The 144,179-nt window shown below is 43.2% G+C and overlaps 1 protein-coding gene across 3 annotated transcripts; it reads left to right on the plus strand.

The window, feature by feature from the left end:
* The first annotated feature begins 8,690 nt into the window (after positions 1-8,690).
* Positions 8,691-111,078, plus strand: PLAC1 (placenta specific 1). Of its 3 annotated transcripts, none has more exons than XM_027534213.1 (2): positions 8,691-8,973; positions 110,341-111,078. In XM_027534213.1, the coding sequence occupies exon 2, from the start codon at positions 110,399-110,401 to the stop codon at positions 110,936-110,938; it is 540 nt and encodes a 179-aa protein (XP_027390014.1). In that variant the 5' UTR covers positions 8,691-8,973; positions 110,341-110,398; the 3' UTR covers positions 110,939-111,078. The 3 variants fall into 3 exon arrangements, with proteins under 3 accessions (XP_027390014.1, XP_027390013.1, XP_027390015.1); XM_027534212.1 differs by lacking the exon at positions 8,691-8,973 and adding an exon at positions 33,071-33,265; XM_027534214.1 differs by lacking the exon at positions 8,691-8,973 and adding an exon at positions 74,397-74,499.
* Positions 111,079-144,179: the final 33,101 nt, after the last annotated feature.

The following is a 144,179-nucleotide window of genomic DNA, read 5'->3' on the forward strand; positions in this document are numbered from 1 at the left end:
AAGTGATGGAATTGGATGCCATGATCTTTGTTTTCTGAATGTTGAACTTTAAGCCAACTTTTTCACTCTCCTCTTTCACTTTCATCAAGAGGCTCTTTAGTTCTTCACTTTCTGCCATAAGGGTGGTATCACCTGCATATCTGAGGTTATTGATATTTCTCCCAGCAATCTTGATTCCAGCTTGTGCTTCCTCCAGCCCAACGTTTCTCATGATGTACTCTGCATATAAGTTAAATAAGCAGGGTGACAATATACAGCCTTGATATACTCCTTTTCCTATACGGAACCAGTCTCTTGTTCCATGTCCAGTTCTAACTGTTGCTTCCTGACCAGCATACAGATTTCTCAAGAGGCAGGTCAGGTGGTCTGGTGTTCCCATCTCTTTCAGAATTTTCCACAGTTTATTGTGATCCACACAGTCAAAGGCTTTGGCATAGTCAATAAAGCAGAAATAGATGTTTTTCTGGAACTCTCTTGCTTTTTTGATGATCCAATGGATGTTGGCAATTTGATCTCTGGTTCCTCTGCCTTTTCTAAATCCAGCTTGAACATCTGGAAGTTCATGGTTCATGCACTGTTGAAGCCTGGTTTGGAGAATTTTGAGTTTTACCTTGCTAGTGTGTGAGATGAGTGCAATTGTGCAGTAGTTTGAACATTCTTTAGCACTGCCTTTCTTTGGGATTGGAATGAAAACTGACCTTTTCCAGTCCTGTGGCCACTGCTGAGTTTTCCAAATTTGTTGACATATTGAGTGCAGCACTTTCACAGCATCATCTTTTAGGATTTGAAATAGCTCAACTGGAATTCCATCACCTCCACTAGCTTTGTTCATAGTGATGCTTCCTAAGGCCCACTTGACTTCAAATCCAGGATATCTGGCTCTAGGTGAGTGACCACACCATCATGATTATCTGGGTCATGAAGATCTTTTTTGTATAGTTCTTCTGTGTATTCTTGCCACCTCTTCTTAATATCCTCTGCTTCTGTTAGGTCCATACTCTTTCTGTCCTTTATTGAGCCCATCTTTCATGAAATGTTCCTATGGTATCTCTAATTTTCTTGAAGAGATCTCTAGTCTTTCTCATTCTATTGTTTTCCTCTACTTCTTTGCATTGATCACTGAGGAAGGCTTTCTGATCTCTCCTTGCTATTCTTTGGAACTCTGCATTCAAATGGGTATATCTTTCCTTTTCTCCTTTGCTTTTGGCTTCTCTTCTTTTCACAGCTATTTGTAAGGCTTCCTCAGACAGCCATTTTGCTTTTTTGCATTTCTTTTTCTTGGGGATGGTCTTGATCCCTGTCTCCTGTACAATGTCACAAACCTCTGTCCATAGTTCATCAGGCACTCTATCTATCAGATCTAGTCCCTTAAATCTATTTCTCACTTCCACTGTATAATTGTTAGGGATTCGATTTAGGTCATATCTGAATGGTCTAGTGGTTCTCCCTACTTTCTTCAATTTAAGTCTGAATTTGGCAATAAAGAATTCATGATCTGAGCCACAGTAAGCTCTCCTGGTCTTGTTTTTGCTGACTGTATAGAGCTTCTCCATCATTGGCTGCAAAGAATATAATCAATCTGATTTTGGTGTTGACCATCTGGCGATGTCCATGTGTAGAGTCTTCTCTTGTGTTGTTGGAAGAGGGTGTTTGCTATGACCAGTGCATTCTCTTGGCAAAACTCTATTAGCCTTTGCCCTGCTTCATTCTGTACTCCAAGGCCAAATTTGCCCGCTACTCCAGGTATTTCTTGACTTCTTACTTTTGCATTCCAGTCCCCTATAATGAAAAGGACATCTGGCTGTGGCAACCAAAAATTCCAATGTCCTCTGCTGGGGGACAGGGTAGAGGGACAAAATCACCTCAGATTGAGAAGCATTGTTGAATAGGAACAGCACTGTAAACATCACGGCCTCCTCACCCCTCTTCTCAACTCTCAACTGCACCATCACCAGTGGGATTAATGGCTCTCAGGTGGGGGAGGGGGTCTAGCTTCACCCTCTATCTGCCCACTGTCTCATATACCCACTGCCGTCTGTCTTCCACAGGTAACAGGCATCTCAGACAACGTGTCCAACAGCCAACTCCTGATTTTTGGCCCTGCCCTTCTCCCATCTTGCTCTTGCTTACATGTATTCATTTACCTTACAGGACATTGCACAGCTACTGCATTCGTTTCATATGGTGGCTGTAACAAATGATCACAGACTTGTGAGGCTTCAAACAGAAGCATGTTCTCTTACAGCTCTGGAGGCCAGAAGTCCCAAATCAAGGTCTAAGTAGAATCGTGCTCTCTCCAAAGGCTCTAGAAGAGAATCCTTCCTGGCCTCTTCCAGCTTCTGGTAGCCCCAGGGCTTCCTTGACTTGTGGCTACATGGCTCTAGCCTCTGCCTCCATCTTCACCTGGCCTTCTTTCCCCTCTCTGTCTCTCCTCTGTGTGTCTCTTATATGGACATTTGTCATTGGATTTAAGGCCCACGCACATAATCCATGTGATCTCATGTCAAGACTCTTAAATGACATCTACAAAGACCCTTTTTACAAATAAAGTCACACTCACAGGTTCTTGGGGTTAGGACATGGACATGTCTTTTTAGGGGCCATCATTCAACCCAGCACACCTACTATGCACCAGGGAGATTATAGGCACTGGAGATATAGTGGAGAACGAAGTCCTTGATTTCATGGAAATTATACTAGACTGCCTTGGACTGCAAGGAGATCCAACCAGTCCATCCTAAAGGAGATCAATCCTGGGTATTCATTGGAAGGACTGATGTTGAAGCTGAAACTCCAATACTTTGGCCAGCTGATGCAAAGAGCTGACTCGTTTGAAAAGACCCTGATGCTGGGAAAGACTGAGGGCAGGAGAAGAAGGGGACGACAGAGGATGAGATGGTTGGATGGCATCACTGACTCAATGGACATGGGTTTGGGTAGACCCCGGGAGTTGGTGATGGACAGGGAGGCCTGGCGTGCTGCAGTTCATGGGGTCGCAAAGAGTCAGATGTGACTGAGCGACTGAACTAAACTGATACTAGACTGTAGGGAGACTGAAAATAAATAGATAACTATAGAACATATAATGTCAGCATATAGTATGTAATGCCAGGATATAATTAATTATAATAGTACTAGGAAGAAAAATATAGCAGGGTAAGAAGAAAAGAAGATGGGAAATGACTGGGGCTGCTAGTTTTGATAGCATGCTTGGGGAAGGCCTCTCGGGAGAGGTAACACTCAAGTGGAGAAGTGAAACATGGGAGCCAGGAATGGGGAGGGCTGCGGAAGGTGCTAGAGGTAGAGGGAGCATCAAATGCCAAGGCCTTTAGAAAGGCCCCTCGTTGGCACGTTTGAGAAAAAACAAGGAGTCAGGCCAGCTCTTGCACTGAGAGTGACCAGAGGAGTGGCAGGAAATGATTTGGGAGCATTAGCAGGAACCAGAGCATGTAGGGAATTGTGGGCCATGGAAAGGACTTTGGGTTGTTATTTTTTTTTAATATGTATTTATTTATCTATTTGGCTGTTCCAGGTCTTAGTTGAGAATGCAGGATCTTTTAGTTGCGTGGCATGCAAGCTCTTTTGCTTTTATATTAAGTGAGATGGGAAACTATAGACCGAGGCTGGAGCTCGGGGGTGACATGGCCTGATGTGCATTTTGAGAAGATCGGTGTGGCTGTTCTGTGGAGAATGAAGGGCCAGCAGCAGGGCCAGCTAAGAAGGTACAGGTGGTGATTCCAGCCAGTGGAAAAGGGAGGGCTGGTGTCCCCATCCATCCAGCTGCTCAGTCCCCAAACCTGGGACTCATTTCGGATTACTCTCTTTGCCTATCGCCCACATCTACTCCACTGAAGTCTGTTGGTTTCATATTTAAAACACATACGCAGTCTGAGCATGTCTCACCACCTTCACCACAACCCTCCTTGTCCAAGCCACTGTCATCTCTTGCCTGGCCCATGATCACGGCCTCCCAAATGGCCCCCCTGCTACAACACTTGCCTCACACGGCAGCCAAACAATCTCTGAAAAGCATAAATCAGAACCTATCACCCACCTGGCTTAAGACCCTTAATGGCTTTCCAGTACATTTAAAATCCAAACACTGTACCATGTATATGTACATTATGTGGCTCCGACCCATTTCACCGACCCCACTTCCTGCCATTCTCACCACGACTTTCCACAGTCCAGTCACTCTGGTCTTGTTTTTGTTCCTTGAATCTTTTTAGTTTGTTCCTGGCTCGGGACCTTTGCGCTAGCTCTTCCCCCTGATAGTGATCTAGATGTTCTTAGCTGTTACCACTTCCTCTAAGAAACCTCCCTGATGACCCTGATGAAAGCAGGACCCTGACAGTCACTCTGTGTTCTTTAGTTTCCTTCAGAGCACTTACTCTCTAAAATTATGCTATATCGGGTACTTGTTTGGTTTATTCTGTCCTTTTCTGGTTCCTTAATTAATGTTTGTCTCTTTCTATTAGAAGGTAAGCTTCTTGAGGCAGAGTTCATGCCTGCCTTGTTCACTGCTGTATTGCCAGCCCCAAGCACAGTGCCTGGCACACAATACTCCCTCAGTGAACATTTGTTGAGTGAATAGACATCTTTTATGGTGCACAGCTAGATGGGAGCTTAAGGACCATCTAGTGCCTGGGGTTCAGAATCATCCAGAGGGCTTTTTTTTAATCCACACTGCCAAGGCCCATTCCAGACCCAGTAAGTCAAAATCTCCCAGGGCAGGGTCAAGAAGTCCACATTTTGAACAAGTTTACTTATGTGACAAACACTGTATCACCCTCACTTCTACTGTTCTCAGTACTTTATAAACATTGGCTCATTTAATCCTCATAATAATAATTTTAATAGTCCCATTTTACTAGTGAGTATGCTGAGGTACAGGGAAGTTTAGTAATTTGCCTGAAGTCACCCAAGTAGGAGGTAGTAGAGTCAGAATTCAAACCCAGGCAGTCCATACTTGTGTTTTTTTCTTCCAGTTTTATTGAGATCTAACTAGCATATAGCACTGCATAAGTTTAAGGTGTATAGCAGAATGATGTGATTTAATATATGTCATGAAATGATGACTCCAATAAGTTTATTCAACATCCATCACCTCAAGCAGATACAAAAATAAGGAAATAGAAAAAAATGTTTTTCCCTTATGATGAGAACTCTTAGGATTTACTCTCTCTTTTCTTAAGAGCTTTGACTTATTTATTTTTTTGGTCATGCTGTTTGGCATGTCAGATGTTAATTCCCCAACCAGGGGTCGAACCTGTGCGCCTGCAGTGGAAGCACAGTCTTAACTGCTGGACCACCAGAGAAGTCCCTGGATTAACTCTCTTAGTGACTTTCGTACAGAACACACAGCCATGTTAATTATATTGATCTTGTTGTACATTTCAAGCAGTTCATACTCTTAACCACTATTTTATGCTGCACAGTAGGTCCTGTGATGAATCTATTCTGTTTGGGACCCATGGATGAATTTTCTCCGAGGAGGACAGTGAAGCCCAGACAAGAGAAGGGACCTCTTGAAAGCCAGTCAGATGTAAAACACATTCTCTGTCTTCCCATCTAGTGAGTGCTCCATTCTCTTCAGTCATTCTGTCTTCTGTGAGGAGCAGGGCCTGGGATCACATTGCCCACATAAAAACCCAGGCACAAGGGGTTATCTAGAAATGTTTGTGCTATCAGTGCTGGCTATCAGGGAATGCAGAAACACTCCCTGGCATTGGGTTCTCTAACCATTTCTCTGGAAATACAAGTTTAGAGGCATAGGCCCTTTCCTCTCAGAAGGACAGTGGCATAGAAGCATGGGTCTGTGGGGTGAGTGCTAGTTGAGGATAGTATGCAGGAACAGCCCCCAGCAAGTCTGTGCAGGGAACAGCATGTGCACTAGAGCTTATCTGCTCCAGTCACACAAAGTGCACCAGGCCAAGGCAGCCTCCACTCCCCCGCCCACCGCAACCCCCACAGAAGGAACCATGAGATGGCTCAGCCAGATGACATGCATCAATTACTCTCCAAGGAGGCCCTGGGCCGAACAGGCTTTTCAATTTCCAGATGCTTTTTAATTAAAATAAAGGCCACTCTGTAACCTGGCTTTGAATGGACAAAGTTTCCTTAGTAGAATAAGTATACAAGTTCACCCTTTTGCCATTACTTTTCATTGAGCAACTGAAACGTTTGTAGCCAATAAATTACGACTTGAGTCACACAGCAGCAAGGGGCATGGAAGGGTTAAGTGACTTATGGAAGGTCACTCTGCCGAAGAAAGCCTCCTTTGTTCCCGAGTCCCCCTTTGCTCCTGCTCCGCTAGTGCGCATTCTACCTTTGGGGGAGATGGAAAGAGACTAGGCTGCCTCACTCAGAGCAGCAGAGGGTTGAGCAATGATGTGGTGACCTTGTCCATCTGGGAATTGAGGCTCTCCAACTCCACCCTGAAAGGAATCTTGTGAGCTCAGATTTTCTGTACTGGATGTCCACACTGAGTTCCAACTGTGCCTCATCCTTTGGGGACAGAGGCAGCAGGAGGGGAAAAGCTACTTTTATTTCTAACCAGGTCACAGTAGAGGAAAGGTTTGGGGAGGCTTATGGAGAGGCTAGCAAACCACACCAACTTTTATGTGGGACTTGCCTTTTCTCAAATTCCATCATAGTAAAAGAGGAAAGAGCCAGATGGCAACTGTGGGCTCTGCTAAGATGTGATAGCTCACTTTTTCTTCTGGATTATAAACCAGTTCAGCATTAACAGAGTTCAGGGACAGTGGCTATCTTTGGTCCCAGAGCAAGGCCTGCTGATCCTAGATTGCAGAGTTGGATGTGATCTCAAGTAATGACCAATTCAACTCCCCTACCTCGAACGACTTGACGTTATTGTTCGCTATGTATTATGAATCAGGCAACTGAGATCTAAGAGGTTGCATGATTTATCCAAAGACTCTCTGCTAAGAATTGAAGACAGTAAACAGTAGGTGTTTCCTTGATCCTGTTTTTCCTTACCAAACACCCCCACCAACTCCTATGCCATGGATCTTTTTCTGGGAGCAGAGCTTTTCCCAAGTTCTCTTTTCCCCATCTGCTGAAAGATTGGGTCTAGTCTGTATTGTTAACTATAGAGAGAGGAAAAGGAAAGAGTGAGAAGCCAATGAGGGAACCACTTTCAACTTTTCCTTGAATGACCCCATAACTTTCTTCCGTGACCTGGAAGTCCCACAGCATTTTGTGGGGTCTATCTTGGGCCATGTGTATATGAAACCAGTATAGCTGGTAGGAAAGTGAAGAAGCCAGTTAACCTCTGTTTGCGAGGGTGTTGATGTTTGTTTTTTACAACTCCAAATTACACATTTCAGCACACCAGACAAATTTAGGGTTCAGGGTACGTGCAATTGAGGTTGTGGGAAGAATGCTGTAGGAACCAAGTTTGTTTTGTCTTGGGTCCTTTCTCACTTTGGCCTTCCTTTGCTGAATGTTTGAGCTTCCCTTGTTTGGATCTGTTGAAGACACAGGAACTTCACTGCCTTCTACCCTCCTATTTCTTTCCTGATTGCCCTTTGGGATAGAGGCTCTCTTGATTTCGCAAAGACTGAAGGTATCTGCATGACTTCCCAAGAGACTTCAAGGCATGACGCCGAGAACATGAGTTTTAGGATTTAGAGCTTAGAATATTTTTTCACATGTCACCCTGAAGCTAGAATCATGGGGAAGATTCATGATAACAGGTCCTTGTGAACAACCTTGGTGTCACCCCATATCATTAAACTTGTGAAATATCACCAAAAGGCTGTATCATAAATGGCTCCAAAGTGGGCTGTTGGGCCGAGATTTTGGTGTCAAAGGCAAGCGTATTGCATTTCACCCCCGTGGGGATTGTTGTAATCATATCTAACAGATGTGTATCTTCAAAAAAAAGCAAAGGATGGTAGCCTTTAGAAATACCCATCTGTTGAACATTTTCCCTTTCATCTCCAGAATAGATAGAGACTGTGTGAACAGAGCTGCCCAGCCCTGCACTAGATTACAGGCACATCTTTTCTCATTAACAGAAGAGTAAAGACAAATGAGGAACATTTGGGGATCAGCCAACAGTACCTAAGTCACATTGTTCGAAGTTCTTTGGGCCCTCATTCTGGAATTAAGTTATGTAAGGGAACAAGGCAAGCCCCCTTCCTCCCTCTACAGATGGAGATCAAAAGGCAGTATCAGCCTAACCATCCACAAATCTCTCCAGTGTTTGACACTCACTATCAATAAGCACCATCTCCCTGCTAGCCAGGTAGTAATCTGGAACAGCCTCTTTCAGTCAGGCGGCTTGGGGACCAGGATGGGCTCTGCATCCTATACCACTCCTCATTCAGAATCATTCGGTGCAGTAAATCTCCCTGTTTATAGAATTTCATTTTTAGGACTATGATAAGGTTTTCACATGATAGGGTTTCTAGGCTGAAAGGAAATGGCCATGGAATAATGGGCCATTCCCTTTCTCACATCCTGTCAAATCCATTCAACTTTTTTTTTTTTTATCTTTCCCCTTCCTTCCTTCCTTCTTTCCTTCTTCTTTCTTTCCTTTTTCATTTCTTTTTTTAAAAAAAACAAACCTGCAGATGCTCACCCAGTGTAATTTCAGCAAGTTCACAAGCCTGGGATGTTTCTCTCCCTCTCACCTTTCCCCTGTCAGCACTGACTGGATTCTCATTTCAGCTTAAACATACACAGAGGGGGAAAATCCATCTTCTCATGACTTACACAGGGAGTTTGAGCCTCCCCACAGCCCCTAACAAGTCGCGAGTTTGCCTTTAATAGTATGGTCAAAGGAGCCTCTAAAATGACAAGATTTATAGGCATGCCTTGCAGCACATTCAATAAAGAGGAAAAACTCACCAGATCCAGTCTCTGAAATCCCGAGCCTGACCTCTCTCTTCACCCACCAGCCGGTCACCTATTAAAAGGCCTCGTTAGTGCAACAGAGTCTGCACAGTAAGTAATCACTCCATCATTGTTTACTTGTATGTTGTGAACTGGGGTTTCTTCCAATGAAGCTCCCCTTTGGGGTAGCACTCATGACTTCTGAAAGAGTTTCTTGCTCTGTTTCATCAGAATCATGAGTTTTTATTAAGGTTAACATTGAAAGATATTTTCTTCAGAGAGAGCATGGGGATGTGCCTCCAAGCAAGCTGGTTAGATTAACAGCACCAACATTCTCAGTCGCTGAGGAAGATAACCGAGGACTGCCTGATTTTAGTACAGCTACACTGCAAGATACTCCCTAGACACCACTTAACATCAGAGTAGAAGGGAGGACTTGGTGGCAGTATAAATTGGTGCAGCCACTATGGAAAATGGTATGAAGGCTCCTCAAAAAAATTATACCATGTGATCAAACAGTTCCACTTCTGGGTATTTATCTGAAAAAAAAAACTAATTAAAAAAGATATATGCCCCTGCATGTTCATTATGGCATTATTTACAATAGCCAAGACACGGAAACAATCTTAAGTGTTCATCCATGGATGAATGGATAAAGAAGATGTGGTTCATATACACCATGAAATATCACTCAGTCATAAAAAGTGATATCATTTTTTCAGCATGGATGGACCTTGAAGGTATTATGCTAAGTGAAATTAATCAGAGAAAGACAAATATGGATGCTCTCTCTCTTCTTTTAAAAAAGACTTTATTTATCTTTTTTATTTTTGGGTTTTTTTCATTTTTTGACTGTGGTGGGTCTTCATTGCTGCCTGATGGCTCTTTCTAGTTGTGGCGAGTGGAGGCTACTCTTCAGCGGGGTTCTCCGGCTTCGCATTGTGATTGTCGTGGAGCACGGTCTCTAGGCACACGGGCTTCAGTAGTTGCAGTGCATGAACTCAATAGCTGCAGCTCACGGGCTCTAGAGTGAGGGGGTCAGTAGTTGTGGCACACGGGCTTAGTTGCATCACAGCATGTGGGATCCTCCCAGACTAGGGACTGAACCTGTGACCCTTACACTGCATGGCAGATTCTTAACCATTGGACCACCAGGGGAGTCCATGATGATCTTTCCTATATGTGGAAACTAAAGGGAAAAAAAAGGCTCATATATAGAGAAGAGATTGATATTTGCCAGAGCCAGGGTGGGAGTCAGGGGGTAGGACTAAATGGGAAAAGGAGGTCAAAAGGTACAAACTTCCAGTCATAAAATAAGTAAGTCCTGGGGGCATAATATGTAGTAATGACGACTATAGTTAACAATACTGCACTGCATGTTTGAAAGTTGCTAAGAAAGTAAATCGTAAAAGTTCTCATCACAAGAAAAAAATCATAACTGTGTAGTGGTGGATGCTAACTGGACTTACTGTGGTGATCACTTCACAATATATACAAATATCAAATCATTGTGTTGCACACAGCCCTTCTCCAGGGGATCTTCCCAACCCAGGGATGGAACCTATGTCCCTTATGGCTCCTGCATTGGCAGCACTGCAACCCACTCCAGTATTCTTGCTTGGAGAATAGCATGGACAGAGGAGCCTGGTGGGCTGCAGTCCATGGGGTCGCAAAGAGTTGGACACGACTGAAGTGACTTAGCACGCATGCGTATTGTACACCTGAAACTAATACAATGTTAAATGTCAAGTGAGAAGACTCTTGAGAGTCCCTTGGACTGCAAGGAGATCCAACCAGTCCATTCTGAGGGAGATCAGCCCTGGGATTTCTTTGGAAGGAATGATGCTAAAGCTGAAACTCCAGTACTTTGGCCACCTCATGTGAAGAGTTGACTCATTGGAAAAGACTCTGATGCTGGGAGGGATTGGGGGCAGGAGGAGAAGGGGACGACAGAGGATGAGATGGCTGGATGGCATCACTGACTCGATGGACGTGAGTCTGAGTGAACTCCTGGAGTTGGTGATGGACAGGGAGGCCTGGCGTGCTGCGATTCATGGGGTCGCAAAGAGTCGGACACGACTGAGCGACTGATCTGATCTGATCTGAGACTCTTAGGAATACAACCTTAAGCCACCTTTTCTTTTTGCTTTACTGGCCACATTGCACATTGACTTACAGTGGACTGATTGTCACTAGAAACCCATAAGCCTGCTCCCCCTCCCTTTCAAAAAAGTCGTATTATATCGTTAAGCCAGTTTTCTCCTATCCTATATTTGTGAACTTGTTTTGGGAGGACCCAGTTATGGGACTCTTCATTGATTTCTGTTAAATTTTCTTTTCCTAAAATATCCTGTCATTCCTGTCTATTGAGCCAGTTTGGGATTCAGCAGGATAGGAAGTCCTTTGCAAAATTTACTCAGGGACCTGAACATGACACCGGTGTATCACAGGGAGAAACTGGTTCTTAGCCAGAAGTTGGAGGTTTGACAAAAACCAATACCAATGTGTTGTAGGAGTTTCACCCCATGGGGTTAAAAATGTTTGTAAACCCAGACACAAAGCAATCATATTCTGCTTTGACTCCATAAAATAGTGCACTAAACTCCAAAAGATAGCCTGGATCACAGTCTCCTCAGAGAAGTCCCCAACTGCTTATTGTGTGGTTGATACCGGATTGGGTCTGTGAACTCAAAATCCATCAATGCCTTTGTTTGGTGACAATGGGGAAGGGTGAGTTTCAGATGCCAAATCTTTAAGGCAATGGGACATTCTCAGAGAAAGTTCCTGTGAATGCTAGCTCTTAGTATGAGCTGCATGAGCGAGGGCATTACCTTGTGTCTCTTGCATGATGTTCTTTGGGTCAACAGAAAGACTAGCCAAGGACCCTGAGTTCTGTGGCAGCCAGTAGAGCAGGTTCTCTGGGTGGTGTGCTCGCTTGGATAGGTACATGCTTAGAGATTGGGATCCAGGAGCTTGCAAACCCCATTTAGTCAAACACCCCAAACCTCCACCACACTCACCCACCCCCAGCTCCACATTCTTGAGGTTTTCATTCCCCAGACCTGAGTGAAAGACTGGCAGCCTGACTGCTAATTATTCCTGGAAGTGGCATGCTACGAGGTCTACAAACATTTTCTGCAAACATTGGCCCACAAGAGGCGAGCTGTTGAGTTCTGGAAGCCAGGAGGCTGGAGGTGGGAGGGAGCCTGGGAGGCATTCCTCAAGCATGAGGCAGTAGGGTCCCTCTGCCTGCTGGATCTCTGCTATAAGGTCAGTGGGAAACAGATGCATTGAGGACAGTCCCCAAGGTGGGATGGGACCACCCAGGGGCGTGGGGCTTTTCAGACTTGTTTTTCAGGTGAATGGATGAGGCTGGCTGGGAGCTCTTATGTAGCTGGACTGTTGATGCCTTTCTGTTGTCAAAAAAAGTTTCATCTACCACCCAGCCAAGCTCTGCTTGCACACATGTTTTCCAGAGACAGAGACAAGAATGCGTTTGGGGGGGGAGGGGCGGGGGGAGACTGGAGTGACAGTTACATTAGCCGTATGCAGGGCCATCCTCATCACCTCGGCATTTCCTGGAGATGGTTACAGCCTCCTGTGAACCCCAGCCAAGGTTCTTTCGAGATCCAGGGCAAGTCCCCTGGCCAAGAGCAGGCTGGCCTGGCTCAGAGGGAGGAAAAGGAGACTTCAGGGAGAGCAGTCAGGCTTCTAAAGCTCTCTGCCATTGGCGCCCACCCCAGCAGCCTCTTCAGCCTGCACTAACACTGCTCTGGTCACACCAGGCTGTACCCTAGCACCCTGCTCATGCCAAGCAGTTTCCAGCTCTATGCCACCCCTCACACTCTTCCCTCTGTCCACCATGTTCTCTCCCCACTGCTTTGCCGTCCTAACTCCCACTCAGCTTTCCAGACTCACTTCCAGGGTCACCTTCCTTGGAAAGCTTTCCCTGATTCCCTTTGTGCTTCCACAGAATGCTGTGCTTTCTCTAATCCCAGGACTTCTCACACTGGATAATGACACTAGCTCACTCTTGTCTTAGATTAAGCAAGTCACTGTTTTACAGCTTTCCTGTGTGTTAACCTTTAATCTTCACAACTCTATAGTGTTATTGGTGTCCTCACTTGATTGATGAGGAAATTGGGAAACCAAAAAGTTAAGGAAGGCGCTCAGTGTCACACAGGGAGGGAGTGGTGAGGCCACAATTTGAACGCAAGCTGTCTGGCTCTGGAATCTGCCTCCCTGGAAACTGGGGACATATGAGTTAAGTCATATGAGGACATATGAGTCAAATCATACATGAATTCTCAAGAGTAGACCCTCCAGGGATTTTTGGATGAACTTAATTGAACCACATCTCACCATTAAGCCTATAGAGAAGATCCAGAAAAGGTGGGAAGGGGCAGAAGAAGAGACAGGCCCTCATGGCATGTTTCTCACCTGCCTCTGTGCACAGATTTCCAAGCCTAGCAGATCCCTCCTCCCAGCCCAGAGCACAAAGGCCAGAACCAGGCCCTAGGCCCCAGCTTGGGAGGTAGTTTCTGGGAGGCCATTTCCCAACACCAGATCCATTTCCACTGGGCCTACCTGCCTCACTGCCACGAGCATAATCATGACTTCTCATTTGGTTTCGGTTAAAGACAACAATGTACTTGTTTACTGGGAGGGTGGGTAGAGTGGGAGAGGGCTTTGCTTGGAGGATTCACACTTAGCCTAGCCTAGCCTGCTCCAATCCCAGGGAGATTTGGAGCAGCCAGGAGGAAATCTTTTCAAGTTCTAGAACTTTCTGTCATCAGCCTCAAAGCCTTTGTGTAAAAGCTTCACCTATGTGGAATTCCTACAGACAAGTACAACCTGACCTTTATGACTGGATTTAGACCTACCACCAGTCCTTTCCAGTACTATCAGAGGCCCTTTTGAGAAAATAAACAGATATCTCTGTAAAAAAACATTTTTTTTTTAAGTAGAACATGACACCCAGGATCCAGAGCACTGGGTCATGAATCTGGGCAGAGTGGCTATGGCTGTGGATGCTGGAGTAAGACAGCCTGGACTGGCATCTTGGCTCTACCGCCTGATAGCTGTATGGCCCTATGTGCCTCATCTATAAAATGGGCACAATAACGACACCCACCCACCTCACCACCTCACAGGGTTAATGCCAGCATTAAATCACTTAACTGAAAACAGCTCCTGGCAGGTAACAAGAATTCAAAGATGGTAAACCGTTGTTGTTTTTTTTTTTTATTATTCATTAAATGAAAGTTTATTGAGTGTTTTTTATACAACGTCCTGCTTGGTTTTGTGGATATGAAAAAACAGAACCAGGTCTTTCTCTTCAGAGACCTAACAATCTAATGGACAAAAAAGACTTAAAAACTAATAGTCATTATTTATAGATATCATACTAGTTAGTCTTACCCAGAGATACATAACAAAAACACATAGGCATTCTGTTCATACTTAGTCAAACAAGTGGAACCAAAATGTCATAAATTTTTAGCTAAGCAAAAATTCATAGGTTTTCTAAAATATATTTTTAAAATTAATTTATTTTAATTGGAGGCTAATTACCTTACAATATTGTATTGGTTTTGCCATACATTGACATGAATCAGCCATGGGTATACATGTGTTCCCCATCCTGAACCCCCCTCCCACCTTCCTCCCCATCCCATCCCTCTAGGTCATCCCAATGCACTGGGCCTGAGCGCCCTGTCTCATGCATCGAACCTGGACTGGTGATCTATTTCACATACGGTAATATACATATTTCAATGCTATTCTCTCAAATCATCCCACCCTCGCCTTCTCCCACAGAGTCCAAAAGTCGGTTCTTTACATCTGTGTCTCTTTTGCTGTCTCGCATATAGGGTCATCATTACCACCTTTCTAAATTCCATATATATGCATTAGTATACTGTATTGGTGTTTTTCTTTCTGACTTACTTCACTCTGTATAATAGGCTCCAGTTTCATCCACCTCATTAGAACTGATTCAAATGCATTCTTTTTAATAGCTGAGTAATATTCCATTGTGTATATGTACCACAGCTTTCTTATCCATTCGTCTGCTGATGGACATCTAGGTTGCTTCCATGTCCTGGCTATTGTAAACAGTGCTGCGATGAACATTGGGGTACACGTGTCTCTTTCAATTCTGGTTTCGCCCAGCAGTGGGATTGCTGGGTCGTATGGCAGTTCTATTTCTATTTTAAGGAATCTCCACACTGTTCTCCATAGTGGCTGTACTAGTTTGCATTCCCACCAACAGTGTAAGAGGGTTCCCTTTTCTCCACATCCTCTCCAGCATTTATTGCTTGTAGACTTTTTGATAGCAGTCATTCTGACCAGCATGAGATGGTACCTCATTGTGGTTTTGATTTGCATTTCTCTGATAATGAATGATGTTGAGCATCTTTTCATGTGTTTGTTAGCCAAAAGATGGTAAATTGTTATTATCAGTCTTTGGTTCTTATGCCAGTTAGCTCACGGCCTTGGAGAAATCATTAGTTTCTTTAGTTTCCTCAACTGTAAAAGAAGGATTTACCTAGGGCCCCTTCCAGGTCTCACGTTCTATAACAAAGTGTTTTTTATACCTTAGTTTATATCTTCTTTTTCTTGAGATGCAATTTACACTCAGTTAGGTGTCCAAACCTCATGGTACAGCTCCGTGAATTGTTACATACATATGTACCTGTGCATGCTTCTGATACACCACTCAGATTAAGTTCTGGAAGAATTCCAGCAAATCACAGGCTTCCTTCTGTTTCTCCCAGCCAACACTCTCCTCCAAAGGTAACCAGTATTCTGATCTTCATCACCATAGATTAGTTCTGTCATTTCTTATTGTTTCTGTTCAGTTGCTCAGTCATGTCCAACTCTTTGTGACCCCATGGATTGCAGCATGCCAGGCTTCCCCGTCCTTCACCATCTCCCAGATGTTCCTCAAACTTATGTCCATCGAGTCGGTGATACCATCCAACCATCTCATCCTCGGTCATCCCCTTCTCCTCCTGCCTTCAATCTTTCCCAGCATCAGGGTCTTTTCTAATGAGTCAGCTCTCTGCATCAGATGGCCAAAGTATTGGAGCTTCAGCTTCAGCATCAGTCCTTCCAAAGAATATTCAGGGTTGATTTCCTTTAGGATTGACTGGTTTGATCTCCTTGCCATCCAAGAGACTCTCAAGAGCCTTCTCCAACACCACAGTTCAAAAGCATCAGTTCTTCAGTGCTGAGCCTTCTTTATGGTCCAACTCTCACATCCATACATGACTACTGGAAAAACCATAGGTTTGACTAGATGGACCTTTGTCGGCAAAGTGATGGAACCATAGAATCGTGCTTGGTGTCTGATTTCTTTTACTCCATATTTCTGAGATGCATCTGTATTATTATATGTACCAGTAGGGTTTTTTTTAGGTGCTGAGCAGTATTCCATTGTATGGATATATCACAATTTATCCTTCATCCAGATGGATGTTTAAGTTGTTTCTAGTTTGAGGTTATTATGAATAGGGATAGTGTATCCATTCCTGTATGTGTCTTTTGGTGAACATACTTATGTGTTTCTACTGGGCGTATACACAGAAGGGGCTTCCCCAATGGCTCAGCGGTGAAGTATCCACCGGCAATGCAGGAGATGCAGGAGATTCAGGTTCCATCCCTGGGTTGGGAAGATCCCCTAGAGAAGGAAATGGCACCCGACTCCAGTATTCTTGCCTGGAGAATCCCATGGACAGAGGAGCCTGGTGGGTTATGGTCCATGGGGTTGCACAGAGTGAGACATGACTGAGCATGAGCATGACATACAGGAGGGGAATCGATGGGCCATAGGGCATACACCTATTTAGCTTTAGTAGGTATTGCCAAATCATTACAAAAGTGGTTTTACTAATATACAGATCCATCGCTAATGTACAAGAGTTCCATTAGCTATAAATCCTTGCCAACACTAAGTATTGTCAGTCATTTTATCTTACCCATTTTGATGTGTGTGTTCCTAACTATAGCTTTATCTATGTTGCTGATAGATGGTAACGCATGAATATCACTACAGTTTGGCTTTGACCAGCCAGATGTGGATCTTCAAGAAGAAAACCATCTCTAGCATAGCCTCTGAAGTAGGCACTCCATTCAGGGTAAAAAAATATCCAAGGGACATTTTGGCCCTCTGACAGTGGCTGCTTCAGAAGAAAGGCTGCTCTGTGCTAACATCATTTAGAAAAATGTTGCTTGGGAGCAAAAGACAAAGGCAGCTCCAACCTTAATTCCTAATTTTGGCTGTTTGTGCAAGCCCAGGAATTTAGAACTGAATAAAACTGACCACCCATCCAGGACATCTCAGAGGAATCTAAGGGTATGAGTGCCAGGTGATGAGGGATCCACAGCATTTTTTATTAGCAGCTTTATGGAGCTATAATTCACCTGGCATAGTACATTCACAGAGCTATGCCACCATCACCACTATTCTAGAATATTGTCATCACTCCAAAAAGAAACTCTGTCGCCCTTAGCAGTCACTCTGGTTCTTTCCTCCTTTTCAGCTCCTGGCAACTCCTAATCTACTTGGTGTCTCTATGGATTTATAAGTTCTGGACATCTCATATAAATGGAATCATACAATATGTGGTCCTTTGTAACTGGCTTCTTTCACTTAAGATAATGTTTTTAAGGCTCATCATGTCTTAGACTGGGTCAATATTTCATTTCTTTTTATAAGCAGAATTAAATTCCATTGTATCACTATATCACATCCGAGATGGACATTTGAGTTTCCTCTCTGGGGTATGTACAAATTTTTGTGTGCACATATGTTTTCAGTTCTCTTGGGTATATACCTGGGAGTAGAACCCCTGGGTCATAGGGCAACTAACTCCATGTTTAACTTTTTGAGGAACTGCCAAACTAATTTTTTTCAAAGTGACATCAGGATGTTATAATCCTACCAGCAATGTCTGACTGAGGGTTCCTATTTCTCCATATCCTCACACTCATTTTATCTTTTATTATAGCTATTCTGGTGGGTATGAAATGGTATCTCATTGTGGTTTTGATTTGCTTTTCCCTAATAACTAGTGATGTTGAGCATCTTTTCATGTGCTTATTGGCCATTTGTGTATCTTCTTTGGAGGCCTGTCTATTTAGATCCTTTGATCGTTTTTGAGTTATTTGTGTTTTTATGATGGAGTTGTAAGTGTTCTGTATATATTCTACAGACCCTTTTATCAGATATATAATTCACAAAAATTTTCTCCCATTCTGTGGGTGGTCTCTTCAGTTACTCGATTGTGTCCTTTGAAGCTCAAAAGCTCTTAATTTTGATGTAGTGCCATTTATCTGTTTCTTTTCCTTTAGTTGTTTGAGCTTTTTCTTTTAGTTGCTTGAGTGTCATAGCTAAGAAACCATTGCTTAATCCAGGGTCAGAAAGATTTACACCTATGTTTGTTTCTAAGAGTTTTATAGTTTTAGCTCTTCTATTTAGACCTTTGATCCATTTTGATTTAATTTTTGTATATGGTATAAGGTAAGAGTCCAACTCCATTCTTTTGCATGTGGATATCCACTTGTCACAGCAGCATTTATTTAAAAGACTATTCTTTCCCCCATTGAATGGTCTTGGCACCCTTGTTGAAAGTAAATTAACCATAAATGTGAGAGTTTGTTTCTGGTCCACAGCATTTTTAACTGACAGCAAAGAATGGTCAGATATGGAGGACTCACAATACTTCCAATGTTTCAGCCTAGCACACCCAGAGGCCTCTTACCCCTCCACTCTGCAGAGAGAGGGCACAACCCAGGGAAACAGTCACTGAAATTAGGTCTAATGACTCAACCTGGAAGCAAATCACGTTGGAAAGTTACACGAGTTTCCAGAGCCAACCTTCCTTTCTCCAGAAAGTTACACTTCAAGGTAGACCCCGTTTCTCTTTCTGTATATGCTGTCCTGAGTTTAAGAGAAGTCTTCCCTTCTGACTGAGGCCCTTTCCGCATTAGCTGGGCACTTCATCTAATGTTAACCCTTTCAAAGACTGCCCACTCTGAGTTTAAGCTGTGGTTAGAGCCCATAGTTTCAGAAAGCAGAGGGGCTTGGCTTCATTTTTCTTCCTCAAAGGAAAATGCTCTTGCCCCATTGCCTCATAGGCAGCCTCACACTCCGGGCAGCACTGCAGCAAGTGGCAGTGGGTTTATTCTGGAAGTGAACTTCCACTGCTGAGCACAGAAAGGGAACCTGAACTCCACCTAGCTTTGGCCCTGCCGAGCACCTGATGACCCTGGCTCATGTTTTGAAGAGATTCTTTACCTCTTGACCAGAAGAGTTCCTTGGCTGTGGGGAAGCAGTGTGCAAGAGTGGAAAGGAGCACAGATCTTGGCTCCAGAAAACCTGGGTGTGGAGCTTCACAGGTGGCTCAGTGGTAAAGAATTGTCTGCCAGTGCAGGAGATCTGGGTTCGATCTCTGGGTCAGGAAGATCCCCTGGAGAAGAAAATGGAAACCCACTCCAGTATTCTTGCCTGGAAAATTCCATTCACAGAGGAGCCTGAAGGGCGACAGTCTATGGGGCATCAAAGAGTCAGACAGGACTTAGCAACTAAACAACAACAACCTGGGTGTGAATCCGATTCTGAATGTATTTGCCATGGTAGACATGGAGGCACATTGCTCAGAACCCCTGTGGAGAGACCCCACTGCCCAACTGTGAGGAGTGCAGTCAGCTAACAGCTGGAGGCTGTTAGCTCCTTCAAGGTCTGCCTCAGCTTTGGAGCCAAGGTCATGCTGTTCCTGGGGTGGTCCCCAGCCAATGACTGATCCAGGACGTGATCCAAGGCCCTTTCCACCACGTAAAGGCCCCCCCTAGAGGGCAGTCTTTGCTCTGAAGCTCCCCTTTGAGCGCGTAGACTTTGACAGGCCGACACCGTGGGCTAATAGGCCCCTTGCCCAATCCTGCCTCCATCTCTCTGAAGTTCAATACTGAAGGCATGAAGGAGCTTTCTGGAAAGTTAGAAATGTTTTCTTCCTTGATTTAGATTTTAATAGCATGGGTACTCACACTCCCACTTTAAGTTCAGTGGAATTTATATGCTTAACTCTATATGTTATGCCTCAATTTTTAATTAGCATATGTACATGTTAAGTTTTTAATTTATAAAATACAGAGAAGTAGAAAGAACAAAATCACCTCTGGCCCCACCCCCAAAGATAACCACTGGAGACACTTGAGATACCGCATTACACCCTCTGCCTCTCTCATCACTCTGCCTCTGTATGTTGCCACTTTGGCTCTTAGAGAAAAGGAAGTTTAACCATGATTTCTACTTTCCTGGGACGTGGAAAGACTGGGAAGATTGTTTCCAGGCTCACTTTCTAGCCCCCCTTTCACTTCTTCCCTCAGATAGAACCTGAAGGTAAATAATGCCAAAATTTCAGTATCCTAACCTGCACATCACCCCTCACTGAAGCTGGGATCCTCTGGGCCTCTGGATCTCTTTCTGGAACAGCACAGATCAGGGGCCCACATTCACTGGGTCTTTTGCCTTCACAGGAGTTGAAACGCTAACTCAGGCCCTACAGGATTAGCTTGATGGGAATGGACCTGATTTTGTCCAAGGCTGAAATGGTTCTAGTTCAGAGCAGCCAAGCTTTTTGCCTTTTTGTGTGTGTGTGTGAATTGTGGGAGGAAGGCATTTTCCAGTTTGCTTAGATGAACACAAACTGTCAAAGTGACCCTGTAGGGAACATCTCAAGGTAGATTATAATCCAAACTAGGCAGCTGGAACACAATGTCTTTTTCCTTAGACATGCATGCATGCTAAGTCGTTCCAGTCATGTCTGACTCTTTGTGGCCCCATGGACTGTAGCCTGCCCAGGCTCCTCTGTTCATGGAATTCTCCAGGCAAGAATACTGGAGTGGGTTTCCATTTCCTTCTCCAGGGTATCTTCCCGACCCAGGGATCAAACCCGCATCTCTTATGTTTCCTGCATTGGCAGGTGGGTTCTTTACCACTAACACCACCTGGGAAGCCCTTTTCTTAGACAACCAGCTCTCAAAATGAGGTCCCAAACCTGCAGTGTCAGCATCACCATCACCTGGGAACTCGTTATAAATGCAAATTTGAGGGGCCCACTATAGACCTGGTAATTCAGAACCTTTTAGGGTAGGATAGCAAACACAGTCATCTGTGTTTCAGTAAGCCCTCCAGGTGGTCCTGATGCACACTCAAGTTTACGAACCTCTGTTCTAGAGGTTTTTAAATTCCACTGCCAGAGAAAGCAAAAATGTACTCACGCATCCTCTGTTCACCCTCATAACCTGTGCGCTGTGTCCTTAGCATGACTTAGGGGCACGTGCCAGGACTGTATAACTTCAAAGTTTCTTGTTCTTTATATCCTGAACCCATGGAAATGCATTCCTTTTGTCTTTGTTAGTTGACCAAAGATGAAATATAGCCCAATGTTCCCCCAACAAAAAGATTTATTAATTTGTACTAATGAGTGTTTAGAGAAAAACATACAAACCAATGTCCTTGTTGAGTGCTCCTTCTCAAAGGCAAAATGTGGATGTTATCTGTAAAATCAACAAATTTGTCACCAAAGTGAAATGTTGTCTTTTCCTGAGGATTTTCCCAGGCATCTCAAGGACTAGACAGCCTCCTCCCTCCCCATGCTCAGATGCACAGGGTTAAAGCTTACAGCTATAACTCACATGCTTTAAGAGAGCTCACATATAAGTTTGTTTTCAGGTTAGTAGCTTTGCTCAAACATAACTGAAGAAAGGAGACCACAAACCTATCCAAAGCCAAAGAATCCCCACAGACCTGTGCCTCCTTAAGATACGACCTGTGCAATGGTCTCTTGGATAAGAATACCAAAGACACAGGCAACAAAGGCAAAAAATAGACAAGTGGGACTACATCAAACTAAAAATCTTCTGTACAACAAAGGAAACAATCAACAGAGTGGAAAAAGCAACCTACAGAATGGAAGAAAATACTTGCAAATCATTTATTTGATCGGGGATAATATCTAAAATGTATAAGGAACTTCCATAGCTCAACAGCAAAAAAAAAAAACCAACCAGATAACCCAGATAAAATGGGCCAGATAAATGCCCAGATAAAAATGGGCAAAAGACCTGAGTAGACATTTTTCCAAAGAAAACATACAGATTGCCAACAGGCACATGAAAAGACATTCGACGGTGCTAATCATCAGGGAAATGCAAATCAAAACCACAACCAGATATCACCTCACACCTGTCAAAATGTCCACTATCAAAAAATCAAAAGATAACAAGTGTTGGCAGGACTGTGGAGAAATTAGAACCTTTGTACATTGTTCAAATGTAAATTGGTTTAGTCACTATGAAAAACAGTATGGAAGTTCCTCAGAAAAATTAAAACTAGAACTACAGTATGATCCAGCAAACACACTTCTGGGTATGCATTCAAAAGAATTGAAATTTAAAAAAAGAATTGAAATCAGGATTTCAAAGAGATATTTGCACTCCCATTTTCGTTGCAGCATCATTCACAATAGCCAACACGTGGAAATACCCTAAATATCTACTGACAGATGAATACATATCAAAAATGTGGTATATACATACAATGGAATATTTTTCAGCCTTAAAAAAGAAGGAAATCCTGCCATTTCTAACAGGAACGAACCTGGAGGACATTATGCTAAGTGAAATAATCCAGACACAGAAGTACAACTACTGTATGATTCCACTTATGTGAGATATCTAAAATAGTCAAACTCAAAGAAGCAGAGAATAGAATGCTGGTTGCTGGGGGCTGGTGGGAGGGGGAAATGAGGAGTTGCTAATCAGTAGGCATAAAGTTTCAGTTGTGCAAGATGAATAAGTTCTGGAGATCAACTGTACAGTATCATGCCTATGGTTAACAATACTGGATTATACACCTAAAACTTTGTTAGAAGAATAGATCTTGTGTTAAATGCTCTTATTTCAATTTTAAAAATTAACTAAATATGTTAACTATAAAATAGAACAGAGACCTGAAAAAAAACCACAGAGGTTTGACCAGTGGTATGCTGTTAAATGTTTAATAACCTTCTCTCCAACGGAAAAAAATACCCTATATATCTTGATTATAAACGTATAGCACACAATTTATAAATAATAATAAAATATATACATTCCTTATTATAGATTTCATATAGCCAGAGAACTCCCATAGAATGCTTTAGTCAATATTTTCCTAACTCTTGTGTCCATAACCAACCTAAGGTGGCAATTAACAATTAAATGTGGTTCCAACAGGATTATTGGTTGATGTGTTGATTTACATTAATAAGACAAAACTGAAACATCAGAATGTATGTTGAAATTTCCTAGTTTAGATAAGTGACATATATGACTTCTTCACTAAATCAGATAATAGTTTTTGAATACTGGAAGAATATTTCCTCAATTTTTCATGCTATATGAAATATAACAGTTACAGAGATGATGCACTTCTAAAGTTAATCTGCACTATTAACATTTCTCCATCACTTTCTTAAGTCTAGACCGAGGGTTGTCAAAAAATCTCAGTAAAGAGCCAGATACTAAATATTTTAGGTTTTGTGGCTACATAGGGTCTCTGTTGCAGATTCTTTTTCATTTTCTTACAACCCTTGAAAATGTAAAAACCATTATTGGCTTGTGAGCTGTATAGAAACAAGCTGTGGGTGGAGGTTCACTGACCCCTGGTCAAGACAATCAACAGAACAATAGATTAAGCAGTGATTTGTAGCAGTTGCTAATTTCCATGATGTAAATACTACTATGACTGATTTCAAACTACCAGTTTGACTTGACTAAATGTGGAGTTACAAAGAGATGAGCAGATAAGAAATAATACATAGTATTTTTACTCCACAGATACAAAGGACACAAATAACCTCAAGAGCATGAATAATAGTGAAGCATAGGAAAATAATTAGGAAGTGATGAGTTTTGAGTATTTATTACCTTTGTTTTTAATCTAATTTATTTAATGGTAAGTTTGTATAATTTAATTTTTAATGATGATTATATTTAACAACCAGCTCTCAACATTTCTGAAAATTCAATAATTGACTCTCGGGAGCCACTATGAGCAACCACTGTGACCAAACCAAATTTCAACCTGTTTGTTTTGGTTTTACTGGATAAAGAGAGAATCTTCACTCAATTTGGTCCGTTATTCCCTGTAACAAAAGAATTTACTACAGAGTTTCTTTGAAGCTGGCAGTTTCCTTGGCTCCTCTAAAATAGGAAATGATTTTAGATGTTATTTTTACATATTTTCAGAAAGGGATCTGTCTCTATTCTCAACAGCTTCCTGACTACCTTTTGCTTCCAAATAATGAGAACTATTTAAAGGAAAAAGGAACTACTGTAGTGTGGTTTTAAGAAAAGCACATACTTTGCTGTTTCAGAAGTAGTTACACAAGAGTTCTGCTCATAAACTGGGGAAGAATTAAAATAGCTTTCCAAGGTCCCTCCCAAGGCTGTGATTTTCCTTTCACCTACTCAGGTAATGCCACTTATGGTACTCATTCATTTATTCAGCTGTTTGAGCATCTGGAGAAGGGAATGGCAAACCACTTCAGTATTCTTGCCTTGAGAACCCCATAAACAGTATGAAAAGGCAAAAAGATAGGACACTGAAAGATGAACTCCCCAGGTCGGTAGGTGCCCAATATGCTACTGGAGATCAGTGGAAAAATAACTCCAGAAAGAATGAAGGGATGGAGCCAAAGCAAAAACAACACCCAGTTGTGGATGGGACTGGTGATAGAAGCAAGGATCGATGCTTTAAAGAGCAATATTGCATAGGAACCTGGAATGTTAGGTCCATGAATCAAGGCAAATTGGAAGTGGTCAAACAGGAAATGGCAAGAGTGAACGTCGACATTCTAGGAATCAGTAAACCAAGATGGACTGGAATGGGTGAATTTAACTCAGATGACCATTATATCTACTACTGTGGGCAGGAATCCCTTAGAAGAAATGGAGTAGCCATCCTGGTCAACAAAAGAGTCCGAAAGTCAGTACTTGGATACAATCTCAAAAACGACAGAATGATCTCTGTTTGTTTCCAAGGCAAAGCATTCAATATCACGATAATCCAAGTCTATGCCCCAAGCAGTAACACTGAAGAAGCTGAAGTTGAATGTTTCTATGAAGACCTATAAGACCATTAAGAACTAATACCCAAAAAAGATGTCCTTTTCATTATAGGGGACTGGAATGCAAAAGTAGGAAGTCAAGAAACACCTGGAGTAACAGGCAAATGTGGCCTTGGAGTACAGAATGAAGCAGGGCAAAGGCCAATAGAGTTCTGCCAAGAGAATGCACTGGTCATAGTAAACACCCTCTTCCAACAACACAAGAGAAGACTCTACACATGGACATCACCAGATGGTCAACACCAAAATCAGATTGATTATATTCTTTGCAGCCAACGATGGAGAAGCTCTATACAGTCAACAAAAACAAGACCGGGAGCTTACTGTGGCTCAGATCATGAATTCCTTATTGCCAAATTCAGACTGAAATTGAAAGTGGGGAAAACCACTAGACCATTCAGGTATGACCTAAATCAAATCCCTTATGACCATACAGTGGAAGTGAGAAATAAATTTAAGGGACTAGATTTGATAGAGTGCCTGATGAACTATGGATGGAGGTTCGTGACGTTGTATAAGAGACAGGAATCAAGATCATCCCCAAGAAAAAGAGATGCAAAAAAGCAAAATGTGTGTCTGAGGAAGCCTTACATATAGCTGTGAAAAGAAGAGAAGCCAAAAGCAAAGGAGAAAAGGAAAGATATAAACATCTGAATGCAGAGTTCCGAAGAATAGCAAGGAGAGATAAGAAAGCCTTCCTCAGCAATCAATGCAAAGAAGTAGAGGAAAACAATAGAATGAGAAAGACTAGAGATCTCTTCAAGAAAATTAGAGATACCAAAGGAACATTTCATGCAAAGATGGGCTCAATAAAGGACAGAAATGGTATGGACCTAACAGAAGCAGAAAATATTAAGAAGAGGTGGCAAGAATACACAGAAGAACTATACAAAAAAGATCTTCATGACCCAGATAATCATGATGGTGTGATCACTCACCTAGAGCCAGACATCCTGGAATGGGAAGTCAAGTGGGCCTGAGAAAGCATCACTACGAACAAAGCTGGTAGAGGTGATGGAATTCCAGTTGAGCTATTTCAAATCCTGGAAGATGATGCTGTGAAACTGTGCACTCAACATGCCAGCAAATTTGGAAAACTCAGCAGTGGCCACAGGACTGAAAAAGGTCAGTTCTCATTCCAATCCCAAAGAAAGGCAATGCCAAAGAATGTTCAAACTACTGCACAATTGCACTCATCTCACATGCTAGTAGAGTAATGTTCAAAATTCTCCAAGCCAGGCTTCAGCAATACGTGAACCGTGAACTTCCAGATGTTCAAGCTGGTTTTATAAAAGGCAGAGGAGCCAGAGATCAAATTGCCAACAGCTGCTGGATAATGGAAAAAGCAAGAGAGTTCCAGAAAAACATCTATTTCTGCTTTATTGACTATGCCAAAGCCTTTGACTGTGTGGATTACAATAAACTGTGGAAAATTCGGAAAGAGATGGGAATACCAGACCACCTGACCTGCCTCTTGAGAAACCTGTATGCGGGTCAGGAAGCAAAAGTTAGAACTGGACGTGGAACAACAGACTGGTCCAAATTGGGAAAGGAGTATGTCAAGGTTGTATATTGTCACCCTGTTTATTTAACTTCTATGCAGAATACATCATGAGGAACGCTGGGCTGGAGGAAGCACAAGCTGGAATCAAGATTGCCGGGAGAAATTTCACTAACCTCAGATATGCAGATGACACTACCCTTATGGCAGAAAGTGAACAAGAACTAAAGAGCCTCTTGATGAAAGTAAAAGGGGAGAGTGAAAAAATTGGCTTAAAGCTCAACATTCAGAAAACAAAGATCATGGCATCTGGTCCTATCACTTCATGGCAAATAGATGGGGAAACAGTGGAAACAGTGGCTGACTTTATTTTTCTGGGCTCCAAAATCACTGCAGATGGTGACTGCAGCCATGAAATTAAAAGACGCTTACTCCTTGGAAGGAAAGTTATGACCAACCTAGACAGCATATTAAAAAGCAGAGACATTACTTTGCCAACAGAGGTCCATCTAGTCAAGCCTATGGTTTTTCCAGTAGTCATGTATGGATGTGAGAGTTTGACTATAAAGAAATCTGAGCGCCAAAGAATTGATGCTTTTGAACTGTAGTGTTGGAGAAGGCTCTGGAGAGTCCCTTGGACTCCAAGGAGATCAAATCAGTCCATCCTAAAGGAGATCAGTCCTGGGTGTTCATTGGAGGGACTGATGTTGAAGCTGAAACTCCAATACTTTGGCCCCCTGATGCAAAGAGCTCACTCATTGGAAAAGACCCTGTGCTGGGAAAGATTGAGGGCAGGAGGAGAAGGGGATGACAGAGGATGAGATGGTTGGATGGCATCACGGACTCAATGGATATGGGTTTGGGTGGACTCCGGGAGTTGGTGATGGACAGGGAGGCCTGGCATGCTGCGGTTCATGGGGTCCCAAAGAGTCGGGCATGACTGAGCGATTGAACTGAACAGAACTTGAGCATCTACCATGTGGCAGCCACTGTGCTGAGCACTAGAAATACAGCAGAATACAAGATAGACATTAATCCTGCTGAATCAATAATTACACAGATTATTGTTCACTTAGACTTTTCATAAGTTCCTTAAATAAGATTATATAACAGGAGCCTGACCTACTGTAGAGGGGTTGAGGATGTGACATTTAATCTGATATGTGATGAACGCATAGGAAGTCAGGCAATGGAAGAGGGAGAGCAAAGTAGAATAGCCTTCATCTCAGGTGATGGGAACAGCCTATATCATGCTTGTATAAAGCACAAATGTCCATCCAGTACACAAACAGATATATATCTTTGGCATCAAATTTTCATGAGGGGAATATGATTAGGAAAAATTATTTTAAAAGTCTCCCAAGAGGAGGGAAGTGGTAACGGGGAAAAAAAAAAAAAAGGTTGGGAATATTGGTCTATATAAAGAATGTGGCACTTTTGAGCTATTACAGTAGCAGTGGTAGAGTTAAGATGCTGGCCTCTTCCCATAAGGACTGATGACCTACCTGCAGGTTACTGAGCTTGATATTAAGACAGGAAGTTAGAGGACTCCTGGTATTCAACAACTTGGAAATTTTCCTCTAGTATGTTTCAAATACTGCCTCTTCCTCATTCACTCTATTCTCTTACTGGACACTTGTTAGAAACTCTCCTTGTATCCTCCATGTAGTGTGTAACATCTTTCTAATACTTTCCATTTCTTTATTCTTCTGTCTTGCATCCTTGATGATTTCCTCAGATCTAGCTTCTAGTTCACTAATCCTCCTTTCAACTGCATCTGGTTTGCTGTTTATCTATATTTCTCCCATTTCAGTTTCATGTTTTTGTTCTTTTTCAAGTCTACCTGTATTTTTCAAACTATTCTATTTTGCTCTTATAATTCTTATTCCTTTAAAAAATTTTTTGAACATTCAAACCATACTTATTTTAAAGTCCCTTTCATATTTCTGTATTTGCTATAATTCTTAAGGTGTGAATTCTCCCCTTTGTCATGCTAGTCTCACAGTGGCTTATTTCCTTGGGGACTCAGCAAGTTTTGGCTATGAGTTCATCTTCAGAATCATAGTGACAGACACAGATCCATGTGCTATACTATCTGGATTTGAGTTCTGGCTCCGCCACATAGTAGCTGTGTGGCCTTAGGCCAGTTACTTAATCTTTCTGTTCTTTAGGTTCAGAATCTTTAAAAATAGGGCTATTCTAAGAATTTGTTAGTATAAGCAAAGCCCTTAGTACAGTACCCACACTTAATGAAGCACTTGATCAGCATATTACTGTTACATGGCAAGAATTGCTTTACCTGGGAGGCTTATTTGCATAACTCAGGTTAATGTGACTATCTCCCCACTCTCAGCTCAAAGTAGCCAGGACACTTCTGAATTGTTTTTATTCTTCTATACCTGTCCACATTTATGGGCCACCACTTCTAGCTGCCGGATTTCTGAAGTGAAGTGAAGTAGTTCAGTCGTGTCCGACTCTTTACGACCCTGTGGACTGTAGCCTACCAGGCTCCTCCCTCCATGGGATTCTCCAGGCAAGAGTACTGGAGTGGGTTACCATTTCCTTTTCCAGGGGATTTTCCTGACAGAGGGATTGAACCCGGGTCTCTTGCATTGCAGGCAGATGCTTCAACCTCTGAGCCACCAGGGAAGCCCTTTCTAGAGGAGTTCAAATCCCACCCCCATCCCCCACTCTGCCACTAAAACCCTGAACCTGGGACTCATGTCCACTTTGAATCCCTTTGTAGACTGTGGAGCGGTTATGGCTCTGAGCTACCTCTTCATTTCTGGTTCTAGAATTTGTTTGCTTGGTTTTCGTTTTTGATCTCTGCTGCATATTTAAATTTTCTAAAAACAATGCATTTGTAGTGGAAGAGGAGCTTCCTGCTACAACTCAGGCAACTGAAATGAACAGAAATCCCTGCATGTTCTTTCTAAAGAGGCTTAGCTGTCATTTGGCCATGAGATCCTTGAGAGAACCCAGTACACAAAAGGACATGTTTTATTTGCATTTGTATCCCCTAACCCTAGCACGGGGCCTGGTACACTTGACATATGCTTACTGAATTAAGAAATGAAACACCACATTGGCAACAAGCCTTCAGCTCACTGATTTCTCTAAGTCCTACAAGCCTTCAGCTCACTCGTTTCTCTTAGCTTTACCACCACCGCTGCCATGGTGTGGGCCCCCGCCCTCCTCGTTCCTGTGAATGAGCTCTGTCAAAAAGATACAGTTTCTAACAAACAAAAAGAGGTGTAATGCATTCAATCAGTGACTAGCTCAAGGACAAGCACCTGATCTGGGTTTCTTTTACTCTCAAAGCAAAATAGCCAAGTGGAAACACTTCAGAGGCCATAGATTATTCTGATTTTCAGACTGTTTTTGTTCAGCACCAGAGTAAAACGTTGAACAGGTAGCTGATGCAATCTGGCAAAGTAAGTATATAGCTCTATTTATATTAAGATACACACATATATCAGGCCATCAGCAGTATTTGTATAAACAGTGACTCTCCTATGAAGGTAAAGGCCACCCCCTTCAGTTCCAGTGACTGAGATATATTTTTCCAATCCTGGGGGCAAATACAGATGCAGCAAGTTCCTTCTTCCCCTTGGAAATTTGGCAGACTTGCCAGCTCTGACTCTGTTGCCACATTCCCTTGGGGTTTTATGACTCTGTGCATATGGCCTGTGTGAAGGCTTCACTTAGGTCACCTTATGCCTTTGGCAGTCAGCATGGTGGATGACGATTCAGGAAGACCCTGGTGTTTCCCAGATGGGTCCAGATCTGGCCATGCAATTACTGCCCTCCAGCTGGGAAATGTGACGCCGGGGTGATGAAGTAGCTGCTGAGAAGGAGGTAGTTTGACTCTGAATTTGGTCTGTTCTTTATTTAAATCCAAAGACTGAACCAACACACACACACATATGCACACATACATATATTGATAAAATCAATAGCATACACACACAAATACACCACTCCCCAATTACAGGGGGTGTTCTTTTGGATTTCCTGGTGGACTCCCCTAAACATGTATTTCCTAAGCTCATCTCCTATGCTGGCCCCTGTTTACTTGTCTCATCATTCTCTCTTCCTTTGCTCTCCTACTTATTTCCTTATCATCGCTTTTAACCCTCTTGGAGTTCCCATGAACCCAGTTTGAGGCCCTTTAAGGCACATAAAGGGATCCTAAATCCTTCTTCAATGTGAGCTGCTTTGCTTCATTCTGTCCCATGATCACAGAGAAGCCTGTCTCTGGTCTCAGTTCTGAAGGGAGGCAGCCTCCTCAGGGAAGCTGCCCCATCACTGGTAATATGACACTACCCTTGGGGTGGGCATTCTCACTTGTAAAGGAGAGAACTGGAATAAATTTGGTCCTAATCAGAGCATCTCAAATAAGTCATCCTTCCTTCCATCAACACAGTGTTCGTTCACTGTTACTCCAGAGGCAGCAGGGAAAGAATATGGAGTCTGTACTTAGGCAAACTTGGCTTCAAAATCCAAGTTCAGCTGTTAATAGCTGGGTGACCTTGGGTGAGTTTCTTCCCCTCTGAGTCTCTGTTTCTTTATCTAGTTGGAATCAAATAGAGCATATATGCAAAGTGCTGGACACATAATAGCCACTCTGTATATAGGAGCCATGACTACGATCATCTGGATGATGGTCGTAGGCCTTGGCCCTTCTCATCTCACCTGAGGCAGAAATTCTCAGAGCCCTATTTTCTCAGGGTTAAATGGAGGACTGTAAAGATCCACAAACATCTTCCCACATCCAGTGGTGTGATAAGCTCAGAGCTGCTGACGCTCAGCACAGCACTAGCTCTCTAAACTCTAGGACAAACAACAGACAGATCTCCTGCCCTCAAGGGGCCCCAGCGGTCCAAACTAGCAGATAAGAGGAAAATGTAAACATCAGGGATTAGGTTTCAACATATGAATTTTGAAGGGACACAAACATTCAGTCCATAGCAACTAGCATCTGCTAAAGTATTCCCCGTAGACCACAAGGGTTATGGAAATTCACAGGGTGGCTGCGGGTGGGGGTAGGGGGGCTGCTGTGGATAGGAAGTCTTCCTGGAAGCAGCAGGGCTTCAGCTGGGACTCCAAGAAAGGGCAAGATTTGAAGAGACCCTTACAAGGACGGGGAGCTCGGCAGACATATGCTGGACAAACTTGAGAATTAGGCACAGTTATTATTTCCATTTTACGAGTAAGAAAATGGAAGGGCAGAGAAGCCTAGTGACTTGTGCAGGGTCACTTAGCAAGTAATTGGCAGCACTGGAATTTAAGTGGGGCTCTGTCTCTGATGCTGGAGGCTGGTATTCAAAGGTGAAAAAAGATGGGCCTTTGCTGGGAAGTAGGAGCTAGGGAGCCACTGACATTTTCAAAGAGAGTGACACGATGAAGGCAATGTTTGTTTTATATACTTGGGGCACAGATGTTTAGGGGAAGATTCTGGCACCAGAGGGGTCAGTTAGAAAGCAGTGGCAGTAGTTTAAGGATGAGGATTAAAGGCCTGACCTGGGGGCAGAGGCGTAGTGGGACTGGAGAAGACATAAAAACATGAGGCATGTCAAAGGGCAAACTGACAGTCTTGGGAACTGACTGCATACAGAGAATACAGGGCAAGGGGATTAAAGTATCAGATCTGAGAACCAGAAGATTCATAATGCTGATACTGGAGATACTGGGAAGGTGAGCTAGTTTGAAGATTGATGTTTATATGAAGCAGGGTCTGATTTCCTTTATTACTATTGCTATTAATTGTACTAAAAAAAGAATGTATACTATGAGGAAACTAACAAATTCAGAATATGAGATATTCTACAACACCACTGACCTGAACTCTTCAAAAAGTCAATGTCACACACACAGACACAAAAATTAAGGCCACACACCACCGCAGAATCAATTACTCTAAAAAGACATGAGTTGGCACAATACATGAACCTTGATTTTGGATTTTTTTATTTAAAAGGACTCTATAAGACATAGGATATTGGGACAATTTGAATATGAATTGGAAACTACAAGATATTTTATTTAGTTTCTTAGCTGTAATAATGATTTGTGGTGAAGAAGGAGAATTTCCTTATTCTTAGGAGAGTCATTCTGAAGAATTTAGGGTAGTGTGGCATGATGCCTGTAAGTTACAATCAAGTAGCTCAACAAAGAAAAAAATATGTGTACGTATAACTAGATTGATCAATAGAAATATACAGCAAATATATCAACAAGTTAATTGTGGAATTTAATGGGTATAATGTGTATTCATTGTACTTCTTTTTTTAAAACTCTATGTGTGTTTGAAATTTTTCAAAATAAGATTTGGGTTAAAATAATTCCCAAAAATATGAACATAGTAAAAAGTTAACCCATACAAAAAAGGATATGTAGTGAACATTTCTACCCTACACACTCAGTACTCCCTTCCCAGAAGCAACCACTGTTCACGTGTCTTGAAATATTATCTGCATTTACGAGGCTGTATTTATGTTTGTAGATCCTTTTGTAAAATAGAGTTCATGCTATAAATCTTTTTGTTAGCTGCAATAGACTCTTTTATCTATGCAGTTGGGGGAGTAGTTGGTCAGTTAATTAAAAGTCCGTTAAAGAAGTGCCTGGATCTACCAGGGAGAGGTGTTCCTGGGCATCCAGTGTCGGTGCATTTTACAGAGGAAATGGAATGGAAACTCCTGAGAGTTGGCTCCACAGAGGCCTGGTAAGCAAGCTTCCGCTGCAATGCTGGCAGCTCACTTTTTGTATAAGTTTCCAGACTTCTCAGAGATCGTTCCATAGGACAATGTATAGACCTGCCTCATTCTTTCAGGCTAGTTTTGAGGATGAGTTGCTTCTAGGATGCGTATAGTTGTAATCATATTGTACTTGGGGTGATGCAAGGCAGGGGAGCATCTGGGTGGAAATTTCCTGGGCTTTCTGAACTTACCTGATCTGAAGAATACTTGGGTATTTTTTGAACAAGCTCCCGAGCTTGGGAAATGCTGCCATAAACAGTTGGAGAAACACGGCTGGGCCTCCGGTGACAAGATTACTCTGAGGGGTGGAACTCCCACTAATGGTGCTAGTTAATGCAGAGTAGACAGAGGAGGCAAGACGCCAGAGAAACGCGGAGGTCCAAGGACAGAGCTCACAAGCTCCCATGCGAGCTTCCGCCCTCTGCCCTTGCTCACCAGAGATGATTGCCTCCTGTTGCAATCTGGGGGGTCACATTTCCAAAGCATGTGCAACTTTGCATATGAAAACCCTCCCTAACTGCCAGCACCTGGGCAAATTCAAATCCTCTACTCCAACATCAGGGTCCTCCCTGCAAATGAGAAGGTTTGATTGGAAAAATGTGACTCCAGAAACCAGATCTGGGATTGAACTGAAATTGCCTGAAAAATGAAAGCATTGGCACTATTAACAAAAAGGGACTGGATTCCTTTCTTTTTTCTCTTTTTCTTTCTTTCTTTCTTTTCTTTTTTTTTTTTTTGCAGCTAAATCCTGAACAGCTTGCAAACCTTGGGAGGCAGCCATCCCATTATCATTCCTGATATGGACTTGAATTTCTAAGAAATGACTTTTTTTTAAGATCTGTGGAATTGAACCCCTACTAAAAGCAGTCCAAGGAGACTCAATCACAGTTTTTCAAGAACAATCCTGAGACAAGAGCCTGAGCTCTGTGGGGCCTGGAGGGCCCAGAGACCCAGATAGCCTGGTGCCGACCCCCAGTAAGTCCCTTCAGGAGTCCTGGAAACCCCAGACATTTATCTAAATCACCCCCTGAGGTGGGACTAGGTAGAGGAGGCAGCCAGGCCTCCACATCATGTAAGGGACCCAAAATGCCAGAGGGGCCCTTGATTTGTCACACTGCCAGAAAGGTTCAGATTTCAGTGTCAAGCACTGAAGTCACCCTGTCTTCTCTAAATCCAGTGTCTTGGAGGTACAGACAGGATCCTCAATCTTTTAAGATCAGTTTTTCACTTAAAGTAAAAAAAACAAATGCAAAAGGGAAGGTAGAACTGGGTCTGGTCTTGGGTGTGAGCCTGGACAGTGGGCTGCTGCTAAGTCACTTCAGTCGTGTCTGACTCTGTGTGACCCCATAGTCGGCAGCCCACCAGGCTCCCTTGTCCCTGGGATTCTCCAGGCAAGAACACTGGAGTGGGTTGCCATTTCCTTCTCCAATGCATGAAAGTGAAAAGTGAAAGTGAAGTTGCTGAGTCGTGTCCGACTCTTAGCGACCCCATGGACTGCAGCCCACCAGGCTCCTCCATCCATGGGATTTTCCAGGCAAGAGTACTGGAGTGGGGTGCCAGGAAAGGAAGCCTAGAGGGCCCAGGGCCAGCCCACCTGGTCCTAGTAGACCCTTTGGGAATGAGGGAAGTGAGGTGTGGGGCCCAGGGAGAGGCAAAGTCAGGAAGTGCATGAGGGACCTGGGCCAAGACGGTCTGCTGTGGCCCCACGGGCACACACGGGCCCTATTGACTGGGACACCGGGAAACCATCACACGGTCTCCAATCCCCTAACTGTGTGGTTACCATGACCATGCCAAGTGTGTATGCTTCCCACATCTTTTGTGAGCCTGCTAACCCCAGACGCTTCCTCGTGCCCCATGGTTCAGTGGCACAGACTCCAGTGGCGGGGGGCAGTGGCAGGAGCCTCATGGCTGAGGGAGCAGGCCTCAAGGACCTTACAAAACAATTTACTCCGACTCTGCTATGCCTCTTAAGAACTCCACAGCTCTGAATTTTTAAAAAAATTTTTCATTATCCTCCCACTACCCACACACTTTAAAAAAAAAAAAAAAATTGTCCAGGCTGGGTCTTCGTTGCTGCATCCAGGCTTTTTTCTCTAGCTGCAGCAAGCAGGAGCTACTCTCTAGCTCGGTGCATGGGTTGCTCATGGGTGAGCTCTCTTGCCATGGAGCACGGGTTCTAGGGTGCACAGGCTTCAGTGGTTGCAGCACGTGGGCTCAGTAGTTGTGGCGTGTGGGCGTGTAGGCCTACAGCGTGAGAGATCTTTCCAGACCAGGAATCAAACTTGTGACTCCTCCACTGGCAGGTGGATTCTTAAGCACTGGACCACCAGAGAAGTACCCCCCATCACACTTTTAAAGGCACATACTCTGTGCCAAGTGCTAGAGTAAGCATATTAGATGTATCGTTTAATTCATCCTCATCAAAACCCTGTGAGGTGGGTATTCTCATTGCCTTCATTTTACAGATGTGGAAACTGAGGCCCAGAGAGGTCAAGTCATGTGGCCAGCACAGCCCATCTATTCAGTAGCAGAGCTTCTAGAAGTCAGCTAGCATGCTAGAATCCATCAGATTACTTTTCTTAAACTTACCTTTAACTTGTCTCTCCCGATCAATTCAACTTGTCTGCACAGTGAGTTTTACCCAGCAGTTCCAGCCTAGGCTTCTTTTGGAGTCTGCCTAAGCTGGCTAGATGGTTGCATCTGGGTCACTGTAATCCAAAAAGGCTTAATTAAAATCGGGAAATACATTCAACCGTGTCTCCAGCAATGCTATGAACTCTAGATGTGGCAAATGAGGTTGTGAGGACATTAAAGGCATACAAGGTGCTTGGGGCACAGCAGAGGCACTTGGAAAATACACACCTGTGTGCCAGTATAAGTTGAGAAATGAGAAAAGGGAAGTGTTTGGCTCTAGATGACTGAGTTTCCTTTTGTAAAGACTGTGGACAAAGGGACTTTTCCACTAAAAGACACTTTGGGTCTGGGGGGAACCGTCTCCAGTCTGCAGGGCTTCAAGCAGGACTTTGCAAGATGGGTGTTTGGGTGGGTGAGGAGGGGAAAGTGGGTGACAACTGGCAGTCTGAGGGCATGAAGAGGACAGAGGAAGAGAGGGGACAGAGAAGAGGGGATGAAAGACTGGAAGTAAAGGGAGCAGGCCCAGAAGAGAGAGAAGAGGAAGGACAGAGATGATTGGGGGTGAGGGGCAGTAAAGGAGAAATTGTGGGAAAGAGACGAGGGATTGGCTTTGAAAAATCGGTTCCTTCTTTCAATAAATCATTATTAAGGGCCTTCTATGTGCCAAATACTGTGTTAGGTGCTCCGGACACTGGGAGACACCACAGACCTGGAGCTTCTTTGTGGGTTTGTTCTGCCTGTAATTTAGCCCCTTTAGAGAGAGTCATCGGAGAAGGCAATGGCACCCCACTCCAGTACTCTTGCCTGGAAAATCCCATGGACAGAGGAGCCTGGAAGGCTGCAGTCCATGGGGTTGCTAAAAGTTGGACACAACTGAGCAACTTCACTTTCACTTTTCATTTTCATGCATTGGAGAAGGAAATGGCAACCCACTCCAGTGTTCTTGCCTGGAGAATCCCAGGGACGGGGGAGCCTGGTGGGCTGCCGTCTATGGGGTCGCACAGAGTCGGACACAACTGAAGCAACTTAGCAGCAGCAGCAGAGAGAGTCATAGCAGAAGGCAATGGCACCCCCACTCCGGTACTCTTGCCTGGAAAATCCCATGGACGAAGGAGCCTGGAAGGCTACAGTCCATGGGGTCGTTGAGGGTCGGACATAACTGAGCGACTTCACTTTCACTTTTCACTTTCCTGCATTGGAAAAGGAAATGGCAACCCACTCCAGTGTTCTTGCCTGGAGGATCCCAGGGACGGTGGAGCCTGGTGGGTCGCACAGAGTCGGACATGACTGAAGTGACTTAGCAGCAGCAGCAGAGAGAGTCATAAGGATCAACAGGGCCACTTGCTGAACTGTGCTGGGCTGTGAGGCAGGGAAGGTCTTTGGAGTAAGGGTCTTTGATGGTCTTAGGAGAATCTTTGAAGGTCTTAGGAATAAGCTGGGTTGCATTTGCCCTTAAAGTATGACTCAAGATTGTGACATTGGGACTTCCCAGGGTCAGGTGTCCATCCATGCTGTTATCACCAGGTTGCTTCTCATCTGCCTCATTAAACACATATCTGCATGGACTGGAGCCGTGTAGTGGCTTGTCTCTTCCACAGAGTAAAGGGTCTATGTTTATGATACCGTCACTTGGCTACCTTTCCTCTTCCCTTCCTGAGTTCTGAAGCACACTCTTCATGACTGAGGTTGCTGTAAGGATAGTTTCTGGAGAAGTGAGGACTGACAGTATAGTCAGTGGTCCACTGGTAAAAAGTTTAACAATTGGCCCTCTCAGTTAGTGGAAGAGAAGGATGCTGATTTATAGCATTTGCAGATTTCCACACTTTCACATGGTGTAAACACTCCCACCAAGGCCAATTTCAGGCTCTCAGTATGTTGTCATGGAACAGTCATAAAGAGGGACTTCCCTAGCAGCCCAGTGGTTAGACTCTGAGCTTCCACTGCAGGGATCATGGGTTCGACCCCTGGTCAGGAAACTAAGATCCTGCATGAGGTGCAATGTGGCCCCAATTATTTTTTTAATTTTTAAAAAAGAGTTGGGATGAGATGTCCACCTGTGCACTATCATAGGGTGTTTCTACCACATAGGCATAACAGATGTAAATCAAGAGCATAGATAATAGTGAAGTGTAGCAAGATAATTTGGAAGTGATGAGTATTCAGTATGTATCAGCCTTATATCTTGAATATAATTTAATTGCCAATATACCTAATTTAATGTTTAACAATGACTTTATTCAACAAGTCAACTCCCCCAATCTTTGTTGAACAATCAGTTTTCACTATCCAACAGGGTGTGGTTCTATGTCCCTTTTCTCTTAGCTTCAGCGAGAGAAAGAGAAGCTGAGGAAACAGAGCCTCGGGGCCCTCACCCCACTTTAACCAGAGCAGCCCCACTTGTATTCATTTTTTGGTTCTGTGTTTGAACGAAGGATTCCAATGTTTAAAAAAAAATTTTTTTTGAACACACTCGTGTAGATGGGCTATGATGCCCTTTCTATCTGCGATATCCAGAGTGAGCCATGCCCCATCTCCCCTTTCCTTGCCTGGACCCATTTTTGTCACTCAGGCTTCCTCCTCCTGCTACTCCCAGCAATCCTCTGTCCCATCCCAAGGATTCTCAACTCCACTGAAGGGACAACTGTTATCGTTGGATCTGGTTTCGACTGGGATTCCTTCTGGGCATACTTTACTCTTCAGCATGTGACTCCAGAAGCTTCTTCTAAAGGTCTTTCAGATACAAAGGGATGGATGTACAAAGGGCAGAATTCCAAGAAGGAGGGGTACTCCCATAATCGACCTAATTTATATCTTGCATTCTCCGTCCAAAAGCTCTACGTGTCAGTGGACTACTGGGTTACCAATTGCTGCCCGATCATGGATCTCTATTTTTCTTTACACAACACAGTTTTCTTTATGTAAAAGCTAAAAACTGTTCTTAGCAGATGTTTGGGTTGCTCTCCCACTGAATGCAAGTTTTTCAGCCATGGAAATGCATGAGGGGGCCGCAGGGGTTATGGATGTGACACAATTCTTTTCTGAAGGCAAATTCACCCTCCTGAGCTTGCCAGAGAAATTATTTTTCCAGGAAAACTAAACAGTAAGCACATACTTGGATGTTCCTTGCAGGCAAGAGAGGAGCCCTTTCTATCCCATTAAGGTCAGGCAATTGCCCAAATGATTTGCTTCACTGCCTATCATAACGGGGAGTGTGGGACAGAACCAGCGGGAGCCTACTCTCATCTCTCTCCCTCCAGCAGTCACAGTCGAGCAAAGTTCACAGGCACAGGCACCCTCTGAAGCCTGCAGTCAGAGAAGCTGAGGCTGGGGCCACTTGGAAACCCCTCAACACACACGCGCGCACACACGCACACACACAGTGTTCCCCTAGCTCAGTGCCACAGCTCAGCTCATATGGATCAGTGTTCTAGAACCAAACATGGAGAGATGGCATTTGGTACGTGGAAGCTGGGACCTAGGAGCTCACAGGATGGGATACAGTGCTGAGCTTCCTGGTCAGCTGCCAAGTCTGCCGGGTGTGCGCTGTTCAAATCCGATAGGGTAGCCAGTGGCCCAGGAGCTTGGGAGGGAGTGGAGGCTGCTATTTCCTGCCTGTAAGGCTGCCTTCAGAGGCTTAGGGGTACGTTCGCAGCTTGGTTTCTCAGGTTCTGTCCCCACTCTTGACAAACTCCCCTTGTCCCCATTTCCCTGAGAGTGATGGCTCTATATCTGAAGGCTCTTACAGGAGGGAGGGATGAATGCATGCCCAACACATAAAACAGACTCAAAGCCAAGCTCTGTCCAGTCTAGGCCAACTTAGGTGATAAATCTTGCTCAATTCCCTGGTCAGAATACCTTTGGCTACCTCTGCAAGCCAGGTCTATTCTCCATCCAGAGCCCTTTGGCTACAGTCCCTGCACAGTCGGCACTTTCTCCTCTTCTCTGGCCAAGCTGAGCTCACTCTCCCCTGGCTCCCCCAAAGCCCTTCACTTTCAGAATCAGAATCCTTTGAACCCAAACTTTGTCTCTTACAAAAGTCTCTTCTTTTACCTCCAACTTTATTCCAACCTAGACTCCTAAATTCTCTTGAGGCTTCCAACACTTGAATTCGGGGGAATTTGGTCTTTCCAGGGGAAACAGAAGTGTTCCTTATTTATTTATTAACATCCAGGGGCTGCTATCATATATAGATGATCCACAGGAGATAGCAACCTGAGTGTGTTTTTCCCTCATCACTTGCTCTTGACCTTGGAGAGAGGTTTGAAAGCTAAATGTAAACCATTAGCAAAATACTGTCTTTTCAATGCACCAAAAGGAGGGAAAGTTAGCTTATCTTTCAGAAGCCCCCAGAGTATTGTGGACTAGCTGAGTAAGTGTAATTAGAAAAAGGAAAAGGGAAGTCAAGGATAAATTCACATGGAGCTGAAGGAGCCTCATGATAAAGTGGATTTTCCCAAGAATTGCCGGAAAGCAAAGCTGTTCAGCCTTTGGGAAATGGTGAGTCCAAGAATTTCTGAAGCGCTCCCACCCTTCACCTGGCCATGGCCTTGATATCACCAAAGAGTTCTGCTTGCTCTGCTCCAGGCTCAAGCAGCAAGCTGTTTTCATTGCTACTTTCCAAACTGTGCTCATATCCATTATCTCACTTGATTCTTGCCAGGACCCTGTGAGGTAGGTAGGACAACTATTAGTTTTCCCTGGGCTCACTTTTGGAAGATGCCCAGGACTCAGATTTTGCACAATTGTAACTTGACAGATTTGGCTCCATTTTCACATGCTAACAAAACCTGGCCCAGCCTAATCCTTATGTAAAGGGGAGATTTTTCCTGCAACATTGAACTAAACTAGGCAGAGAGATTCCTGACCATCAGGGGTGACATGATGGGGTGGGGGGCAATCTCAAAAAAATTTAGTAATTCTACCCCTCCCCTCCCTTTCTAGAGCACAGGCTTTTGAATGGGGAGGGCTTGTGTTATCCTCAAGCTACTCAAACCTTCTTTCTTGAAGACTCGATGCTAGCTATATTTGATCAAACAATTGATCAAGTGCCGATTGTGGAGGCACAGAGAAGTATGAGATGTGGACCCCGACTTCCAGGAACTTACAGTTTGCTGGGAGCTAAACTTGTACACTGGAGAAGGCAATGGCACCCCACTCCAGTACTCTTGCCTGGAAAGCCCCATGGACCGAGGAGCCTGGTAGGCTGCAGCCCATGGGGTCGCTAAGAGTCGGACACGACTGAGCGACTTCACTTTCACTTTTCACTTTCATGCATTGGAGAAGGAAGTGGCAACCCACTCCAGTGTTCTTGCCTGGAGAATCGCAGGGACGAGGGAGCCTGGTGGGCTGTCATCTCTGGGGTCGCACAGAGTCAGACATGACTGAAGCAACTTAGCAGCAGCAGCAAACTTGTACACACGAGACAACAGTACATATCAGGCAAAACAGTGAATGTCAGGGAGAGTTGATGCAGCCAGGGGAGGCATCTCAGAGAGTCAGAACACAGGAGGGTGGTTAAAAGCATGAGCTCTGGGGTTGTGCAATGAACATGGCTTTGCAGTCCAGATCCACCATTACTAATGGAAACTTTGAACAAATCACTATACCCTATCTGTAAAATGGGATGAAAATTAATAAACAGCTATCACATTAAGTTGCTGAGATTAAATGAACACAGTACCCAGCACATAGTTAAGTGTTTAACAAATGGCATCATTCAGGCACTATTTAAGCTGATCACTGAAGAATGGGTGGTTTGGAGACACTCATAGAGAGAGTCAGAACAATACAAGGCATGGAATTAAACAAAGTCACTGAATTTAAAAATAAAGGAGGTGTGTGAGGATGCTGAGGATAATGGTCTTACCAAAGCAGAGGATACACGTTAAAGGACTAGGAAAAAAATACACTTTGTTAAGTTAGGTGCAGCTAGATGGTGAAAAGCCTTGACAACCAAGCAGAGGAGATAGACTGGATATAACAGGAAGTGAGAAGCCAGCAGAGACTCTGAAGCAAGAGGATGATTTGGGGATAGTGGTCTTAGAGTAAGATTGGCCTGGAGGTGTGTTTAGTGACTTAGGCAGGGACTGAGGGATATCTACTATATCAGGTGTGTGTTCATATGGACTTGAACTAGAGACTTGAGAGTGAGATTACAAAGCATTTTAAAATATTGGGAGGGGGTTAACTGGATAGAATTGGCAATTGGATATGGGAAATGAAAGAGAAGGAAAAGACCAAAAGAGTTCCAAAGTTTTGAGTCTAGATGACTTGGAAAGCGGTGGTGCAATTGACAGAAAAACGGGAGTCAAAAGGAAAAGCAGGCATGGAGGAAAGGAAATGGATTCAATGTTCAATGTTCAATTTGAGATGATGGTAACACTTGCAAATAGAAATGTCTAGCAGAAAATAGTGACTGATGCAAAGAGCCAACTCATTAGAAAAGACCCTGATGCTGGGAAAGATTGAAGGCAGGAGGAGGGGGGATGGCAAAGGATGAGATGGTTGCATGGCATCACCAACTCAATGGACATGAGTTTGTGCAAACTCTGGCAGATAGTGAAGGACAGGGAAGCCTGGCACGCTGTCCATGGGGTTTCAAATAGTCAGACATGACTGAGCAACTGAACTGAACTGAGCAAAGTTATGAGATAGGTATTATTATTATTTCCCTTTTATAGATGAGGAAACTGAAGCGCAAAGAAGGTAAATAGCTTACCCCAGGCCACACAGTTAGTAAGTGGCAGAACGGAGAGTCAAACCTCCACTCTAGCTTCAGAGACTGTTTTGAATAACTCTGCTATGTTTGTTACCTCTTTAAGAAAGGAATTTTCTGTAGGTTTCTGGTAGATAGCCTTCATCAAATTAAAGTTTCCTTTTATTTCTAGTTTTCTTAGAGCTTTCTAAGAGCAAATGAGTGCTGTGTTTGTCAAATATTCTAGCTGTATCTATTGAAATGATCATATCATTTTTTCATTTAACATGCAAATATAATGAATTACATTGATATTATTTCTAATGTGAAACAACCTTGCATTTCTGGGATTAAACCCTAATTGATTCTATTATATTCTTCTTTTTCAAAAGTGCAGGATTTGATTTGCTAATAATTTATTTAGGGCTTTTGTATAGTGTCATTTTTCTGTCTTCGTACAGTTTGGTATTTGTATAATGATAGTTGGGCTTCCCTGATAGCTCAGTTGGTGAAAAATCCACCTGCAATGCAGGAGACCCTGGTTCAATTCCTGTGTCAGGAAAATCCACTGGAGAAGGGACAGGCTACCCACTCCAGTATTCTTGAGCTTCCCTTGTGGCTCAGCTGGTAAAGAATCCACCTGCAATGTGGGAGACCTGGGTTTGTTCGATCCCTGGGTTGGGGAGATCCCCTGGAGAAGGGAAAGGTTACCCACTCCAGTTTCCTGGCCTGGAGACTTCCATGCACTGTATAGACCATGGGGTCACAAAGAGTCAGACACAGCTAAGCGAGCCACTTACTATAATGATAGTTTGGGGAAATAAATTGGAAGCTTTCCATCTTTTTCAATGTTCTGAAGCAGTTTGTTTATTGATAAGAGGATGTCCCGTCAAAGTTTGGTACAATTTACCTTTAAAATCTTTATGTGTCAAGAAGGTTGACGTGTATGCTTTTTTTTTTTTTTTTTTTTTGGCATTTTTTATTCTATTTCAATTTCTTCTCTAGTTTATTGGCACAGTCTGATTTTCATCTTCTCAAACCAAGTTTGGTCATTTATATTCCCCTAGAAAACAATCCATTTCATCTAGGTTCCACATTTATTGCCATAAATATTAATACAAAATGCCAATTATTTATAACTTTATACATATACCAAGACTGACACAATTACTAAGAATATTTAAGTTTTCCTACAGTTTTTAATGCATTTGAAATGTAGTTCTCTTTTTTGTTTCCCCGTCTTTTTTTCTTTCCCTCTCCCTCTATCTCTTTTTTACTCCTGAGTGGTTTATTTTTATTTTAACAAACTTGCTAACGTTGCCTATTTTAATGGTGTTTTCAAAGAGCCAGCTTTTGTTTGTATAGATCAACTTTCCATTTTTTGTGATTGTGTATTTTGTAAATTTTTAGTTTAATCTCTATTAACAAGCCTTATTCCTGTCAAGCCCATCTGTCTGGACTATCTTTCCTCCTTCCCTTCACTTGGCTGACTCCTACTCATTCTTCAGTTTATGCATCATTTCTTTCAAGAAACCTTCCCTGACCCTCCAGCATGATTTAAATGCTCATCCTCTGTCCTCCCCCAGAAACTTCCAGCGCTCATCATTCTACATTATAATTAGCTGTCTGCTTATGTCTCTCCCCTATTAGATTGCAAATTCCTTGAGGGCAGGGACCGTATCTGGTTCATAATTGTACCTCCAAGTGCTTAACACAGTACTTGGCTTCCCTGGTAGGAATTCAAATGGAAGGTTTATTGGAGGTACCACTCCATGAGTCGGCAGGCAGATCTAACAGAGAGGTTCCCCCCAGTCTGGTACATGAGGTCTGGGATCTTTGTTTGTTTTGATTGAAATATAATTGATGTACAATGTCCTGTTAGTTTCAGATGTACTGCATAGTGATTTGGCATTTGCATGCATTATTAAATGATCACCACAATAAGTCTACTAACTCTCAGCCCCATACAAAGTTATTAGAATGCTATTGACTATATTCCTTATGCTGATGATATATATTGCCTCCCCATGGCTTATTTATTTTATAACTAGAGGTTTGTACATCTTCATCCCCTGCACCTTCTTCACCTACCCTCTCAGGTATTAAAAAAAGGAAAAACAATTAATTTTGATAGAACTTCCTTTCCTGATTTTTGAAGAATCAAAACCCTTCAAATGTGTAATTCCAATGGTCATCACCTAGGAAGGAGTCTTCCCCCCAACCTGCCCTCCCCTTTCAGCCCTGCATTCCAGCATGGATATAGAAGGTTTAACCCCAAAGGAGACAAGGCCAAGAGTTACCCATTAAAGGAGCTGAGGCTAACTGAAGTTAAAGGTCTACAGGCTGCCCCAGGGCTTTTCCATTTAAAAGCAGCTTTCCTGCACAGGGTCCCTTTCCTTCTCCGCAGTGAGTATGGGTGGGGGGGACCTCATCCCACACTTCCATTTTCTTGTTTCCAATCTGGTTTGAAATACCTTTCCCTCTTTTTCTTCTTTCCCCTCGATTCCCTCCTTTTATTTACCATTGATCTTGCAGTTTTTTAATTACTTGTGTCCAGGAGGTGTTTCGAGAATATGCACTGAAGTAGTAGTTTATGAAATTGGCAACATCCATGCATTGCTGCCCTAGGTTTTCTTCTGGAAACTTCTGTGGTTAGCAGTCAGATCCAAAGAAAGCAGAACATAAGCCGAACTGAAAGAGATGCATACCAAAATTATGGAATACCGTGAACGTGAGAGCCAGCTCTTGCCCACCTCTCAGCCCCCACTTCCACCCTAAGCTATAGTCTGATAGAAGACGATTTCTAGAAACAAAAATCAGAGTGGTGATAGAGCGTGTTCCTGCTCACCGTGAATTTACTCCCTGAGAAAGATGGTCTCACTTCCTTGCATAATCTGGGTTCCTCTTCGAAGAAGGGATCATGAAGCTAAAAATATACAGACATTTTTGAAACAGAACTCATTCTGAAATTGAAGGGAAGTCAGAGGAAGCAGGACTCAAAGTACACCCACTCTGTGCCACCTATCAAAGATAGAACTCAATGAAGAGAGATATCCCACAGGGCACAATGTGGGACCTGGGCTGCTGAGAAAAGGTTGCCAGGCAGGCTACTTCAGACCTTTCTGAGGTTGCTTTGCTGACAGCACATGTGTTACAGGCACCATGTTAGGCTCTAGGAATGTAGCAAAGAACAGGACACAGCTCTGCCCTTGAGGAGCTTCTAGGCTGATGTCTATATGGGACACTCTGTCTGCATTTGGAACTCTCCTGGCTATGACACATGGCACCTTGACCTGAACATGCCCCATCTCCTCAGCATTTTCAGTGGCCTCAAAGACAGGAACTGCATGTCTTTTATCTCTGTACCCCCAATATCTAGAACACTACTTCAAAGATGGTAGGCATTCAAGTAATATTTGTTAAATGAATGAATGAATGAAGGAAGGAGAGGAGGAATGATGAAAGAAAAGAGGATTAGGTGTCAACATTAGTAACAGTACTTTAGAATCCTGAGGCAGCCCCCAGAATCATGGGCCAAAAACCCAGAGATCCTTAGGTCAGCTTCACAGATGCTGGTGACTTTGAATTGGTCGCTTTTATTGTTGTGTTTACTCATCCTTGAAGGTATTAAAATAATAGAGCAGGAAAACAGTTTGGTGGCTCCTCAAAAAGTTAAACATTACCTTTTTAGTAACAAAGTTACCATATGACCCCACAACTCCATTCCTAGATATACACTGAAAAGAACTGGAAACAAGGATTCAAACTAGTACATGTACACACATATTCAGAGGCTTTGGCCTCACTACTCATGATCGCTAGAAGGTGAAAACAACCCAAAGTCCATCGATCGATGAATGAATTTTAAAAGTGTGATGTACCCATACAATAGAATGTCATTCAACCATAAAAAGGAATGAGGTATTGATACACGCTACAACTTGGATGAATCTTGAAAACATTGTGCTAGGTGAAAGAAGACATAGGTCAGTTTAAGAAGATGGCCTTTTGAAGAAAGTCTTGAGAAAATGTTGGTGTAGCTAAGGAGATGGGTGAGCACAAAGTGTTGGGTACCTGGGTGGGGCAGTGCTAGGAAATGCTTATTGACTGATTTCTTGATTGAATAAAAAAAAAGATATTTACATAAAGGATCTCACTTCAGGGATGCCCTATCTTGGGTCTTGTCTTCAGGCCACATTTTGTGTCAATGCTCTCATTCCTCCATTCTTTCACTCAACAAACATCTATTGAGCACTTCCTGTGCTCTAGGAAGCACAGTGCTAGGGATTCATAATCATACACATGGACAAGAAAAATTCACATACAATTGCAAACATTATTTTTAAACCGAGTTTCAACCTTTTACTTCTCCAAACTTTGAGCTTGATTAAACAGATTGGCAAGAGCAGGACAAGTTATGGTGACAGTGATGGTGTTTCCACAACTGGACTATGTGGTGCAAGAAGCATGGTTAAGGAGCAGAGTACTTGAAAATGAGGCCAGCTCAGGAAATGGCCCTGTGACAAAGGAAGTAGAAGAGACTGTCTTCCCGTGTGTCCTGTCCTCTCTATCCCCTGCCTGGACCACCTGGAGACAGTGGATTGAAGCAGTGTTCTCACCCTGTGTGCAGCAAACGTTTCTCTCACCCCCAGCATAACTCACGAGGGGCCGTGTGTGAGCACTAGGTCGCCCAAAATTGAGGGGAGGCAATCTGATCAGAATGAAGAAGGGTCTGCTTCTTGCTGCCTATGCTACAGTTAATCCATTGCCATCTGTCTTTATTTTGCTGACTCACTGCTTTCATTTGGGTTGGCAGTTCTTTTGCTGTTGGCTGCAGTCTTTAACTGTTTACAGAGGGCTGAGATGGATGGAGAATTAGGGGCTTTGCATTCATTCCCTGGATGAAATCCTACCCAGGTACTGTGGGCCTCTTGTCGAGGGCTGAGGCCAAGGCCTCTGGATTTTGATGGATGGTGGAGATTAAGTGTAGGGTAACACATCATTTAGTCTGATTGCAAGGCCAGATTTCTCCCAAGTGCTGCCAAATGAGCTGGGAGGTCATGTGAATTGTCTGCCCAAGCACAAGGGAGCACGGCGCCTTTTAATTAGAACAAGGATGAAGGCTATTCGGGACCTTGGTCTGTCAGGGAACTTGGAGCACCCACATCCTATACCTCATTCAAGGTTCTCTTTAAGCTTCACCTCATCCATGGACACCTCCGCTGTATTAACTTCCATCCCCACCAAACATCCCACCCCTCCTCCAAAATGCACTTTTCTACACTTTGAATCTCATCAGCATTTGTTTTTTATTGTGTACAGTCCTGGCTCACTCTGTCATTTTGGAGCCTACCTTCAGCCTAGTGAGAGACTCTTTATCGTTGTGAGATATAAGCTCATCAAGACGTGAAATTCTAGCCGTTATAGCTCTGAATGTGATTCTGGGCATTACATGTTTGTGATCTAAACCTGAGGTGACATACAGCTTATTGTCACACTTTGAAGGATGAAGCACAGTGCTATTCATAATACTGGGATACCAGGTGTAAACTGGGACCACCCTGGGCAAGCCAGTGCATATCTTCACTCCACCTAAAGCACTGGGCTCCTGTTTGACTTATTTGGTTCCTGCCCCAACTCCCAGGTAGGATAGGTTGACACTGAAACTGAGTAGGCAGATAGACCAAAAGTCCCTCAACTCCCTCTACCCTCAAATGATCTAACACAGAAAGTATCCTTTAAAGGGTTAAAACTGATATAAGCCCACTGCAAACCCATGGCGTCTTATTACAAGTCATTCTATCAGATATCCTGGAAGTGTTTCCACTGAATTCCTATAGATTTCAAAGGCCAACAATGGCTTCCCCAAAATCATCTTCTCCTAGGATCCAGCTACCATATAACAAAATGGAGGTGACTTGCTTATCGGAATTATCCCTTTGAAAGCTTAACATTACATGGTCTAACTATCCCAGGGTCATCTGTGTTGGAAGGTATTCTCTACCAATAGGTCAAGATTAAAAAGTAGCCTCCAGAAATTGGAGCCCTCATACACAGCTGGTGGGATTGTAAAATGGTACAGCCACTTTGCAAAACAGTCTGGGAATTCTCAAGCAATTAAACACAGAGTCACCATATGACCCAACGGTTCTACTCCTAAGTATATTATATACCCAAAACAATTGAAAACAAATGTCTACACAAAAACTTGTGCATGAAGGTTCATAGCAGTCCAATAATATTGGACTTTGCATAATAACCAAGAAGTGGAAACCATTCAAATGTCCATCAACTGACGAATAGATAAACAAAATGTGGTATATCCTTACAATGGAATATTATTCAGCCATAAAACTAATGAAGGACTGACATGCTACAACACAGATGAACCTTGAAAACATTTTGCTAAGTGAAAGAAGCCAGACACAAAAGACTACATCATATGATTTCATGTCTATAAAGTATCCAGAACAGGTTAATCCATAGAAACATAAATATTAGTGGTTGCCTAGGACTGGACAAGGTGGGGCATTTGAGATGGGAAGTGACAACTAAAGGTTACAGGGCTTCTGGCATCAGGGGCTGTTGAAAATGTTCTAAAACTGATTGCGGTGATGTTTGTATAACTCTGTGACTGTACTAAAAAATCAGTGAATGATACATTGTACATGGGTGAATTGTATGGTATGTGAATTATATCTCAATAAAGCTGTTTTAAAAAGTAGCCAGGACTCAGTACCAGCTATCCAGGCTAGACTTGGCGTTGCTTTAGTAAGAACATGGGTGCCTTCTTCCAGATCATTCTTCTCAGTCTTCTCAGGTTGCCCAAGCACCAGCTTTGGCAAATGCCTCCTAAGGGCAGACCCGATTGGGGATAGGGGGAGAGAAGCCTTGTTAATACCCACAAGGCCTTGGCATTTTCTTACTAGGCTTTACAGTAGCATCCATCACAAAGTCACAGGATCCAATAATATTGGACAGGAAAGAACTTTGGAGCTTATCCACTCCAACCCTCCCCATGGAGACGCTCAAAAGGGGGAAGTGATTTGCCCGAACCACACATTTAGTCAGTGGCAGAGCAGGAACCAGAACCGGACACTCCAGACTCCTTCTCCAGTGCTCTTTCTCCTGCCCAGCTTCTCCACTGCCTCTCTTGTCCCTGTCCTACCCAAAGCAGCCCCTTGGACCCTTCCTGCTGAAATCCAGGAGAAGTCAGTCTGAGAATCCAAGCTCAAAATCAGGGTGAATTTACAATTTTGGAAACATAGTTCAAGTCTGGAAATGTGGTTGACTAAAGAGCGGGTCAGGAAATGTGCAGTATAGGTCTCCCAACATCAGGATGTGGATAGAGTACAGGATTTGACCCCTGGTGCAGCTAAATTTGTGGAATGATCACATGCTTCTCTTTATACTGTATTTGGCAGTATTAGAAGAGAAAAATAATATTCATCTTAGGAAAACCTTGGTAACTGCAAATTTTCTGGCAACCTTATTTCCTCTCGCTTTCTTGGAAGAAACCAAACGAAAAAGCAGCTGTACAAATTAGCCCTGACCAACAGGCCCGGGACCAAAACAAAAAAAAAAAAATGAAGCTCAAAACAAATCAGGCTAAATATTTAAATCAGAATAGAAAATACATCCAACTCTACGCCTACTGAAGCTTTTCAAACTGCTAATCTCCACTTGATTATCGATAACATTCTCTTTTCTAGGAGGTCAAGACAAAGCTGGGGACAGTGTGACCGAAACTTATCAGCAGTTTTCTAAACCCCTTCATCTGCATTCACAGATTTTTCTGATAGCCCTGTTTAATAGAGGTCAAATCATGTATCCTGCTTGTGAGAATCAGATTAGTACCCTGGTGAAAAGAAAGTGTGCTTAGTAAGTCACCAGTCATCAGACACTGTGGGCCAGGCACCGTGCTATTGCTGGAGGGAAGACGAAGACACAATGCCAGTTCAACAGGAGCCATCCAGCCCCAAATAAGACAAATCATAGCCAAGGGCAGGGGCAAAGCTAAGGAGGTAGCAGAGTTTATATATGTTGAATAACAGTCAGGGAACCAGCCTTTCTGGAATAGAGATTTCTTTTAAGGGAGTCATGGCATATTTGATTGACAAAGGAAGTTGGAGACAGATTGTGACAGCAGTGCAGGGTTTTGAGGAGGTGAGTGGCCAAATGAAAACCAGGTCAGGGATGTCTTCTCTTCACCCTCCCCTCAATGCTGGTTGAAGTGTGCTCCTCTAGGCTCCCATAATCCCCTGGGCCCTATCCTAACACTTTTCACACTTTCCTGTGATTCCCTGCTTCCTTAGAGTTCTCCCCTTCAAACTGATTTTCTTGTGGGAAGAGCTTATGTCTGGTTGATGTGTTTTTCCCTAAGGCCCAGCAAAGAGTTTAACCCATGGTCGGCACTCAGGAAATGTTTCTTGATGGAATGAGATGGGAACTGGACAAGATAGGCTGGGATACAAGGCTAGATATTTGGAAGAGCCATCAGGAGAAGGCTGGGGAGAGATTTGTTTAGAAAGAGGTTGCCCTGGTGCAGACATGAGGAAATATGGCCCTGACCCCAAACAGTAGCAATGGTGACTGAAAAGGGAGGATGTCAGATGTATTTCAAAGGAAGAATGCACAGGACTTGGAAATCTTAACAATGATGGAGGAAATAAAACAAAATGGCTACTGAGTTCAATTGGAGTAGTTTCCTCACGAGGTGGTGTGGTAGGTCCTATAGACCCCCGTAGTATTAACCAGCCCCTGCTCCCATTCTGTGGGCAATTGGTCATGGATCCAGCTGTTTATAGAGACCCTGGTCTTCTGCTCTTTTCATAGTTAGAATGAAGAGGACTAGACCATTGCTGAGGGGACTTTGCCCAGCTGTCTCCATGCCAGCTGTGCTGAGTCCCTAGGGAGCTCGTGCTGACCCAATAAGACTATGCTGCAGAGTGATGGCCTGACTTTTGGTCATCTTAATCCTACAGTCTCAACTCAGCCCCCACCACCTGGAGGTGTCAAACAAAGAAGTCCCAAACAAAGAAAAGCGTTAGCCTGAGAAACAAGAGTCCTCTTTTCCTAGCTGTGCCTGTTTCGTTCCACCTCAGTCTTTCTGCAGTCCAGGAAGGGAGGGGCAAGAGAAAACCACGGAACTTTTTAAAATCCCATTTTCCAAAAGCTAAATCAGATTCATTCTGTGTCTCCTACACAGACTGCATTCGTCTGGGTAATGTAAACACTGTGAGGCCACAGCTGTCTGCCAGCTGCAACGTTGAAGCCCATTTTGGGGGGCATGAAAAAACCTGTCTGTAACTATCACAGATGAGAAGTGTTAGCTAATGAATGGTCCCTGCTGAGTCCAGAGCCCAGCTGAGTTATTTCAGTCCTGGGCTTTAGCAGAGATTTTTATTGGGTAACAAATCTCAAATGCAACCGGTCACCCTCTAGACCCTGAATTGGAACTGGTCCCTCAATCCCCCCCCAGATGAACTCACTCCAGGGACATTCCTGGTAGTAGCTCAAGGATCTTGGCATTCAGAGCATTGGATGACTGCTCAAGGAGGGTACAGTGCAGGCTTAATAATCCCATGACCCCCTTGGGCTCCCCACAGCCGTGTGGACAGTGGTCTTTTCCGAGAGCAGAGTTGCCAATGGCTCCCACCGGGGCTGCTCAGCTTTGAGTGGCCTGAGAAACAGTTGGCTTTGAGTTGGACACCACTATTTCTGCTGGGCCTCAGCCTAATCCTCTGGTTCTTGCTGGCACCTTCCCTACTGTTCTTACTCCTCTTACATGGGCTCAGGTCAGGGGCAGGCAAGGCCAACAGAGCCACCAGACCAACCAGCTGGCATGAGATGAGTGCAAGGGCCCAGCACCTTGTGGGGTGTCTGCCTAGAGTGTGTGCACACCAGAGCCGTGCCTCCAGCCTGCCGTGGGGTAGAAGCAGGTACTGATGATCAGCCTCCGTGTGTGTACTGGCTCAGAGCTGTCTGCGAATTAGAGACCCACAAAAGAGAGGAAAGTGCTAAATCCAAGCCAGTGAATTTTTTGTGGTAAAATCCAAATAACAGAAAATGTAACCATTTTAATGTGCACGATTCAGTGGCATTGAGTGCATTCACGATGTTGTGCAATCATCACCTCTGTCTAGTTCTGGAACATTTTCATGACCCCCAAAGGTGACCCCATACCCACTAAGTAAGTAGTCACTCCCCATCCCCCCACCCCCAGCTCCTGGAAACCACTAATCTGCATTCTGTCTCTATGGATTTACCTATTCTGGCTATTTCATAGAAGTGGACTCATACAATACGTGGCCCTTTGTGTCAAGCCATCATTTTTTTAGTACCTCCATGTGCTAGTTGCTATAATAGGCATGAGCCTCCAACCTCAGATGCATGCCAGGTAGCAGCAGCTGCTATATTTTTTGGAATACAGTACTTAGCTCACTCAAGTCACACACTGGGTGATTTATTTGCACCACCCTGTGTAATCCTCACAACTTCCTGAAGTAGATAATAGTTATGTCCCATTTTAAAGGTGAGTAGTCTGGAGCACAGAGAAATTAAGTGACTTAGGCAAGGTCATACTAGTAGATTAAAGTTAAGATTCCAACTTAAGTCCTCCCATTATTCATCATGAATTTAGCCCGACTTTGAGCCAATCTGCTTAGTTAGAGCCAGCCTACTGCCTTTGTGGTATGTGCTGCCTGCCCCATCTTGCTTGCCTTTAAGACCCCATAGGCAAGGGAATAATCTCATGAGGCCCTTGTTAAAATACCCTTGTGCTGCCAGGGATAGGAGCCTGGCATGAGCGCCCCTTATGTTCACATGCCCTTGGGCATACCCAGAGTTTTCTCAGAATATGACCCCACCCCTTTCTCTCCTACTCATGACAGCATATGGGAATGTTAGTGACAGTTATTTATAAGGAAACTCTTGAATCCACTTGAGTTTATTTTCTTAAGTAAATCAGATACAAGCTTTGGTATTTGATTATTAGAAACAAATACTAACTGATTATCAGACACCAGAGTGCCCTGACATCAAAGATGCGAACCTGTGGTCCAAAGACTTTCTCCTTCATGACCCATCTGGAGGTGTCAGAGAGGTATAACTCGGCTCAATCAAGCTTCCCCTGGGACTGAAGATCAGATTACTGTAAACAAAGGTCTTGGGTGGCCTTCATGAGGCAGCCTCGAAGGCTGTGCACCTGATGTCTGGACTTTTGAACATGACTCTGGCTGCATTTGACACAGACTCCCATGCCCAATCACATATGTAAGAGATAGTCAGGGCCTGACTCAAGTTCACTAGCCAAAGTTGGGGGAAAGGGAAAGGAAAATGGGTATTGTCCCACTGTTTTCTAGACTTCAGGATGTATGTTTCAAAGCTCCACCAATGGGAGTGGCACTCCAGAAAGTTCAATGGAACTGAAAGAGACAAATATTGATACTCGACAGTCAGCTTCTATAATAATAATAACGGTGCCGCCTGAATGCAAATAAGCAGAACAGATGTTCCTCATGTGTTATGAGTTGAAAATCATTCCTTCATGTGGGATCAGTTAAAATCAAGCTTGAGACTTAGTGTATGTTTAATATAAAAATTCTCAATAAAAAGACTTTGGAGGCAAAATCTGAGTGAGGGCATACTAAAATCATCTGGGCAAATAATCAACCATTCGGCATTCGCCTGGAAAATATCAAGGGATGTAAGCATAGGAGGATGGCAATCCTGGGAACAGAGGTGTTGATGAGAGAAATGTCCTTTGTAATCAGATCTAATCAGAGGTCAGTGTGTTCAGTTCTTCTCAGCGTAAGTGTGGGTTAGAGCTTGCTGTTCCAAGGTGAGGCCTGGAGGAAAGGAAAACCCAATTCTTTTGACATTTAATATACAATAGAAAAATTTTCAAAAGCTGGGTTCTTAGAAGAGCTAACTTCAACTTGAACCGTCTCAGTCCAGTCACTGGCATGGGAATTAATGAGAGAACTTCAGCCTTGTTCACTGCCTTCAGGACCCCATCCACACCGTAGAAGAACTTCATATCTGAGCTGGCAGACACACTAGGAACCATGATCCAACACTCTCAGCTCACTGACGAGACAGGTACAGGAGTGTTTTTGATATGCCCAAGGTCAGCAGTGAAATGAAACCCAGGCAGAGCTGAGACATGACTCTGCTCTGGGAACCCAGCTGAAAGAGGCAGAAGTCAAAATGGAATATAAAAGCATGACTGCCCTTTCACAATAACAGCATAAAACTAGCATTCTACAAGGAAAAAAAAAAAAAAAAACAGAACTGGCATGCTCTTTCATTCCATAGCAACAGCTAACAGACCTTTTGGTTTTAAAGAATTTGCATGGTGTAAAATAGTCACCTGATCCCAAGGAAGAGAAACAAAACAGGCAACCATTAAGAAAGTCTTAAAGAAGCCGAGAAAGGGCCAAAGGCACTGAGAGGCTGCCCTATGAGGCCAAGCAGGAAATATTAGAGCAAAATAGCTAGGGAAGATGAAGGAATAGAAGGGATGTCATATGATCAAAGTTTATAGAGAAACTCCAGAAGGCCATGGATCCAAAGGACTTAAACATGTCCTCCAGATTCTAGAATACGAGATGGGCAGCCTTTTTAGTGCATATCAGGAAAAATGGATGAAAGGCAGCCTTACTGTACACAGTGAGTACTAGTGTTAGCTGTGTTCAACTCCTTGTGACCCCATGGATGTAGCCCACCAGGCTCCTTGAGTACTAGATGCCCAGTAAACATGAAGGAAATGCACAAACCTTCTCCACCTGAAAGGTGTTACACAGTTACAAAGCATTTCTCAGAGAACTTCAAATAACCCAATTTTTGGTGTAACAATAATAACAGCTACCATCTATTGAGTGCTTACTATGTGCCAGGCACCATGCTGAGCTCTTCACATGATTTTCTCATTTCATCCTCACAACTACCCTGTCACTACTTTTCAGATGAGAAAACTGAGGCTCAGAGAGGTTGATTCATTTACTCTAAGTCACACAGCTAGTCAGCAGTGAAACCTACCCTCAAATCCAGGTCTCCCTTCATTCCAGAGTGTGGAAACACTCCACCATCCTGCCTCTGACATCATAAGGGTTTGGTTTCTTGGGACTCTCCCTCTGGCAGTAGAGAGCTGACAAAAGTGATGTTCTAGAACACTCATTCCAGTTGGTGGGAAAGATGAACTGGAAAGAGAAACCCTGGGATTAGGGATCCAATTAGGAGCCTAAACCAGTAAGAGGAGATGAAAAGCAAAGACTTGGTGAAATAACTGGGAGGAGGGACTGACAGACTCTAAAGACAGACATATGGATCCTACTGCACTGAACTTTGCTGGTTTCCTTTAGGACATCCTGGAGATCTCTCTGTGACCATACATGTAGATCTGTCTTACCCTTTTGGTGACTGCTCAGGGTTCTATTCTATTGGAGCACCACTATTACAAACAGTTTCAGTGAACACTCTGGATGTGCATACATCTTTGCATCCTGGTATATGCTGCTGCTGCTGCTAAGTCGCTTCAGTCGTGTCTGACTCTGTGCGACTCCATAGACAGCAGCCCACCAGGCTCCCCCATCCCTGGGATTCTCCAGGCAAGAACACTGGAGTGGGTTGCCATTTCCTTCTCCAATGCATGAAAGTGAGAAGTGAAAGTGAAGTCGCTCAATCATGTCTGACTCTTAGCGACCCCATGGACTGCAGCCTACCAGGCTCCTCCATCCATGGGATTTTCCAGGCAAGAGTACTGGAGTGGGGTGCCATTGCCTTCTCCGATCCTGGCATATATGTGGGATCAATTCCAAGCAATAGAATTTCCAGGCTAAAAGAAACACATTTGAAATTGTGATAGACTTTTTTGAAAAGACTTTCAGCGTTGAGATGATTAATATTTTAAACTAGGGATAAGGGAAAACCTTTCTTGGTACCATTAGGGAATGGTATATTACAGCAGAAATAAATGGATTGGTCACCATTCAATCATATAATCAAAAAGCACAGGGCCTTCCATTCCTTTCTAAAACAAATGAACACCCATATTGTCACATCTAGTGACAGGTAGAAAGGGAACTGAAGGCCTGGAAACCCTTTGGGAATCATTTTCAAATGTTGGAAAACTGGTAACTCATCTCTCTTCAGTACTTAATTTCAAAGGAGGAGGAACTAAGCTGGAGTGTGTAACAACAGGATGGCTGTGGCCATTATTTAATAAAGGATACATTGGCTCCCAGAAGGAAGGCTGGCAAACTGAAATGAGGGAAGTCTTCAGACATCATAGGAATTTGACTTTATTTGTAGCTTCGAGAACATTGGCCATTGTTTTCAGACTTCTTAAAAGTAGCACCCAAAGGGAAGGGAGGGTAAACTCAAGTATTATTATTAAGCATCATAGTCTGGTCCCCAGGTGACATTTTGTTACACTGCTATTAGAGTCAGTTCCACCTGCAAATCCCCAGCCTCTGACCAAAAAACTACCTGATCGTGGGCATCAATCAGTCAACAAAAATGGAGGAAGCGGACAGGGAAAGGAGGTAGCTGAGAGATAGCTAGCTGTCTCTCCCCAGAGAGACAAGTGGTCAAATGTAAGAAATTTTAGCAAGAGACCTGTGCATGAAGACAGTAGGTGTGTTTTTTTAAATTTCCACCGAATGGACTAGTGAGCAGAATCCCAGCGTTCTTTTCATTCACGCAACAAGTATTTATTGAGCATCTACTATGTGCCAGGCACTGTGGGAGGCATTTGGGAAGTACAGCATTGAACAAAATGAAGGTGGCCCCTGCCTTCATGGAGCTTACTGTGTCAGAGGATAGATAAGCATTAAGCAAGCAAACACACAAATAAATCCATAGTTATAAACAGTCATAAGTGCTGTGAGCAGGTAAAAAAAATAGATCCTCGGAAAGAGAACATTCAAATGGGGCCCAGCCTGAGGAGTCAGGATGGTCTTGCCAAGGTAGCCTAGCGTTTAGAACGAGTCCTGAATGGCTTAAAGAGCCAGGCAGAGAGCCTTTAAGGCTGAGGGAAACGTGTGAAAGGATTTTGTGCAATCAGACCCGTAGAGTTGCTGAGCAGGCAGGAGGCTACCTGGGAGCTGCTCCCTCTCTGGACAAACCAAAGTGCTCTAGGCCTTACGGTGGCTCCAGGACCCAAGTGAGTTCCAGAGACCAACCTGGAAGTTACCCAGTGAGGATCCATAGTGACAGGCTGCTTGGAGGTTCAGCCAATTCGATATGGTGAGCTTCCAAAGGATTCCTAGTCTCCCCGACCTCAGAGAATCACGTCCCAGTGATTTCCATCTCTGCTCATTGCTTGCCATGGGCGGGAAATGGCTGCTTGCCAAAACACTGAGCCTCACCTTGGTTAGGGTTAACGATGGATTGAGGCAGCTCTGGCCTTCAGGAAAAGCGCAAGCAGCAATGGGGAGTGAGAGCAACAGCCGGAGCCAAGGAGGCAGCCCCTGCCAACAACTTCCACTCCTTCCCTTCCCTCCGGCATGGCTGCCCAAGGAGCCCCGGTGACTGTGTATGGTGATCTGTTTGTTTTGCAACTGACAAAGAAGGAGGGAGCCCTTTCTGACATTTTTGCCCAGAGGCCCCAGATTTCTCAAGTATGAAACTGCCAAATACGCAACTTTGGGTGGATATTTGGCTGAATCACTTTGAAGGGCCTGTCAGTGCCTAAAATGGAAATTGTTAGAAAGCAGAGGAGAGTGGTTGCCAGCAACCATGAAATGGTAATGACCAAATCATTTATTTTTGCAATGAAATGTCATCCCCTAACACTACAAAGGCCGGGTTTTTTTTTTCCCCCATCTTAGAAGTACTGAATACCTATAAGAAATCTTCAAAAGTGACTCTGTGTGCCATGTACACGTCCACATGTGCCCTATCCCTCCCTCTCCCACCCTCTGCCTTCCCTCCTGAACCAAAGCTCCTCCATGCTTCTGAAGCCCAACTGCAACCTGGGATGAATTAAGAAGTTGGCTGATTGTGAAAGGTAATCAGGCTTTAGCTACCCTATAAAATGAAGGGGAGTTCATTTGGTTATTTATAAGATGGTGTGTGGCCAACTTTACCACGTGGGAAAGTCAGTAGGTAGTACTAGACTATACCCCAAAGCATGATGTGGGTCTTTGAAAGATCTGTTCCAGTGCGGCTGTAGTCGCACCTGGGAGACAAGACACTTCAGAAGGTTTTACCAGACGTAAGATTCAGTAGCAGGCAAATTAGGCCAAATCTCCAATTCTGTGCCTTTTATTTTTAAACTCTGGTACTTTTTTTTTCTTTTTTGAGTTTACGAGGAAGAAACTGGAAAGTACATTGTGGGTTAACACTGGGGAATGGAAGAAGATCTACTATTTCTTTGAAAACAGCTATTAAGATACCATTCCCTCTGGCCAATTCCTGGGCGGCTTAACCAAAGACAAAGCCTCAGGTCCTTTCTGTTTTTCCACATTGACTCCCAGTTAGGATCAGTGAAATTTTATATGGCCATAAAATTCATTTTAAAATAATACTTTACAAGCCTTTTGGCCTGAAAAATATTTCAATAATGTCTGCACATTCAATACGGAAAAGTAAGCTAGTTCTCTTGAGCTCTCATGATAAGCTTTGAGAGGGATCCTTGGATCACAATCATCACTCTAAACTCTTTGATCACCTGTTTTTTTCAACAGGGGTGGTTTTCCCCAAAGTTGTTTGTGACTGTCACTATGAGATCCATTTTGTAAGCAGGTCTGGTGTTAAGACAGGTAACAGAGACATTACAATTTAGCTGTGGCCCATGGCCAACTGAATGTGGCAGTGGCATGATGTCTCGCTGCATTTGAAGCCCACACTGCATGGAATCCCCGTTATGCCAGGGGTTGGGGCAGCACACAGGAAGAAGTGGCTCTGTTGTGGGTGAATCCCTCCTCCTGATTCCCTTGGAGGGTTGATTTAAAGAGGAATTATAAACTAGGCCAACTCTGTCATTTCTGTCACTTTCCCAACCTTTGAAGAACCCTCTAACCCTCAGTCCCCGTGAGTCTAATCCCACTCTCTCAGCTTTGGCTTCCTTACCTATAACATGAAGGACTTTGACCAGACAAGATGTCAGTTCTTCCCAAACTCTGACACTTGACAAATCTAATGGACTTACCAGCACAGAGCAATGTGGCCATTTTCCAGCACTTTCTGTAGTTTGGGAATATCCATTTTCTATAGTGTTCTTTCCCTCTGTGACCCTTTTAAGAGGGAAACACAACCCATATCCAGTGTCATAAAGTCAACATTTGGCATCACTGCCTGAGAAAGCTTTATTCTCTGTAGAAGGGACACAGAATGCTATAGAAGCCAGGGCAAGCCCCTGTGACTGACAAGGGATGCAGGCATATAAGGAAGGTGGGGCGGGCAGCCCTCACAAAAGCCAGAAACATAGTTACCAGCTTAGTCCTCTCATGGTGCTTGTCGCACTCAGAAGTACGATGGCTCGGGGCAGACCCCCAGGCTAGCAGTCCTGGGTTAGAATGTGTGTCTGCGTGCTCAGCTGCTTTAGTCGTGTCTGACTCTGTGCGACCCTATGGACTGTAGCCTGCCAGGCTCCTCTGTCCATGGGATTCTCCAAGGCAAGAATACTGGAGTGGGTTGCCATGCCCTCCTCCAGGGGATCTTCCCGACCCAAGGATCGAACCCATGGCATCTCCTGCATCTTCTGCATCACAGGCAGGTTCTTTACCACTGAGCCACCCAGGAAGCACCATGGGTTAGAATAGCAGCTACTTAACCTTGAGCTGGCTGATGAACCTCTTTGTGGTTCAGTTTCCTAGTCTGTAAAATATTAATAATCATACTGTTGTGAGGATTAAATGAGATCAGAGGAGCATGTTAAAGTGCTTAGAACAATGTACAACACATTGTTCATTGAACATTATTAAGTTCAGTAAATGCCAACCATTTTCATCATCCGGCATCCATGTCCAGGTATGGAGCCAGGAGTGGCAAGGGTCACACTACACAGAGCTACCCTTTCTCATGTGTCATGTGTCTCTGGGGTCTAGGTCACCTTTTGTGAGGTGTCTGCTCTGGATGAGGTGAATTTCTTCCATCCGCAGAGCTACCTGCTCACTGGATAGTTCATCTACCCCAGTCTTAGTCTCTCTAGATTCACAAGCCAGTGATAGTGACCCCAAAAAAGGGTGAGAATCTATTCCATGAGAGAGAAACTGTGGTCATTTAAACCAAGCAATTGTCTCCCCAGTTTGTAGAGGACTTAACAGAACTCTGACTTGAAGGCTCTTGGAGTTGACAAAGCATCTTTAGAAAAGAATGTTCCCTGGGGGTACTCCATGTCCACAGAGGTCCAAACAAGAGAAAACAGATTGTGGTTAGACCCAGGGAAGATATTTTTACCACAGATGGATAAAATACTGGGCTAGATTCCCAAAACAGGTTATATAGTGTCTTTCCCTGGTAAATTGCGCAAAGAGTAGCTGGCCATCTGTCCTAGATTGTGTTATAGACCATCCAAGCAGGAAAAGCCCTTAGAGGCCATTTTATCCAAGGCTTGATTATAAGAATGAGAATGCTAAGATCCAGAGAGAGGGGACAATTGCCCTATAGCCAGAGAGCTACTTACTAGCAGACCCAGGATTTAAATCCTAGGCCAGAAGCTTAGGCCATTACACCACGTTGTTGTTGTTCAACTGCTAAGTGGTGCCCAACTCTTTGCCACCCCATGGACTGCAGCGCACCAGGCTTCCCTGTCCTTCACCATCTCCTGGAGCTTGTTCAAACCCATGTCCATTGAGTCAGTGATGCCATCCAACCGTCTCGTCCTCTGCCGTCCCCTTCTCCTCCTGCCCTCAATCTTTCCCAGCATCAGGGTCTTTTCTAATGAGTCAGCTCTCCACATCAGGTGGCCAAAGTATTAGAGCTTCAGCTTCAGCATCAGTCCTTCCAAAGAATATTCACGGTTGATTTCCTTTAGGATGGACTGGTTTGATCTCCTGGCAATCCAAGAGACTCTCTGGTTCTGTAGTACCAACATACTAAAAAGTAATTGAGGCCCACCCAGAAGGACTCAAAGGTAATGAGCAGGGCCCAACTTGCCAGTCCACCCATGTATCCATCTGATTTTGAAGCTCCGGCTGTCCAAGTGTTTCAGCCAAGCCTCCTCACCCGGCTAACTGGTCTTCTTAGCTTACTATTTGAAAGCAGCTGTGGTTAAAGCAGAGCTTGCTGACTCAGCCCATGTAGTAAGGATGACTAAACACAAGAATTTCCTGTGGGGGGTAAGGGGGATGGAAAATATCTTTCGAATGCATTTGTTTCAGGGAACCATTCTGATCAGTCAGGAGCTGGCCCACCATGGGCCCATGAGGAAAAGCCGCAGGCTGTCCCCGCTCAGCACCAAGGCAGGGTTTACAGATGTTTCCTTTCTTTTCTGCTAAACAACACTGTGGCTGTCTCGGCACCATTTTGGTCTGGCCAGCATTTGCACAGAGTTTCATCTGCCAACTGGTACAGCCCAAAGCCAAGGGGAGCAGATGTCTCCCCTGACCAGAGGGCCCTTTCACATCCCCCTGCATAGAGGCCTTCCCCCAGGGGTGAATGAGCCTGGTCTGCTTTCTCTCAAGGCAGCTTCAATCCTGAGCCCACCTTGAACTCGAGAGGATCATTTTTGCTGACTGATCAGAAAGCAATGTGGGCTGCCTTCCATCTCCAGGGTGCACTCGGGGGAGTTTGCAATCTGGAGTCGAGTCATCATTTTCAGGTCTGAATACCACACAGACCTTGGACAACTTTAGGAAACGAACATTGACTTCAGCTGGATTGCTCACCAGCTTAAGGCATTAATTCAGTGAAACTAAAATGCGGATAAATATTTCAAGGCTCTTGGCTGGAAAGGAGTCTGCCTTGCTCAATTAGAAAGTTGGAGACACCTGGTGCGTTTGGGGTCGACACATTTTTATAACTCGCAAATTAGAAAAGGGGGGCCAGGAGAGAGGGAGAGGGAACACACAGCCATCTTCCGAAAGCCATCGACCACGGCAAAGGTTCCCACACAGAGGAGTCAAGTCCGAGGGGCCTGCTTCAGCCCCTCCCCATGCCCCCTATCCCCACCCACTTAGTCGCAAGGAGGAAACAGGACCAACTGCCTTACGGGTCTCTAAGAGTGTCAAGGATTTATTTTTCAGAAGTGAGTAACAATTTCTTATTCCAATGAAGGGGAGCGTTTTGGGTCAGCCAATGTGGTCTTGGCAGAGGGGATGGGGTAGAAGGAGGGTGTCCCAGTTCCTTATACACCTAGCAGTGTGAGCTTGGAAGTGTAATTCCACTTTTCTCAGCCTGTTTCTGATTCTGTAAGCACTTACTTGAGCTACACATTGTGCCTGATAATAATCCAGCCTCTAAATATTCAGTGAATGAAAGGGAGGGAGAGGGCAAAAGAGTCAAGAATGTAAGACAGGACAATAAGGATCTGTACAGCCCACAGATTTGGTTTGAAACTTAAATGAAATAGTTATGAATTCTTCTGCTTATCTAACACTTTACAGTTAATGAAGTATACACCCACTATCTTATTTGAATCTCACAAGACGCCTGTGAGAGAAGCAGAGTAAAGATTATGTGTCTGATAGAGGGAGGTGAGGCTCAGAGAGGTGGGAAGGAATACATGAAGGAACTAGGCTCCAGATCTAGTGCACCTTCAAACATTGGGCTGGCCAAAAAGTTCATTCGGATTTTTTTTCCATAGGCACATATGGAAAACCCAAACAAAGTTTCTGGCCAACCCAATAACTACACACCCTCTTATTTTCAAAGAAAGGGTTTTTAAAGGAGAAAGTGCTACTGGATCAATGCCTTGTAACTAAGCACACTTTGTATGAGGGTTCAAACACTGGATTTGAGTGCAGAAGAAGAAATATCAGTCCATGACGAGCAATGATATTCAAGATCACAGTTAAGACCTGTCCACTCAAAACACAAGAAGCCAGGGGGAAATGGCCTTGGAATGACTTGGGCTGGGATTATCTGATATTTTTGTAAAAGAACAATGGGGCCTCTGGTTGGCAGGGAACTAATGGTTGCTATTTGCAACAGCTTGGGCCAGTGTAAGGAGATTGACTGTGGCTTCAGGTGAGCGAGCCAATATATACTTAGTTCACCCCCATCAGGTATCGCTCATGAAGCCATTTGCAGCTGAGCGGGAGCGGGCTTGTGGTCTGAAACTTCTCCAGGTTTATGTGGGTCTTAGAACCTTTGACATATCCTGAATGGGCTATTGAAGTTATGAGTCCAATCCCCATCTGATGAAGACACTTCTCTCTGCTGAGTGGCTGCCCAGCTTCCAGTGACAAAAAATCTTACTACCACTCTATGTAGTTTCTAGCTCTGGGTTCTGGCCAGCTCTACTGATGGCTGTCTGTGCCACTGATATTTCTGACTGCATTTCTATGGGAATACAGAGATGTTGATTGCAAATGCACCTCATGGAGGCCATCAGTCATGTTCCTAAAATGTTATATGAAAACAAAATTTTCACAAAGCACATCCTGGTTTTTGTGCCCTAGGTTGGTTTGTGATTTAAAAGAATCATTGTATCTGAATTTATCACTTTTTAAAATATAGAATTAGGTTTGCTTAAAGCAGGAGTTTTTAACTTGGGCTCTGTAGTTCTCAAAGGAGATACAGAAATTTGCATGGATTTTTCTGAAACTATCTGCAAAATTGTGTATTTGCGGTTATACATATTTCTGAGAAGAGAAGTTTTTCTCATATTCTCAAAGAGCTCTACCCTCAAAAAGGTTAAGAATGATGGGCTTAGAGGAAGGTGGAAATGTAATTGTGTTATGAATCATGCAACTTCAACTGCAATTTATTAGGAAAGTGACTTCATCTATGTCAATGTCCGCGGTCAGATTCTCTTCCCTTGTGCGACCTCTGAAGGATGATCTCCCATGGGACATGCTGCCATGCTTTGATCTTCTCCCTGACCTATTTGCAGGGTAATGGCCACACTAATAGGATGTGAGTGGTGCTTGCTGTAGACTGGAATAAGATACCTGATAACACTTCCCGTCATTGAGTGGGCCAAAAATTTCATTTGAGTTTCTCCATAAGATAGTACAAAATACCCGAATGAACTTTTTGGCCCACCCAGTACTTGTGTTCACTCATCAGTCCCAGAGTGCAGCCTATAAGGCAGACACGTGTGCTTCACATTTTGAGATTTGGAGGCTGATAGTTCTGATTGTGAGCAAGTCACTTAATCTATCTGAGCCTCAGTTTCCTCAACCAATAGACGGGGGTAGTATCATGGTTGCCTGAGGACTGTTGAGATGGTGGATGTATTGTACTTAACATATAGTAAGTGCTCAATAAATAACAATGCCAACAGTATCTATGCCAGATGACCAAGTCTTTCAGTCTAGTTCAGTTCAGTTCAGTTGCTCAGTCGTGTCTGACTCTTTGCGACCCAATGGACTGCAGCACACCAGGCCTCCCTGTTCATCACCAACTCCCGGAGTTCACTCAATCTCATGTGCATTGAGTCGGTGATGCCATCCAACCATCTCATCCTCTGTCGACCCCTTCTCCTCCCACCTTCAATCCCTCCCAGCATCAGGGTCTTTTCCAATGAGTCAACTCTTCACATGAGGTGGCCAAAGTATTGGAGTTTCAGCTTCAGCATCAGTCCTTCCAATGAACACCCAGGACTGATTTCCTTTATGATGGACTGGTTGGATCTCCTTGCAGTCCAGGGGACTCTCAAGAGTCTTCTCCAACACCACAGCTCAAAAGCATCAATTCTTCAGTGCTCAGCTTTCTTTATGGTCCAACTCTCACATCCATACACGACTACTGGGAAAACCATAGCTTTGATTAGATGGACCTTTGTTGGCCAAGTAATGTCTCTGCTTTTTAATATGCTGTCTAGGTTGGTCATAGCTTTTCTTCCAAGGAGCAAGCATCTTCTAATTTCATGGCTGCAGTCACCATCTGCAGTGATTTTGGAGCCCAGAAAAATAAAGTCTCTCACTGTTTACATTGCTTCCCCATCTATTTGCCATGAAGTGATGGGACAGGATGCCATGATCTAGTTTTATGAATATTGAGTTTTAAGCCAGTTTTTTCACTCTCCTCTTTCACTTTGATCAAGAGGCTTTTTAGTTCCTCTTCACTTTCTTCCATAAGGGTGGTGTCATCTGCATATCTGAGGTTATTGATATTTCTCCCAGCAATCTTGATTCCAGCTTGTGCTTCTTCCAGCCCAGCATTTCTCATAATGTACTCTGCATATAAGTTAAATAAGCAGGGTGACAATGTACAGCCTTGACGTACTTTCCAATTTGGAACCAGTCTGTTGTTCCATGTCCAGTTCTAACTATTGCTTTCTGATCTGCATACAGATTTCTCACAAGGCAGGTAAGGTGATCTGGTATTCCCATCTCTTGAAGAATTTTCCACAGTTTGTTGTGATCCACACAGTTAAAGGCTTTGGCATAGTCAACAAAGCAGAAATAGATGTTTTTCTGGAACTCTCTTGCTTTTTCGATGATCCAATGGATGTTGGCAATTTGATCTCTGGTTCCTCAGCCTTTTCTAAATCCAGCTTGAACATCTGGAAATTCATGGTTCATGTACTATTTAAGCCTGGCTTGGAGAATTTTGAGCATTATTTTGCTAGCATGTGAGATGAGTGCAATTGTGCGGTAGTTCAAGCGTTCTTTGGCATTGCCTTTCTTTGGGATTGGAATGAAAACTGACCTTTTCCAGTCCTGTAGCCACTGCTGAGTTTTCCAAATTTGCTGGCATATTGAGGGCAGCACTTTTACAGCATAACCTCTTAGGATTTGAAATAGCTGAACTGGAATTCCATCACCTCCACTAGCTTTGTTCGTAGTGATGCTTTCTAAGGCCCACTTGACTTCACATTCCAGGATGTCTGGCTCTAGGTGCATGATCACACCATCATGATTATCTGGGTCATGAAGATCTTTTTTGTATAGTTCTGTGTATTCTTGCCACCTCTTCTTAATATCTTCTGCTTCTGTTAGGTCCATACCATTTCTGTCCTTTATTGAGCCCATCTTTGCATGAAATGTTCCTTTGGTATCTCTAATTTTCTTGAAGAGATCTCTAGTCTTTCCCATTCTATTGTTTTCCTCTATTTCTTTGCATTGATCACTGAGGAAGGCTTTCTGATCTCTCCTTGCTATTCTTTGGAACTCTGCCTTCAAATGGGTATATCTTTCCTTTTTTCCTTTGCTTTTGGCTTCTCTTCTCTTCACAGCTATTTGTAAGACCTCCTCAGACAGCCATTTTGCTTTTTTGCATTTCTTTTCCATGGGGATGGTCTTGATCCCTGTCTCCTGTACAATGTCATGAACCTCAGTCCATAGTTCACCAGGCACTCTATCAGATCTAGTCCCTTAAATCTATTTCTCACTTCCACTGTATAATCATAAGATATTTGATATAGGTCATACCTGAATGGTCTAGTGATTTTCCCCACTTTCTTCAATTTCAGTCTGAATTTGGCAATAAGGAGTTCATGATCTGAGCCACAGTCAGCTCCTGGTCTTGTTTTTGCTGACTGTATAGAGCTTCTCCATCTTTGGCTGCAAAGAATATAATCAATCTGATTTCGGTGTTGACCATCTGGTGATGTCCATGTGTAGAGTCTTCTCTTGTGTTGTTGGAAGAGGGTGTTTGCTATGACCAGTGCGTTCTCTTGGTGGAACTCTATTAGCCTTTGCCCTGCTTCATTCTGTATTCCAAGGCCAAATTTGCCTATTACTCCAGGTGTTTCTTGACTTCCCACTTTTGCAACCGTCCCCTATAATGAAAAGGACAGTTTTGGGGGGGTGTTAGTTCTAGAAGGTCTTGTAGGTCTTCATAGAACCGTTCAGCTTCAGCTTCTTCCGCATTACTGGTCGGGGCATAGTCTTGGATCACTGTGATACCGAATGGTTTGCCTTGGAAACAGAGATCATTCTGTCGTTTTTTTTAGATTGCATCCAAGTACTGCATTTTGGACTCTTGTTGACGATGATGGCTACTCCATTTCTTCTAAGGGATTCTTGCCTGTAGTAGTAGATATAATGGTCATCTGAGTTAAATTCACCCATTCCAGTCCATCTTAGTTTACTGATTACTGAAATGTCAGTGTTCACTCTTGCCATCTCCTGTTTGACCACTTCCAATCTGCCTTGATTCATGGACCTAACATTCCAGGTTCCTACGCAGTATTTGTCTTTACAGCTTCGGACTTTACTTTCATCACCACTCACACCCACAACTGGGTGCTGTTGTTTGGATCTTCAAGTCTTTATGAAAAGCCAAAGCTCTTTTTGTAGGACATGAGGACATGGATCACTCTAGGGCCCACCTTGCTCTCTGGGGCCATGCTTAGTGACCCATTCATGGGCATAGAAACAAAACCCATTGGACCATTGTTATCTTGTCAAAATATAGGCTTTGGCCTGTTCAGCACTTGTCCTTTGCTAAAAGCTGCGAAGGAACCCTGATACCACATTTGATTATTGAATGGAGTTCTATGTAGAGATTCAGGCAGTGAGTATAGGAGGCTGGAGCAACTGGTGCAGTCAAATCAGCTCAAAACCTTCATTCAGTGCTTTGGCCCAGCAGCAATCATAGTGTCCACAGGGTTTTCCCACCCCTCTTCCTATCTGAGCCTCAAAACATCTGGATGAGATCAGAAGGACAGATGTTGGAGAAGCCATTTATTACAGCAATAATATAAACAAGTCTGGGAGTTTTGAGGACTTGGTGAAAATGCAGTGTTTTGCACAAAACAAACAAACAAAAATGAGTGTGTTAGCAAGAAATGGTAATTGAGTATTAGTTTGTGAGTATTGAGTCTATAAATGAGTATAGCACAGAGCTGGGCATGTGGAAAGGCTTACCTACATTGGGGTGTCTAGAATTCCATAAAAGAAAAAAACACAGGAGAGTCTAACTGAACACTGGATGCTCTCATCCAATTAAGGGCAGTAAGTCTTTAGAGACAGGAAGTCCTAAGTCAGTTGCAGGACACCAGAAAGCCTTCCTCAAGGAGGCAGGTTTGGGGCTGTTCAGAGAGGCAGAGGGAAGAAGTAAAGGCTGGGAGGCAGATAAGCAAGAGCTGAGAAGCTGGGAAGAGCCTGCAGGAGAAGGGAGGAGCTCAAACAGGGTGATGAGCCAGGGTGCTGCCTTGGGAAGAGTTTTGGGTAAAGAGGTTCTGGAGACCACACCCAGTTGCCCAAATGAAAACAGAAGGCATCTGGAGCAGATAAGTGTGGCAGCAGAGGGGCAAAATTAGGGAATGGAGCCAAAGTGTCCAGCTGGGAGCCGGGAATGAGAATCCAAACTTAAATGGTTAGAGTCTGGGCTGGGATAAAACCACAGAAACCCAGGAAGGTGAACGATGCAAGGGATGGTGTGCGGGTCCCTGGAGCCTTTACCTGGAGGAGCGCAAAGACTTTCCTCTCTGTATGGAGCAAACTGACTTGGGGGTCTTTCTATTTCTCTGGCATGAGAAATTTCTATTTCTTCAGCATGCCTCCTTCAGGAGCACGTGGCTGCCTGGCTTTAAGACAATCAGCAAAATCACTTGCGAAAGAGAGAAACCAAGAGGTGATTCTTCATGTTGCGAAACGATTCTTTACCAAAGGATATACAAAGAGCGCCTTGACTTAAACCCTCCCTGAAGTGCCTTTTTGAATGTAGAATGAACCAATTCAGAAATTCTATCGAAAATGTTTGTTTAAATAGCTTTAAAAAGTAAAAAAAAAAAAAAGCTGGGGGTGGGGAGCCAAATGTTTCCAGTTGTCTTTTCTTGTGATATATGGGAACTGTATAAAACTTACACTTTCTGAAATTAATACTAAGCTATGGTAATTTACTGAGATGAAATATATGAGGATTAACCAGTAATAATAATAGTAGTCAACGTGTATTGAAGGCTTGCTAAGTATGACATATTACTAAACAATTTAAAGTCGTTGTCCAGTTTTATCTTCACAACAGTCTTTTGAGGTATTCTCCGCATTTCAGAGATGAGGGAAATGAAACTTTAAGAGGAGTCAGCTAAATTGTATGCTATCAAAAGAAAGAAAGAGAGGGATGGAGGGAAAGAGGAAGGAAGGAAGGGGGAAAGAAAAGCAAAGGAAAGGGAAAAAGGGAAGGAATGTAACTCCCTTAGGTTATGTGCAGGGTAGCACCCTGTGTCCTGAGAGGCTTTGGAGGGTAGGGTGACAAAACCCCTAGGCAGTCCCCCTCCTCAGCCTTTGCCCAGGTTTCTATTAATACTTAATGTAACAGGTCTTGTGAAACTTCTCTGATGGAAAGACACGTCTGTCAGCCTGCAGAGATTGGTCAAGGCCCTAGTCCAGCGGTGAAACAATTTTGTTGACATTTCAGCGTGAAAGGCACAGAAGCAAGGTCTGCAAAGGGGGTTCGGGATTCAGTTCCCTGGGTTGTCCTGAGATTTTCTTCCTCAGATTTGAGCACTTCCCTCGGTTGAGAAAACCCAGGGCTGTGAAGCAGTTCTTCACTCCCGCTCTGGACACTGGGTGAGGAGTGGTGAGAGTTGACCCCTCCAAGCATCACGTTGGCTGGAGCTCTGAAGCACTGCTTCTACCTGCCTCGCGTGCCTGAGAGGCCAAGCCTGGATCAGCCCCAGAAACCCCCAGAGGGCAGGGGCCGTGCACTTGATCAAGGCTGCCGACAGTGACTGGATTCATTCCGGGTTCAGCTCCTCAGCGGGGTAGGTGAAGGTGCCATACATTCATGCTCAAGGGAAGAAGAGAATCTTGTTTTTACAAACTTTAAAGGAATATAAAAATGACTTTGTGGTGTTTGAATTACCTTTGCTGGATAAATAGAGCCCTGCGGCCCAAGGGCTTAGGGAGCATTGTGGGGAGATCACATATTTCATTATGCACATTTCTATATACATGTTTCCTTATATGCATGTGCCTGAGAGCTTGTCACTGGTTCTCACTGAAACTGGTTGTTTCCTGTGGGTGACTTCTGTCTGTCCATCTAGGCGGTAAGTCCTTAGTTCAATATCTGAGCCTGTGTACTCTGAGGGGTCCTAGGCAGTTGTGTTTGGGGTCCCAGGCTGAAACTAAGACTGATATTTTTGAAACTTTCTTGGATGGAAGACAAGGGTCTTGTTTGTCATTGGTTAGTCACTAACTTGCGTCTGACTCTTATTGCGACCTCTTGGACTGTAGCCCACCACACTTCTCTGTCCATGGGATTTCCCAGGCAAGAATATTGGTGTGGGTTGCCATTTCCTTCTCTAGGGGTCTGGAAACCCTATTTAATTGCTGCTAGCAGTCTGTAGCTTACAAGAGATGAAACCTTTGATTTTGATTGTTGACAAACTATTCTTGTTTTAGTGGTGACAGCAGCTCCTATATATTGAGATCTTCCCATGTGCCTGACTCTACTAAACCCTTTACATACATAAACTCATTTAAGCTTCACCATCTCCCTAAAAGTGAAGATCACTTTTAGGATCACTTATCCCCCATTTTGCAGATAAGGAAAGTGGTAGAGAACTGAAGGGATTTGACTAAAGTAAGGCTCCTAGTGAGTGGAGAGGTGGGATTTGAACCTGTAATCTTTTTTTTTTTTTTTGAAGATCTAATTGGCTTTATTTATTTTATTTTAAATTGAGTAATAGCTTTACAATCGGAGAAGGCAATGGCACCCCACTCCAGTACTCTTGCCTGGAAAATCCCATGAACGGAGGAGCCTGGTGGGCTACAGTCTATTGGGTCACAAAGAGTCAGACACGACTGAGCAATTTCACTTTCACTTTTCACTGTCATGCATTGGAGAAGGAAATGGCAACCCACTCCAGTGTTCTTGCCTAAAGAATCCCAGGGATGGTGGAGCCTGGTGGGCTGCCGTCTATGGCGTCCCACAGAGTCGGACACAACTGACGCGACTTAGCAGCAGCAGCAGCAGCTTTACAATATTGTGCTGGCTTCTGCCATCTGCCATACATTAATACGAATCAGCCATATGTATACATATGTCCTCTCCCTCATGAAACTCCCTTCCACCTCCCATCCCATCCCACCCCTCTAAGTTGTCACAGAGCACCAGATTTGGGTTCCCTGTGTTGTATAGCAAATTCCTACTGACTATCTATTTTACATACGATAATATACATGTTTCAATGCTAGTGTCTCAATTCATCCCACCCTCTCCTTCCTCCACTGTGTCCAAAAGTCTGTTCTTTATGTCTTCATCTCCTTTGCTGCCTTGCAAATAGGATCCTCAGTACCATCTTTCTAGATTTCATATATGTGTGTTAATATATGATATTTGTTTTTCTCTTTCTGACTTACTTCACTCTGTATAATAGGCTCTAAGTTCATCGACCTCATTACAACTGACTCAAATGTGTTCCTTTTTATGGCTGAGTAATATTCCATTGTGTATATGTAGCACAATTTGTTTATCCGTTCATCTGTTGATGGACATCTAGGTTGTTTTCGTGTCCTAGCTATTGTAAATAGTGCTGCGATGAACAATGAGGTACGTGTGTCCTTTTCAATTATGGTTTCCTTGGGGTTTTTGCCTAGTAGTGAGATTGTTGAATCATATAGTACTTTTCCTAGTTTTTTTTTTTTTAAAGGAATCTCCATACTTGAACCCACAATCTTAATGACCACACAAATCTTCCCTGAGAAAATTGCTCAGAATTCTTCTTCTTGCAAATTTCAAGCAGGTACTCTTTAAGGGAACTAATATGTGGTTCAAGAAGAAGTGGCTTTGGGAGGAGAAAGATACATAGTTGTCTATGAGTGAGGCTGGGAACCATTTGTGCAAGCTAGTCTGCTATGGGAGCAATTGTATCTTGACTGGGGAGAGAACAAGGAAGTTGATGGGACCACCTGGAGCTGGACAGCCAGTCCCTGAACTGGGCTTGAGCCTCAAGAGGGAGAAGGCCAAGGCCAAGGCCAAGGCCAGAGGCCAATAGGCCTGGGAAACTGGCACCATGGCACTGCTTCTAGCCCCGGGTGTCCTAGAATCATATAGAGGAGATGCCCAGCTCTTTGTACTGGGTAATATTCCCATGTACACCTCTGTTATGACTTGTGTCTTTTTTGCATATTTTCTAACTGGTTATTGCTGGTATATAAGAAAGTTTTTATTTCTGCATGTTCACTGTACATTTAACTACCCTCCTGAACGCTCGTTAACTTTTGATGTAAAATTATAATTCACTCACATCTCAGTGAGTGAATGATGTAGTGATATCCTTGCATATCAGTTTTTTAGATATGCAAGGATATCATTACAAAAATAGAGAGAGAGAAAGAAAAAAGTTAGTCACTCAGTTGTGTCCAACTCTTTGAGACCCCAAGGACTGTAACCCACCAGGCTACTCTGTCTATGGGATTTCTCCAGGCAAGAATACTGGAGTGGGTTGCCATTTCCTTTCCCAGGGGATCTTCCTGACCCCAGGATTGAACCCAGGTCTTTTGCATTGCAGGCAAATTCTTTATCATTTGTGCCACCAGAAGATATATGTGTATATATGTATGTATGTGTATATAAATATATACACACAGTATGTATATATATACATCTACATATTGGGACTTCCCTGGTGCTCAGGTGGTTAAGATTCAGTGTTTCCACTACAGTCAACATTTGTTGGTGGAAGGAAGAGAGGAATGCCATGCAGCCCCCCAGGAGAGATGGTCTTGGATAGAGCGTCTCTTTGCCATCCCGCCACAGGGCATGAACCACCCCTCCTCTCACATCAACCTCCTTGCCATCATCCATCACTTTGGGTGGCACCAGCACAATCACTCAGTGACAAGCAAACCAGGTTACAGCACTTTTCACATCAACAAATTGGCAAGTCACAGAGACCAGTGTTTGTCATTACCAGGTATCCTGATTTTTGTTTTGAACACTACGATCATCGTTCCCTTGGGTAAATCCCTAGTGTCCCGGTGTTTGCCTTTCCACACTGTAAAAGGAGAATCTTATTACTGGTTTCTAGTCACCTCAGAGCATTGTGGGGAGAGTCGAAGCCAGTCTGGAAGCTGGATGTCTAAACATCCCTGGGCTTGTGGAGTTCTCACCAAGCCTGTCACTGCTGTTGACATTGAGAATACTGGTGTGGGAACAAGTGCTGTCTTTGTCACAGGCTCAACTCCAGGGGCCTCTCCTTCCCTAAGCTGGCAGCTGAGGCTAAGTACTCGATATCCCTGGGCCAGCTGTTGTGAAGTAAACGCCAGGCAGTAGGTAAGGCAAGATTCAGAACTGGGCAGACAGCCAGGCTTGAGTGGGAGCCCTGATTCAGGAGTGGAGGGGGGCACAAAAGTTGGCAAACAAGTGTTTTCCAAGGGAGGAAGACTAAAAAAAATACAATCTTGTTTCTAAGGTAGACAGAGTACCAACGGGCTGTGGGGGAGCAGCCTAAAAATTCCTTCTTTAACTCACTTATCAGCTGAAGAAGATTCTAGTACTAGAAGGACACTGTGAGCGATGTTTCCCAAGGAGGCTTCCCTGGGAGCACAGAGAGATAGCCACACCCTTTGAAGTTCGCTGGGAGCTTACAAAGGGCAGCGTTGTTTCCACCAGGGAAGAATGATAGCCCCACATAATGGTGTCCTTATTCTCTAAATCTCAGACCTTGTGCGATGAGGGGCCAGTGAGCCTTCAGGCTCAGGCGAAGGGGGGGGGCATGGGCAAGACACTTGGCACAACGCACATGCTCACAGCTTGCTTGCTAGCCAACATGGAAGATCTTTCCTAAGAAGATAGTGTGGTCAAAGTCTGGGGCCTGTTTCAACTCGCTTTCTAGGAGGATTGCTAAGCCATACCCAGGTATTGTTTTAATTTGATGATGGTTGATAAATGTTTCCAAGTAGACGTATCTATCATACTTCATAGATTTCGGTGAAATATATCATGCGCTTAGAGGCTGTAGAGATAAAAGACCAATGAGAAAAATATTGTTTTAAATCAGAATGAAAAGGGTAGTATTTCTGAGTGGTGGGATTCCTATCGCACAAAGAAGAAAGTGAGTGGGCTGGCAAGAGCTGTCTAAGGTGGTCGATTCTCCAGTCATTAGTCAAGTGAAGTCCTCAGATGGGGCTCTAACATAGCCTTAATCAACTTGGGGATGCCTATGGTACTGCATCATCCATTCTTATGTCAGGGACCACTTCCAAAATTCTGACTCATTTCCCAGGCCAGTGGAACCATGTAGGCATATGAGTTTCACGTCTGGTGTCATCTCCAGGAATTTCTGTCAGCCTTGGTGCCTGGGAATAACTCCATTAGACCCAGTAGAAGTTGGGTGGTGCGATGGCAAGAGTTCAGGCGGAGACCTAAGCTCCAGTCCTAGCTCTGCGCCAATTAACTGTCATTTCAAGTGGGTCTTTTAACAATTCTGTGTCTTGGTTTCTTCAGTGGTTAAAAAAAGTCTTTAATTTGATGATTGAGTCCCTTCCAGGTTTAAAAATAAGAATGTCTGTTTCTTAGCTTTGGGTTCAATAAAGAATTGTTGTAGGTATGCCAGTCATCTGGTGTTATAAATTCTTTTAGGTCTGAAAGGGATCTTAAAGGTCATCTAGTTCAACCCCTTTATATTATGGATATATCAATAGAAACCAAGACTCAGAGAGAAGGGAGTCATTCAATTAGTGCAGACTGAAGGTTAAAGATCAGGTTCCATGATTCCCAGTCCAGTGCATTTTCCACTGCCTTTATTTTTAAATCAAAGTAATACATGAGAATGATTTTTTTAAATCAAGTAATATAGGAACGCTTGTAATTAAAAAAAAAAAAAGTTTTCTGCCCTACCCTTAGTGTCACTCCTCAGAAGCAGCCATTGTTAAGAGATTCTGTTTTCAATTCATCTGGTGGTTATTTCAATATTTCTAAATATGTCTCTACTCCTACTTCTTAATTTATCCATTTGAAGCCTTATCTATTGACTCCTTGCTGTAAAAACTATGGATTTAGGTCACTTAGCATTACTCTCAACCTCCTTTCTTTCTCCACCTCCCCACGTTTGATAGTATTATCTTTATGAGGTTTTTAAATTCACCTTTTAAAATAGTATTCAGTATAATTTCCTATTTGGGTTATACAGTTTAATGAGTTTAGACAAATACAAAAAGTCATATAACTACCACCACAATCAATATATATCACCCCCCAAAACTTCCTTATGCTGCCCTTTGTAATCAACCCCATCCTTCACTCCCAACCCCTGGTAACCACTGATCTGTTTTATGTTCCTATACTTTTGCCTTTTCCAGAATGTCATAGAAATGGAACCAGCAAATATGAGAACTTTTTATACTGCTTCTTTCACTCATTTTAATTTTGAGATTTATGTCTCAGTAGTTCATTGTTTTTATTGCTGAGTAGTATTCCATCGCTTGAATGTACCAGTGTACTCACTCACCAGTTGAAAGACATTTGCATTGTTTCCAGTTGGATAGTATTATTTTTAGAGAATTCCACTGGTTACCTTTTAACTTGAAATCATAAACTAAAACCTCTATTTCTATATCTCTAGACAATATATAGTGGACAATGTCCACTATATATTAAGTAGGTCTTCCTTTTCAGAATAGTAAATGCTTTTGACTAGATTTTAAAACATGATACTTTCATTCATTTCATCTCTGCTTTAAATGGATTACATTTGAGGGTATAATTTTTCATGTGGGTAGAGGGCTTGTTTAAATGCTATCCAGCAGCCCCATTCAGGGCTACTACTATTCTCAGTGGCTCCTGTAGCACAGGGGCCTTCTCTAGCTCGGGACATGCTTGTTGCTGGGAACATATACATGTACTTTCTGTTCTGACCGTTGCTAACTCAGGCAGTAATTTGGGGGAAAAAGACCTTTCTTCATGTGGATTTCAGCTTTTGTCTGTCATGCTTTTGCTGTTCCAGCTGCCTTCACCAGTGAGCACAAAGCCACATTTCAAAGGAGACTGACAAATTATCCCCAGCTGCCAGAAGGAGGTTAGCTTTCTGTGTGTTCTGTGTCCCCCTTCTCTGATAACTAACAGGTTAACTTTCTAAAGGGAATTGACAAAAGCAGAAATTGTCCTTTCACCCAAATAGGGTTTTTGCTTTTTGAAAAGTTGTGGATTTGTCATATTCCTCTCCATTGTGACCTTAATTTACATCAGGAAATTCAGTGTAAATTATTACAACTGAACCCCTGTTGTTTGCAAGGTTCACATTAGTGCATTTTTTTAAAAAGCACGTATGAGATTGCAATTCTGTTTGAAAATTTGCTAGCACAGTGTCTTTCCTCAAAAAGTAGCTATTTGAAGGCTGAATGATACCAACCCTGGCCATAGAGAGTGATATATGATACCAACCCTGGCCATAGAGAGTGATATATGATTGCACTTACTTGTATTTTTAACCATCTTTGTATGTGTGTTATCTGCCTAGCACTTACACTGCATAATGGGGGGTGAGTCTCATACCTAGCCCGGTACGCTACACATAGTAGGTGCTCAGTAAATGCCTTTTGAATGGAAATGATCCATAATATTGTCTTGCACAAATATGGTGAAGTATTCTGCATCAATGTAGTGAGTCAGGCATTCTCAAATACTACTGGGCATGCAAATTGATACAACTTTCTCACAGGGTCATTTGCCAAAATGTGCCAAAGCCTTAATGGTGTTCTTATCTTTTCACCCAGAAACTCTCTAAGGACTACTCTAAAAAAAAAAAAAAAAAAAACAGAAATGCACAAAAGATATAAATACTAAGAAACTCATTGTAGTATCATTTAAATTAGAGAAAAAGTGAAATCAACTTCAATGTCTAAATTATAAAATCTTATGTAGTAACATTTATACTATAAATGCTTTGTAGTTATTTAAAATCATGTTTAAGAGAGTCTATAACATCATGAGAAAATGCTTGCAGCCTAAATTAAGTGGAGAAAGGGAGGATACAGATGAACATACAATATGATCTCCTGCGTGTGTGTGTGTGTGTGTGCACACGTGCAAAAAGAAAGAAGACAGAAAGGAAATAAACAAAATATTAACAATGATTCTAATAGTAGAATTATGAATTATTTTCATATTCTAATATTTGTAAATTCCAAATTCTTTACACTGAGCTTGTATTACTTTACAAACCTGAAAAATATCTTTAATTAAAAAGATTTTAATTAATTAAATTAAATTAAAATTTCTTCAATTAATTTTTCCAATTAAGGAAAGAAAGAAATACTATCCTAGTCACAAAATATGAAACAATTTCTCAAACCAGAGTCTACTCTTCAGATGCCACGTGGAAAGTCAAGGCAGCGTTGTTTTCAGAAAAGCAAAATTATGCCTACAAGTCTTTTCGAGGTTTATTAAGAGCCTCAGTTTGATATTGAAAGGCAAAACTGTTCATCCTTTTCTCTAGGCCTAGTTAGGTTTCATCCTTCTCTCTCCCCATCCCCACCCATTTTAAAACTGTCCAGATCTGTGGAACAAATGTTGAACAAACTGGAAATAAATAAAATCCAATAGCTTTAAGATATCACAAAGCCCTCCCTTCCTGTGTATTAATGGCTACCAGCCCATTGTACTCCCCAGAGTGGAGGGCTGGAGTCAGCGAAATGGAGGCTTTTCTGATTCAAGCATGAAAGCTGCAAATGCTCAAAATTTAGGAAGTCTGAGAAGACTGAGACACAACATGTACAACCTTCCCTCCCTCACATTCTGACCTTTACATAATAAAAACTGGTGGGCTCTGCTGGGGGGAAAAGCTACTAAGTGAAAACTCAGTCGTAGAAGGCAGATACAGTAAGTATTCTTCACATTTCAAAGAAATCTCAGAATCCTAGAACTTTACAGCTAAAAGGAAAATATTCCAACAAGTCCAGAGTTCTTTCCAAATCCCAGATACTGTGCTGGTTGCTGATCAAATGTTATCTCATTAAAAACCACATAGCAATGCACTCCATTTTACAGATAAGGAAATCAAAACCCAGGGAGGCATTGTAAATTGCCTTGGATTACATAGTTTTTTTGGCTGCAAAGCTGGAGCTAGGGCCTACATCTTCTGGAGACTCTCAGGTGAAAAAATGAGTTTTTCTAATATTGTCTTGTCCCTCAGTTCCAGATAGTCCAAAAACTGTGCAGTTGTGCTTGCATCTTTTGCTAACAACTTAAGCTAATCAGGTCCAAGATCAAACATATAGTCTTCTGCTTGGCTCCCAGTGACCCAGGATCTGAACTAGTCTGGCTTTTTACTCTCTTTCATGCCCCAGCCCCCACATAAACAGTCTGTTAACAAGTCCTGGCCATTTTTCCTTCAAAAAAATACCTTCAAAAAGGCACAACCTTCCGGTTACAAAATAAATAAGTCATGAGGATGTGACGTACAGCATGGACACTATAATTAATAAAGCCATATTATTATATTTGCAAGTTGCTAAAAAGTAGATCTTAAAAATGCTCATCACAAGAAAGAAACATTTGTAACTATGTATGGTGACAGATGTTAACTAGACTTATTGTAGTGATCACTTCACAGTATATACAAATATTGAATCACTATGCAGTATACCTGAAACTAATATCATATTATATGTCAATTATACCTCAATAAAAAAAAAATACTTCTATATCCAACCCAACCTACAAAACAACCCAACCTCTACCTCCTTCTTGACTACTCCCAAACCACACCACTGCCTGTCTTCTGGCTCAGACAACAATTCTAGTCTGCATCACACAATTATTTTAGCACCTGTCATTCAGGGACAGTTAACATTTGTTCAGCAGCACTCATCCTAGCATCAAGCAAGTATTGATTGTCTACTATATGCCAAGTGCTGAGATAGAGAATTCATTTGTCTTTTCTCCTCAACTAGACATTAAACATCCTGAGAGTGAAGGCTACAGCTTTCTCCATAACCTCTTAAACACCCGTTGCAGCTCTGGGCACATACTGAAGACTTGTTTATTCAAGAGCAGAACAGATTTAAGGAATCTGTCACCAGCTCAGCAGCTGGAGAACTCTGGGGACGCCTTAATCTATGGATCTGCCTCAATATCTCACAGGCTACATGAGCATGATCCACTCACTCAATGAAGACCGCATATCAAACTGACTTTTTAACACCACACCTTCAGGGATAAGTGAAGAGGTTTAGCTAATAAGAGGTGTGGAGTCCAAAGCATCAAATGGGGATTTCTGCCTCCAAGAAAAGAAGCTGGAATAGATGTACTCGTCCCTATTTTTGTCACTAAATACAGCTAAAAACCCTGGGTGTTATATATAAAACAAATATAAGAGGACCAAGAAAGGTGGAAAGAAGAAGGCAGAGTGGTTAAAGACCTCAGTAACCAATGAATGACGTGATGGTGAGTTCCCTGGATTTTCTTTTTGCCTCATTGATTCCAGACTGGATGCTGGAGACACCAGCAGTTAAGAAAAAACCAAGTGGGAGCAAACAAACAAGAAAGGCCTGCTCTCTTTAGCCGAAGGACCAAGAAAGGGGCAGCCTAGCAAAGTAGGCAACTTTTAGACAAGTACTACTCTACTGTAGCCAAACACCACAGGAAAAACTATGACTTCCACACACACCCATGCCAATGAATGATGAGTGGAGAGCCTGAACTTCTACCCCAATGTGCCACTAACAAGGCAGCAACTCTCTTTTCCGTGCCAGAGTAGGGGAAACTTGTCCAAATAGGAAAAACAAAAGGCTTAAATAAGAGCCTCATTACATGATACCCAAAATGAACAGTATTCAACTGAAAATCATTCATTATACCAAGACCAAGGAAGATCTCAAATTGAATGAAAAAAAGAATCAACAGATGCCCAAATCAAAATAAGAGATGTTACAGTTATCTGACAAAGATTTTGAAGCATCTACCATAAAAATGCTTCAGTGAACAATTACAAACATGCTTGAAACAAATGAAAAGACTAGAAAGTCTCAGCAAAGAAATATAATATCTCAGCAAACAAATACGAAGATACAAATAAGAACTAAATGAAAAATTTAGAAATGAAAAACTCAGTGGATGAGCTCAACAGAATAGAGCAGACGAAAGAATTAATGAACTTGAAGGTATAACAATAGAAATTACATAGTGAGAACTGGAAAAAAATGAAAAGAGCCTCAGGAACTTATGGGACTATAACAAAACATAATAACATTGATATCACTGAAGTCTCAGGAAGAGGGAAGAAAGAGAAAGGGGCTGAAGACCGTTTGAAAAAATAAAATCTCAAAGTTTCCAAGTTTGGGAAAAAAAGATAAACCTACATATTCAAAGAGGTGAAAGAACCCTAAGCAGGATAGATGCAAAGAAATTCACGCTAAGACCCATCATAGTCAAACTTCTGAAAACTAAAAACAAAGAAAGTCTTAAAGGCAAAAAGAAAATAGAACAAGGAGACAATGTTCTAATAAGGAATTGGCACATTTTTCAAGCACTAAAAGAAAAGGACTGCTAACCCAGAATCCTACATCCCTCAAAAATGTCCATCAGGAATGAAAGGGAAATGGAGACATTCTCAGATGAAGAAAACTTAAGAGAATTTGTCACCATCACACCTACCCTAAAAGAATAGCTAGAAGAACTTCTCCAAACAGAAAGAAAATAATAAAAGAAGGACTCTTGGAATATAAGGAAGAAAGAACACAATAAACAAAAATATGAAGAAATCCAGTAGACTTTCCTTCCCCTCTTGAGTCTATGAGGAAAGTAAATGAATATAAATGGAGGTAAGGTTTCCACTTCACCTGAAATGGTAAAAAAATCCATCACTAGAGTGTGGTAAGTTATTTTTATATATATATATATATATATATATAAATATATATATATATATATATATATATATAAATACCTAAAGGAACCACTAAAAATCTATACAAAGATATACACTCAAAACCATGACAGATAAATCAAAATGATATTCCAAAAAATATTCAAGTAACCCACAGGAAGGCAGAAAAAAGAAATCTGAGAAATAAAAGGCAGAAAACAAAAAATAAAATGGCAGATTTAGATTCTAATTTATAAAAAATTGCATTAAGTATAAATGGTCTAAGTATATCAATTAGAAGACAAAGATTGGTGGAGTGGATAAGAAAAATATGACCCAATTATATGCATTCTACTAGAAACTCACTTCAAATATAATGATACAGAGAAACTGAAAGTAAAAGGATGTAAAGAGATATATCATGCAAACATTAATAAAAAGAAAGTATGTGTCTATCAAAGAAGAGCAAAATAAGCACAAAGCAAGAAGGAAGGAAATTATAAGGAGCAGAAATCAATGGAATTGAATAAAGGAAAACAATGAAGAAAATAAATGAAACAAAAGCTGTTCCTTTGTAAAGATCAATAGACTTGACAATCTCTAGCAAGACAGACAAAGGAAAAAGAGAAGAAGCAAATTACCAATATCAGGAACAAAACAGGAGATATCACTACAGATCCTACAGATAAGGGTGGGGTACAATAAAGTAGTACCATGAACAACTCTACACACTTGTATTTAAAAACTTAAATGCAATGGACCAATTCCTTGAAAAACACAAACTACCACAAGTCACCCAATATAAATAGAGTTCATAGCCCTATAACTATTAAGGAAATTAACTGCATAATTTTAAAAACTCCCAACAAAGAACTCTCTAGTTCCAAAAGATTTCACTGGATAATTTTACCAAATATTTAAAGTATCAGCAATTCTACATTATCTCTTCCAGAAAATAGAAGTAATGGGAACATTTCCCTATTAATTTTATGAAGTTAGCATTACCTTGAAACCAAAACCACCTAGAGACAGTACAAGAAAACTACAGACCAATATCCCTCATGAATATAGATGCAAAAATCTTTAGCAAAATATTAGCAAGTAGAATTCAGCAATATAAAGGAATTATATGCCATGACCAAGTAGGGTTCATTATAAGTATCCAGTTCAGTTCAGTTCAGTCACTTAGTTGTGTCCGACTCTTTGTGACCCCATGGACTGCAGCACTAACACCCAGAGCTTGCCCAAACCCATGTCCGTCGAGTTGGTGATGCCATCCAACCATCTTATCCTCTGTTGTCCCCTTCTCCTCCTGCCTTCAATCTTTCCCAGCATCAGAGTCCTTCCCAATGAGTCAGTTCCTCGCATCAGGTGGCCAAAGTATTGGAGCTTCAGTATCAGTCCTTCCAATGAATATCAAGGACTGATTTCCTTTAGGATTGACTGGTTGGCTCTCCTTCCAGTCCAAGGGACTGTCAAGAGTCTTCTCCAACACCACAGTTCAAAAGCATCACTTCTTCAGTGCTCAGCTTTCTTTATGGTCCAACTCTCACATCCATACATGACTACTGGAAAAACCATAGCTTTGACTAGATGGACCTTTGTCAGCAAAGTAATGTCTCGGCTTTTTAATATGCTGTCTAAGTTGGTCATAGCTTTTCTTCTAAGGAGCAAGCATCTTTTAATTTCATGGCTGTACTCCTGGACACTCACAGGTAAGTCTGGCTCAATCTTTTATGGAGTCACTGCTCCTTTCTCCTGGGTCCTGGTGTGCACAAGGTTTTGTTTGAGCCCTCCAAGCATCTCTGGTGGGTAAAGGGTTTGATTCTAAGCACAGTTTTGCCCCTCCTACCATCAACTTCCCTGATAGGTCAGTTGGCAAAGAATCCACCTGCAATATGGGAGACCCCAGTTTGATTCCTGGCTCAGGGAGATCTGCTTGAGAAGGGATAGGCTACCCACTCCAGTATTCTTGGGCTTCCCTTGTGGCTCCGATGGTAAAGAATCTGTCTGCAATGCAGAAGACCTGGGTTCGATCCCTGAGTTGGGAAGATCCCCTGGAAAAGGGAAAGGCTATCCACTCCAGTATTCCGGCCTGGAGAATTCCATGGACTGTATAGTTCATGGGGTTGCAAAGAGTCAGATATGACTGAGCAACTTTCACTCTTCCTTTCACCATCTTTTTGGGGCTTCTCATTTGCCATTGGATGTGGAGTATCTTTTTCTGCTGGGATCATTCCCCTGTCAACGGCTATTCAGCAGTTAGTTGCAATTTTGAAGTTCTCACAAGATGAGCACACGTCCTTCTACTCCACCATCTTGTGGGACAGTGACAAGTATCCAAGTCTGGTTGAATATTAAAAACCAATAATGTATACCATCATATTAACAGGCTGAGAGAAGAAAAATCACATGAGCATATCCACTGATGCAGAAAAGACATTTGACAAAATTCAACATCCAATCATGACAAAATCTCTCAGCAAGCAAGGAATAGAAGGAAACTTCCTTAACTTGCTAAAGGGTACCTACCAAAAAAAAAAAAAAAAGCCTTACAACTAATATTATATTTAAGGGTGGAAAACTGAATGCTTTCACCCTAAGATCAGGTAGAAGGCAAGGATGTCCATTGCTACTATTCTTTTTTATCATAGTGCTAGAAGTTCTAGTCAGGACAATAATGACAGAAAAGACATATAGATTTGAAAGGAAGAAATGAAACTTTCTATTTGCAGGTGGCATGATAATCTACACAGATAATCTCAAGGAAGCTATTTTTTAATTCATTTTATTCAAGTATAGTTGACTTAAAGTGTTAATCTCTGCTATACAAAAAAGTGAGTTATATATATACATATATATATTTTGTATTCTTTTCCATTTATCACAGGATATTGAATATAGTTTCCTGTGCTATACAGTAAGGCCTTGTAGTTTATTCATTCTGTATATAATAGTTTACATCTGCTAATCCTAAACTCCCAATCCTTTCCTCCCCCTCCTAACTCCCCCTTGGCAGCCACAAGTCTGTTCTCTATATCTGTGAGTCTGTTTTATAGATAAGTTCAATTGTGTCATATTTTAGGAATCTTCTCTTTTTTTGGCTTCATTGGATCTTCATTGCAATGCACAGGCTTACTCTAATTGTGGTGAGCAGAGGCTCCTCTCTAGTTGTGGTACATAGGCTTCTCATTGTGATGGCTTCTCTTGTGGAGTATGAACTCTAGGGCATTCAGGCTTAGTATTTGCGGCATGTGGGCTCAGTAGCTGTAAAGTATGGACTTAGTTGTCCCAAGGCACATGGGATCTTCCTAGACCAGGGACTGAACCTGTGTCCTCTGCATTGGCAGGCAGATTCTTAACCACTGGACCACCAGGGAAGGCTAGGAATCTATTTTTTTAACTCTTAAAACTAATAAGTCAGTTCAGCAAGATCACGGAATAAATATTAAAAATCTATTATGTTTCTATATACTGACAATGAAACATGGGCACCAAAATAAAAAATATAATACCATTTAAAATTGCTCAAAAAAAAAAAGACTTTGACATATACCTAACAAATATGCATAAGACTTGTATGCTGAAAACTACAAAATGCTACTGAAAGAAAACAAAGAAGAGGGGAATTCCCTGGCGGTCCAGTGATTAGGATGCCATGCTTTCACAGCCAGGGGCCTGTGTTCAATCACTGTTGGGGGAACTAAGATCCCACAAGCTGCTAATGGCATGGCAAAAAAAGAAGAAAAGAAATTAAAGAAGATTTAAATAAATGGAGAGAAATGCCATGTTCCTGGATATGAAGACTCAACATAATAAAGATGCCATTTCCTTCTCCAGGGGATCTTCCCGACCCAGGAATCGAACCTGGGTCTCCTGCATTGCATGCAGACGTTTTACCATGTGAGCCACCAGGGAGGCCCCCAATAAAGATGTCAGTTCTCCTCAAAATGATATACAAGTTGGTTCAGTTCAGTTCAGTTACTCAGTTGTGTCCAACTCTTTGCAACCCCATGAACCGCAGCACGCCAGGCCTCCCTGTCCATCACCAACTCCCAGAGTTTATTCAAACTCATGTCCATTGAGTCAATGATGCCATCCAACCATCTTATCCTTTGTTGGCCCCTTCTCCTTCTGCCTTCAGTCTTTCCCAGCATCAGGGTTTTTTCTAACGACTCAGTTCTTTTCATCAGGTGGCCAAATATTGGAGTTTCAACTTCAGCATCAGTCCTTCCAATGAATATTCAGGACTGATTTCCTTTAGGATGGACTAGTTAGATCTCCTTGCATTCCAAGGGACTCTCAAGAGTCTTCTCCAACACCACAGTTCAAAAGCATCAATTCTTCAGCACTCAGCTTTCTTTATAGTCCAACTCTCACATCCATACATGACTACTGGAAAAAGCATAGCTTGACTAGATGGACCTTTGTTGGCAAAGTAATGTCTCTGCTTTTTAATATGCTGTCTAGGTCGGTCATAACTTTCCTTCCAAGGAGTAAGTGTCTTCTAATTTCATGGCTGCAATCACCATCTGCAGTGATTTTGGAGCCCAAAAAAATAGTCAGCCACTGTTTCCCCATCCACTTGCCATGAAGTGATGGGACCAGATGCCATGGTCTTAGTTTTCTGAATGTTCAACTTTAAGCCAACTTTTTCACTCTCCTCTTTCACTTTCATCAAGAGGCTCTTTAGTTCTCCTTTGGTTTCTGCCATAAGGGTAGTGTTATCTGCATTACTGATATTTCTCCCAATAATAGATTCCAGCTTGTGCTTCATCCAGACCGAAATTTCACATGATGTACTCTGCATATAAGTTAAATAAGCAGGGTGACGATACACGACCTTGATATACTCCTTTCCCAATTTTGAACCAGTCCGTTGTTCCATGTCTGGTTCTAACTGTTGCTTCTTGACCTGCATACAGATTTCTCAGGAGGTAGGTAAGGTGGTCTGGTATTCCCATCTCTTTCAGAATTTTCCACAGTTTGTTGTTATCCACACAGTCAAAGCCTTTGGCATAGTCAGCAAAGCAGAAATAGATGTTTTTCTGGAACTCTCTTGCTTTTTCCATGATCCAGCGGATATTGGCAATTTGATCTCTGGTTTCTCTGTCTTTTCTAAAACCAGCTTGAACATCTGGAAGTTCATGGTCCATGCACTGTTGAAGCCTGGCTTGGAGAATTTTGAGCATTACTTTGCTAGTGTGTGAGATGAGTGCAACTGTGTATTCTTTGGCATTGCTCTTCTTTGGGATTGGAATGAAAACTGACATTTTCCAGTCCTGTGGCCACTGCTGAGTTTTCCAAATTTGCTGGCATGTTGAGTGCAGCACTTTCACAGCATCATCTTTTAGGATTTGAAATAGCTCAACTGGAATTCTATCACCTCCACTAGCTTTGTTCATAGTGATGCTGCATAAGGCCCACTTGACTTTGCATCCCAGGATGGCTGGCTCTAGGTGAGTGATCACACCATCATGATTATCTGGGTCATTAAGATCTTTTTTGTATAGTTTTTCTGTGTATTCTTGCCACGTCTTCTTAATATCTTCTGCTTCTGTTAGTTCCATACTGTTTCTGTCCTTTATTGTGCCCATCTTTGCATGAAACATTCCCTTGGTGTCTTTAATTTTCTTGAAGAGATCTCTAGTCTTTCCCATCCTATTGTTTTCCTCTATTTCTTTACACTGATCACTGAGGAAGGCTTTCTTACCTCTCTTTGTTATTCATTGGAACTCTGCATTCAAATGGGTATATCTTCCCCCTTCTCCTTTGCCTTTCGCTTCTCTTCTTTTCTCAGCTATTTGTAAGGCCTTCTCAGACAACCACTTTTTGCCCTTTTGCATTTTGTTTTCTTGGGGATGGTCTTGATCACTGCCTCCTGTACAATGTCTTGAAAATCCGTCCATAGTTCTTCAGTTGGTAGTTCCTAATCAAGTTGGTAGCTCCTAATATACAAGTTGGTAGTTCCTAATAAAAATCTCAGCAAGACTTGTAGAATTTTGTCTAAAATTTATTCAAAAAGTCAAAGGAACTAGAATAGCTAAAACAATTTTGAAAAAAGCAAAAAAAAAGAGGAAAGAATCAGTTGGCCCTACTACGTATCTTTAATAATCAAGACTATGGTGGGAACTTCCCTGGTGGTCCAGTGGCTAAGACCCTGAGCTCCCAATGCAGGGGGCCTGGGTTCGATTCCTGGTCAGGGAACTAGCTCCCATATGCCACAACTAAGGCCCAGCACAAACAAATAAATATTTTTTCAGCCTGTGGTGTTGGCAGGATATATAGACCAACAGATCTGAATAGAATCCAGAATACACCCACATAAATATGCTTAACTGATTTTTTTTTAACTGTAAATACAATTCAGTGAAGGAAAGATGGCATTTTCAATAAATGGTGCTGGAGAAGTTGGATATCTATGGGCAAAATAAAAGAACCTTGTATTAGAGTTCTTTAGTGAAACATAGCCAATAAACTGTGTGTGTCTGTGTAAAGACTGTGTGTGTATAGAAAGAATGTGGGAATGTGTGTATATATGTATGTATGTGTATGTGTGTATATACATACATCCAATTTTTCCAGCACCATTTATTGAAAAGACTATCCACCTTTCCTTCTTTGAATTCCATTTGTACTTTAAATATATACAGAAAGAAAGAAAGAGATGTTTATTTTAAGAAATTGGCTCATGCAATTGTGGATACTGGCAAGTCCAAATCTGCAAGTCAGGCCAGCAGGCTGGAGACCCAGGAAAGAGTTGATATTGCAGCTCCAATCTGAAGGTAGTCTTCTAGAAAACTGCCTCTTCCTTGGGGGAGGTCAATCTTTTTCTTAAGGCCTTTGGCTGATTGTATCAAGCCCACCTATATTTTGGAGGGTAATCTGCCTTATAGTCTACTGAATTGAATGTTAATCTTTTCTAAAAATAAAAAATACCTTCACAGCAACATTCAGCTGTTTTACCAAACATCTGGGCACCATGGCCTAGCCAACTTAATACATAAAATTATTCATCAAAAACCTCATCCTAAGTCTCATCACATACAAAAATTAAGTTAAAAGTGTCACAGACTTACATGTAAAACTAAAATTTTTAAAAACAAACAGCAAATATTCAGGACCTAGGACTAGGGGGAAAGTGCATAGACTTGACATCAAAAGCACAATACAGAAAACGAAAAACCAGTAAATTGAACCTGATCAAAATTTTAAACTTTTGCTCCATGAAAGGTCCTGTTAAAGAGGATGAAAAGACAACCTATAAAATGGGAGAAAACATATGTAAACCACACATCTGACAAATGACTCATATCTAGACTATATGAAGAACGTTTTAAAAACTCAACAGTGAATAAAACAGACAATCCAACCAGAAAATGGGTAAAGGACATAAAGACACATTTCACCAAAGAGGAAATACAGATGATAAATACACAAGATGTTCACCATCATTAACCATTAGGGAAATGCAAACTTAGACAATGAAATGTTATTAATACTACACACCTATTAGAACAATTGAATAAAAAGCAGTGACAATACCAGATGCTGGCGAGAATGTGGAAAAACCAGAACTCTCTGATACTGTGGGTGGGAAAGTGAAATGCTGTGGCCACTCTGGAAAATAGTTTGGCAGTTTCCTATAAAACTAAACATGCAATTATCATAGGACCCAGAAATCACACCCCTGGACGTTTATCCCAGAGAAATGAAAACTAATGCCCCCTACAGAGTCTTGTACATTAATGTTTACAGCTTATAGCTTTCCCTGTAATGGCCTCAAACTGAAAACAACCCAAATGTCCTTTGATAGATGAACAGTTAGGCAAACTCTGGGTGTGATGAAAAGGAAAGTACAACAACTTGGATGGACCTCAAGGGTATTATCCTGAGTGGCAAAACTCTTTGCATCAAGATCTCCACCCCTCACTCTGTAGTCCCAGTACCCCACCACTCCAATTGTAAACATTCTACATTCAGTTCCCTAAGATCCAAAAGATAAATTGATAAAAAGAAGCACCCTGGTGATTTCAATTTTGTGGCAGTGTATGAGGAATGGTAGTTTCTAAAGTAGTATATTTTATTTATTTATGGCTGCACTGGGTCTTTGTTGCTGTGTATGTGCTTTCTGTTTTTTCAATTAATTAAGTTATTTTAAGTGAAGGATAATTATTTTACCATATTGTGATGGTTTTTGGTATACATCAATGAGCTTTCTCTAGTTTTGGTGAGCAGGGGCTACTCTCTAGAGGCAGTGCACGGGCTTCTCATTGTGATGGCTTCTCTTGTTGCAGAGCATGGGCTTTAGGGCATGCAGGCTTCAGTAGCTGCAGCTCCAGTTTTCTAGGTCACAGGCTCAGTAGTTGTGGTGTACAGGTTTAGTTGCCCCACAGTATGTGGAATCTTCCAGGATCAGGGATCGAACCCATGTCCCCTGCATTCACAGGCAGATTCTTGATCACCAGATAGCCAGGGAGATCCCTAAAGCAATGTTTCTTAAATATTATCATTATCTTCCCACATCTACATGACACACACTCATGCACGCATATACATAACCCGGATGTTGGGCTTTTCATGCTATCGGATTCTTATCTCTGTTGCCTCATTTTCAAAGATGAAAGATAGAAACCCACCTAAGCTGTATTCAGATGAAGGGAGAAAGTAATGGCTGGTGGCAGTGTAGGGGAAAGAGTAACCGGAAAGAGAGGAAGAGAAACCTGATAAGAGTTACAGGGGGTGACTTGTGCTGACCTGTGCTGCAGCTCTGTAGCTTTGGTCTTGGTCATTCTGTTGACATGTGCTCACTATGTCCCCATCTGCAACCCCAGTTCAAAGTCTGAGAACTGGTGTGGAAATGGCCCTTCTTCAGGGAGGCCTTAAGCCAGACCCCAAGACTAGGTTAGATCCTTGTGTTACACACTCTCACAGCACTTGAATCTGACCTTGGAGTCATTTATCACAATTTTAGTTACATGTTTTTCAGGCTACTAAGTGTTAGATAATGATGTGTGAGTTTATCACATGTCTCCTATTTGGGACTGTAACTAGAATGAATGTTGGAACCTTGTCTTAGTTCATTTTTGTATATTCCCAAGCATCTAACAGGGTTTCCCGGGTGGCGCTAGTAGTAAAGAACCTGCCTCCAAATGCAGGAGACATAAGAGATGCGAGTTCGATCCCTGGGTCAGGAAGATCCCCTGGAGCAGAGCATGGCAAACCACTCCAGTATTCTTGTTTGGAGAATCCCATGGACAGAGGGGCCTTGCTGGCTATGGTTCATAGGGTTGCAAAGAGTTGAACCCGAATGAAGTGACTTATCATGCATGCATGCAAGCATCTGACACACTAGTGTTACTAAAAGGTGCTTGGTACGTATTTGTTAGATGAATGAAGAGGGAGAAGGTAGCAAGATTCTCATTGAATTAAACATAGTTACTGAAAACCTTTTTAAGAAAAATAAACTTTGATTTGTATTTATTTTCTCTATTATGAAAATAGGAAAAACATTACTTATCCCCCATGTCACATTGTGTGCTGTGCTAAGTCACTTCAGTCGTGTCTGACTTTGTGACCCCATGGACTGTAGCCTGCCAGGCTCCTCTGTCCATGGAATTCTCCAGGCAAGAATACTGGAGTGGGTTGCCATTTCCTTCTCCAGGGGACCTTCCCGACCCAGGGATTGAACCCGTGTCTCTTACGTCTCCTGCACTGGCAGGTGGGTTTTTATCACTAGCACCACCTGGGAAGTCACACTGGATAGACTGAATAGATACGGAGATACTCTGGAGTGAAAAGCACTATTCAAGTCCATGGGCTAATGGTAATAAAGCACAGGCTTCCTACCTATTGAGTTTGGGAAGCCATTGTACACTCTTGTCATGGAATCTAGGCCCTGGAGATGCTATGTATGACAATGTGTCCACCTCTAGGGGGCTTCTTTCCACCCACCAAGGATCTTTCCAAATCACCCAGCAGGAACCAGTGCTAGGTTAGGGTGCCTACCCAGGCTACATAAGGACTGTTAGGGATCAAAAATTATGGTTTCCGTTACCTTTATTTATTTCCCCCATGGGAATAACTGAGTTAAGTTGAGTGAGCACAAAAGATTTGAGAAGAGTTTCCTTTAGACTTTGACCCTAGAGCCCAAATACTGTTTCCCATGCTTCTCCAAGTTTCCATTCCCTGTCACTCACATAGGAGGCCCCCTCCCCACCAGTCAGCAAGGAAGCCAGATTTTTCCAGTGGGAGGAATTGCAAGGGGGGTGCAGATGTTCCATGTCAGTACATTTCAAGGACAGGTCCAACCTGTTTAGCCTTTAACTCATAAACTTGCCTTTTCTTCTCAATATACCATGATCCAGCCCCAGGCCACCCAGGCTTCCCCCAACCCCCAGTCCCTTAGGGGAAACAAGGTCCTTGCTGGCTGAATTTCACATGAAATTCCCAAGTTACAATGAACAGTGCTCTCCTCATGGCCACCTGACACCAGAGAGGTTGCTCAACCCTCCCTCATTCCCGTGCCTGCAGGGCTGGAATTAACTTGGTTCCCTGGGCCCCCGAATAAATCAACTATTTTGCAAGGTGCCCTTCTGCTTTCTACTGCTCTTGAATGATTTCATCCCGAGTTTCTACTCCCTTCCTCCGGCTTGAGCTTTCTTGAGGATTCTCCCCTTGCCTATCATACTCAAGTCGACTGTTTTCTCATAATGCCCCTCCCCACACCTGGCCCAGGCTCTTGTTTGGATTCAGGAGTGGTCCTGTACCCATCAGCAACTGGCAATCACCAAACACACACAGTTTCCTGAAATCACCTCAGTGTCCCCTGCCAAGAGGATCTAATTCCAGTGCACACATAACAGGGAAGATGCCTATAGAAAAAAAAAAACAGGCAAGATACAAATATCACCAAGTTTTCCGATGAGAGTGGTTTTCAGCAAAATAGCTTGAACTGGGAATGACTAATCAAATCATAATCCATGAAAATCTACTCAAGGGCATTTTACAACACTTTCCTAGGAGCATTCTCTGAGAATACAAGTATCAGAACTTTATACATTGGGCTTATTTTTAGGCCTGACCACATTTTTTAAGCAGGGGAAAGTGTTACCAGTTCAGAAAACCAAGAAATGTGTTGGCATTTGATTTATTATGCATGAAAGTTGCTCGTTTTTCTAGTTTGGAGGTTAAGCAGGAGGACAGAAAGGACAACCACATTGATGTTAATACCTGTCCCCTTCCCTACCCCCACCTGCTACCTTGAAACCTAGTAGGTCTCCTAAATAAGCTGATGTGCCAGGCAGGGGCCATTGTAAGTAGCACACGAATGAAGTGAGAGAGAAAGGAAACTTAGGAAGGCTCAGAGAGCCCTTAGTAGGGTGTTGGGCATATTGTGAGCGCACAGTCAATGTTAGAGGTGTGGAGGAGGAAGGAGAAGTGATACGGAACCAATGGCCAGATGACCTTGGATTCTACTGGAAAGAAGGGGTCTGACAGCCAGTGTCTCTTTGCCCAGGCACTCTGCCTTTCCAGTCGTGGCCCCTCAGGTTGAACAGCTGAGACTTTGTTCCCAAACTCACAGGTGTTCAGTTCCGCACACCTGGATGGAATGTGGTTCTCACCTTCCTGCACTTACTGAGTTGCTCTGAGGGAAATGCTGTACATTTTTTCAAAGGGAGCCTGCACTTACATTTGCTCATGGTAAATTTTAAAATTCAGAAGATGATGAGCTCGTTGACTAACTAAATATGTCTGTTTGGATCCATTTGTGGCCCCTCCCAGGCAGATGCCTCCCCCTCCTGTGGCTGTGGGCTCCAGAAGCAGGGTGGGCAGTGGGGTATGAAAATGTGAGTCGTTGGTCTTCTTGGACCCAAAACTTATTTACAGAGCACAGGATTTACAGTCAAAAAGGGTGTTTTTTTTTTTTTTTTTTTTTTAAACAGAAGTGGGCAAATCATAGATACTCTCCATGTATGCAAACCTCCTTTCCAACAGTTATGAAAGGACATTCTAAACTTTAAATGAGAACCCTGTTGGCGAAGCTCCACCCAAACATCACGTTGAGAAGAAGATCACCTAAGAATTACCACCTTCAGGACCTGAAATCTCCTCAGTAATGCTGTGAATCCAGAAGTAGGCAAGGGTCCTTGTTATGGCCCTGGCTCACTTCCCCACCGCTGTTCATCTCACGTCAAAGCATAAGCTGGTAACGTACACCAAGGGATAGAATTTGACCCAGGGTCAGGTCAACTTGAACAGTTCTGCACAGAAGTCCAACTTTAAATCTACCCTCTGTGGAAGCAGTCCCCTCCTGCAGCTGCTCACTCCCAGCTGCCCAGCCAGCTGCCACCAGGCCAAAATTACCCCTACCTCGGGGTCCTCTCCACACACTGCCTAGAGCTCATGTGCTGACACATTAGCTGGAATTGCCCACAGTGAAAGTCAGCTCTGATTTTCACTAATATATATATATTTTTGTAACTATAAAAGGGCAACTTAGAGATACCCCTCACCCTCAGCATATGTGGAATGAGATAATACAAAAGCTTGCTGAGTCAAACCCCAAGAACCAAATCGAGCCAGAGATGATGTGAATGTGGAACCAATCAAAAGTTTCCTGGCTTAGAAAGGCCTGGCTTAATGGTTCTCTTTAAAATATTTTTAAAATTTTCAATCACGTAGGATGGAATCCTCACACTCTTTTTCCAGATCCTTGGTGGTGGTGGGTTTTTTTTCTTTTCAAGATGTTGAGCCTGTTTCTATGTGTCATTAGCAGAATTTGTAGGCAACAGGAGATTGGGTGTGACATTGAGGCTGGGAGTCCCGGGCAGCAAGAGGTCGAGAATCAAGGATTCAGGATCAAATCACTGTTGCTTCTGTAGTGAGAGGTTGTCACCCAGGCAATTAAGGGTATATTAGTTTTCCAGCAATGTAGTTTGACAATCAGCACATCAAATAAAATATTTCACACCCAGGAAAGGCCAAATGCACATTCCTGCATGTGTGTCCTTAAGTGGTATTTTTATGGAAGGAAACTTTCTTTGAAACAAATGTCAGAACAGAAGTTGAGCTTATGAAAGGCACTGAGAAACTATGGCACAGAGGTTTTAAGACATTGCCGGTAAAAAGCACAATCCTCCACCTCGGTGCCTTACATGATTGTCATGCATGTTCGATGCTCGGATGGCCCACCTGTATGTACAGGTGTCCTCACTCACTTGCACATCGTTCACAGCAAAACTTGGTAGTCAGACTGCTTGTGTATGAGAAATCGAAGTGGCTGGCAGATCAGTCATCTGGCCCCTCAACTGCTCAGCCTCAGGACAAGAAGGGATCTCACAATACTGTATGGGATTCTATCTGCACATCCCTGGATGAGCAAGGAAATTAAGCTGTTTTCTTACACAGCAGAGAGATTCAGGTACCCTGAACCCCAAGTGGAGAGCTTCTATCCACCACCGCACTTCTGTCTGGGTGTCTTGGAGGGGGTGTGATGAGTATGTGCCGGTAACCTGTGCCTGAGGAAGGAGAAGATTAGGGTTGGCCTTGGTTCCCTGCCTGGGGAGGCCCCTGCAACTGAGAGATGTTGCGGTACATCATCAGGAAAAGGTTGCCACAAATCTAATTTCTGTCTCTGCCTTCCCGGATGCCTGCCCACCGCCTCTTTTTTTTCATTCATTTGTACATACATTCCTCAAGTATTTACCGAACACCTATTTCAGGCATAAGCCTGGGCTCGCCAGGGCAGGAGTGTACAGAAGACGCTTGTTTTCTCCTCTCCCTCTCAATGGGTCTTCTCTCCTTCTCTCTCTCCCCATAATTCAAGTGGTAACAGGGGTGGATGGAGGAATATCCAAAATTCATCCCTGTTGGAGACATCCTTGCCAGGAATTTCCAGCAACCCCCTGGGGAGAGTTGCAGATTGATGAGAGTCCAGCTGGGACTCACAAGGGGGTGGAGGGAAGTGGGGGTGAAAGGAAACCCGCAGTCAGGCTGTCTGCCCAAGCCCAGGCTATAGGTCTCATTTATCAGGCATTTGCTCTGTGTCAGGCTCTGGTTGTGCCGTCTCTCCTACCTCATTCAACCTTCCAACCCAAGAGGTAGTTATTATACCTGGGCCTGTTTCTTTATGAGGAAACTAAGGCCAGGAGGGGGAAGTGACTTTCCCAAGGTCACCCAGCTAGGAAGCAACATAGCCCCAGTTCAAGCTTAGGTCTATTTCCAATGCCCAGGCATTTTAAAAACTCAGAATGTGGCTTAGACATCAGTATTAAAATAGTTTGAAAATATAGTATTAGTCACTCAGTCATACCCGACTCTTTGAGAGCCCATGGACTGTAGCTTTCCAGGCTGCTCTGTCCATGGAATTCTCCAGGCAAGAATACTGGAGTGGGTTGGCATTTCCTTCTCCAGGGGAACTTCCCGGCCTAGGGACTGAACCCAGATCTCCTACATTACAGGCAGATTCTTTACCATCTGAGCCACCAGGGAAGTAGTTTAGGAGCTTCTAAAAGGTTCTATGAGCCCTGTTTCTCTGCCTAGTTTACTTTAGTTTTTGTATTCAAGAATTATGATTTTATGGGACTCCCTGGTGGTCCAGTGGTTAAGACTCAGCACTTTCACTGCTGTGGGCCTGGGTTCGATCCCTAGTCAGGAGACTAAAATCCTACAAAACTTGTGCCATGGCCAAAAAAAAAAAAAAAGGAATGGTTTTTAATAATAGCTCCCATTTATTGAGCACTTACATATCAGGAACTGTACTAAGCACTTTTACACTCCTTGGTTTCATTCACTCCTCACAACAACCCTAGGAAGTATTGTTGTTGTTGTTACTATCCTTATTTTACAAATGAGGAAAGCAACACTTAGAAAGCCCAGGGTTACTCAGCATGTAAAAACTGAGCACAGCTTTTTACCAGGTTTCTCTGACACATCAAAGCCACTTAGCTGCTAGAGTATCATCTCGCCTTGAGCCCTCTATGATATTATTTTGAAGAGTCTTTCCTCAGACTTTCTTCTCACCCTTTCCCTGTCCATATAAATCTCACCCATTTCTGTCCTGTAAGTGAGCTACGTCACTGTCTCCTCTATCATCTCCTCCCCAAGACCACTTATTATTCCCAATACCCAATCATCCTAGACATCCCAAGCATGTATCCATATAGGAGGAATCATAACTAGAACATTACTAGCACCAAATTTTTAGTCACCTTTATAGATAAGCTCATGGAATCTTCAGAAGACAAAGTAAAACCATAAATTCTTATATTTAGAAATAACAAATACTACTTAAAACTTGATTTTTTTAAAAAAATGCCTCCTAGTTTGATGATCGCTCACCAGCAAAATCTCTCAAATGAAGGGGAAAATCCCCCTTCCTGAAAATCAGTTTATTTTATAAACAATGATAAGGTGGCCCTTTCGAAAGTGTTGCTTAATTAGAGATTCAGAATTTAAACATACATTCTTAGTGATGTGTCCCAAATGACCATATCCCTTGAGAAGGACAATCCTTCCTATTTCTTTAATCTGCTCCTTCCCTCTGGTTTTGTAGCACAAACACCAGGGCAGCTGCCATTTTATGCCGAGAATTTGTCTTTCCATTTTCCAAGGGAGCAAAGAACAAGGAATATCTCCCTTATCTCCCAATCCCCTGGATGGGGTCGTGCCCTTTGAGGACTTACTCTATTTCAGCCTCTACCTCTAGGCAGTCAGAAAAATAACTCTGAACCACCCAGAGAATGAGCACCTGCTTCAGTGACTGTCCCAACGTGAACACACTAATCCCCGGGTTTAGGAGAGGGTCGCTTTCCATGCAAAATGGCCAGGCTCTTCTGCTGGGTTGGCCCTGCTGGTTTTAATAGCGCTGTCTTGATTTCTAACAGCTGGGGGCCACAGTTGTTCAGTTCTTATTGTGAGCTAGTGCATGGCTCAAACAATGTAGGATTCTTCATGAGGAGTCTGAGAGAATGCCAGATGGTAGTATTAGGGGAAACCAGGTCAGTTCCTTTCTCCAACATCTCAAGCTAGTGCCTTTGACCAGGAACCAAGAACATCCCAGCCCCACTGCTTTCTTAATGTTCACCACATGGGATTTTTTTTAAAGTGAGTACTAAAATGTTTCTGGAAGCTCAACTTTTATGAGGGCACCAGGGTTGCCCAGCAAGTTATTTAGAACATGGAGCCAACGTGAAGTCCCTTTCAGAGGTCTGTTCCCTTCCCCCTCCCATCCAAGCCCTGCGCATAGCTTCACAAACATCCAGGCCTGGTAAACATACCCCAGCATTCCTTTTAAAAACATGATGAAATCAGAAAGAGACACAATCTCTGTCCTCGGGGTGGAAGTAGGACCATGTGATTCCCCACTTCTGTAACAAATGAAAGAGTTTGAGAAAGTGCGGTACCTTTTTTCCAGTCATAGAGATCTTGAGGGTTGATCTAGCAGGCCATTCTTCAGAGTTGGGGTTGCCATATTTGGTGGCTTTTTACAGAAGCTTTGCCCATTTCCTTTGTCAAAAATAGATGGGGAAGGCCTGAATATACAGCGTGTCCTAAGGTGCATTATACTCTGGGTCACCATGCAGCTCATGGAATAAATGTGTTCCACTGAAATCAGGAATGACAGCTTGGTTTTAAGAAGTCAAAACTACAAGGAGTGATCAGTGACCTTGAATTATCTTCTCTGAGCACTTCTGAATTTCTGTCTCTCATTTATTGCTTTTTTTCTCGATTCCCTCTGTTTGAAAAGCTATTAATTTCCTCACCTTCCCATCTGTCATCACCCCATAAATAATCTATGCCTCTTTTTGTGATGTCCTCTTTATCAGACACGTGCCCTGTATTACTTTCCTAGCACCAGCAAATACTAGAGAGAAAACTCCGGGAGCTCCATGCTTATGGCAGATGCTTCCAATCCTGTTTTTGCCACTTACTAGCTTTGTGTCTTTAGTGAGTTCCCTAATGTATCTGATGCTCAACTTCTTCTGTAAAATGGGGCTATTACTAAGAGTACCTCCCACACGGGGTTGCTGTGAGGATTCAGTGAGATATTGCAAGTAAAGCCCCTTAGCACAGTGTCTCAGTAAATGTTTGTTTCCTTCCTTCCTTCTTCAGAGGAATTTCAGTTTCTCCACCAGATAGCTGCCTCTAATGAACAGCCTTGGGTGGACTCAGTTTCTTTGTTCCCATAAGTAAGGAATACAAAGAAAACTTTAAAAAGTGACAGTGGAAACACAAATGACACCTTCAGCCGCTGTCTAACAGGTCTGCCATCTTCAGCCTGTGAATACTCTGTTGTTCCTCTTGTCATTTTCAAACCTCGAGCTGTTCTGGAGAGTTCGGTCTCTGCCCCTCACTGCCATTTGCCCTCTTAGAGCTTCTCTCAGCTTTTTGCAGCTGTGGGAAGTTGCTCCCAGAGGCCCTCTGTTCCTTTTGTTTGCTCTGCTCCCTTGGCTGAGTTTGAGAGTCATTTCTTCTCCCTCTCCTAAACAACGCGGCCGCCAGCACTGACGCAGAATTTACCACGTATCTTGAAGCAGTGGTCCATAGGTCAAGTCACTGCAGGACTTTCCCTTCCTTGCCACAATGATTTGCTCACTGTAGTATCTTCCAATTTTGTATCTGGTGTAAAGGCAGAGAGAAACCGGGCAGGCTCCTGGGAAGGCCCAAGGCCTAGAGTCTCCACCCTTCTGGGCCCCCATTTCCACAGTTTTAACATGTGATGTTTGCCTTTGAGGACCTTACAGGATTGCTGCAAGGATCAACGGAGATAACGAGAGAACACGCTCTATGGGAGGGGTGTCTCTATACACAGAAAAGATAGCCAAATTAAAGAAAAAAGCAGAGATTTATTGCCATATGTGACTCATATATATTGAAGCAAACTTCCAAAAATCCTAGGATTCTGTACTTGCTTAGAACATTGCAAAGAAGCACCAAAAGGTGGGGGGAGGTTTCCCCCCACTCCTTTCTAGGTTAAATAGAGAATATTTAGACTTTTGAGCACTTGTCCTATAGCTATGATGCTGGTTCCAAGGAGCAGAGCCCCAACCCTTCCATTCAGTGCAGAAGTTTGTAAAGAGAACCCCCAGTGTGAGACTTTCAGAGGTTATGCTGCTTGAAAGGGCCAAGTCAGCCCCCCGTCATTTAGAGCTGGACAGCAAGCCCCATTCTGATGGCTACATTGTGACTGACCCTCCCTTCTCTCCTGGCACCTTATCCTTGTCACTGCCACCAATATCAGCAAGGGCCAGTCACAACAAAAACCTGGCTAAAGACTCAGGTCCCTGTGAGGCCGTATTGTGTAGTCCTGTATATATCAGGAAGATGTATATAAATAACTGCATACTCGTGTGTGTGTGTGTGTGTGTTCTCTCCTGCCTATCTTCATAATATATGCACTAATTATGACCACATTATGATACATGATTAAGAACACATTATGAATTATGATCATATATTACAAACACACACATGGGAACACACACGCGGCATTTGGTGATAGAGCCTTCAAGACACTGTAGTCTAGCCTCCCACACAGGACAGGAATTCCCTTTCCAGCCATCCTAAGTGACCACCCAGACTCTACCGGAAGGCCTGCAGAGAACCAAGGAAGCTTAGTTCTACAACAGACTTCTCTGTGCATTTTTGGCCAACTTTTAAAGTTAGAAAAAGCCTTCCTGATATTACACTAAAATCTCCCTCCCTCCTTCCACTCTCTTGCAGGCATCCAGTACCATCAGCAGCTTTAGACAGTACCTTTAGACAGGCTACTTTCTTTCTAACTTCCTGTCTCCATTCCTGGTTAGTTATCATCTTCCTAATCCCAAGTGGAATTTAATGTTGTAACAAGACAAAGAGTCAGAACGTTCATCCTTTCAAACTCTTATCTCAGGAAGGAGGCATGTGTGTCTGTTCAATTTGTTGGAAAAATATGTTTATTAGTTTCCTAAGGCTGCTGAAGACTCTTGAGAGTCCCTTGGACTGCAAAGAGATCCAAACAGTCCATTCTAAAGGAGATCAGTCCTGGGTGTTCTTTGGAAGGAATGATGCTGAAGCTGAAACTCCATTACTTTGGCCACCTCATGCGAAGAGTTGACTCATTGGAAAAGACTGATGCTGGGAGGGATTGGGGGCAGGAGGAGAAGGGGACGACAGAGGATGAGATGGCTGGATGGCATCACCGACTCGATGGACGTGAGTCTGAGTGAACTCCGGGAGTTGGTGATGGACAGGGAGGCCTGGCGTGCTGCGATTCATGGGGTCGCAAAGAGTCGGATACGACTGAGCGACTGAACTGAACTGAACTGAAGGCTGCTGTACAAAGTAGCCCAAACTGGGAGGCTTAAAACAATAAAAATATATTCTCTCACAGTTCTGGAAGCTAGAAGTCCAAGATCAAAATGTCATCAGGGCCATGCTCTCTCTCTGATGGCTCTAGGAGATGATCCTTCATTGCCTCTTCTAGTTTCTGATGTTTGATGAAAATCCTAAGCCTTCTTTGGCTTGTAAATGATCGCTCCAGTCACATGGCTGTCTTCTCCCTGTGACTTCACATCATCTTCCCTCTGTGTCCAAATTTCCCCTTTTAGTAAGAGCATCAGTCATTGGATTAAAGCCCGCCCTAATGATCTCTTAATTTCATTATCTCTGTAAAGACCCTATTTCCAAATAAGGTTACATTCTTGGGTATCAAGGGTGAGGACTTCAACATATGTTTATGAGGGGACATAATTCCACATGTATATGTGTATATATATATATACACACATATACATTTATAGCTAAATGATGTAAGTTCAACAGCTTGGCCCTTGAGAAATATTTTAGAAAAGAGGCCTTTGTTCTTAGTTAAGGGGAAGATAGATTTTCAGGAGTAGAGGCCCTCCTTTTTTTGTTGTTAATATATATTTTAATAGTATTATATATCACATATGTATATATTATCAGATATAATAATGTAATAGGTTAGCCTAACATTATTTATATTCTATATATTTACTTTTAAATATATATACATTATAATAGACAGATGATGAACACAGGTTCAACGTATCATGTATCTATTTTAACAAAAGACTAATTGCATAGAGAAGGTACCAAGCCAACACTCTGCCTTAAGTATTTTGACATTGCGGGGATAAGGACCTATCATAGCAAAAGTCAAATTTTTGTTATAGAAAAGTTGCAGATGGCAGAGATGGAGAGTGATATCTACCAGGGAAATACAATAGCATATGCAGAGATGGGGTCAACTTCAAAGCATTCTAGGGGAGCACTCAGGCTGGGGGCACGAAACAAAACCTGGAGTTGGCCTGGATCTCTCTCAGTCTGGAGTTGGTGAAGTGGATTGAGCAAGTCTGGCCCAGAGTGAGCCAAGGGTCAGCTTGCACCAGGGGAGACTTAATCCATCTTGCCTCTGATTTTTCAGGAACCTCTGGTGCATTTTGATTTCCACCTCTGTGCTCAGAACTGACAGTGGACACGTAGATGAGCTCTGAGCAGGAACAGACATCCAGCCCATGTTTTGGTTCCTCCTTGTAGCTAAGGGAATCCATCCACGGGCAACTTAGGAGATCTGTGTCCACTGGCTTCAGTCAACCCAGTGGTTCCAGGAAGCCCCTTCTAGGCACCCAGCACTCTTCAGTACCTTGTGGACCTGGGACTTTCGGTTCTGATGATACTGTGTCTCTCAGTTGCCTGACTTGGTCTGGGTGGTCTTAAGAATTTCTTCTCTCCTCCCATGTAAAGCCAAACCAGAGAAAGTTGTACCTATCTTCTGTGTAGAGGTTGACTTCATTCACTTATCTCATACCATCAGAGTGGGGGTAGCCTGTGAATCTCCCATTGCATCTAGGCATGCTGACACTTGTTGTGCTTGGTTGCTTGATAGCAGGAAGGAGGGTAGTGACCTGGGTTGGGGAGTTACTGCATGGAGTGCTGGCTCCGTTTCGAGTGGCTGTTTAGGAGCTAATTGAGAGGGCAGTGGGTACATTTGGCCTGGGCCGACATACAGTCCTTGGCATCAGTGAGCTCAGTATACAGGCAGGTGGGTTAGTGGGCAGGACTCTTGATGTGGGCCCTACACTTTCTACCAAGAAAATTTTCACTGTTGCCCCAGGACTTCAAGGAGGAGTTTGGGGAATGAGTGGAGGAGAGATTTAGCCAGTAACAAGGTTCAGGCCTTTAGGGGTTGGATAAGGAGGCACAGGGGAAAATGGTAATTTCTGGTGGTTCCTTCATTCTTTTATTCAATAACTATGTACTGAGTACTTACCATGTACCAAACACTATAGTAGATCAAGACTCAGCTCCCTAAGGAATTTACAGCCCAAGGATTAAGGGATGGGAAAAAATAGTAAGGATCATGGCAACAGCAGGAAATAGATTTGGGTTTTCCTTTCTTCTTAATGTGTGTGTCTGTGTATTCGTCCATCTGTCCATCTGTGTGTGCCTGTATATGTGTGTGAGAGAAAGATAGAGGGAGAGAAGGATTTGCTTTTCCAACAATGTCCTGGCCTCAGGGTAATGCCTCTACCTATTCCAATATGCAGGCAAGCCTCCCAAGCTATAGGCTCCCTAACAATGGGCAACAGCTTTCCTACCAAAGAAACCTTTTCTAAAACCTTTCTCCCTCTCGGGAGTCAAGGGATGGTGAATGGCCTCAGTCAGGGTGTACACATATGGACCAAGTGGCCACATTCTGGGTGGGGGCATACACAAAGTAGCTTTGGATTTGGGAGAGCCACACATTAGTCAAGTCAGGTAAAAATCAGCCAAACAGTCTGTAAAGTAAACTGTGGTTTGATTTGGACTTAAGCCATCCTTCAGCTGGGGCCGTAGACGTGCACCTCACTTTAAGAAAACCTGTACCCAAAAATCCCAATTTTGAAAGGGAGAGAGGAATGTGCCTGACCATTTTTGAAAGCCACCTAGAGCCCTTGTTTATTGACACAGGTGTATCAAAGAGGTGGTGAAGCCCTTGAAGGAGCATCTGATTCAGTCCTCTGCCTTCTGATGGTAACACCCGGAAGTCATCTTGGGCGAAGGAGCCTTTCTCTGGTTTGGGCAGCCTTCCAGAGATGACTAATGGGTTAAAAAGGCAGCCATGCTGCTGTGGACTTGCAACCTCTGCCCAGACACAAACTTATCTTGTCTTTTGAAATGAGAAGGGACTCTGGGGCTTTGTGGCAAAGGGTGTCATTTTCTGAAAAATCAAACTCAAATAAATTATTAAATTAACACATGAACTGGATTAAGGGCACGCATTTGGGATTTTCCTTACATTTTATGAAAATTATGAACTACATCCCTTCGTTCAACTCTAAAAACTGAACTAACTCAGCTTCTCTTCATGAAAGGGAACGGGTTCCCATAACCTGATATTTGCCATTTCCACCAAAGTACAGCTTTCTATATTTATTTGGAAATGCTTATGTTCAGTCAGGGTATGGTTTACCCTTATTATGACTTGATTTCACATCAGACTCTTCACCTTTTAGTAACCAAATTTATGACCCAGAGAAAACTTCTCTCTCTTACAAGGAGCTTGGATTCTTACTTATTTCGCAACCTTTATTTGTGCATGAGATGAACCATGACATTTAAACTATGCTTGATAGCTTAACAGATTATAAGAACAAAACCAGATGGCCCAAACAAAAATAATGCTTTGATTGCCTTCAAATTCAATGTCAAAAATTAAAAACAGCTTTCAAAAAGCCTTGCCTTTTTTTTTTTTTTCCAGAAATGACTTTGGATCATATATATGTATATAGACTTTTCTGCTCCCCCCAAAACTAAAAGTATGAAACTAAAAATTTAACAATGATTATTTTGAGATCAAAGAGTACTTTCTGTTTTTTCTATATCTCCCAATTTTTCTACAGTTTTTTCCCTCCACTGTTTCCACCTCTAGAATCAGAGGGGAAAAAAACCACTTTTAATGATTAGTTTAATTTGAATGAAATCTTTCCTAGGGTTGAGTCAAGGTGTTTTCCTTGGTTGAGAGAATGGACATTGTTAAGCATTAGCAGTTCATAATTCTTATTCCTCACCAAACAATGAATAATGTGTGGTTACTTTAACAGCTTGTTTCATGAGGCTGAAAAACGAAACTGGGCCCAGATTTCTTTAGAATGAATGTAAATTCTACAAAAACAGTAATTTAATTTTCTAACTCACCTTAATGAGCCTTCAACATCATTAATATAATAACAATCCTCACTTTCTTTGAGAGCAGCAAACCAAGTAATTCTTTAAAACTAGGCCTCAATTTTAAAAGGCCCCCAAACTTTGACATAGTTGGCTGGGCAAAGTCAACAACATGTGACTATTTGAATTTCTAAGCTAAAGGGTCCACAGAGTGCTAGGATTCTTCTGTTTTTATTTTTTAGAAGGATTTTTATTCCAACTCAGATTCATTTTTCTTCAAATCAGCTGCAAGAGCGTGAACAAACTTTGCTGCAAATCAATGCCCTGACAGTTATATTTCCCTGAGATAATTGCATACTGCTTTGGAGTTTCCTTTTCCCCTCTGTTTCCTTTTGTTTTGACAACAAGATTCTGGGAAAACAATATACAAGCGATAACTCTGCTGTCATGAGCATACTGAATTTTAAAAATAAATAACTGTCGACCCCAAAAGCTTCCAGGAGCCTATGGAGTGAATTCTTTTTCCAAACTGTTCTCAAACCAGATGTGGAAATGTTTAGCTAATTCCCCTCCCCATTCCCCATGCAAAGAGTTCATATGTGTCTTTAACGACATCAGAGGCGATGGGGAGGCAAAAATCCTGTCTGCTTTCAAGGAGATTTGTGTTACACATCTCCATTTGCTCACCAACATCACAAGACTAAGTTGGACTTCAGCTTTTGTCTCTCTTAAAAAATATCTTCTTTTCCATGAGATTAAAAACGCTCTGTGTTTAGACCAATATTCAATCTCTTTCTTGTAAGACATTAAGAAATAGAGTTCATATTCCCAGAATGAAACGTTTCATGTTTTTTTTTTAAATAATGTAAAGGATGTATTAAGATTTAGGCTTATTAGGGAATTTTTTTTAAAGGGGAAAGGAGGAAAACTCTTTTAAAAGAACTGATGGAAACTGTGTATGCATAAACCACATTTAGAAAAACAGAAAGCTACTGTACTCTATAGCTGCAAGGAAAGCAAACATTTTGCATCCACGTGTCATTAGCAGCTCTGGATTTACTGGCCTCTCTATAGCTCAGTTCAGGACTGTAGGTACCAATAGCTGAGCCCTGTTTGGTTATACAAATGCATGGAAGCTCAGATTCTGGGATGTCACAGGGATAATCTTGCAGTTTTTCTAACAGTCCAACCTCCTCCAAGAAGCCAGGGTGAATGTTCCCCCCTCTGCAGTTATTTCTTCCCCAAATCTTAACTCCCTTAGCTCCTGGGATGCTGTGCACAGACCCAACTATGGCTAAAAATAGCTCTAATTTGGCAACTCCACACAGCCCTCTCTTCTTGCACCCCCTTCGCATCTTTAGCCCTTCAGCCCTCTTTTTCCTCTGCTCCCCCTCACCCTATAATCAAAGCCCACCCTCTCCCTCCCCAGTCAAGTCCAAGATCCCATTCTACCAGCACATCTCAGCTGGATATTAGAAAAGGCTGCTGACTTGATGAATTCACACTGTGTTGTGAATGAGTTATAACCTTCCCTTAACTCACACCCACACTCCCACACACACACCCTCTAACTTCCCTGGGAATTGCAGGCATTAGGGAAGGGAGGCTGCCCAGTTCTGATGACCTGTGCTCAACAAAACGGAGCAACTCCCCAAGAGTGGCATTAAGCTAAGCCTTAGCAAGTTCATTAGCAAGTGCCTTCTGCTCTCTCCTGGTGTCCCAACTCCTCTCTCTCACCTTAGAGAGGCAGCCATTTTTTTCCTTTGGTCATGCACAGTTTATGGGATCTTAGTTCCCCAACCAGAGATTGAACCAGCACCCCCTGCATTGGAGGCACAGAGTCTTAATCTCTGGACCGCCAGGAAAGTCCCTAGAAATGCAGTCTTAAACACAGGTCCACTAACTTCATTTTTCAGTTTTATCTGAGCCCAAGCTATGTTGTCACACACATTTATTGCTCCAATCTTGTGGCAATCTTGTGGTTACAAGAAAATCAGAGGAAACAAATTCTGTCCTATGCTCAATAAGCTCCCAAACTCAGTGATGTTTACTAAACCCCTTCCTTCAAGACTGATTCAGTGAATGTAATTCAAAAAGTTAATGTTGGGGGTGAGAGTGAGGTAGTCTAAAATGATTGGTTGGGGGGCAACTGTAATGTTTCTCAGACAATCTGGGCTTTTTATAATTCTCTTTGGATTAACCATGAGAAGGAGGAGAAGGGAAGATAGAAAAGATGCTCGAGGGAAGGAGAAGAAGTGGATGGCTAACTCTCTGGATGAGAACACGGCCTTAAACTTGGTCTCAGTTTGGGGGTTTGAACAACAAAACTGGAGTGGAAGGATTGTTTCCCTGGCCTATTCCAGAAAGTACTTAAAAGGAAGGTTTTTGTTCAGGGCAAATAGGTCCAGACTGTGAGATGACATAGGAAGGAGGAAAGGAAGGAGGAAAGAGGGAGAGAGAGAGAGAGAAGGATACTCCTAAAGAGCTCAGGACAAGGTGGTCTTCCTGAGGCCAAGACAGTAGTGCAGCAGTCATGGCGTGATGACCTCAGCTTCCAGAAGCAACCTCAGCAAATGCACATCATTCTGGAGCAAGTAGCTTGTTTATTTAGCTGTTGAGTCATTATCCAGGAGCAGCTGGCATCAGAATTTACTTGCTTTTTGTTGTTGCTGTGGTCATCACCATTGTATTTTGTTTGGTTGCTTTTTTGGAGGGGTAAGAGTGTTGAGTTTTCGGTTTGTTGCGGCTGTTTTTTTTTGTTCGTTTTTTTCTTTTTTTGCTTTGTGGAAAACAAACCAAAAAATAGTCTTAAGAGAGACATTTCAGAACAAAGAGGAAAGGAAGGAGCCGGGTAAACCTCTTAGGCTTCTCTTTACACCTCAATATCCTCAAGAGAATGAGGAGTCAGTAACAAGGGAGGGAAAGACAGGGGCACCAATCAGATCAAGTGCTGACATAAAAACAAAACTTCCCATCCAGGCCACAGCACCTGGCTAGTGGGCTCCTCTGCCATTAAAGAAAACAGCAAATTCATCAGCATCATAGGAAAAGAAAGAGCTGCATTTTTGCAACTGAGAAAGAGGGGAAGAAAGAACTGTCTTGGTATGCTTTCTATTTAGCACAGTGCTGGGCACATAGTAGACACTCAATAGATCAAATGAGTTCATTTACTCAAGGATTACTTAACTTACCAAGGAGCAAAAGTAAAACCCTGCATAGACATTTCCTTTGAAATTTTAGGCACTTTTCTATTTGATTTATTCTATTTTCACTTTTAAAATTAAAGCTGAGTTGAACAAAATGTGATGATATTCCTGTTCCTTCCTTCTTTCTTCATGTGTACCCCTTCTGAAGCAGAGCTTTAGACACTTGTTCTGAGCATGACTCCGTTTTGCTCTTTATTACTCTGCCTGTCACTCTTTAGGAGGTAAAGGCAATAGGACTGGGAAATGGCTACAAAGCTTCCTATTGGAAAAGAAAATAAATTTAAAAGACCAGTGAAAATAAAAGCATATCAAGCAAAGCATATGACTCCATGAGGTGCAAGCCATGGCCACAAAGAACACCTTAAGAGATGCCTTGACAATCAATGTGTAAAGTGCAAACCCATGACTTGCTTTTTCAATACAGGACTTTTTGGTAGTTTTCATGTGTAATATGGATGGGGAAATGTCCAAATAAAAACCATAATGTTTTTATTTCTGCAATTTCACTATTTTATAAGGTGTCTTGAGGAATATATTAGGGAATCTGTTGGTTATAATGGCCTATGATGCTACTGCTGGCATTTTTATTTATATATATGCTGCTAAGTCACTTCAGTCGTGTCTAACTCTGTGCGACCCTAGAGACGGCAGCCCACAAGACTCCCCCGTCCCTGGGATTCTCCAGGCAAGAACACTGGAGTGGGTTGCCATTTCCTTCTCCAAAGCATGAAAGTAAAAAGTGAAAGTGAAGTCGCTCAGTCATGTCCAACTCCCAGCGACCCTATGGACTGCAGCCTACCAGGCTCCTCCGTCCATGGGATTTTCCAGGCAAGAGTACTGGAGTGGGGTGCCGTTGCCTTCTCCGTTATATATATATATATATATATATATATATTTTATTGAAGTATAGTTGACTTGCAATGTTTCAGGTGCATAGCAAGGTGATTCAGTTATACAAATACACATATATTATTTTTGAAATTATTTTCCATCATAGGTTATTATAAGATATTGACTATAGTTGCCTAAGCTCTACAATAAGTGTTTGTTGCTTGTTGCATATCTATTTTTTAATTAGAAATCTAGCCTTCTATTCATATTAAGTCAAATAAGTGGAATCAAGATGTCATCATCTTTTTAGTTAGGCAAGAATTCATAAGTTTTCTAAAATATATATATTGTACATACTTATACATATGTATAGAAAATTTTTTCTACTACACTTGATAAAGGCTTGAGAAAGAACATCAAAAAAAAGAAGAGATGCAGAAATTGGAGAATGTAAACTAAATGAAATGAGAGTACTGGATATGAAATAGAAAAAGTGAAACTAACTAGATAAAAGTAAAAGGTCATCATATGGCCCAGTTGTTTTTAAACATGGCTGCTGATTAGAAACATATCTGGAGCTCTGAAGAAAAAAGCAATACCTGAACATTTGTATTTTCAAAAAATTTCAAGATAATTCTGACATGCATCCAGACTTTAAAAAGTGACTATAGGTTTTTCTATTAGATCCCACTTTTGGTGATATAGAGTTATATTATTTTTCTGTTGACCAATCATGATACAATGGTATTAACTGAGTAATAGTTACATAATCACAAGAGTAAAAGATGTTTATTAATTTTCACAATCAATAGCCACTGCTGGCATTTTCAAAGCATTCATTTGATCACTTTACATAAGCCACTTGTTTGTCGGAAATAAACCACAATTTCTTGCTGGGTTTTCATTTAATTAAATTTGTTGCTAACCAAAAGAAGGCAATAGAGAAGAGTTCATTAGTACGGTATAGGGGAGGACATTGGGGCCTTCAGGAGGAAAGTGCTGTCAGCTTGAATTAAACTGTTATTTTCTGTCACCTTATTTAATGTTTGGCATGAAAACAATTTTGTTTTCTTTTTTGTTGGGGTTGCACACAAAGGAATGCCACTGCTAATCAGTGTAGACTTTCATTGTATATGTGAGGGAGTTTTATACCCAAACAACATGGTAAAGTCGTTTAAAGAAATCATTGTAGTTATCTAGAAACCCATGAGTTCCAACAATGAAATAAAAATTCAGTTCTCTTTCACAAAGATATTTTCCTTTGCTTCTTTTTTTTTCAGTTTTATTGAGGTATAATAGACAAATAAAATTGGAAGAGATTTAAAGTGTACAATGTGCTGATTTGACATACATTGACGTTGTGAAAGAATTCCCCCTATTGAGTTAATTAAACACGTCCCTCACCTCACATGTTTAACTGTTTTTCTTTTCAGTGAGAACGTTTAAGTTCTACTCTCTTCACATTTTTTTTTCAATGCTTTAGGAATGGCCTCTTTTTTTTTTTTTTGGCTGCACTGCATGGCATACGGGATCTTAGTTCCTGGACCAGGAATAGAACCTGTGTCTCCTGCAGTGGATGCAAGGAGTCTTAACCACTGGACCACCAAGAAGTCCTGGCCTTTTGTTTTTTTTTTTCAAATGGTCATGTTTGAACTTACCATAAGAAATATGATGATTTGCCTTTTGTGTTTTTGTGTGCTCTAGAACTCCTCACGGGATAGCTTCCTGTTTCCTGAGAGTCGTTACCTGATAAGCTGCCAGAATGAAAGTTTTCGAGCTGATAAGAGAGCTGATCATCCTCACCTCTGTGTTTTCAGCCTGTTCCGGACAAAATCCAGTGACTGTACTGTGCTCCACAGACTGGTTCATGGTCACGGTACACCCCTTCATGTTGAACAACGAAGTGTATGTCCACTTCCATGAGTTATACTTGGGCCTGGGTTGCCCTGCCAACCATGTTCAGCCACATGCCTACCAATTCACCTACCGTGTGACAGAATGTGGTATCAGGGCCAAGGCTGTCTCTCAGGACATGGTTCTCTACAGCTCCGAGATATACTACATTTCCAAGCATACCTCATCTAAGTATGTGATTCCAGTGTCATGTACTGCCCCGCTATGTTCCCCATGGCTCACGACGTCCTGCTCCAGGAACTTAGCCCCCAACGGAGGGGTCACAACCCGGAATGGCGAGACATGCTATGAAGTGTTCACCTTGTCACAGTCCAGCCAAAGGCCCAACTGCTATTGTCTGTCTTGTGTCTACAATGAAAGAGGGCAGAGTCGAGCCCCACGTCACTAAGTAGACAAATAGAAGCTCTTATGACCCTCCTATGTGTGTTTTTGAGGAAAAACAACTCATGGTGATTTCATGAATAAGCTTTTAAAAAAAATTCTTTTTGTATATTTTTAGGGAAAAATAAAATCCTGCTGGCATAGAAATATCAGTTGGGCATTTTTATTTCATAAACACATACAAAGCTTTTACTATGTGCCAGACACTCTTCTAAGTGCTTTACAAATCTGAGTGCCTGATCCCTTCTCTAAGATGACTTCTCTCTCCTTTAAGGGCCCCTAGTGAATCCCTCCATCTGTCTACGCATGTCCCTGAAACTACACCACCCAACTCAGCATTTAGCCACATTCCTTCTTAGTTCGATCTATCACTTTTCTGTATCACTTTTTGTCCATGGAAGGCAGAATTCATACTAGTGGTTTATAAACCACCAGTGGTTCTAGGAATCACTCAACTCACATCCCACCAACTAGAAGGCATACTCCTGAGGCCATACACTCATAGTACTCTGAAAAGTTGCCCAGCTTATGTGATCAGAAATTTTTCAGCCAAGCCTGGCTATCCATTACGGTTCTCAAAGACTTGCAAAGGGAAGGTACATCAGTTTATTCAACAGTGAGTTCTCTGGGTCTCTTTCATAAGTGCACTAATCCCATTCATGAAGACTCAATTCTCATGACCTAATTATCTTCCAAGGGCCCCACCTCCTAATACTATCACATTGGGGGTTAGGATTTCAGCATACAAATTAGGCAGGGGGAACAAATACCCAGTATATCGCAGTCATGGCCATCAAAGAAACACAGCTGTTCATTTAAAAATCTCCTGTCCCTTCTTGAGGAAAACTAGGTAACAACCCCTGAAAACAATGTGTTCATTCAACAAACATTTAGCACCCTCATCCTATGTTCCAGGTATTATGTTAGATGCTGAGCATGCATTGGTGAATAAGACTAACATGGTCTAATCAAGAGAAGACAAGTAAACAAGCCTAGGTAGCTAGAAGCTATTCTAGCCCAGAGAATGGGCCTGTTCAGAGGCCTGAGGATCAGGGATGCAGCCATCAGAGAAACTACAATTAGTTTAATCCGATGTAGTTGGGGTAGAGGGCAGTTGACAGTGGTGAGAAATGGGGTAGAAAAGTAGCAATAAACAAGGCTATGTACAAGAAAATGAGGACTGCCCTTCCCCATCCTCTCTTCAGAAGCTTATGGATTATTAAACACTAAAACACTTATAAATAACATAGCAAACTGTCAGTACTAGATATAGGAGACCTGGACTACACAGGCAAGTTGTGCACTTGACACCTCAAGGGGCAGTATTCGTGGAGACACCCCCGGGGGCTGTGCAATGTATCAGCCTTGGAGGACACTCAAGACCTACTCGCTAATAACAGCTGTTACCATATGCCTGATACATTATACACATGACCTTATCTAATCCTCACAACTGCTCTGCAAGATAAAAATTATTTTCTCTGTTTTCTAGATGAGGAACCTGAGTCTCAGAGAAATTGAAGCTAGACACTTAATACGTAACATCACTGGGATTCAAACCCAGGTTGGACTAGCTCCAAAATGCATTTTCCTCTCCTACACTTAACACTCCCTCCCAGAGAGGAGAGGCTTCCAGTTGGGTTGAAAGATCCAGGAAGATTTCCTGGTTGAGATGGGCAGTGATCTCATTCTTAGAAGATAAGGAGGAGTTGGCTAAGCACAAAGTAGGACAAGAGGCATCCTTCGGGAGCGTAAGAACTGGCACAGGGCAGTTAAGTGCACTGTGATGGGAAGACACCTAGGGGGTTAGGGCTGTAAGTTAGGTGACAGGGCATGAGAAGAACAAATAGGGGAAGGTGTAAAAGTGTAGGAAGAGATGAAAATGAGAATGATTTCAAGTGAAGAACAATAAGACTTCATTCATTTTAGCCTATGCCTATAGAAGCCCCATTCCTGATCAAGAAAGAAAGTGAGCTGTGCAGGCAAATTTGGAGTGTGACAGACTCCAGACCCTGGAGCAGAGAAGACAGGCTTCATGGAGGCCATGAGATTGGAGCTAAGCCCTGATCTGTCTGACAGGATATAGGTGAAAAAGGAGATTGAATCAAAGAAGATGTCATCACTTAGAGCCCTAGAAGCTCAGAAGACATGGTCAGTTCTGGCTTTAAGTAAGGAAACTGGAATGAGGGTAGAGGATACGGGTGAAGATGAGTCCAGGTTGCACAAGTTGACTTGGAGATGATAGTGATATCCAAGGGAACATGTCCAGGAATTAGTTCAAGAAATTGAGCTTCCTTGAACTGGAGCTTAAGAAAAGGGTATAAGAGGTAATTACTGGGAGATAAAGCCTTGGGAAGATGACATGAATCTAGGTGATTAGGATCAGAAAATGAAAACTCCCCAACATTCAATCTTCAAGGCACAGTTGCAAAACAAAAGACAGAGAGAAAGACAACAAAGGATACCAAAGGGAAGTGATCAAGAGATGAAAGAAGTGTGACTCATGGGATTCTAGACCAGAGACTTGGGTAGGTTAGTTTTTCCAGTGCAACAGATAAGGCAAGATGGAATAAGCCTAGGCCTCATGGATTGGGGGCATTTGAACTAGGCCTTAAGTGAGAGGGAGGATTTCATCAGATGAAGATGGAGGGCAAAGGCATTCTAGGCAAAGGAAATAGCAAGAACAAAGATGCAAAGCAATATTGTATCAAGAATCATATTTTACCTGGGTAAAAATCTCTGTATAACTAGGCATCATTTTTTTTCAGAATTCAAGAGTAATCTGCACTTGTTGACTCAGACATGTCTTTACTCAGTAAAAGCAAACTTCAACCATTTCAGTTCCATGTTTGATCTTTTCTGCTTGATCATGTGCTTCTTGAGCATGGGAGACCCTGTCCTGTTTGTTTGTTTGTTTGTGTTGCTTTTCTCCTATGTAGTACTTGGTGAAGGTATTCAGTAGGTGCTCAAGCCTGTTTGGTGACTGTTACTGAGAAAGGGCCTGGAAGTTCATAAGCATAGAAACCATTCAAAAGGTGGGAAGATAAAAATGCTTTAAGAAAAAAACGCATTTTGAGTTGGCTAGTTTATTTACCTTTTGGCATGCCACTCTGAAAGGGCATTTTCTTCCTTTATTGTGGTAATGTCCATTTCACTTTTAAGGTGACATGATTTATAAAAATCTACCACATAGTTTTAACCATATTTGTAATAATAATAAGAAATGCTTTATTGCCCTCAAAAGAAATGAGCATTTTCACATCTTGTTCACTCTCTGGGAAAGCCAAAAATGTTTGAAACCATGTGTTATGATAATTGCTTGTCAAATATTTAAAAATATTTCACTGATAGAAGAAGAGTCAAAGTAACATTTAAATTTTAATTCCTATACCCTGAAAACAGGGTATTATAATACTAATTATAAAACAGCAAACCAGATTTTTAAAAAATAGTATAAAGTATATATAAATGTCAAGGGCAAAAAGTCTTTTATCCCTAATTTTAACTAATAGGCCATTTTGGAGCTGCATGTCAATACTCCCATCCCTCCATTCCTCCATCAAGAATGAAAGTCTGACCAAGCATTATACTAAACACAGCATGTTCACACACACACATACACACGCACCATGTTTATAAGAAATACACTATCCAAAAAAAAGAAATACATCATCAAAGATCAAATGTTTAAAGAAAGGCTAATTTATGAAGTAACATCTTTTAATTCTTTTTCTCTGTTTTCTTTAAATCTAATTAGTATTGCAATCCCTGCGGTTGATCTCTATGATATACTGCTTAAAGTGTAATTATAGTTGTTTATTCCCAAAAAAAGAGAGAAAGAGAGGACAGGGAGACAGAGACAGAGAGAGACATAAGGAGAGGGCTTTCAGTCTTGCGACTTTCTACAACTTTTTCAGAAGAAAACAAATGGTTTGATCAGATTTCAGCTTATAAACTTACACACTGATTATACAATTATAAAACTTTCTGTATTAGTTATCTATTGCTGAATAATGTGCATGCATGCCAAGTTGCTTCAGTCACGTCTGACTCCTTTCGACTCTACAGACTGAAGACCACCAGACTCCTCTGCCCATGGGATTCTTCAGGCCAGAATACTGGAGTGAGCTGCCATTTCCTCCTCCAGGGGATCTTCCCGATCCAGGGATCAAACCCGTGTCTCCTATGTCTCCTGCATTGGCAAATGGGTTCTTTACCACTAGTGCCACTTGGGAAGCCCTTGCTGAATAACAAATTACCCCAAAACAAGACTTCCCTGGTGGCCCAGGGGGCTCAATCCCTGGTCAGGGAACTAAGATCCCACAGGATATTTGGTGCAGCCCAAAAAAAAAAAAAAAAGTTACCCCAGAACAACAACTAGTTATTCTCTCATGGTTTCTGCGGATCAAGAACCTGGGCACAATGTAGCCAAGTGCCTCTGGCTCAAGATCTCCGAGGAGATGCCATCAAATTGTCATTTCAAGATGCCACTGGGGTTGGAGATTCCACTTCCAAGCTCACTCAAGAGGCTGTTGGCAGGAGGCCTCATTTCCTCTCTGTGAGCCTCTCCATAGGCTGCCCGAGTGTTCTCATGGTATGGAAGATGATAATGACAACAAAGATAGGAAGTGGGAGAAGGGGGAGGGAAGGAGAGGAGGGACAGAGTCCAAATCGGAAGCCACAGGCTTTTTGTAACCCAGTGTCAGAAGTGACATCTCGCCACTTCCGCCATGTTCTATTTGTTGGGGAAGTGACTCTGGAGGTCCAGCCCCTACATGAGGGGAGGGGACTACACAAAGGTGGGAGCACCAGGAGGCGGGATCACTGGGGACCATCCCAGTGATGACCTTAACTCCACAAATGAGACATTCTTCAATTTATCTGTGTATATACAATCAATTTACAATCAATGGCAGGACACAGCTTGGGTAGAAAAATACATGATAAGTCACTGCTGTACCCTTGCCTCTGTCGGTTCTGTTTTCCTTCTCTGGGGAAAATAAGTCCTACCAGCTGCAAATTACAAGTCCGACTGATTGGTGAAAAGTATTCCAGAGGAAGCTTCTATTTATTTTTCTAAGACGACATTGCTGAAGACATTTAAAGCCAAAGGGGAAAAGTGTAAACGGTAAATCAAATAACATAAATGATGATGCTAGTTCAGATCAGACCAACGATTTCCTAATGCAGCTCAGTGGGAGTGGGGAGATGGGGGAATCTGAGTCATATATATGTGTATGCACATATTTTTTATATATCCCTGGAGAAGGAAATGTCAACCCACTCCAGTATTCTTGCCTGGAAAATTCCATGGACAGAGGAACCTGGAAAGCTACAGTCCATGGGGTCGCAAAAAGTGGGACACAATGAGCGACTGAGCCACACACACACACACACACACACACACACACTATATATATATATATATATATATATATATATATATATAAGGCATTAGCCAGCTTCAAAATTGAGAGGCAGGGGACTTTGCTCATTGATTTATGTATGTATGTATGTATATAAATACTAACACAATGCTTCCCATCACTCTTCCCATTACTACTTTCTTTCTTTTTTTTTGCTTTGTTCCTATCCAATCCACAACCATCTGGCTTGGCCATTGATGAAGTTTCTGTAACTTATCTGAAGGGTAATGCAATGAAATCAGAGGAGCTCCCAGAATTATTAAACAGCAGGAACCGAGAGGGGCTCACAGGGCCTGAGCAGGTGGGGGATTGCAGGAGGCTTCATAAACAAGTTCCCGGAAGTGAAACGACAGGCTTGCCCTTCCCTGCCTGTCTGTCAGCCTTCATTTTTAGATGTTCTCTGACAGGCAAGGGGGAATTGCTCTGAGTCAGAGAATTAAATGCTAATACCAGTTTTCAAATGTAAAGGAACACACACAAAAAATCCCTGCCAGCTGTCTAAAAACTTACCACTCCCCCCTTCAAAAGCACTTATATTCTACAGTTACCAGGAGGAATATTTAAATGACTCAAGTTATTTTCAATGTTATTTTAACTTTGTCACACACACCCTATTATATAAACACCAGGCTAATGTAAATTATTCACCTTTTAAAGTTACTTCAAAATTTTTGACTTTTAGCCAAATACGTATTTCTTTCTAGCAAGAATTCTTTTGAGTTGTAACACTACAACTTAAATACATACACATCTTTAAAAGTTTATTTTCCAAGTAATGCCCATAGAATATTTATTCTGTTTTCTAAACTGCATTTACATGACAACATACTGAAAGAAAGCCAGTGTGAGGAGAGGAGAAATAAGTCCTAAAGCCAAGTCCTAAAGCCACAGTGAGACTGGTTTCTTTGGGGTTAGAGAAACCTCAGCCCTCCCCTCTACCAACAGAGGGTCAAGTTGGGAACAAATTGACCCAAAAGTAAGCCTCAATATCATTCCTACACTAACTCCCTATAATAATTTACAGTCTGCAATCAAAATAAAATTATCTCTTCAAAAATCTGGCTTGTATGATCCAAGCTACAAATTAATTCTCATGTTCATTTCATATTTCATCTGCTTAATTTTTGCTCTACCAAGCTATAGAGAAATCACACTTTTCTGATTATATTGAAGCACCTAAGCTCATATATGTTGGGATATTTGGTTACAGCAACTACAATGAATATTTAAGTTGCCCAAGTTGCTTTCAGTGTTGTTTTAACTTCTTGAAAATATTTAATGACAATTTTTTAAGCTGCCCATGAAAAAAAAACATTCTCCAGTTTGAAGCTCTGCCATCACTCCAAAACGATTAGCCTCAGTCCAGAAGGTGTGTTTCCGTTCCTCTGTTCCATCAAATCAGCACATGAGGTTAAATTTCTGTATTCTTTTGGTGAATTTTTCTGCCTGATATTTACTGGTATTTTAAAACATATTTTTATGACTAATGTCACAAGAAATTGATTATCCTTAAAGGCCAGTCAAGTCTAGTCAGGGGCAGGGGGGTGGGTATATTTTGGTGGGGGCCTATGCAGTTGTCTGAGAAATAGAGAAAAGGGAAGAAAGAGGGGTAGGGAGAGAAGGAGAAAAGCTGCTGTGTAGGCATATGTGAAGCAGTATTTTTCCATCTGTTCTCTTCTCCAGTAAGAAAACTCACTCCTGTGTGCATGAAGAAGAAGATATTCCAATGGTTCCGATCAACCTCGGTTTATCACAGTTTTAGTTTGTAGAGTTACCAGGTAAGCCCAGTGAATCTATTGCAAACAATTTTCATTACATCACACTCAAGGCCCTTCAAAGACTCCTCACAGTCCCATAATTAAATCAAGACGCCTCTGCCTACTTCCACACCCCTCTAATCTATTTGTCCTGGAGGGGCAGACCTTATTTGTCCAGTTCAATCAACAGCTAATTCCACAAAAGATAGCCTCTGTCTTGCTGTGTCTCTCTCCTTTTAACTCTTCTCTATCTGCAGGTCCCTGAACATACTGTTTTCCTCATTGCATTTAAATTGCACCTTCCCTTCAAAAATCGGCTTGAAACTTAAAAGTATGAAATGATGGTGGGGGACTACCCTGGTGGGCCAGGGGTTAAGACTCCATATTTCCAATGCAGGGGACACGGGTTTGATCCCCAGTCAGGGAACTAAGATCCCATACACTGTGCCACACAGACAAAAAAATAAAAAATAAAAATAAATCAAATGATGGAGGTAGTTTTTCAGGAGAGGGTTTCTAGTACTGAGTAGCTAATTTAAAATAAACTAATTCCATAGTATTAAAGGGGATGAGTTTCAAATGCCAATCTCAGACCAACTTGTTAAGCAACCATGTTGGCTTTGGGTTAGACAACCCTTGGCACCAAGGGCACCAAAGGGCACCTAAGCCAACTCTTGAGGATATTGGCCACAAGCTTCACCACCGACACGACCTGACTTCTCCTCACTCCCTCCATGTCTTTTCCCTTCTCAGGTAGCATTTATTTGAAAATCTGCGTTGGACACCAACTAACACGAGTAATTGTGCAAAGTGCTGAGAAGAGATCCATAGCTGGGCATGTCCTTACTCTCTAGGGGCTTCCTATCTGCTAGGCAGAGACTTAGAATGACTAGCTTTATTAATGTGCTGTGATGGAACAGGCCAGAGGCAGTTAACCCCAACCTGAGATCATCTGAGAAGTCTTCAGGGAGGAGATGGCATTTGGGCTGAGCCTTGAGGGATGAGGAAATGAGAAGAGCAAAAATCTCCTGCGTGGAAGGATAAAAAAGAAGCTGTGGTTGGAGGGTGAAGGGGTACAACCAGAGGGGCAGATCAGAGCCAGGTTGGAGAGGGTCTTGAAGGCCACATTCAAGGACTATACTTTTCGCTGTATGATTTTTTAGTGCCAAGGATCAATATGATCAGAATTGTGTTTTTAGAGTTGAACTTAGGGAACTAGGGTGAGAGGGGCCAAACTAAGCTGGGGGATGAGCCGGGAGCCTGAGAAGGTTACCTTGGTGACCTAAGGGTGGCAAGTTAAGGGTTTGCATTAGAAGACAGAGAAGGAATGAGGGGAAGGACTTGATTTTCTTTTCCTTCTTTCACCTTCCTCCTTTCTCATTTTTGTCCTTGCCCCTACTCTCTGCCTCCCTCCTCTTTCCTTGCCTGAGGCCTAAGCATTCCTTGGGAACTCTGAGCTAAGGAAGCTGCTGAAGCCCTGGGTTTAGGGCACATGTTAAAATGGAAAACTGGACCCAGATCTCTAGCTCCATTTCCTGCCAATGGATGGAGCTCACCCTGATCATTAGCTACTGTGGAATCCCACCTGATTTTAAACCCAAGAATTATTTTAAAAGACAGGAGGTAAAAGAAATGACATGTCTCACCAGTCCTAGAAACTCTACATATTAAGTCTTTTAAATATTTTTAATGCAAACAGCTATGTTATGGACACAAGAAGAAGTTCTGGATATTCTGGCATTAATAGCTTTAATATTATGCTTCAGTTATACACACTGACTTTCCTTCCTTTCCTATTTCAACAAGTATTTCATGGTTTGGAAAACACATCTTGGTTTTAAACAGATAGCATCCCTTAGCACTGTTCACTTTCCTGTCCCCTCCTCCTATCTCTGCCCAGCGAGATATTATTTTCTCCCAGGAGTAGCACGATCCTAAAAGTGAAGTTGTTCCAACTTGGGGAGCTCTGTGCTTTTGACAGCACCTCTTTGGTGCTGGCCAATTTGGAGCTTAAAAAAATTTTTTTTGATATAAAAGGAGTAACCAACTGTCCAAATGCACTTCAGCCTCCCTGAATCCAATAGCATTTGATGTGTTGACGTTGCTCTATACTGAGTTTTTGTTTTTATTTCTTCTGTATAATAGGGTAATAAGGCTCAAGGAAAGTGCTAGAAGTGTAAGATTAGAAATTGATCATAATGTTTACGGTGAAAGCAAGTGACCAAATCTTGTCCAGGAGGTGGGCTTTCATCTCCATGCCCCTATCATTATACTGTGCTGTGAGCTCACTCTGGTGCAAAGGAGAGTCCAGCTGGCTTACAGGATGAGGACCCTGTAGGGCCAGCACAGTGTAGAGACTGAGGTCACCCTCCACCCCTCCACTGTGGCCTTCCTTTGTGCAAAGATCCGATCATTTCTGTCATCTGAGAGAGTCTTTGATTTCATGGGCCAAAATCCAGGAATAATTAAGACAATAATAGTGCACACCCAACAAGAAAAACATGCCCTGTTTAAAGAAGAAATCCCAGCAGCATTGAAGGCAGTGATTCCGCATCTTTGAAAAGAGACTTCGAAATCAAAAGCAACAGCCATCAAGGACTTACTAAGCTCCTCCTTGACAGAAAGGAAAAATTTACTAATTTATTCTTTCTCCTGGTGAGATCATGGGGTTGGGAGAAGTTAAGATTTGACATTTCCCACCCCCCCTCAAAGTTCTAAGTTTTGCAAGCAGTTATTTTTTATCATAACCAATTTCTCAAAATAAAATAAAAATTACTAAGGTGCACTATATTTTTTGCTAAATCTGACAGTAGGGCAGGCATGAGTCTATTATTTCTGCTCACTGCTAGCCTTTTCTTGAACCCTGAAAAAAAAAAAAAAAGCTTTTACAAATAACACAGTAGAAGCTTCATAACACAATTCCAGTTGTTTTCTTTCTGTTAAATCTGTAACTCTATCCTGATTTTATCTCTCTGAAGACTTCTGGATATTTACAACATAAGGAAAATCTTGTTTCCCTAACTCAAGGCCTTCATGAAAAACATAATCATAAAAGACACTTCTAGTTAAAATGAAAATGCTAAGTTCTAGACATTTTGTTTACAGTGTAAAAAAGAGTTTCAATTCAACTCCTTTTCCTAGTATCTAATTCCAAAGATTTATTTGCAATTGCTTCTCAGAAAACACTTTCCAAAAATTCTTCTAAATACCTTGTTATGGGTTACTTCCTTGCTGAATTTCTCCACTCGAGGGCTAATTTATTTTCCTCAGCTGCACCTTCAGAGCCTTCAAAGCTTTTTTTTAAACTCTCCTCCCACGGCTGACTAGAATTATTTCTTATCAAGGTAATTTCTGAACGTTTCAGGGAGGAAAAAAATATGTGCTATTTTCCTGAAAATACCTGCTTTGAAGCTGAATTTCAGAAACGACAAAAAAACAAAAACAAATAGTGAATGGTGTCCACTTCATTTGGGGGTTCTCGGGTTGCCCAGCGAGAAGTTCCCTCCTTGACACCGGGGTTTGGAGGGCTGCGGCTGGGTTTTAATGCCAGGCTGCGTTTCTAAGCGACTCTTGGGGCAACTTCTGTTTTGTGAGGTTGGGAAGGGCCTACTAAAATGAGAAGCCATTTGCAGAATCAGGGTTTGTTTCAGAGGCCCTAAGAAAACCTAAGGAAATCCTTAAGACATCATATTTGAAAAATACTCGAAGATTGTTCACTTGAGTAAATACTTAGCTTGCCTGCCCTCACTTTCTGCGGCCTGTAGCCATATTACTCACCCTCAAAGCATTCATCAATATTCAACTGGCTCTCTAATTTGCTGATGTAGCAAGAAGAGTTTAATAAAGGAAACTTGCTTCCCCCCCCACTTTGGAGGACGTGCCACAAACTCCACTTTTATCTAATAGTGCTGGAATCTTCTGCCCTTCTGCTAATCCAAGGAGGGGAATGCACGCTTGCGCGCAGTTAGATCAACCCAAGCAAATTTACCCACGAAGCCGAGCCTTAAAAGCCCAGAAAAGTCTTTCACCCCAAGGACACTGGAGCTTTATAAATGATCTATCTGAGGATTTAGAAGCTTGTTCAGTCACGTCTGACAGCCCGACAAACTTTCAGCCCTGTCCACGAAGCATTCTGAAAACTTTCAGAGGGAAATTATCGTTTAGAAATAACTTCTTAGCGCCCACCGAACCCTTACACGTCACTGCAGTCTTAAAACCTTTCCTGAAAATCAAATCTTGGCCTGTAAAATCTTTTTAGTTAATCTTTGAAAATAGTTTTGCAGACCCTGGAAGAGTCTACTCTCCCTCCCACCCCCCACCTCTAAAAAAATGAAAGAAAGAAAACAGCCGCAGAGGCAAGGGACAGGCCGCGCAGCACTTGCAGCGCCTCGGGTCTGCGAGATCGCCCTTGCAAAGAAATTAAGAGTTGACATCGGCGCTCCAGAAACCTCAGTGAAATGCATGCGAGAGTTAAGCAGCTCAAGAAACTTGAGCGCCGAGCAAGGCAGAATCCGTGGTTTTATTTTTGTATACTGATTTCGTGTGTATGTGGTGTGTGTGTTGCTATTTTTCTTTCAGCACCTGATTTTTTTTTTTTCCAGTGCAGCGCGCGATTCCCCACCACCCCGCGCGCAGGGCGCAGGCCGCTACAGCCTTGGCCACCCTCGGGGAACGTGGGGGAACCGGGGCCGCGGCGGCGGCGTCAGGCGCGCGGCCCCAGCTCCCCGCGGCCCATCCGTTTTCTAGCCCGTCCGCCGCGCGGGCGGTTGGGCAGAGCTGAGCCGATCGAGTCGGAGTCGTACCCGGGGTGGCTGAGTCGCCCGCGGAGCCCCCTGCCCAGACCGGCGCGCTCGGCAGCTCCTCTGCTGTGCTGTGCGCCTGGCCGCCCACCTGCCCCGAGGCCCCCGGGTGCCTCCCGGCCTGCGTCCCGTGTCCGGGGCGGTGGCCGCTGCCGGCCAGCGCTACCCATTGCCCTTCCCTTCCAGAATTCGCTGGTCTGAGCCCTGCGTGCTGACAGATTTGTCCCACCCGGGACAGGGAGGGAGGAAGGAGTCGCGCTCATTTTCCTAGACAGCATTCAGGCGCTGTTTCTTTAACGAGGAGAGGGAGTTCTCACAACGTTTTTATTATGACATTTTGCAAGTAGACAGGAAAGTTGAAAGAACAGTACAACAAACATCCACTTATCCCCCACCTGGATGTGACAACTTAACACACTATAACACTTGCTTCCTCTGTCTGGCACAATGTGTGCGTGTGTAGGCTGTATCATCTGAAAACTGAAGACAAGATGATATTTCACCTCTCCACTCCAGCCTTCATCTTCTAAGGGTATCCTCCTACTTAACTTCAATACTATTCTCACTATTCTCACCTAAGAAAATCAACTCTCCGTCCCTAACAGCAGCTAGCATTTATAATAAGGGCTCATTTCCCTCCTGTTGCCCGGGGTCAATCTTAAAAATGTTTCCCCTTCTTGGACCGGGACGTGTGCAGACAGTTGTTCCATTCCTCCGGGCTCTGTGCCCCCAGCGGACGGCCTGCAAGTACGGGACCCGCTCCGGGGCTGCTCTCCCCGAGGGCTTGGAGGCTCGGAGGGGTGGCCTGGGCAGGGGAGTCCCCACGAGGCTGGCCTCAAACGCTTGGGGAAAGCGCTACGCTCACGCGGTTCGAAGCACCCCTCCCCGTTTCCTCCCGCAACAAGTCAGGCACCCCCAGCCGGCACAGCGCCAGGGGCGTTGCTCAGTCACCTTGCTCCCTACTGGCAGCTCAGGGGGCACCGCGAGAGGACCAGTGGGCGCGGGGTGGCGTCCGTCCTACACATCTGGGTGTGCGCTGCGCTACCCTGTGCCCGTGGCTTTGCCTTGTCCCATTCTTTTTTCTCCCTAAACCCCGGCTCGTCGACTCTGTACCGGCTCTACTGGATGCCCCGTGCCCTTCTCGGCCCCATCCCGGCTGCGGGCCAAGGTTGTGGCGTGGAGCGCCGACACACACACACCCACACACCCACCCACACACACACACACACCCCGCCCCCCCATCCCTCTCCTCTTCCCCTCCCCCTTTCCGCCCCGGGGCCGGGAGCAGCGCGCCGAAGGGGGGGGCGTGGGCACCGCGTGGCCACGCCCCCGGAGCCGGCTTTTTCTAGAGCCGCTGCTGGAGGCTCTCCGCCGGCCGCCCAGCTTGCCTCCCAGGGTGCGCGAGGCTCCGGTCCCGCGCTCCACTCCGCTCCGCCTCCGCCACGCCGCTCTCCGAGCTTCGGCTGCAGCCAACGCAGGAGCGCGCCCTCCGCGCCGCCACCCCGAACCCTGGCCCCGGGCTCCCGCCTCTCCGCGCCCGGCTCCGGTCCCTATGGCTCGGGACCCGGTCCCGCGCCCCCCGCGCCCTCGCCGACCTCAAGCCCCGGCCCCGCTCCCCTCCCGGGCCCCGCTCTCTCGCTGTCTGTCTGTCTCAGCCCTCCGCACCCCCTCCATTCCTCCCTCTCTCTTTTGCTTGCTTGCTCGTTCGCTAGCTCTCAGACGCGGCGAAGCAGCTTCGCAGGAAAATCCCAGAAACCTTTGCAAACAGCTGACAATGAAATTTAAGAAATTCTTCGATTTCGGCGCCATTTTCGAGTGGATCGAGAGGTGACATGAGATTTTTTTAAAAGGGACTTGTTGGCTGGCATTTCTCCCTTTAATCACGTTGGTTACGGCAGACTGAAAAAAATTTGAGTTACCACGCTGAAAAAGTTATGTGTTGCTTTGGGATTGTAAAGCATGTTGGGGCGGGAGGCGGGGTGGGGGGGGCCGGGGTGCGGGCGAAACAGACACATGAGTGGGCTGGGAGAATTCTTAGGAAACGGGCTGGAAAAAGCTAAGATGGAGGGGTGGGGAGAGAAAATCGAGTAAGGGGCTGTGACCGCTTGTCAGCCTCGCTAGAGTCGGGATCCACTGGTTTTGACGGACTGTACATGAACTTTTCGTGGCTCCTATTTGTAAGCCGTAAAATATGTCTTGGAAATAAATGTATGATTAGTTTTGCACTGTCTTTTCCCAACTAAAACTTTCAAGGTTGTTTAGTTTTCCCTGTAGGAAACATGACGTTGGTAAAGTCGGCATGAATGAGCCGAGGGAAGGTCCATCGTGTTTGTGGTGGGGGGAAGAAGACATCTGCAAAATTGAGACAAAACGTTGTAAAATATGAACAGAGGAAGAGGCGTATGCTTTGGCTCTCAAATGATTTGGCCCAACACAGTTCAGTTCAGAAGGCGGGGTGGGGCTAAGGGCAACTCGAAAGTATCGATTCTTTGTCTATTGTATCCGCGACTGACTCTCTTCTGAAGTGACAAGACTTCTGTTTGTAATCTCTTTTCGTAAGTAAACTTTAATCTAAGGGGAAATCCATAAACTAGGGGAGCGAAGTGGCTTTTTAGGAATGTAAGTCGTTGTACTGTCACTAGGAGAGAAAAAACGGGTTAAATGACAGGTACAAATGAATTCGATTCCAGTGAGTTTGCAGAGCAATCTGGAAGGGACCTTCGCCTTTGACACCATTGCTGTTTCGAATGAACTTTTGTTTTTCTAAGTAGTCAACTAAGGAAATGTTAAATGAGGGATGACTTTAATGTGAGGGTTCTCATATTTGTGTGGGGCATAAATATTTAATTGGGAGAAGGTTGTGGAGTTTTAAAGTAAAACTGTACATTTGCTAAACATGTTTTTTTTTTCTTTCTTTTTAAAGGCAACCAAGGACGTTTATCTCCATTAATCCCAAAAGTGAGAGTTGTTTGTAAATAGCATAGCCAAAACAAGATGGAATTTACACACACTTAAATGTATGTCCCAATTTAGGGAACGAGTTATTAATAAATTAGTTTACCATAAGTAGTGCATTTGGTAACACTGGATCTCAGTCTGGTGTTACGAATTTTGTAATTAGTCTCATTGAATACTCTGAACATTTTATCATCTAATAAACAGGACACAGCATCCATTAAACTGGTTTTGAAAAAACGATGTAAATTTTAAATGAACCAAAACACTTAACAGACGTGGATACTTGTCGTGTCTATTACTTGTATTGAAACGTATTTTAACTTTCAAAACCATTAGCATTTTGTGCTACTTGTGTTGTTTTAACTTACAGGTTTGTGATTGAGGGTTACAGATTTATTTGCTTCTGCTTGACTATTCCGTTTAAACACTGTGGGAAAGGATGCGTGTAACTTATTGCTAATGTGTGTCCATTTTAAAAAGGAAAAAGTGGTATGTAATGAGTTAATCATTAAGGAGTATGCACAGAGCCGGCCATTTCAGAACGGGAAAGCATTTCTGGGGAACTGCTTGAGACAAGAAGGACTGATTTGACATCAAGTATTTAAACTTTTTGACTTGTGTTTTAATAGCTGATACTAAAAGGTACAAAGTATTTATGAATAAGTTTGAGTTAGTTTCATATGTAAACATCCAGATATTTCATATCATTAGAGTTATCTCTTCATTCTTTAATACCTTTAAAAAGAACTCAAAGCAGGGTGTTTGCTGTAATAAGAAAGCACTGGTGAGTTCAAGAGGACATCTCATGCTTCTAGGGATGGATCTGTATTTCCCAACTATCATATATATTAAAATAAGCTGAAGCCGCCATAGACATTTTGGTGATCTTCTTTAAGTCAATAAATGAAAAGTTATTGTTTTTTTAGTGGGGACATTGAGTGAGGCTTATTTATAACATACACCAGGAAAAAGTTTCAGGAAGACTTTGGAAGCAGGCAAGAGTGATCCAGATGTTGCCAAACTGCCTCAATTTCTTTTCTTACTATGCTTTCCTTCAGAAGTAAGATTCTTTCCCACCCTAATTCCTCTCTCAGCCCTCTGCCTTTCACCACTACACTTTTCCAAGATTCATCCTCTGAGGGAAAAAAAGAAGAAATCGAGTAACATCCTTCACTCCACCTGCTGAACCTGGAAATCAAATTTCTAAAAAGTATGTCGATTTGGACTGACGTTTCGCTTTATTCCTCGCCATCGGGCGGCACGGGGGTCTTCCTTCCAGTCACCTTGTCTTTCTCCACCTGCAGGTACCCCAGAGCGATCCTCCTTCGTTGACTCCGAGGGGATGCAGCAGCAATTCATGTTTTGAAGTGCTTTAAACGGTTCAAAACGTGAGGCGCTGCTATACCCCCTTGCGAGGAAGTAGGAAGGTGGGGTTCTGCTAGACGTGCGTGCGTTCCCGGGGAGCACCGGCTCCCCAGGCCAGCTCTGGAACAGGTAGGTGAGCGGAGGCTTGGATCTCTCTTCCTCTTCCCCCAGCGCCCTTTCACCTCCCACGAGGCTCCGCCAGAATTCGAGGAGAGCTCTACTGCTCGCCCGGGGGGCTGGGGGCTGGGGGCTGGGGGCTGGGGATGGTCTGGGCCAAGCGCGCCGAGAAGGGGGTTGCCGTGCAGCACTCAGCCGTGCCCTAGCAGCGGGAACAGTACTGCAGTGGGCAATTGGTGATCTGGAGTATTGTTTCTGCTGCCCGGGCAAGACTGGGACTCCCGCACGGGCCCCCCCACCAGGTAAGTCCTAGTCCAGTGCCCGCCTTGTCTGCTCCAGCAGCGAGACCCGGGTGAGGCGCGTTTGTCCTCGGTCCAACCTTTGCCCGCCTTTGAATAGATGCGAAAGAAACTGCATTTTAGCACTCCTTTCCCCGTCCGGGTAAAATTTAAACGAGGGTGTGGGGGGAGAACCCTCCTGATCACCTAGACTACCACTCACAGGACAAAAAACGAATAAAGACTACCTTCAAGTCTCAGCAACTAAATGGTGTGGGGTGGCGAGGAGGGGAGTAGTTGGAAAAGAAGTAAGGGGACGCCTTAAGGTGACCCATTGCAAGCAGTCGCCAGGCCGCTGTGCGGCTCCTGGTAAATGACTCACATCCTGCGTGTGGAAAGGACACTGGAGTCCAGGAAAGAGAATGTTTCTGGCCCCTTCTCGACACCTTCCCCACTCTTCTCCCTGTCTCTGTTGGGGGAAGCTTCTGTCGAGATCTGGCAAGGCACAGGGCCTGGCCCGCCGGTGAATCCCAGGCTGCCTCGTAGAAAGGCCTGACCTAAGTGATCTGAGGCCTGCAGGGAGCGAGGTTACCCAAGGGGGTGGCTGTGGAATGAGGCTCGGCGGTTCAAGCTGCCTCTTGCCCTATCTCCCAAAATCTGGTACCAGAATTCCACTCTGGAGGCGCTTCCCCAAGGCCACCGCAGTCGCCCGGGGGCCCGCCCACGGGGATTGCCCCGCTGGCAGGGCGCTGGCTGGACAGCTCCTGAGAAAATGGCAGCCCCTGAGCTGTCGACTCTGGGGCCCTCCGTGCCTACAGAACTCCAGGAACTGTTACCAATGGACCTCGAACGCTGTCTCCACCCCTCACTGTGCGCCCCCCAGTCTAGGCTAGGAGCTTGAGAGCCGGCCTAGAAAAGAGAGGACTCATTCTCTGGCTGAGGTCGTACTTTGCCTGTGAAAATCACTTTAGGTTTTTGGTTTGATCCAGCGCATGGGCAGGTCAAGGACTCTTGGCAAAGACAGAGAGAGGTATGGAAACTTTCCCACGCTTTCTGTCATCCTAAAAGAAACCAAAGACGTGAAAGCCCCTCTGGTCTGTACAGGCTGCCTGGAACTGTCTTCCTGGGGGCCAGGAGTGGGACCCCTGGAGGAGGAGCAGGAGGAGGTCGGGTTTGGGGAGCCCTGGGTTCCAGGCAGCCCGAGCCGGGGCTCAGGCTCCTGCCGCCCCCACGCGCGCTCTCCCAGACTCCTTTGCGCTGAGGCCGGCGCGGGCGGGTCGGGGCCCTTCCGGCCACCGCGGACCTGAGGGCTCCTGGGGCGCCGCCACCCGGCTGCTTGGGGCCAGCCCGGTTCCCCGCGGCCGCCGCTGCCCCGCCCCGGCCTCGATCCCGGACCGCGAACCCTGAAAGTTGGCTCGCGGCCGGCCCAGGGCCCCGCGGGCTCGCAATCCCGAGGCCTGAACGGCGAACAGGTTCCCACACCCGCCTGGCTTTGCGCTTAGGGTAGGAAAGGCACCTCGAGACTGCCGCCGCGCCTCTCATCTTCTCCCTTTCTCCCTGCTCAGGACGGGTCCCCTCGAGCCAGAAGGAGGCCTGGCAGCAGCCAGCGCCCATCCCACGGGAGGACCATACCCGCGCCCTCCAGCTCCCTCCAGCGAGACCCAGGTGAGAGACCCGGCCGGTTGGGGACTGCAAGTGGCGGAGGGTGGGAGCCACGATCCGGATTGGGGGCATTGCCTTCCAGATGCGCTGTGGCCCTTGGCCCCAGGCCCCCAAGAGGCATCGAGCTTGAGGGCATCCACACAGCCTTCGGACTGCGTAGTGCCCTTTTTCTGACTTAAAGCAGTCATCTTACACCATTATTCACACGGTCGAAGTTGCAGTGTGCCTAGATTTTCCTCCAAGGACAAAAATGTGAATAAAGCAATATTTTAGCCAAACATTTCCGTGTCAATTAAGAAGATTGCAATTCGTTCCAGACTATAAATTCTCTTTAACTCTCTAAGGTATTCATTCAAATTGTTTTTCAACGTTGCTAAATGTGCATCATAATGTGTGGGAGTGTGAAAGGAATCCACTTATAGTCAGCAGATCAATTGATCCGATGTTACCACCTTCAAGCAGGCACCTTTCCATTGTTTTCTCATCTTTTCCCAGCACATGTTATTTGTTAGGAAGCTGCGTGCACACAGCCTTGTATTAAGTTTATTAGACAGATGTGGCCCATAAACTAGGAAAAGTTTAGTCAGGCTCTAAATTTAAAATTCCACATTTCTGTAAGTTGTGGGACAAGATATATAGGTTACATTTATAAGCTAGAATTGAACATAATTTAAAATATTTTAATCACAAGGATATTTTTTGAAGGCATCCAGCATTTCCAGTTAGCAGTAATGACTTTTTTTCCAACAAAGGAACACTGCATCAACACTCTTGGCCCGGATCTGGACACAGAAGACTTCTGTTTCAAGAAAATACAGTCATCTCTCAAATCCTGTAATTTATATGCATTCTAAACTCACTAGGTATTGAAAACCACCCAAATGTCCCACAACATGGGATAAAATATAATCAATCACTCAGTGTAATATTATGCATCCTTTAAAAAAGTTATTGGAAAATGTTTTATGATCTGTAAGTCAAAATAACCCTCTCCCACCATTTCTTTGTCCCTGCTGCTCCCTGATACCCATGCTTCTTTGTTCCAATTGGCATGTAAGCTTGTTTTCCCCGCCAAATGAGTCAGTCATGATGGGAACGTCAATTGATTTGAACAGATGTGTGTCAATGTTACTTGGAAAACTAGATGCCAATAACCACAGCCACACACAAAAAAAAGGCAGTGGTTGCAACTATGTAAAAATTTATGCATACATACAGACAGTGACTAAAGTGGAACCCCAAACAGGAAAACAGTTGGATATACTCCAGTGCTGGGACATTAAATGATTGTATGCTGCTTTTGATTTTTATTAATATGAATAACTGTCCAATTAAAAAGACCTACTAAGGACTCTGCAGTGCAAATTATTTTGCTGATTGTTTTAAAAAACACCATACCAATCAAATCATCAAGGCAGATGGGGCAGCAGGGGACTGGGTTTGTTCACCCAATCCTGGAACAGGCTCAGGGCAACACTTGGAGAAAAAGTCATCCTACACAGGTGTGAGCTAACTTCTAGGCAGCTTTCCTGAGAAACTGCACAAGACGAAAATAAAAATAGGTCCAAAAAGCATTTTTTTGAAAATCAATGAAAGTTTATAAATAGGAATTAAAGACTAGAGTTGGGGGCTATATCCAAGTTTGAGTAAATTTTTAGAGACCTATTTTCCCATCGGCCTACAGTGTAACTTATCCTCATAACCCTAAAACTTGATACACATTTGTGTTTAGAATGATTACATTACTCCTAAAAGAAAATCGATCTATGCACCAATTATAGCAAATGTGTAACTCCCTGCTATTCTACACCCCAGTTATCCTTCCCATTAGTTACTGCTCAGTAAATGAACAAAAATCTGCTAGCTCTTTCATAATATCTCACCTGCCTGCAGCCTTTACCTCCCTCCCCTGCTCCAAAAGTGATCTCTTTGGCAAGTTTAAAAAGACATAGACCCCTGTAGGGATAGTAAATTAAACCATTGGGGAGGAGCCCTGACAAGACCTCCATTTCCAGGCAGCTGCTCAGCTTTGGAGTGCTCCACTTATGCCAGTGAGCTCTAGAATCTGAGCAGCCAGTGGGAGTCAGTGGCCCTGGCTTGGCCACTGCTGTTAGTCAAGGAGCTGAGAACAGAGCGGTATCCATGAGCTCCGAAGGCTTTGAAGCATGCCTCTCCCAAAGCAGCTCCCTTTACCTGTCCCCTAACCCACCGGACCTGCCCTCCAAACCAGACTGTTGCCCCAAGGCTAGACATTTTAAAGTCCCGGCCACAAAAACTACAATAATCAGAAACATAATAATCCTAACATTTTTCCTTTTTTTAAAAAAAATTGTGCTTTTACATGCTTTTTCAAATGTTTTCATATTTTCTACTTGCAACAACCCCAAGAGATAGGATAAAACATCAAGAAAAGCAATTGCTGATAAGAAGCCTAGAGCTTATGGGGGTTGAGGCTTTTATGGGGGTCTGAGGCTAGTCTGGGGCCTCTTCCTCCTGAGCTCATGTTGAACTTCTTGTTTCATTACCTGTTAATCAGAACCAACTACACAGTAGTGACTAGAGCAGGAAATGGAGTTGGGTTTGTTTAGAAAATTTAGAGGTGAAACTGATGAGTTGTCTGATGAGCTTTTCCCTCTGCCCTGGACAGTTCCTGCTTAAGGCCCATGATTGGCCCCTGGATGGCTAAATAGTGACAATAAATAACCCAGGTGTATACATATAAGTACACACAAACCAAAAAAAAAAAAGTGTGATTGAAAATCATTTTAAAGTCTCTGACCTATATTGGATACTTTCTAAAGATTTAACCAAATTAATCTTAAGCAGAGATATGGAATGTCCAACCATAAGAGTTAACAATGTAGTCACTCACTCAGTGGAACCTCTTTGAGCCATGACAAATAATAATTTTAAAGGCTGAGTTGAAACCTGGGAAACACTTATGATATCAAGTTTTAGAAATCATGGACATAGAAGCATGTGGACACCGCAATTGACAAGGGGGTGTATGTAGGAGCAGAAACTGGAAAGAACATCAAAACAAGCATACTTGTTGCTTAAGATGGTGGAATTCGAGCGGAAGTTCTTTCTCTGCTTTTCCATGTGTTTTTTGTTATGCCGTGTTTTTTGTTACATTGTCAAACATAATTCTCTAAAAAGTCTTTAGGGGTCACAGACGATACAGCAGTTTTGAGTCAAGGATGCACAGACCTCAGACATCTCGGGGATCATCATGTCACGAGATACCACTGTGCACTTGTGACAGATTGATAACTGAAAGGTCTGGGAGCCGCTCATCTTCACAGCAATACAACTGGTAAGTATTACAAGACCCATTGATGAAAAGATCAAAAAGTGGGTTTTGAGCAAGGAAGAAAGAGGTTGCTGAGGTGGAAGGAATGGGACAAGCTGTACTTTACAGTTTAATGGGAGGTGGGGGGAGTCAGACTTTGTGTCTTTAGTTGTTGTTTTAAGTTCCTTGTAATGAATTGACATTCATTTAAGGCATAAGATTTTATATTCATGCTAGAATGTTAAAGAATTTATGCTCAAGCAAACAACTAAAAAGACATGAACCATAAGTACTATAGACACAGGGTCATCCTTAATATGTTGTTGATGTAAGTTGTTAAGAAAAGGCATAAAAACTCCATGAACAAAAACTCACAGAAGAATACATAAAAGATGCTCATTTCAGTACTTTTTTTTTTTTTTTTTTTTGTCCACGCCATGCTGCATGTGAGATCTTAGTTCCCTGACAAGGGATGGAACCTGCACCCCCTGCATTGGAAGCATGGAGTCTTAACCACTCGACTGCCAGGGAAGTCCCTCATTTCAGTATTTTTAAGAATAGAAATTAGAAAAATCTTGATGACCAATGAAAAAGGATTGGGTAAATAAAAGATGGTGCCTCTAATATGTGGCAAGAGAACATGCTCCTGCTGAAGTATTTAGCAATAAAAGAAATGAGCAAATTTTTGCACCTCTCCCATCTATGCAATCTGAGCGTACAGGGGGCATTCTGTATGTAGTTTTGTTTCAATATACAGATAAAAGGCTGGGAGGAAATGTATCAAAACTTTTAAAGTGGTTATCTATGAATTGTGGTATAAAAAGTGTTCAAAGAAAGATGCTAAACTATTTTTGCGATGTGTTCCTAATATGTAATCTAAATGTATTGGGAACATTTTGCATTCATAGTTTTGTATCAATCTTCATATTATTATATGGAAAGAAGGCTAGGAGGACGGATACCAAAAGTCCATCAAAGAAAGATGCTAAACTATTTTTGCGATGTGTTCCTAATATGCAGTATAAATATATTGGGAGCATTTTGCATGCATGGTTTTGTATCAATATACAGATAAAAGACTGGCAGGAAGAAACCAAAAATTATATCATGGTTATCTGTGGATTATGATATCATAAAGTGATAAAAGTAAGATGCAAAATTATTTTTGCAATATGTTCCTGAATATTTAATATAAGTATATTGGGAACATTTTGCATCCATAGTTTTGTATCAGTATTTAGAAAAAAAGGCTAGGAAGGAATATACCCAAATTTAATAGTAGTTATTTCTGGGTTTTAGTATTATAGATGATATCTGTCTTTCTCTTTATACTTTTATGTATTTTCCAAGTAATACTTGTATAAACAACAAGATTCATTACTTTTATAGCGATAATAAAACTTATTTTATGTTTTTAAAGAGTTTGTACTCATTTAAAAAAAAAAACAAAACATGGTCCTTCGACCCGGGGATGGGGGAAGACTTCCTATTTGGGCAGCAAAGGGCCTAGAATACATTTTCAAACCTGTCTGAGCAAAACCTACACAGCTTTGGTTGGCTCTGTGGTCCAAATGTATGTTATCATTTACTCTTGGCAAAGGAAAGAGAAAGTATAATTTTAAAATATAACCATGACAGAGTAATAATAGTAATATTGCTAACCAGACTGTTATCTCCGGTCTAATCAGAGTAACACTTCAAGAAGTATAGAAAGTTGAAACAGGCTGCTTTTCCCCATGAACAATTGAGGCTGGCGGGACTTGGGTTGTTGCCCAGGGCCTCAAGACACAGTGGCCAGCTTGGGACAGGCTTGAGTCAGGAAAACACCTTACAGAAAGTCTAATTCCACTTAGCTAACTTTTTGCAGATGCAGATAAACCTCCTGCATCCCCCCACAATTCTGCTGCACTTCATAGCAACCCCGGTGGTGAAAAACACATGTGCCACCCGAAATGTAAGCTTTCCCTGTTCTTTTAAGAGAGATAGAGACCTAGAGGGGTGGGATGGGGGGGGTGGGAGTGAGGCTCTAGAAGGAGGGGAGATTATTATTATTATTATATATTATTTTATATATATATATATTATTATATATATATACACATACACATACACACACACACACACTTATAGCTGATTCACATTGTTGTACAGTAGAAACTAACATAACATTGTAAAAAATGAATAATTTTTTTTAAAAAAAGGAGGAGTCAAAATAACGTACCCAAGGTCAAGCATGAGGCCGGCAGCTAGAATTTAAAAGAGAGAGAGACAGACAGAGGCATTTGGAGACACATCAGGCTCACAGCCTGACAAGACAGCCACCAAGGGTCGAACGCTCCTTAGCTGCACTGATTTCAACAGAGACACTTTATCAGAAAAGGACTAGGGTCCCACCCCCATCCTTTAAGTAGCACTCTGGGGAAACTGTTTCCCCTCAAAGAATCATTCAAACCCTGTAGCAAGTCCATATTATTAGACATTATTTTTGAAATAAGACTTTGAGAACAGCCTTCCAATTTCCTGGTGCCATGCCCTTTTTCTGCTTAAGGACAATTGTCATATAACCAACCGTGTCCTTTTGCGTCAATGGTTGTGCTCCTCTTTAATCTTTCATACGCACTTTTCTCTGCCGCACTCTAGCAATCTGAGCACATTTTCAGGATACCTAGCTCTGTGCTACTTATTTTTGCAGGGAGGAGAGGACAGAAGAGAAGCGGGTGAATGTGATACTAAGCCAGAGTGCCCTTGAACACACCAATCCTGTCCTCTGTCTGCCACTGAGTACAGAGAAGGCTTTGACCTTCTGAGACAGGGCAGACCATACGGAGAATCTGCTTTGCTCAGCTGAATTATCCAGCATCTTCCTTTTTGCCTAGATCCAGAGCATGGAATGGGGGAAGGGTGTGGGAGGGCCCCCTTCCTCAGTGGAAGCTTTCCTGTACAGCTGAGAGAGAGAGAGGGTGGTGGGGAAAAGGAGAGAGAGAAAGAGAGAACTCTTAACATAAGCACTGACCATAAACTCTTCGTTACCAGAGAAAAAGCCCCCAACTCCTGATTTTCTGAACCAATAAAATGTCCTAGAATTTAGCCACTAAAGAGAGTACTCCTAGTTGGGAATGTGCCAAGAGGGGCAGGGCGGTGGGGGGCAGGGGGCCAGCGCAGGAGCTGGGAGCTGCCCTTTGCTAGCAGGGTCAGTGCAATCCCTCATTTTACAGAAGAGGAAACCGAGTTGCTGAGAGGAAATAACTTGCAGAGAGGTCGCAACTTGCAAAGAATTGGTGGTGACGTTAGAACTTGAACCTTGATCTTCAGGGCTCTTTCCACTGTAATTCATTGCATCTAAAGGACAGAGAAAGCGACTCAAGAAGATGCTAGATAGGATGTGGGGCTTGATCAACATCTGCAAAGGTAGATGGAGCCAGAAGAGGCAGAGAGGCACATGAGGACACTCTAGGTGGGGGACAATGACCCAGGGCAGGCACGGGCAGAGTGGGCATGCTGTGGCACTAGGGCAGTCAGGAGACAGGTCTGGAGGAAATTGCTAAGGTCAAGTCTAGATTGTCAATGTGGGCTATGCAGACCCTAGAGGGGATAAGACATTGTCCCAAGAGGTACAAAAAGCCACAGAATACAGATGATACAACTTCCAAGAGAAAGATTTGATTCAAAAGTGGGTCATTTAAAGCACTGTTTTTCTGTTAAGCACAGATTCGGGAAGATAAAACTGAGATCTCAAAATCATTTCAAGTTTGTTGCAGGCCCCTGTGGGCTGCCCCACATCTTCCATCCCAGTCTTATCCTGAGGGAGGATTTATGCATTTGTCTCTAGACATTTGGCTTTCTGCTTGCTTTTCCTGCCAGTTCCAGGATCCTTGACTTCTGCTAACAGCTGCCCTGCTCTGCCCTTTAAGGTGACTGCTGCTTACCCCAGGAAACTGCTAGAGCCCCGTGTCAGGCACAGGACCCAGGTCAGGCCAGTCCCACAGTACCCATGTCCCATTACATACACATCAATTACACTCTAAAAATCTCATGTGACCCCAGCCTGATCAATGAGAATACTTCTCTTATTGATGGGAGTAAGGGTGGGTTAATCCTGAAATGGGAAGTCTTTCTTGCAGTTTCTAAGCTTGGGGCTGTATGTGGCTATGCCCTCACCTACCTTGCTCTTCCGTGTCCATCACTGGGAGGAAGTCCATCTTAAGCAGGAGAGAATGAGAACAGCATGCACCTAGAAACACTTAGAAACACAGCAGGAAGGGGAGGAGCAGTGGGGGAAGGGGAGGGAGGCAAATGACCTAACTAGTCCCATCCCAGGTTGGGAGCATGTATGGTCTGTTCCTTTTTTGTTTAAGCTGGTTTCATTTGATTTGTTAGAAAAATATTTACTGAGCACCTTCTAGGTGCCAGGCACCATCCTAAGGCCTGGACATAGAGCAGTAAAAAATGTTCTCATGGAATTTACATTCTAGATTGAGTTGTGCTTCTGTCACTTGCAACAGATTGCAGAAGAATGTACACGCTAAGCATAAGGACCAGAGAGAGAGAGTCTGTATTATAAACAGAGGAGTCTGAAATTTCTTGAGCAGGGGACTCATGTGATCTTTCACAGCAGGCCTGGCTGGTAGCAGTGACTATGAAAAGACTGGAATGGCTGGGGCTCCAATTTGCTCCATTTTTGAGATACTCTCATGAAGAGAATGTCATGGTTCCTGTGATGAAAGTCAACTTCAAAGGAAAATAAAATGCTCCCAGGAGGTGTTCAGGCCCAGCTCTCCTGGCCCTCCCACCACCCCACTCCCTCTGGTTGTGTGGTTCTGCCGTCCCTGGGCTGCTCCGTTTTCCTTCCCTTTGCCCACGTGCAGTACAATGACAGCTGTCTGCACGTGAAGTGCAGATGCCACTGACCAGAACGTAGTAGCTGAAGGGAAGGCCCACAGGAGCTGCCATCTAGGCTGCCCTCTCCTTGCCCCAACCCACCCACCTAAGACCCATCCCAAGTGCTTCATTCTCTAGAAGACTCCCTTGACTGCCCCACCCAGGTAGAACCTCCTTTGGGCTCCTGCCACTCTCGTATCCGGGCAGTTGCTCATAGCAGAGGTGGCTTTTTTTTTTTTTCAGGCGATCCTCCTACAATTCAGTAGGAAGCTGTCTGAAGACCAGAGCCAGGCTCCCCTATGCTACTTCCCCCGCACAGAGCCTAGCCCTGTGCCTGACACTGCAGAGAGGGTGCTCCACCCCAGTTAGTTGATGAGACTGTGGAGATGACTGAGGGGTAATGATCTGAAGTCCTTTTCCTGGGACAGTCCTGTTTCAGCCTATGTTATTGCCATAATCATCAGCAGCATCCTCCCACTTTCAAAAGTATCTTGTGATAAAATATATTGTTACCTACTTGTCTGGAGGGCACCGAAGGAGCTGTTGTCACAGCCAAGTTGACAGGGGTCCTGATATAAGACAAAATACTTATAAAATCAAAGCAGCATTATATTGCAATTCTGTGTTCTGGTTACTTGGAACTGAATATGCTCCTTATAGAGCTCAGTCCAGAAGCAGAAAGAGTTCAAAGGCAATCATGAACACCCCAGAAATCCAGCAGATGGGGCAAAGTGCTGCTTGATGATTCTTTTCAGCTCTTAGCTTGTGAGAATCTGCCTCCCAGGGGCAACCAAAAAAGAAAAAACAGCCTCACCCCATCACCCTCCCATCTCCCTCTCTACCTCTGTCTCCCCAGGGTTACAGCATCATTTTGCCACTGCTCCATACTCACTGGCTTCTGTGTAGAGGCCCTGTGAGACAAACATTTCTCCCTTGAATGGATTAAAGAGGGCCACAAATTCTTTGACACATGGCTCCCACTGGGATATGAGGTCTATGTCCTCTCCCCTCAAATCTGGGCTGGCCTCAGTGCCTTGCTGCCCCAGGTGGCAGAAGTGGCCTTGAAGCTTCCACCTGGGCCTCTTGGAGCCTCGTGCTTCCACGTATGAGTCCAGTTGCTCTGAGGAGCATGCTCCAGTTGCTCTGGAGAAACCATGTGAAGAGATGCCATGGAGAGGCCCCGAGACTCCAATAAGGAGAGAAAGAGATGCCCAGGCTGCCCCTAATTGTTCCAGCTCCCAGCAGTTTAGGTCACCCCAGCCGAGTCCCTGGATATCACAAGTCATCTCTGCCAAACTGCAGATTCCTGAGCAAAATCAATGATTTTCATTGTCTTAAGAGACTAAGTTTTGGGGTGGTTTGTTCTCTAGCAACCCATAAGCAGGGTACTCCCTCTTGGAAATATTTATTGATTTATCAATTCTTGTAGCATAAGTCTGGTGCACTGTTCAGCTCTAGGACCAAAAGTGCGGATGGGGAAGGACTCAGGGGTGAGAGGAAGAGGGAACCCTGCACTGCTGCATTCCTGGTGCAGTAACCTGAGAGCACAGCTGGGAGTAGGCAACAGAATGGTTAGACAGTAAAGGGGAATTTGTTTAAATTTAGTACTATGACTGTTTTTAGCTTCTTTTTTTATGGCAAGCAGAAATGGTTTTGTGTTTACCATGTTGCTGTTGTTGCTGTTGCTGTTCAGTCGCTAAGTCATGTCCAATTCTTTGTGACCCGCTGAACTGCTGCACGCCAAGCTTCCCTGCCCTTCACTATCTCCCAGAATTTGCTCAAACTCATGTCCATTGAGTCAGTGATGTTATCTAACCATCTCATCCTCTGCTGCCTCCTTCTCCTTTTGCCTTTAATCTTTCCCAGCATCAGGGTCTTTTCCAATGAGTCGGCTCTTCGGATCAGGTGGCCAAAGTATTGGAGCTTCAGTTTCAGCATCAGTCCTTCCAATGAATATTCAGGGTTGATTTCCTTTGGGATTGACTAGTTTGATCTCCTTGTTGTCCAAGGGACTCTCAAAAGTCTTCTCCAACACCACAATTTGAAGGCATCAATTCTTCAGTGCTCACCCTTCTTTGCAATCGAACTCTCACATCTATACATGACTACTGTAAAAACAATAGCTTTGACTGTAGGGACCTTTGTCAACAAAGTGATGTCTCTGCTTTTTAATATGTTGTCTAGGTTTGTCATAGCTTTCCTTCCAAATATCAAATGTCTTTTAATTTCATGTATTTACCATAGTGAAATCAAATTATACTTACAAAATAAGTGTGTGTCACACCCATTAGAAAGGCTACTATGGAAAAAAAAAAACAAAATAATAAGTGTTGGCAAGGATATGGAGAAATTGGAACACTTGTGCATTTCTTATAAAATGGTACAGTTGCTGTGGACAATCACCCGGCAATTCCTCAAAATTAAACATAGAATTACCATGTTATCCAGCAATCCCACCTCTGCATATATATATATATATATACACACACAAAAGAAAGCAGATTCAAATAGATATGTATACACCAGTCTGTGTTCATAGCAGCATTATTCACAATAGCCAAAATGTGTACATAATACAAATATTCATCTACAGATGCATAGATAAAGAAAATGTGATATATCTATATAATAGAATATTATTCAGCCTTTAATGGAATATTATTTGGGCTTCCCTGGTAGCTCAGTTGGTAAAGAATCTGCCTGCAATGCAGGAGATGCAGGTTTGATCCCTGGGTCCGAAAGATACCCTAGAGAAGGAAATGGCAACCCACTCACGTATTCTTGCCTGGAAAATCTCATGGACAGAGGAGCCTGCTGGGCTATAGTCCATGGGGTCGCAAAGAGTCAGATAGGACTTAGGGACTAAACCACCATTCAGCCTTTAAAAGAAAGGAAATTCTAACACAGGCTACAACATGGATGAATCTTGAAGCCATTATGCTAAGTGAAATAAGCCAGACACAAAGGGGCAAATATTGTATGAGTCTACGTATATGAGTTATATGCTTTTATGAGTAATCAAACTCATACAGACATTAATTCTGGCAGCTAGCCACATTCTTCAAGGGCCCAACAGCAGAGTCATCTGCAATTAAGAGTCTTCCTGGTTTTATTTCCAGGGTCCCAGCAGCTGAGGAGCCCCTCTGGCACAACACATCCTGGGAGAGTGTCTCTAGACCTCCAGTAAGAGATCAGACTCTGGACAGGTCAGAATTAACCACAAGGCATTGACCCCGCTGGGACACCCTGCAGGCGCCCAGGGGTCCCCATCTACCCCAATAATGGTGGGGATGCGCTCTGCCCCAGGACTCTGACGGACTCCCTCCCAGAAGACTCGGGGATGGACCCACTTGTATTACCCCAGTATACCTGGCGGTGGAGTCTGGGGGAGAAAGTCAGGCCTCCCGGCTCCCCCAGGGTCAACCACCAGGACCGAAGGCTGACTGACGACCACCCAAGGGTGTTTAAGCCTCCACCCCTGATCCTCTTTGGTACTTGGATAGTACTTGGACGGGGACGCGAGACACGAGCTGGAAGCTCTGCGACCTCCCACAGGACACAAACCTCAGCACAGCGCTGCCGACCTGTGAGCACACATCCATGTGGAGGGGTAACGTGACACATGTGGGGCATCTTGGCCCAAGTGGGTTAAGGAAGGCATCAATATGGAGGGTAAGGGTGAATTCTAGAAGATCTGCCATTGGTAACACTTGACACAACTGAGAATGGGAGCTATTCACCAAACCAAAATGGAAAGGATTAACTGAAAGTCCAAATGAATGAGAACTATATTACCATCACCCCAACCTGTCTTTCCCACTGAGCTTCCAGAATGCTGGCAACTGGGCTTATGTCCCCCAGACAGAAGGTGGGATTTTATTCTATGTAGTAGACACCTCTGGTGCCTCCTGTCCCTTCCCCTTGGGGCACCTCTGATTTCAGCTGCATAAGTGCACTGTTTTGTAGGAGATCAGACTCACCTCATATTGGCAGTGTTTGACCTTTAGAGAGTATTAGGTCTCTCTTTGCTTTCAGTTCCAAGGCCTTCTCTAATGCTGTGTGTGTTATGCTGTGAATGTTTATGTCTCCACTCCTGAAAATTTATATGTTGAAACCTAACCCTCAAGGTGATGGTACTGGGGGATGGGGCTGATTAGGTCAGGGTGGGAGGCAATTAGGTCCTGAGGGTGGAACTGTCTTCAGGAATGGGAGTAGTAACCTCATAAAGAAAGCTGAGAGCCAAAGAATTGATGCTTTTGAACTGTGGTGTTGGAGAAGACTCTTGAAAGTTCCTTGGCCTGCAAGGAGATCAAACCAATCATCCTAAAGGAAATCAGTCTTGAATATTCATCAGGACTGATGCTGAAGCTGAAACTCCAATACTTTGGCCACCTGATGCAAAGAACTGACTCATTGGGAAAGATCCTGATGCTGGAAAAGATTGAGGGCAGAAGGAGAAGGGTACAACAGAGGATGAGATGGTTGGATGGCATCACCGACTTGATGGACATGAGTTTGAACAAGCTCTGAGAGTTGGTGATGGGCACGGAAGCCTGGCGTGCTGCAGTCCTTGGGGTTGCAAAGAGTTGGACACGAGTGAGCAACTGAACCGAACCTCATGGAAGAGGCTGGAGAAAGATCCCTTCCCGCTTCTGCCAGCTGAGGACACAGTGGAAAGAGGCCAGTCTATGAATCAGGAGGCAGACACCATGATGCTGCACTTCCCAGCCCCCTAGAATGATGAGCAAAGAATGTCCATTTTTGATAAGCCCCTCAGTTTGTGGTATTTTATTGTAGCAGCCCCAGTGGACTAGGAGGCTGTAGGAGCTACTTATAAAAGTAGCTTGTAAGTGTGGTCAATTAACACCCCAGGGTTAATAAGACTTTATTAAGGGTTAGTAAGGCTTTACCCTCACCCAACAGGGAGATGGGAGCTGGTGTTTAAAGGCTGAAGCTTCCTGTTCTTCAGTGGTCAATTCTGGAAGGTCTCTGAAAGCTTCTAGGGAGGCCCCGGGTGGAATGAAACTCATGTTTCCCACAAGGGTGACCTCAATAACACTTGGTTATATTGGCTTTTCCTCTTGCCCTGTGTCACTCTCTTAGCTCCCTCATTCCAACTTCCCGAGATCAACTCCCAAATAAACTACCTGCTCTCAATTTTTTTTCTGAGCCTCTGCTTTTGAGGGAATGCAAATTAAAATAGTCTCCATTTGAAGACACCAGAATGAAAAGCCTGTGTGCTGGTCCAGCTGTTCTAGATTGGAGCCAGTGGACAGGCCTGACACAGGTCACAAAGCTTCCAGTCAGCACATTAGTGTCTCATCCCTAAATGTGGATCAGGGCCCAGAGCTGGGATGAGAGTGAGCCAAGGGAGGCACCCAGGGCGTCCTGTTTGCCTCTCCTGGCACTGGCTGAAACAGTAGCAAAAAGCCTTAAGACTAAAACCAACAAATGGAAAAAAGAAACGCTAATAAAGGAAACAATGCACACAGCAGAACACAACTTTGAACAATCCACCGTATCTCCAGAAACATAATTTATGCATTCTTCAAGAAGAAAAGAAGGAGCATTTAAAGAACAAGAAATGAAAAGTTTAGGGCATCTCTTAAAGAGTAGAACAAAAAGGCAGAGTAGGAAAATAGAAAAAAAAAAGGAAAAGAGCATTAGAGGATTGTTCCAAGAGACAAATCATAGATGTTTCTAGAAAGAGAGCCAGAAAAAAAAAAAAATAAAGGGGGAGAGGATATTATAAAAGAAATAATACATAAAAATGCCCAGAACTGAAGGACATGAGTTTCCTGTTTGGCAGAATACAATGTGTGCCCAGCGTAGTGAATTTAAAAAACCCACATCAAGGCACCTCATCATGAAAATTTCAAACGGAAAGATAAAGAAAAGTTTCTAGGAGCTTCCAGGAGGAAAAAAAAATAGATTATACGTAAAAGATCAGAAACCAGGATGACTTTGGATTTTTCAAGAGGAAAACAGGCAGCTAGACGACAGGAAACAATATTCTGAAGGAAAATTAATATCCAACCTAGAATTCTGTATGCAGCTAAAGCAACAATTAAGCATGAGGAGAGAATATAAACATTTGCACACATGCAGGGTCTCAAAAAAGTTGCTTCCTTTCTCAGGAAGCTCCTGGAGGCTATGTGCCACCAAAATGAGAACGAGACTTCAGCTTCTGCACATGGCAGGCTAGGTCATTTGGACCAACACTCCTGCTGAAGACATCAAAGAAAGTGGATAACATAATTTTAAAATATCCTTAAAAGCATGAAACACTTAACAAGATAGACAGTAGTGAGCCAAGATCCAGGAGAGATGAGACCAGCTCTTGGGGTCACTTTGGTTCAAAGATATTTTTCCAATCAGAAAGAAGAAGCCAAGAGACTGAACATTGCCAGTGGCCTCCAATGGGTAGGGAACAAAAGTCAGAGTCCAGGGTCAGGCCACGACAAAGATTCTGGTAAATCATCACCTGTCTTGGGCTGGGATCTGGAAAAGCTGTAGCCTAGGAGTAAGGATGGCTTGGAAATAAACCAGCTCTCACACGCAATGCAGCCTGCCTTCCATTCTTCCGAGTAACCCCCAAAACCTCATGCCCTGAAATTGTATTCAGTGTATTTCAGATAGCTAGCAGTCGCAGGCACCTGGGAAAAACAAATAAAAACCTTTGGAGGAGTAGAACAGTATCCTAGGCTTCATTAAAA

The sequence above is a fragment of the Bos indicus x Bos taurus genome, chromosome X, assembly GCF_003369695.1.
Source record: "Bos indicus x Bos taurus breed Angus x Brahman F1 hybrid chromosome X, Bos_hybrid_MaternalHap_v2.0, whole genome shotgun sequence".
NCBI lineage: Eukaryota > Metazoa > Chordata > Mammalia > Artiodactyla > Bovidae > Bos > Bos indicus x Bos taurus.

Excerpts from the sequence above, each read along its gene's own strand:
- PLAC1 (XM_027534213.1), top strand. The coding sequence starts at position 110,399 with ATGAAAGTTTTCGAGCTGATAAGAGAGCTGATCATCCTCACCTCTGTG.